The 140,645-nt window shown below is 48.0% G+C and overlaps 6 protein-coding genes, 1 long non-coding RNA gene and 1 pseudogene across 20 annotated transcripts in view; 5 read left to right on the plus strand and 3 right to left on the minus strand.

Moving 5' to 3' along the window:
• Window positions 1-556: 556 nt before the first annotated feature.
• LOC122174538 (uncharacterized) lies at window positions 557-11,118 on the plus strand. 5 transcript variants are annotated; one of them, XR_010590169.1, is made up of 4 exons: window positions 557-894; window positions 2,303-2,645; window positions 5,614-5,764; window positions 10,499-11,118. It is a non-coding gene; the product is annotated as an uncharacterized LOC122174538 (long non-coding RNA). The 5 variants fall into 5 exon arrangements; XR_010590170.1 differs by having other exon boundaries at window positions 573-894; window positions 2,552-2,645; window positions 5,617-5,764; XR_010590168.1 differs by having other exon boundaries at window positions 575-894; window positions 2,552-2,645.
• Window positions 11,119-11,138: 20 nt separating this feature from the next.
• On the minus strand, window positions 11,139-16,549 carry LOC135973362 (uncharacterized). The gene is made up of 2 exons (XM_065556296.1): window positions 16,308-16,549; window positions 11,139-15,652 (listed from the first exon to the last, which is right to left on the minus strand). The coding sequence occupies exon 2, from the start codon at window positions 12,562-12,564 to the stop codon at window positions 11,398-11,400; it is 1,167 nt and encodes a 388-aa protein (XP_065412368.1). The 5' UTR covers window positions 12,565-15,652; window positions 16,308-16,549; the 3' UTR covers window positions 11,139-11,397.
• A 73-nt stretch (window positions 16,550-16,622) lies between these two features.
• Window positions 16,623-33,356, plus strand: FUNDC2 (FUN14 domain containing 2). Of its 2 annotated transcripts, none has more exons than XM_005301338.4 (5): window positions 16,623-16,793; window positions 21,284-21,434; window positions 27,092-27,167; window positions 28,861-28,995; window positions 29,660-33,356. In XM_005301338.4, the coding sequence occupies exons 1-5, from the start codon at window positions 16,667-16,669 to the stop codon at window positions 29,735-29,737; spliced, it is 567 nt and encodes a 188-aa protein (XP_005301395.2). In that variant the 5' UTR covers window positions 16,623-16,666; the 3' UTR covers window positions 29,738-33,356. The 2 variants fall into 2 exon arrangements, with proteins under 2 accessions (XP_005301395.2, XP_005301394.1); XM_005301337.5 differs by having other exon boundaries at window positions 16,769-17,353.
• MTCP1 (mature T cell proliferation 1) lies at window positions 28,861-61,771 on the minus strand. 2 transcript variants are annotated; one of them, XR_010590166.1, is made up of 6 exons: window positions 48,012-48,198; window positions 47,737-47,907; window positions 47,523-47,574; window positions 47,268-47,441; window positions 46,138-46,205; window positions 28,861-43,459 (listed from the first exon to the last, which is right to left on the minus strand). XR_010590166.1 is itself a non-coding variant. In XM_065556298.1 (5 exons), exons 2-4 carry the CDS (start codon window positions 48,129-48,131, stop codon window positions 47,527-47,529), a joined length of 339 nt encoding a protein of 112 aa, XP_065412370.1. In that variant the 5' UTR covers window positions 48,132-48,198; window positions 61,634-61,771; the 3' UTR covers window positions 46,138-46,205; window positions 47,523-47,526. The 2 variants fall into 2 exon arrangements, 1 of the variants encoding a protein (XP_065412370.1); XM_065556298.1 differs by lacking the exons at window positions 28,861-43,459; window positions 47,268-47,441 and adding an exon at window positions 61,634-61,771.
• CMC4 (C-X9-C motif containing 4) lies at window positions 28,861-61,772 on the minus strand. 5 transcript variants are annotated; one of them, XM_065556299.1, is made up of 7 exons: window positions 61,634-61,769; window positions 60,482-60,600; window positions 59,372-59,573; window positions 58,728-58,898; window positions 58,435-58,625; window positions 46,138-46,205; window positions 28,861-43,459 (listed from the first exon to the last, which is right to left on the minus strand). In XM_065556299.1, the coding sequence occupies exons 5-7, from the start codon at window positions 58,449-58,451 to the stop codon at window positions 43,290-43,292; spliced, it is 255 nt and encodes an 84-aa protein (XP_065412371.1). In that variant the 5' UTR covers window positions 58,452-58,625; window positions 58,728-58,898; window positions 59,372-59,573; window positions 60,482-60,600; window positions 61,634-61,769; the 3' UTR covers window positions 28,861-43,289. The 5 variants fall into 5 exon arrangements, with proteins under 5 accessions (XP_065412371.1, XP_065412372.1, XP_065412374.1 ...); XM_065556300.1 differs by lacking the exon at window positions 60,482-60,600 and having other exon boundaries at window positions 61,634-61,771; XM_065556302.1 differs by lacking the exons at window positions 59,372-59,573; window positions 60,482-60,600 and having other exon boundaries at window positions 61,634-61,772.
• A 110-nt stretch (window positions 61,773-61,882) lies between these two features.
• Window positions 61,883-74,192, plus strand: BRCC3 (BRCA1/BRCA2-containing complex subunit 3). 2 transcript variants are annotated; one of them, XM_008170825.4, is made up of 8 exons: window positions 61,883-62,022; window positions 63,268-63,387; window positions 64,737-64,824; window positions 66,999-67,087; window positions 68,149-68,204; window positions 68,700-68,831; window positions 69,623-69,666; window positions 72,073-74,192. In XM_008170825.4, the coding sequence occupies exons 1-8, from the start codon at window positions 61,918-61,920 to the stop codon at window positions 72,222-72,224; spliced, it is 786 nt and encodes a 261-aa protein (XP_008169047.1). In that variant the 5' UTR covers window positions 61,883-61,917; the 3' UTR covers window positions 72,225-74,192. The 2 variants fall into 2 exon arrangements, with proteins under 2 accessions (XP_008169047.1, XP_042714676.1); XM_042858742.2 differs by lacking the exon at window positions 69,623-69,666.
• Window positions 74,193-98,260: 24,068 nt separating this feature from the next.
• LOC101944310 (transmembrane protein 47-like) lies at window positions 98,261-125,456 on the plus strand (annotated as a pseudogene).
• A 1,838-nt stretch (window positions 125,457-127,294) lies between these two features.
• The window catches only part of FAAH2 (fatty acid amide hydrolase 2), a 50,477-nt gene continuing 37,126 nt past the window's right edge, over window positions 127,295-140,645 (plus strand). The window contains exon 1 of one of the 3 annotated variants that reach the window (XM_065556295.1): window positions 127,295-128,757. In XM_065556295.1, coding sequence (XP_065412367.1) covers window positions 128,509-128,757 — 249 coding nt within the window. In that variant the 5' untranslated portion in view covers window positions 127,295-128,508. Of the gene's footprint in view, window positions 128,758-138,748; window positions 140,292-140,645 lie in introns of those variants that run through there. The other 2 variants (XM_065556294.1, XM_005301354.5) reach the window with 2 other exon arrangements.

Genomic DNA, 140,645 nt, shown 5'->3' on the forward strand with positions numbered 1-140,645 from the left:
TAATTATCATTAATTAATATAGCACTTTTCAACTCTAGATCTCAAAGTGTTTGGCAAAAGAGATCAATATAATTATCCCCATTTTACAGATGGGGAAACTGAGGTACAAGGAGGCTTTGCCCAAGGTCACCTAGCAGGCCAACAACAGAGAGAGGAACAGAACTCAGGTCTGCCTCTATTAATAATAAGTGATTATTATTTACTATTTGTAATGCCTGAGGGCCGGTTTGTGGGAATCCTTTACTCATTTGGATGAGCAGCTATGCATGCAAGTAGACCCATTGAAATCCCCAGGATTCCTCGCATGAGTAACTGCTCACTATGGGAGACATGATCAGGCTCTATATGAAAACAACTACCTTTTATACGGATTTGACAAGGTTAGGGTGACCAGAGAGCAAGTGTGCAAAATTGGGATGGGGTGGAAGCGAGGGTTATAGCTGCCTATACAAGACAAAGCCCCTAATATTGGGACATCTGGTCACCCCAGCTGAGGTACAGTGATGAGCAGGGGAGAAGCCTGATTGGGAAATGGCCGCAAAGCTTTCATTAAACCAGATCATCAGAAATTCCAGCTGTCAGTGCAAGAGGAGAAGAAAGTCCCTTTATTTGCTGAGTGGAAGTCGGGAAAGAGACAAACTAATCTGTAAAGTCCCTACAGCCTATCTGAAAGCAGTCAGGGCTAAAAAGACGAGCCCTCGCCCCCACAAAGCAGTGAAACACGCCAAATGGCATGAAAAACTGGAGACTGAGTGTGCTTCGTTTCCAGAAAATGAGAAGAAAGAGAGAGGGGAGGGGAGAAAACCCAGTAAAAATCCCCAGTTTCTTGTTTGATCTAAGAGGAGCCCTCGTCATCACACCAAACCTGTGGCGCAGGGACTGTCCCTGCTGGAGGTGAGTAAGAAGAGTATGAATGTCCCATCCTGGGGGAAGGGGAATTCAGAAGCTGCTTGCTGCAGTACTGATAAAAGCAGCAGCATTTCTGCCTCCATCCTGGCTCAACAGAGAGCAGCTTCGATGGCTAGAGGTTCACGAAGAAGGGAGCAAAATAATGACCCAAACTGGGGATTCAGACTTCGGGTTGTGTCCAGGCCCCCTTCCCATTTCATCAGCTGCCCTGCTACCTGTGGATTTTACTCTGAGGAAGAAGCTGTAAGCCCAGGGGAAGAAAATGAAGCTCTACAAAGCCTTGTTGCTTCTTTTCCTTTTTTTTTCTTCAGTTCTGTTTAATTTTTTTCTTCTGCTAAAAATGCTGAGTCTGGAGTTGGGCTGGGGACACATGGTTAGGGGAAATGAGTTTCATTTTCTAAGAGAGCATCCAGGAGCAGCATGTCTGATGGACAAAGGGTAACCCTCACCTGGCTTGGCCCCATCTGGAAAAGCATTTTGGTTCTTGCTTTTGTAAAAGAGCAAACTTTTTTTATGATTCGCTGAGAGAAATGGCAAGGTATGGTGACCACGTCTGACAGTGCACTAATTGCTCCATGGGGACAACCCTGTAAGGTGCTGAGCATTGGGGCCCTGATCCAGCATATCACTCAAGCACATTCTTAACTTTAACTTAACTTTAAGCAGTCCCATTTGAAGTCAATGGGACTCACTTGCTTAAAGCTAAACACACACTTAAGTGCTTTGCTGGATCAGAGCCATAAGGTGCAGGTTCAAAGGTTATTTTCTTAATAGGAGCTGATGGCTCCTGGGTGCTGAGCTGTAGCACTTAAGCACATGCTTAACTTTAAGGAACTTCAGTAGTCCTATTGATTTCAATGGGAGTACTAATGTACTTACAGTTAAGCACAGGCTAAAGTGGAGGTTGAGGGGCCGGTGACTTTGCTAAGGGAGCAAGTAGTTTTTAAGGTTTTATTAAAAAAAAAAAAGTCAGATTTTTTTGGTCTTTCAAAGTTTTGCATTTTTGCAAACCATTGTTTTCTGAACTAAAATTTAATCCGAAAGGGGGCGGGGGGAAATCCTTGTACAGTATTTCTAGTTTATGCTAGGAAAATGTTTCTTGTTTGAAAGTCTTGTTATGCTTTGAGGGTGATTGTGGAATAACCTATAAGAAGCAGCAGCAGCTTAGAGCTGGCTTTTTGCCAGGCCTGAGTTCTACTGTAAATCTAGAATCCACTATTTCTAAGTGGCTTCTGCATTTGGTAAAAATAAGATCTCCCATTCCCAATCTCTGTGTGCATGTGTATACCCAAGTGTGCGTTTGGGGTCCATCTGAATGCCTTAAGTACTATATTGTCCCCATCTGAGTGTGCCTATGTGCTCAGTTCATATGTATCTCCCTTTTATTGCACAGAAATCACAAAGATCTGCAGTGATGAGCCACCATCCCTTATATAACGACCATGCTACAGTGCTCTGCAGTCATGCCTCAAGCATAGCAGTAAGTTGGAGTATTCCGGTGTATTTCTGGAGAACACTGTAGCCTTTCTGTTAGAGCAATGCTGCCCACCTCTGTATGGCTCTATGTATATTCAAAGCATTTCACCCCCTATTTTTCCCAGAGAAGGAAGTTGCGTGATCACCTTGTGCTCATCTCTCACAGCAATCGTGCACATTTCTCACATCGGCTCGGTGCGACAGGAAGGATGGGGTAGCCACATCGCCTGGGAGGATGTGTAGCTGAGCCGTGCAAACAGGTGCAGTATGAGCCCTGTCCAGCTCCGGGTGGGTCCCTCCCCTAAACGCTGCCTCTGCTATGCGGCTGGGGAAAACGCTCAGGGGAGTGGAACCACCCTAGATCCATTGTGCAAGCTGGGGGCCAGGCTGGAGAGGCTGCACAGGAGGACATTTCACCCATGCACTTCAGAGCCTCTCTCTCTAGTAGCACAGGGGGAAGAGTGGGGGGCAGGAGCATGCCACAATGTAGACCCATAGGGATAATCTCCCCAAACAGGGCTCCAACTGCAGCTACAGTGGCATTAGCAATATGGCTGAGGACCATGCCAGGGGCTTGGAAAAGGTAGCCTCACACACTGAGCCCTGGTTACATCTCCTACTTATCTGAGCTTTGCATGGGCGGGGGGAAGAGACACAGGTGTTCCCAGGCTTGTTTATTTCACAGAACAGCTTTTCTAAGTGGAAGGTGGCTGGCCCTGAATGTAAAGGTAGTAATGGAACAACTGGGAGTGTTCAATCAGCTTCTCCATAGACTTTCACAGGATCCCAGCTCATTAGAGGTATGTTCTGCCTGGAAAAGAGATTTCTTGTTGTTACTTACAAAAATGACAAAAGAAATAGTAAGGCTGAGAGCCAGGGGATGACCACAGCTGCTAGTGAGAGACATGATAGGAAGAGCAGGAAGAGAAAATGCAGCAGGGGGAGAAAGCAGGTGTCTATGACTGACAGGGAGGTGTGGGTGGGTTGATGGGAAAGATAAGCAGAAGGTAAGCTGATGAGGCCAAGAACCAATGCAAAACAGCCCAGGTTTCTCTGTGGCTCATCCTCAGCCACTTCTGTCCCTTTCTGAAAAAGCAAGTTGAGCATGCCACATAGCCTGTCATCAACCCCACTTCCTGCTGGGTTTGCACCAGCTTGCCACAATGGTGGAGTAGGGCACGGTGTGGCAATGCCCTCTACTATGTGAAGGCTGCAGAGAATCAATAGTGTGCAAAATATGAAGGCTGGTCAGCAAGAGGGCATGGTGAGGGCCACACTGATCTCAGTGGTTCTCTTGGGGGATCCCTGGCTGGGTTTAAAGGGGCCCTGCTAGAAAATCCAAGGAAGGGCAGTGACTGTTCAGGCTGACAAGCACTTCCCCAGAGGCCTAGAGGAATTCTTGCTGTGTTAGCTGGGATTGCTCTGGGGACTTTGGCTGTTGGGTGGCCCCCTTTGCCAGTCCTTCCCTCCCCCTTCTCTCTTGATAATGTGGCCAGAGATTAAGGCCCCAATCTGGTCCCAAAACCATGTCAACCCTCAACACAAACCTTCCCCAAGTGCCATGGCACAGTCTGAAAAGCAATGGCCTGGAAGTAACTCATGTCCTTTTCCTGAGGCGGAAGGGGAGTGAGTTAGTTCTATCACGGGATTAAATACCAAGGGTCAACATGCATGACTGGCCCAAAACCTGCCAAAGCCAGGAAATTCAGACCTTGCTCCTTAGCCCACTGAGGTAAACAAGGGGTGGTGGCCAAGTCTGGCTTTGGTCTCTCCCTTCTCAGGAGAGGCTGGGAGCAGCTCATGTGACTCAGCTGGGCACTCCCAACGAGGCCAATAACAAGAGTTGTCAACAGGCTCCAAAGAGAGCCTGACTTGTCCTCCTTGGCCATGTGTTCTACATGTGTCTACAATGTGGGTGGCAGTGTAAAGCAGCGATGAATTGGGAGGGAGGTTTAGATGTGAAATGGAGATTCTCAAGACCCTGGCTGATCCCCGCGAAGAAGAGAGATTTGAAACTCCAGAATGTGTGGGCTTCACGCAGACCTCTTTGCACTGTAACACTGGTATTTTTAGAGACTGGTGCATTTCAGGAACATAGGCGCCTGTATGGCTGCCTTTCATCCGGCCTCCTTCTTTGCATGTGGTCACCACCCTCCTAGGACCGTGTCTTGTTTTCACAGGGTGAAGATATTACACTAACAGTAAGCCCCATTTGGAGTCATCTCTCTTTCCCTTGAAGAGATATGGAGAAGCAGGAGAACCTAGATGCAATTGGCTGCTCAGTAGTCGGTGTAGGATCTGTCTGACATTATTACCAACAGCTACATCTGATTACTGGGTCACTGATAGCATCATCAAACTGCAGCCAACTGGAGTGCTTCGACAGAGAAAGTCAGCGAGGGGGGGAAAAAGAACAAGGATGAGAGGTTTTGTTCATGTGTGAGTTTGACCCTGCAGTTGTAGCTTACCCCAAGCCTCTGTTGACTCAAAAGAGCAGCATATCCCAGATCCTCACAGATATTTAGGTGCCAAAGTCCCATTTAAATCAATGGGAGTTAGGTGCCTAAATATTTGAGGATCTGGGCCAGTGTGTCTAAATGCCACGGAAAACAATACAGTGCCTGCTGGGAATTTTCACAAGTAGCTTTCTTAGCTGAAAAGGAGTTAATAAATTTCCCATAGCACATTTTGGGTTATTTGGGTTGATTTCATTTTGCAGTTAGCCCTCTGGAAAGAGCAGAGAACTGAACGGAATCCTGTTAATGGTTAGACATACAGTACAGACCCATTTACGTGCAAATCTGCTTAACGCGCGGTAGCACCATGCCTCCCAGTGCTACCTATTTAACACGCAAGACTCATTAACACGCGGTACAGGAACTTGCTACAGATTTGCTCACTAACTCACTGACATAGAAATTGACAGGAAGTGCGGAGCAAAAATGTGTTGTACGTCTTCCACGTTGCTCGTGATCCTTCATCTGACCTCAAAGATTTTGTTTGGGGCACAAGAAGTCTCACATAGAGCCCTGCCTTCTCTCTAATCTAATTGAGATGTTAATATTGAGCCAGAAATATCTTGGGTCAGATGATAGGACAGGAGTCAGGAGACCTAATTTCTATTCTTGGCTCTGTCCTTGGCCTGCTAGCTAACCTCAGATAACTGATGTCATCTGTCTGTGTGCCAGATTCATCTGTGAAATAGGAATAACGATACTTGTCTTGCAGTAGAAATTTCTCTGGAATGGAAGGAAGAAGAGTTAACTTTTTTGTAGTAGATGGATCAAGCCTAACCCAGAGCCCAATGCGGGAATGAGCCTATCTGAAGCAGTGTTCGCCTCACCCTTCCCCACAAGATCCAGCCTATGGGTTGAGGAGGGTAGGTATTTGCAGCAAAAATATTATCACCTTTTGTCATTTGACCCTTCCAATACATTCATCTAGTGCATGCCAGGTTACATGGGCCTCAGCTCCCTCTCCCTGCACCCCTAACATGGACCTATGTTTAGGAAACCTCCAGGTTTGTTACATGAAATCCATCTGTACAAGAGAAAGAAGAGCAGTTACACTAGAAGCAGCTTACAAATGCTGGCATCTCAGTGTGTCAGACAGTTGGAAGAGCACTCTGCCTCCTTCTGGCTGTTAGAGTCTGAAGGACCTCTCTTTAACTAAGCATGCTGATGGTTAACAGTCACAATCCCCTACTCCCCCAGAAACAGTCCCCGGTCAGACCTGACACTGTGCAGGCAGCACAGGCCTCCTCTTGCTTTCCAGAGTTTTGGTTTCACAAAGCTCTCCCCTGTGCAGATTATTTTGGTTTCCTTTAATCAGTATCACAGGAAACACATGTTTGTGCACAGCAGCCTAAATGACCTGCTACTTCTCTGAACACGTCCCTGTGTTTGCCTGGGAGGGGCAACATGATGTTAAATTGTTCATTAGCAAGATTTCTTGGGCCAAAACTCCTGCATACGTGCTTGATGTGCTTTGGTTTCATTTGTTTTCAGAGCAAGTTACAATACACGTGTTTTTTTCAATGCCTGTTATTTTCTTGAGGGTTTAATCCAAGAGTCTTTACTCTTCTGTGAAATGTGTTGGATTTTATTTCTAAGAGCCCACTAGAGCAAGGCAATAAGAAATTACTTGTTTGCTGAACTATCTAAAATGGGCTGCTAAAGCTCAGATTGATTCCTAGGAGACAAAAATTGTCATTGTCATTCTAAGCTGATTGTCTCAGTAAGAGAGGGCAGGTGATAGACTAGGCAAGCTCACCCCTCTTGATGACCCTTTCAAGTTAGGGTGGAGTTAAATTACCAGACAGAATGGAGCTGCATGCCACACTGCAACAGTTCTGTGGAAGAATAGAGGACTCTGTTCTAGGTCCAGGTCTAAATCCAGGACTTTTCACTGGTACTAAATTAATTTTAAATTAACAACATAAAATAAGATATATGTAGAAGCACCAATCATCATCAACTGATATAAATTGTTGTAGCTCCACTGACTTCAGTGCCCAGCAAGAATCATATGATCAGTCATAATCCCCTCTTCAACCATTGCCCTAGAGTGCGCCTCATTAATTCCAAGTATCAGGGGGTAGCCGTGTTAGTCTGTATCTACAAAAACAACAAGGAGTCTGGTGGCACCTTAAAGACTAACAGATTTATTTGGGCATAAGCTTTCGTGAGTAAAAACCTCACTTCTTCGGATGCTCCGAAGAAGTGTAGTTTTTACTCACGAAAGCTTATGCCCAAATAAATCTGTTAGTCTTTAAGGTGCCACCAGACTCCTTGTTGTTCCCATTAATTCCAGTCCTGCAGCTTTCCCCTCAAAGACAAAGAACAATGGTCTTTGAGGATGTTAATCTAATGCAGAATGTCCTCATTTTTTTCATGCCTACCTTTCCACTGCTAAGAAAAAAAAATTATAATTTTGATTGGGTCCACCAAAAATAAAATGCAGGATCTAGGAAAAGCATTTAAAACCACGTTTTTGGCATACGTTCCTGCACACACACATGCACACAGAGAGCAATCAACCATGTCCTCCCTTAAAACACACAGCTCTTAGCACAAATGAGGAACCAGAGACAAAACCCATATCCCTGAGAATTTGTGCAACTAAACTAGGGATAAACTGGTGGCTGCTCTTTCTGTTTTAACTTTTTCCTCTAAAAGTCAAACTATAAACTTCTTTGTTATGGACGACTTCTGGGTCTGCAGGCACCAATTGTGATAAGTAACAAAAACAAAATAAATAAGACAACAGGGGATGAATCACTTGATGAGTGCCTGTTCTGTTTACTCCCTCTGAAGCACCTGGCATTAGCTAGGTTTCAGAGTAGCAGCCGTGTTAGTCTGTATCCGCAAAAAGAAGAACAGGAGTACTCGTGGCACCTTAGAGACTAACAAATTTATTAGAGCATAAGCTTTCGTGGACTACAGCCCACTTCTTCGGATGCATATGCTATGCATATGATATGCATCCGAAGAAGTGGGCTGTAGTCCACGAAAGCTTATGCTCTAATAAATTTGTTAGTCTCTAAGGTGCCACGAGTACTCCTGTTCTTTTGGCATTAGCTACTGTCCGAAGACAGGATACTGGGCTTGATGGACCATCGGTCTGACCCAGTATGGCTGTTCTTTTGTTCTTCAAAGAAAGAACATTAGCAAGCTGAAAACGATATTCTGTAAAATCAAGGAACCAGTAAACTCAGCAGAAATGCTGGAGGACTTCTTTAAAATCTTTATTTTGCTAATTTGCTCAAAAACATGACAATTGTCACTTTTGCCCTGACCACACTAAAACCTGCGGAACAACCAGAGAAAGGATGACAAACCCTGTAACAACTCACAGAAGCTATCTATAAGTAGGGCCCTACCAATTTTACAGTGGTAAAAAATGTCATGGACTGTGAAATAAGCCCTTCCCTGTGAAATCTGATATCCCCCTTGCAGCTAGGAGCCCCCTGACTGGGGTGCTCCCAGAAGCAAGTCCTGGCTGGGCTGGGGAGGGAGAGGAGTATTTGTCCTTCCCCGCTCTGGCTCCAGGGGGAGATCAGACCCACCTTCTAATGCCACCCCCGCTGCAGGAAGCTCCAGCCCTGGAGGTTCCTGGCTATGGAGGAGACTTGTGGAGGTGAGTCCGATATCCTTCTGCTCCTGGAAGGGCCCTAGCCAGGGGGCTCCTAGCTGTGAGTCCCCTGCTGGGCTGGGGAGAGACAGGTCTTGTCCTCTCCTTGCATGGCAGCTGGGGGGGAGCGGGGGAGATCAGACTTACTTCCAGGTATCTTTTAGATTGGGACCCCCATGATTACAACACTGAAATTTCAGATGTAAACAGCTGAAAACATGAAATTGACCAATTTAAAAAAACTCTGACTGTGAAATTGATCAAAATGGACTCTGAATTTGGTAGGGTCCTACTATCTATAAGCAATAATCAGGGGGTAGCCGTGTTAGTCTGTATCTACAAAAACAACAAGGAGTCTGGTGGCACCTTAAAGACTAACAGATTTATTTGGGCATCCGAAGAAGTGAGGTTTTTACTCACGAAAGCTTAGGCCCAAATAAATCTGTTAGGCCTGGTCTACACTACGGGTTTAGGTCGACTTTAGCAGCGTTAAAACGAATTAAGCCTGGACACGTCCACACAACGAAGCCCTTTCTTTCGACTTAAAGGGTCCTTTAAACCGGTTTCTTTACACCACCTCCGACGAGGGGATTAGCGATAAAATCGGCCTTTGCGGGTTGGAATTGGGGTAGTGTGGACGGAATTCGACGTTATTGGCCTCCGGGAGCTATCCCTCAGTGCTTCATTGTGACCGCTCTGGACAGCACTCTCAACTCAGATGCACTGACCAGGTAGACAGGAAAAGACCCGCGAACGTTTGAATTTCATTTCCTGTTTGCTCAGCGTGGAGAGCACAGGTGACCACGCAGAGCTCATCAGCACAGGTAACCGTGATGGAGTCCCAGGATCGCAAAAGAGCTCCAGCATGGACCGAACGGGAGGTACGAGATCTGCTCGCCATATGGGGAGATGAAGCAGTGATAGCTGAACTCCGTAGCAGTAAAAGAAATGGAAAAGTATTAGAAAAGATCTCCAAGGCCATGAAGGACCGAGGCCATAACAGGGACACACAGCAGTGCCGCGTGAAAATTAAGGAGCTACGGCAAGCTTACCACAAAGCCAGAGAAGCAAACGGAAGGTCCGGGGCAGAGCCGCAAACTTGCCGCTACTACGCGGAGCTGCATGCGATCCTAGGGGGTGCAGCCACCACTACCCCAACCGTGTGCTATGACTCTCTCACTGGAGAAACACACAGGGAAGACGGTTCGGGGAACGAGGAAGATGATGATGGAGGTACTGTAGGTAGCTCACAGCAGCAAGGAAGCGGAGAAACCGGTTTCCCCAACAGCCAGGATATGTTTGTGACCCTGGACCTGGAACCAGTAACCCCCGAACTCACCCAAGACCCTCAGGGCACACAGGAGACCTCTGATGAGTGTAACTTTGTAAATATTTGTAAACATTACCAAAAAAAAAGCAAGCGTGTTTAATGATTAATTTGCCCTGGCAATCGCGGCCAGTACATCTACTGGAAAAGTCTGTTAACGTGTATGAGGATGGAGCGGAAATCCTCCAGGGACATCTCCAGAAAGCTCTCCTGGCTGAAATGGGGTGATTTTATTAAGGGGACATTCAGAGGCGCCCGTTCCTGCTCTTCTGAAGAGAAATGTTCCCCGCTGTTAACCATGCGGTGGGGGGAGCGGTGAAGCGATCATCCCAGAGAATCGTGTGTGTGTGTGGGGGGGGGGTGGGGGGGGGGGAGGGTGGTTTACTTGTGTTTGTGCCGCATGTTAACCGGGAAACCGCAGCCCCTCCTTTTACATTGAAAACCCATTTTAAATGGACAACCCAATTCATCCTTGATATGGGAAATGCGCTGCTGTTTGCAACCTTTCCCGCATGTTAAGAAGGTTAAAAAAGCCAAAACACTGTGGCCTACCATGGCTGCCTGCAAGCCGAAATATGCGACCTTGTAATGAAAGAGTGTACCCATTGTTCTCTAAAATGTGTCTTTTTTAACCACCTCTCCCTTCTCCACCAGCTGCAAATGTTTCTCCTTCGCAGAGGCTCGTGAACATTAGAAAGAGAAAACGTAGGACGAGGGACGATATGTTCACGGAGCTGCAGATGTCCTCCCACGCTGATAGAGCACAGCAGAATGCGTGGAGGCAGTCAATGTCGGAGATGAGAAAAGCCCAATATGAACGAGAGGAGAGGTGGCGGGCTGATTCGCGGGATGAACAGAGCAAGTGGCGGGCTGAAGACGATAGGTGGCGTCAGCTTGCAGACAGACGGCAAGAGTCAATGCTCCGTCTGCTGGAGCATCAAACTGATATGCTCGAGCGTATGGTTGAGCTGCAGGAAAGGCAGCAGGAGCAGAGACCGCCGCTACAGCCCCTGTGTAACCAACAGCCCTCCTCCAAGTTCCATAGCCTCCTCACCAAGACGCCCAAGAACACGGTGGGGGGGCCTCCGTCCACCCAGTCACTCCACCCCAGATGATCGCCCAAGCATCAGAAGGCTGGCCTTCAATAAGAGTTAAAGTTTTAAAATGCAGTGTGTCCTTTTCCATCCCTCCTCCCCCACCCATCCCAGGCTACCTTGGCAATTATCCCCCTGCTTCTGTGAGGAACTAATAAAGAATGCATGAATGTGAAAAAACAATGACTTTATTGCCTCTGCAAGCGGTGCTCGAATTGGGGAGGGGAGGGTGGGGTGGGGTGGTTGGTTTACAGGGCAGTAGAGTGAACCGGGTCGGGGGGGGGGGGGTTTGGAGGGTTCATCAAGGAGAAACAAACAGAAGTTTCACACAGTAGCCTGGCCAGTCACAAAACTCATTTTCAAAGCCTCTCTGATGCGCACCGCGCCCTGCTGTGCTCCGCTAACCGCCCTGGTGTCTGGCTGCGCGTAATCAGCGGCCAGGCGAGTTGCCTCAACCTCCTACCCCGCCATAAAGGTCTCCCCCTTACTCTCACAGATATTGTGGAGCGCACAGCAAGCAGCAATAACAATGGGGATATTCTTTTCGCTGAGGTCTAAGCGAGTCAGTAAGCTGCGCCAGCACGCTTTTAAACGTCCAAATGCACATTCCACCACCATTCGGCACTTGCTAAGCCTGTAGTTGAACAGGTCCTGACTCCTGTCCAGGCTGCCTGTGTACGGCTTCATGAGCCATGGCATTAAGGGGTAGGCTGGGTCCCCAAGGATCACGATAGGCATTTCAACATCCCCAACGGTCACTTTCTGGTCCGGGAAGAAAGTCCCTTCCTCCAGCTTTCGAAACAGAGCAGAGTTCCTGAAGACGCGAGCATCATGTACCTTTCCCGGCCATCCCACGTTGATGTTGGTGAAACGTCCCTTGTGATCCACCAGGGCTTGCAGCAGCATTGAAAAGTACCCCTTGCGGTTTACGTAGTCGGTGGCTTGGTGCTCCGGTGCCAAGATAGGGATATGGGTTCCGTCTATGGCCCCGCCACAGTTTGGGAATCCCATTTCAGCAAAACCATCCACTATTGACTGCACGTTGCCCAGAGTCACTACCCTTGCTATCACCAGGTCTTTCATTGCCCTGGCAAATTGGATCACAGCAGCCCCCACTGTAGATTTGCCCACTCCAAATTGATTCCCGACTGACCGGTAGCTGTCTGGCGTTGCAAGCTTCCACAGGGCTATCGCCACTCGCTTCTCAACTGTGAGGGCTGCTCTCATCTTGGTATCCTGGCGTTTCAGGGCAGGGGAAAGCAAGTCACAAAGTTCCATGAAAGTGCCCTTACGCATGCGAAAGTTTCGCAGCCACTGGGAATCGTCCCATACCTGCAGCACGATGCGATCCCACCAGTCTGTGCTTGTTTCCCGGGCCCAGAATCGGCGTTCCACGGCATGAACCTGCCCCAGTGACACCATGATTTCCACATTGCTGGGGCCTGTGCCTTGTGAGAGGTCTATGTCCATGTCAATTTCCTCATCACTCTCGTCGCCGCGCTGCAATCGCCTCCTCGGGTGGTCCGGGTTTCGCCTTGGCATGTCCTGGCTCTGCATATACTCCAGGACAATGCGCGGGGTGTTCATAGTGCTCAGAATTGCCGCGGTGATCTGAGCGGGCTCCATGATCCCAGTGCTAGCTATGGCGCATGGCTGGTCAGAAAAAAGGTGCGAAACTAGTATCTGATGGACCAGGAGAAGGAGGGAGGGCCGAGTGACGACATGGCGTACAGGTACAGGAACAGGGAATTAAAATCAAGAAAGGTGGCTGTGCATCAGGGAGAAACACAAACAACTGTCACACAGAATGGTCCCCCCAAAGATTAAACTGAAAACCCTGGGCTTAGCAGGCCGTTGATTTCACGGAGGAAGGGGAAGCAAATGAATACAGAACAAATCCATTTTTTACATCTTAAGCTGGCAGCCGACGGTGCAGCATGAGTGATAGCCTCTCCAGTATGATGACGACGGTTATCAGTCATAATATACCATCGTCTGCCAAAAGGCAAGGGGCTGCTGCTGTGTAGCAATGCAGCCCCACGTCTGCCAGCCCCACGTCCGCCAGCACCCAGCATCGCCCTCGGCCTCTTCTGGGTGCTTAGCAGACAATACTGGGCAATTGGCAGAAAATAGAATATTACGACTGGTAGCCATCATCATCGAAACAGTAGCATGTCTGCCCAGGTGGCCATGATTGACAGCCACTCCAGTACGACGATGATGGATACCAGTCACAATATACCATCTCCTGGCAAGGGGCTGGTGCAATGCAGCCCTACGGCTGCCAGCCCCACGGCTATCACTCATGCTACACCGTCTACCGCCAAAAGGCAGTTAGCAGCTGCTGCTGTGTAGCAATGCAGTCCCACGTCTGCCGGCACCCAGAGGACATATGGTGACGGTGAGCTCAGCTGAGCTGAGCGGGCTCCATGCTTGCCGTGGTATGTTGTCTGCACAGGTAACCCAGGTAAAAAGGCGCGAATCTATTGTCTGCCGTTGCTGTGACGAGGGGGGAGGGGCCTGACGACATGTACCCAGAACCGCCCGCGACACTGTTTTGCATCATCCGGGCATTGGGATCTCAACCCAGAATTCAAAGAAAAGGCGCGAAAGTAGTATCTGACGGACTAGGGGAAGGAGGGAGGGCGGGCTGAGTGACGACATGGCGTACAGGTACAGGGAATTAAAATCAAGAATGGTGGCTGTGCATCAGGGAGAAACACAAACAACTGTCACACAGAATGGTCCCCCCAAAGATTAAACTGAAAACCCTGGGTTTAGCAGGCCGTTGATTTGACGGAGGGAGGGGGAAGCAAATGAATACAGAGCAAATCTATTTTTTACATCTTAAGACGACGGTGCAGCGTGACTGATAGCCCTCGGCATCTTTCTGGGTGCTTGGCAGCAAATACTGGGCGGTGTATGACGATGGTCTTCAGGCCTATTGCATGATCGGCTGCTCGGGGAAGACTCTGCTAATGTGCGATGACCCGACTTGTAACAGGACGGTTAACAGTCGTAATACACCATCTACTGCCAAAAGGCAAGCCCCACGGCTGCCAGCACCCAGATCGCCGATGAAGGCTACCAGTCTACTGCACCGTCTACTGCCAAAAGGCAGTTAGCAGCTGCTGCTGTGTAGCAATGCAGTCCCACGTCTGCCGGCACCCAGAGGACATATGGTGACGGTGAGCTCAGCTGAGCTGAGCGGGCTCCATGTTGTCTGCACAGGTAACCCAGGTAAAAAGGCGCGAATCTATTGTCTGCCGTTGCTGTGACGGGGGAGGGAGGGGCCTGACGACATGTACCCAGAACCGCCCGCGACACTGTTTTGCATCATCCGGGCATTGGGATCTCAACCCAGAATCCCAAGGGGCAGCGGAGACTGCGGGAATTGTGGGATAGCTGTGGGATAGCTACCCATAGTGCAATGCTCCGGAAGTCGACGCTAGCCTCGTACTGTGGACGCGGTTCGCCGACTAGAGCACCTAGAGCATTTTATGTGGGGACACACACAATCGGCTGTATACAACCGGTTTCAATAAAACCGGCTTCTATAAATTCGAACTAATTTCGTAGTGTAGACATACCCTTAGTCTTTAAGGTGCCACCAGACTCCTTGTTGTTTTTATAAGCAATAATGTGCCTCTTAACATAGCAGTTAGGCGCCACCTAGGTGCACAGTGAGCTGCTGCATGTTAGTTTTCAAAACACTCCTGTTTAGTTTTTAAGAAATGCTCACTTTGGAGTGACTAACGAATACAACAAAACATGAAAAACTAAAAATGTTAGCCATGCAAAAAATTATCTCCGGAGCCTCAGTATGACCAAGTGGATCGCACACTGGCCTGGATTCAGAAGAGGTAGGTTCTATTCCCAACTGAATCACCGGCCTAGCAGGTACCCCAGGGCAAGTCACTTCCCCTTTATGTGGCTCAGTTTCCCCATCTGTAAAATGGGGATAGTGATACTGACCTCCTGCGTAAAGCACTTGAAGATCTACGGATGAAAAATGCTATATTAAAGGTAGGTGTTATTTTCTCCTTCCCATTTTATGCAGCCATCCAGTTGGTGGTGCTGTTCCTACACTACTTTATATTTATTAGTTAAGTACCACCAGTGTGCTTGGCCCTATACAAAAGACAAACACCCAGCCTGCCCAGAGACAGTACAATTTAGACAGGCTACACTGTGAGGCCCAGTAGTAGGAGTCACATTAGTTCACTGCAATTATTATTAATAATCTGATCATTTTAATTTTCTCCATGTTGTTCTCTGGCAGAATGAATGGGTGTTTGGACTCCAAGGGAGGAGTACACAGGAGCAGAGGTTGGGCATCAGTCTGCACAAGCAGAAGATACCAAGTGGGTGCAATCAAGAGAGGCACCAAGAACCCACATCTCCCACTGTCCTATGTCAGCCATTTCTATGGGTCAAGTCTCAAGAAAAAAAAGTGGTACTGCCTTTCAAAACAAGCCCAGCCCATTTTAGACGTTGAAGAGTGGGGGTGTTTATAAATTCTATTTTTTTTTTTTAGTGATTCTAGTGTTGCTGCATGCAACATTAAGTTACACATAAAAGATTAAAATAATAAATTTGTGTGTACTTACATTATTAAAAATCCTCACTCTCTCCATCCTCAATGGTGTCTGTTGCCTCAATGTGATTCAATAGTTCAAAAGGGGAATGTAACATATCCCAGGGTCTAAAAAAACTGGAATATAGGATGTGTCACGTGGGCGGAGCAGAAGATTTACCAATTTGGGGGCGTTTTCTTAATTGAATGGGAGTGGGGATAGGATGATTCTAAAATTTTAATGAGGGGCACAATGACACCAATCACCGAACCCCCCTCATACCTTTGTGCTGAAGTCACCAATTACAAAAAGCCCAAATAAGCAGCTTCTAAATAAAACAAGCCCCAGACCCCACAGCCCTTGGAGTCCAGAATATTCAAGCCCCTTTAAACAAAACAAGCCCCATTCCGAGGACTGGAAGTGGACTTGGGCAGAGGCTGTGGGGCTGAGTCAGACCCTGGCCTTGCTGGGCTCAACTCTGTCCAGCTCCGACCCAACCCAGGGGTTCTCTGCTCAGTGTCCCCGTCTGGTTCGCTTTGTTTGACCCTTTGACCTCACTCCTGTCCCTGTTCTTTTATTAGTTGTCCCCCGTAATTTTTTGGTCTCCAGGTCCTGTGGATCCCCCCTTAGGCTGGGGGGGATCCTTTAGCGGTCCGACCCTGGATCCCAATAGGTCCGACCCAACCCAGAGCCCAAGTGGGTTCGAAGGCCTGAGGGCCAGTTCCCACAGTGGGCACCGCCCATCCTGCCTGGGACTAGGGGCACACCCGAGAGAGCTGAGCCTGTCCTCACCCACAGGGGTTGGTCAGGAGCCAAGGGCACACCCCCAGCTGGGGCGGAGGGAGGCACGCAGGGGGACCCCCATTAGAACCCATCGAGGTGGGGCCTCCCAAAGCGCCTAGGTCACATAACGCGGTATAGCTGTATATGTGTGTGTGTGGGGGGGGGGTAATGACCACGAGTCGGGTGCACATGGGTGGGAAGGAATCATGATCACGTGACAAAGGTGGCTGAGGGGCCGGATCACAAACACAGGCCGAGTGTACGTCGGTGGGGAATCGAGGTCACATGACAAGGGTATCTGTATGACGTGTCTCAGCTCAGATGTCACGTGGCGAGGGCCTGGCCTAGCGGTTTCCGCCGTGGGTGAGATGGAGGAGGAGGAGCTTGTGTCACGTGTCCAGCTCCGCTCCTGCGCCTCGCTCATACGGCAGCAGCAGGAGGCGAAGCGCCGGCGCTGGGCGCGGCAGCGAGCGCGCGGGATGGCGGCGGGCGGAGGTGAGAGCCCTGCTGGGGCCTCGCGCCTGCTGCCCGCGCGCGGCTCCCTCGGCGTCGCCAGCGGCCGGGCCTTACCTGGGTGGCTCTCCTGGAGACCGCTGCTCCCCACCACACCGGGACGGGCTCGGCCCCGGCAGCACCTCGTCGGCCACCAGCCCTGGGTGTTAGGCGCTCCCAGCGCCGCTGCTGGCGAGCGGGACTCCAAACCCCGCTCCTAGCGGGCGAGCTCTCTTTGTTTTGGGTCTGTGCAGCACTTGGCCCGCGACTGGGGCTCCCAGCGCTGGGGTCAGGCCACAATGCGCTGCCGGGGCCTGCTCGGCATGGGGGCGCGTATGCAGCCTTCGGTGTGTCTGAGCGTCCCTTGCTTACGGGCGCTACTGTTGTTAGGCCTTCTCTGTGTCGCCCATGGCGCCCGCAGCCTGCTCACACTGCAGGGTGGGGAACACGCCCTCTGGCCATCGGGAGACGCGCACACACACTGCAGCCCCAGGCACTCTTCCAGTGTGTGGCTTGTTGCCCCATCCTATTGCCCTCCTGTATGTCTCGCTTCTGTGGCGACTGTAAGTTCTCTGGGTCATTAGTCGTTTCTCCGTATCTGTGCATGCTCTTAGTGTTCTGTAAAACAGCTTGTAAACTGTCAGACAGGATCTCTGCCCCAGTGAAAGATAATTGGGTTTAAAAATAAACGTGGTAGTCGCTAAGGTTAACTGGGATTAATTCTACTGCTGTTAGCCTGGTTTTTGTGGCTTTCATTTTTCAAATCCTGATAATGTAGATTGTGCTGCTTTGATAATGGCAAATGTAGCCTTGTACATTTAGTGAAATCCGTATTCCCAGACAAATGGTGGATGTCAATGGACCATCCTCACCTATGTGAAAACATTTCCCCATCAGTGAGAACAGTAAATTCTGAGACCAGGTGTGGTTTCAAAACACAGCTAAAGGTTGCCTTAGTTTGTAAGTTTTAGAATGTTTTAAAGCATCATTTTAATTAGCTCCTGATCACTGCTTGATTTTGAATTTTTAATGTTGATTAGGTAGTATGGTATCTTTTTAATATAAAATCAGACTCAAATTTCTAGTCTGGGTCCATTCAAAACAGAGTAGAGTCAGGAAGCCTCAATTTAATAATGGATTTCTACATAAAAGTGCATTCTTGTTGGTTGTTATAACCTTAGTACATATTCTTCACAGCTCAGAGATAGATGTAGGTTTCATTTTTAGAAGGTACACACTACATTTTTTAAATGATTCATTTTGAAAACTTTTCAGATTAGTTTTACAGCTATATCAGAAAATGAATGATTGTTTGGTTATTTTGTTTATCAAAGGTAATTGAAGCAGATAGTTCACCTCCTAATGACTTCATAAATATCTCCAATTCAGCAGGTTAATCATTAATATTTGGAGGACTTTCTTGCCATGTTGTATTAGGAGGAGAACATCAACAGACAGACATTTAAATTGTTTTAGTTAACTAAAACAACAATGTTAGGTATTCTGGATTTTCTTCAACAGCAAGCATAATATTTTAACAAAACAAGCATATGCATTTTTGAATTTAAACATTCAAGTTTTTTTAAAATCAGGTTTGTTTTTGTTTTTTAACTAAAATAATTAAATGAAATATATTTTTTTAAAACAAAAATTAAATTGACTATGCCAGCCAGGTCAACACGATAAACTTAAAATATTGGCTTCTGCAGCTAACTCCGTCGTCTTCACCTTCATTTTCCTGTTTGTTCATAATCTGGAAATGAAAAACAAGCTTTCCTGTTTTTTCAGGTCTCAAACGATTTCTCAATTTGGAATTAATTTGTCCAAAGGAAGAAAATATTTTTCCTACACTGGCAGAAGAAGCTACTGCTGTTTGAAAGGGAGATTATTACTCAACTGTCTCTGAATCCAAGTGCTTAAGTGACTTCCACCAGTTCACTGGTGTGACTTTAAAATCTCATCAGGAAACGTATATTTCTTGAATGGTTCTTATTCCCACACTGGGTCTCTTTTACAGCCTGCTGCCATTATAGATTTTCTCTTCTAGTAAGAGAATGGTATGGTAGATCTCAAATCAATGAAGGCTACACTCAGAAAGACTTCCGGAATATGCTGCTCAAACAGTTTCACATTTGTTTCTACTGCCTGCCCCTCCCTTCTCACATTTATCTCCAGACTTCTTCTCCTTGTCCAGATCTTTTCTGCCCCCAATAATCTTCTATTCATTGAACTTTTTGAAACTTTGCACTTTTAGAGAGAGGTAAGGGATTGACTCTGTGCCCACAAATTTGCAGGGGGACAATAGGGTTGAAGTCTGTTATTTCTCACCACTATATACTATTTATTTAAAAACATTTTTTGCTGTTACAAGCATGTTATCTCCGGGGACACAATCCACAGTTTGAGAACTGCAAAACTAAGCGCATCTGATGGTTTCTTCTAGACTGAGCACTCAGTCCCATTGGGTAGATAGAAAGATTAACCTAAATAATCTATACAGAAGCCCCTGGAACCCCATAAAATTGGGTCCCTAATTCATGAACTATTGGAACTCATTTACAAAACTTTTCTTAAACGTTACATGAATATACTGTCTCATACTATAGGATTTATAATCCCTATTCCATGATGAGATATCTGAGCTATAACGTATCTTAATTAAAACTATCTTTAGATAGCTTTTTTCCTCAAAAAGCATTTTATCAAAAACATCTGATTTTTTTTTTTATTTTATTCTTTTTAAAAATCATTGATTTTTTTTTTTTTTTTTTTTTTTTATCCACCCTGATTCAAAATAAATGTTTCTGGGGGAAGTTCTATATTCTGACAGTATATGAGCAGATGCCCTTCTGTCTTCTTTGTACATCCTTACTTGTAGTATAATGTGATCCACAGAGAATTTGACTTCTATGCGGTCTTCCTTTTACCCATTTTTATCATCATTCCAAGTCCTGTAATGAGGAATATTTTGGGGGGGAGGGGGCTGGGTTGGGAAAATTAGGGGACATCATGGCAATAGCAGTGTCTTCCCCCTCCCTCCTGCCCTTTTTTTTAAAGCAACTGTTATAGCTGCCTGGACATCTGAGGTGCTGATCTAGCATAGCATTCCTGGCACCTGAACTCACCAAGTAACTACTTCTGCCAGGCATGTGTTTCCCCAGCTGCCAAAGACGTGCAAGGCCACTGTGATCTTTTCATCTTATGCCTCTTGTATGTAATATTTCATCTCCATGTTACAGGTTAGCAAACTCTGTGTGTATCTGGAACTGTTTGTAATCACATGGCGTCCAATGCTTTCAGTTAACAGTTAAGGAGTCAACATTTTCATTATGAATCTCCTCAGTTGCTGTAAAATTTTTTTGCTTCAGGCTAAAACTTGGTGTACGTTCATCTGCCAATAGATTTAATATTTAAAAGTTTGGGATCTTTTGGTCCCTGTCTCTAGGCTTTTGAACTAGCATATTTGAACTCTTAGGCTGCATCCTGCAAACGAGCCATCTGTTAACATCTCCAGAATACCCAGGGATGCAGGGTTATCATACCAAATGTATGTTGCAGCGCTAAGATGTGCAGTAGACCATCCCTGCTGGAGAAGGACAAGGAAGACAAAAATAGGATCACTAGAAATGGTGCAACTGGCTTTTTTGGCCCTCTTATTCTTGGGAGGCTGTCGTATATGAAAAATCAGAAGTACAATTGTTAAAAACCAAGCCACATAAACCTTCAGAAAGCCAGAACATGAAGGTTGTGGTAAAACTAGTAAGCATGGGATGAATGTCTTTTGACTATATCACAGCTTGGCATTATAGCAGTGCACTGAGTGCAACTCCCAGGAACAATGGAAAGTGATGGTTGAGGCTGAATTCTTTGGATTTTTGTTGGTTGTCTTTTTTTTTTTTTTACATGGGATGGGGGGAGGTTTTTTTCTTGGTAGCAATTTATGAAAGACCCACACCTTTTCTCTTCCCCATAGAATTTAATTTAAATAATTCAGAGATGGGAAGGATGGTTTCAGCACTTTAGCTACAAACTGGGAATTGGAAGACGTGTGTTCTATTCCTGCTGTTGACATACTGAGTGATCTTGGGCAAGTCACTTACCTCTCTTTCTTTTTCCCTGTCTGTAAAATGGGAGATTTGCTTAACCCCACAGAGGGGGATATGAAATTTTGTTTGACTGTTTGCCTAGTGCTTTGAGATCTGAGGCAGACACTGCAAGTATAAAATGTTATATTAGGCGTTTCTAAGACTGTATCTGAGCTGAGAACAGGTGACTAAAGCCACCTGTTCTCTTTAAGGAGGTTCTGTTCCTGCTTCTTAAATTTCATCAGGACAGTACCATTTACTATGCTTAAAGGCTCCTCATCTGAATGCTGCTGGCTAAGAATAGTGAGTTGAAGTACACTTGACTAGAGAATAAACATGGTCTCTGCCCTTCAGTGTCATATTGCCCACTAGATACACCTATGCTCACGTGCATTTTCATATTCACAGCAAAGAAAGAGGACTCCTGCGAGGTGCTGGACCTGGCAGAGTACACCAAGAATCAGCCCTGGTGGCGCAAGCTCTTCGGGCGGGGCTCTGGCTCAAGTGCTGAAAAATACAATGTAGCAACTCAGCTGGTGATTGGAGGAGTCACTGGATGGTAAGGTGATATAATAAATCATGGTGGGGTGGTTGTGTTTTGTTTTGTTTTGTTTTTTTTGGTCCCATTGGCAGGCATGGGGTTTCTTTAATGTATGAATGATGATGGAGTGCTAGTCATCAAAAGATTGTATCTGTTTGGTGAGCTATCCCATGAAGCGTATGCATGTGGGTGGCAAATAGCATTTCAGAGGTGAAGGGAGATTAGACTGAGCTCTGTGTCTTCAGGCATATCTTGTTCAGTTGAGCTTTTCATAGAATTTAAGGCCAGAAGGGACCATTATAGGATCATAGAAATGTAGGTTTGGAAGGGACCTCAACAGGTCATCTAGTTCATCCCTCAGCACAGAAGCAGGGCTAAGTAAACCTAGACGATCCACGACAGATGTTTGTCCAATGCTGCCAATGATGGGGATTCTATAACCTCCCTTGGAAGCCTGTTCCACAGCTTAACTATCCTTATAGTTAGACATTTTTTCCTAAGTCTCCATTGCTGTAGATTAAGGCCATTACTACTTGTCCTACCTTCAGTGGACATGGAGAACAATTGATCAGTGTGCTCTTTATAACAGCCCTTAACACAGTGGTGCCAAAAATTTTCCTGTCGTGCCCCCCACTACCGGTAATGGAATCTGTCCACGCTGTGCGCCCTCCCTCCCATTACTGCACAGTGCTGAAGACTGAACTGGAGCAGAACTGCGGCCAGTGGCGGAGCAGAGCTCCCTCCTTGCCCCACATGGGGGCTGGCCCAGGCCCTGCTGCCCGCCTTCTAAATGTTCCTTCGCACCCCTGGCCCCTTCCCCATCTTCTTTTCTCAAGACTAAATGTGTACAGTCTTTTAACCTTTCCTTGTAGGTCTGGTTTTATAAACCTTTTAATCATTTTTGTCGCTGTCCTCTGGGTGCTCTCCAATTTGTCCATTTCTTTCTTAAAATGTGTGTTGCCAAGAACTGACCACAGTACTTCAGTTGAGGCCTCATCAGTGTTGATTAGAGCAGGGCAGTTACTTCCCGTGTCTTACATATGAAACTCCTCTTAATACAGAATTATGGTCATCCGGTCTGACCACCTGCATAATACAGGCCATAGAACTTCATGCAGTGATTCCTGTATCAAATCCAATATCTTGTGATTGAAGTAAAGTGTATAATTTTAGAAAGATATCCAGTCTTGATTTAAAGACTCTTTAAGTTATGGAGGATCCACCACTTCCCCAGGTCAGCTGTTCCAATGGTTAATTATCTTTTGGGACAGATGCTTGTGAGTCTTCTAGGATGACCAAGACCTTGGGACTATGCACTGGGCCTATGCATTGTCTCTTGGGAGTCAGGCTACAGTATTTTCCCACAGAACTTTCTTGTCTCATCTTCTGAGAAGAGTTGGACCTAAAGGGTTCAGTGTACTCAGAAGCAAACCTTTTGCTGCTGAGACGAAGAATTGTCTTGCTGGTGGTTTGTGACTCTGAGGCCACTTCAAGATCTTCCTGTTGGAATATTCCACTATCCACAGTGCCACTGGGGTGTGCTCTCTTCTAATTAAGATAAGAACAGATTTAAAAATTTTATTAAGATGTTTTTAAAAGAAAATGAACGGTAGAGTTTAAGCGTAGAAGTTTCTGGTTATCAGAGAATAACATACAGATTATCAAGGGGTGCGAAGTTCGGTTTAAGATCGGATGGCGTAAGGGATACATAATCTGCAATAGCCCCGATTGGGGGTAAAAGGTTAACGAGTCAAAGTACAGACATTGAGATATGAGCATATGTTGTTCATATAATGGCTATGTTCAGGTGTGGAGTATAATGAGTGGATACGATGATGATAAATCAGGAAGTACAATCAGGACTGCTTTTCTAGCACGTTCTTGCTTTTTGCCATAATTCTCCCCCATTCTACTCCAAAGATAAGCCACTTAAAGCATAAGATGTACCCCTACAATATGTATCTATTTGCAGTATGAGCCTGTAACTTCTATCTTGTGCCCTGGCCGTTTGCACCTGATTGCAAGAGGATTGCTCTGCTGTTTTATAACCTGAATAGTGAATCTGTATCACCTGAAATAATACTTGATGTGGGTGATGTCAGACAATATTATATATAGGGCCCTACCAATTTCACCGTTGTGAAAAACATGTCCCAGACTGTGAAATAAGCCCTTCCTCATGAAATCTGATTTCCCCCATGCTGCTGAAGGGGCTCCTAGCTGGAAGCCCGGCTGGGGAGGGACAGGACTTGTCCTTTCCCTGCACTGCCTCTCTTGGGGGGAGATCAGACCTACCTCTGGGTGCCTCCCCCTGCTGCAGGAAGCTCTGGGGCTCAGCTCTGGCTGTGAAATTGATCAAAATGGACCGTGAATTTGGTAGGGCCCTAATTACACATCTCCTTACTGCTTAACCAAGTAGTGAGAGCTGGGTTCATCTATGTCTTGATAGCAGGGATGCTCATGTGAGTAGAGAGGAAAAATTCCACCACACCAGGTGGAGACATAAAGGGACACAGTCCAAATAGTCTTGAGTAGATGAAGGTCTAGACTATCAGTCTTCAAACTTTTATCTTTACAAACCATCTTCTCCATTTTTGAGAAACTAAAACAACTGCCCTGGAATGTGCAGGATCTGTTTCACATGCTAAGCACTCTACTCCAGAAGCAGCCAGAAAAAATACCAGTCCAGTTACAATTTTATTCTCTCAGCCGAGAGCATGTTATCCAAGATTCTTTGTCAGAAATGGCCATCAAAAAAATCCCATGTTAATGTCATTTGAAAACTTGGCAGAAAATCAGTGGTAAAGGGATAAAAATCTATAGATGGAGTGAGGATATGCATGTGAAAATGTAAAGGGACTCAGTTTTACAGTCTATTGTGGGGTCCCACGGAGCTGGCTGCTTTGCCCTTCCTTTCCCTAGTCCCAAATTGGCTCTCCTCTTTGTTCATCTGTCTCCCTTGGCAGGGCGGCAGGTTTGTATAATTTTTGGTGGTGCCCAGAATGTCTCTCTTCCCTTCCCCCCTGCCCACCTTGTAAGCCGATATATATTTAATTAAATAATGTAAAAATGGACTGGAAACGGTAAGCGTTTAACAGTTTCCCTTTTGCACAATATCTATTGTAAGAAAAAAATATTTAACCAAGAATATCAGTTATTAATACTCTTTTGAATACAGAAACAACCAATCACTCTTTGATCAATAACCCTCAAAAGCAAATACTTTCTAACATTAAAACAAATATAGCCTTTTCTTTTGTAATGTTCTTTTGCGATGATCAAGAATTTGTTGCTGGGATAAAATGAAGCTACAACGCACCAGCGCCACAAGATTACAAGGGCCAATTAAAAGTGGAAAGTCAGAAGCAGCACTCGCCTGCTTCAATATATTATATTTTGTTGTACTTGTTGTGATGAAGTGGGAATGTTCTTAATGTTTTCTCTGAATAATGTGTGTGTCATAACTATAAAGGGAAGGGTAACAGCCCTCCTGTGTACAATACTATAAAATCCCTCCTGGCCAGAGACTCCAAAATCCTTTTACCTATAAAGGGTTAAGAAGCTCAGATAACCTGGCTGACACCTGACCCAAAGGACCAATAAGGGGACAAGATACTTTCAGATCTTGGTGGGGGGGAAGGCTTTTGTTTGTGCTCTGTTTTGGGGTTTGTTCGCTCTTGGGACTGAGAGGGACCAGACATCAGTCCAGGCTCTCCAAATCTTTCTGAACAAGTCTCTCATATTTCCAACTTGATAGTAAACAGCCAGGCAAGGCGTGTTAGTTTTTATCTTTGTTTTCTTAACTTGTAAATGCACCTTTTTGCTAGAGTGTTTATCTCTGTTTGCTGTAACTTTGAACCTAAGGCTAGAGGGGATTCCTCTGGGCTCTTTAAGTTTGATTATCCTGTAAAGTTAGTTTCCATCCTGATTTTACAGAGATGATTTTTATCTTTTTCTTTAATTAAAAGCCTTCTTTTTAAGAACCTGATTGATTTTTTTCCTTGTTTTTAGATCCAAGGGGGTTAGATCTTGATCCACCAGCAGTTGTTGGGAGGTAGGAGGGGGGATGGTTAATTTCTTCTTGTTTTAAGATCCAAGGGGTTTGGATCTGTATTCACCAGGGAATTGGTGAAGAGTCTCTCAAGGCTACCCAGGGAAGGGAATTAGCACATTTGGGAGTAGTGGCAGCGGACCAGATCTAAGCTGGTAGTTAAGCTTAGAAGTTTTCATGCAGGCCTCCACATTTGTACCCTAAAGTTCAGAGTGGGGAAGCAGCCTTGACAGTGTGGGTGCCTCAGTTTCCCCTGCAAGATGCCAACTGAAGGTGTTGGAGAACAAAGAGATTAGGTGGCCTCCTTTCCCGGAAAAGAGACAAAGGCCAGAGGAGGGACTGGAGAAATGGATAGGGGAAACTGAGGCACCCACACAGTATTTGTAGAAAACATTAAGAACATTCCCATTTTGTAACACCTGTATACAACCAATTATATACTTTAAAGGGTGTAAAATAATCAAGTATTGTGCTAAACACGATCATACCCCAAACTGACGGCCAAATTTAAGTTGTGTGTGTTTTTCCCCTCAGGTGAGGGCTCTGGGGTGGGGCTGAGGGGTTCACAGTGCAGGAGGGGGCTCAGGGCTGTGGCTCAAGTTTGGGGTGCTGGGGGTGCAGGCTCGGGTGGAGTGGGGCCAGGGATGAAGACCTTGGGGTGCAGACAGGCTGCTCCAGGGCTAGGGCCAAAGAGGAGTCCCTCTTCCCACCTGCAGCAGTAAGCTCCAGGGGAGGGGCCCTTTGTCCACCCCTCCCCCCAGCACACTCACTCTGCATCACTGTTACTGCACATGCTCCTAGGGCCCCTCTCAGGTCCAGGAAGCCCCCTTGCCTCCCCTATGGTGGGTACCGGGGCGGGAGGCTGCCATCATGTGTGGCCTCCCCTGCTGCTGCCCCTCACCCTAGCCTCACTGGGGGTGGGGGATGGGGCTGCCCCTTGCCCAGCATGTGGCAGGAGTGGTGGCTGCGGAGGGGGCAGGGTGTCACAAAATTCACCCAAGCCCTGCTGCTCAGGTCCAGGAAGTCCATCCCCTGTGGTGGGTGGGTGCTATGGGGGAGAGGACTGCCATCACATGTGGCTTCCTTCTTTCCCTGCTGCAGCCTGCTGCCCCTCACCGTAGCTTCACGGGATAGGGCTGCCCCTTGCCCAGGGCGGGGCAGGAGTGGTGGCTGCTGGGGGGATGGGGGTGGATCACAGGGTCAAACACTTATGGAAGCCCCAGCAGCTGCTCAGGTGAGTGAGGTCCACTCCAGCTGTCTCCCACCGGAAGCCCCCTTGGTGTCTCCTCCTGGTGGGTGCCGGGGGAGGGCTGCCAAGCATGTGTGTGCCTCCTCCCTCTCCTGAGGTGGAGCAGCAGTGCAGGCAGCCGAGGGAAAGCCATGCCCCGCTTCCAGTCAGGCATGGACGCTCCGGGGGATGTGGGGGCCCCACTCCAAACATTGGGGGTGCGGGGGCCCGGGCACCTCAGGCCCATACAACTCTCTGCCCCTGTTCCTTGGTTAGTGAGGCTGTTTCTGGAGTCTGAGTGGTGTGTGTGGAAGGATGGAGTATTTACAGAAAGCCAAAGTGTGGGTGTGGTATGTGGTTGAACTCACTTTCTGGCCTGTCCCTCTTTGATTGTAGGTGTACTGGCTTCATCTTTCAGAAGGTTGGAAAGCTGGCAGCAACAGCAGTGGGTGGTGGCTTTTTCCTACTTCAGGTGCGTATGGTTAGTCTAGGCTTTGTGAAAACTGCCCCTGGGGGTAGTTCTGAGATGCATAGAGAGGTAGGCTGGTCCAGTGGTTAGGGTGCTAGTCTGGGTATCAGGAGACCTACGTTCCATTTCCTGCTCTGCTAGAGATTTCCTGTGTGACTGTGGGCAAGTCACTTCAGATATGTCTGTTCTGTAGTCCAGGTCTGCAGCTCGGACAGACATACCTGCACTAGCATTGCTAAAAATAGCAGTGTAGATGTGGTGGCAAAGGCTTTGCCACTGCATCTACAGTGCTGTTTTTAGCTGTGCTTGTGGCTAGAGCTAATGTGGGTATGTCTGCCCAACCTGCCATCACACCTGGGATTGCAGTATAGACTGTACTTTTCTGGGCCTCAGGTCGCTCTCTGTGAAATGGGGATAATAGCCCTGCCCTGCCTCTGAAGTGCTGCGAGGGTAAATACGTTGCAAATTGTGAGGTGTTCATATACTATGGTAGTGGAGTTGCATAAGTACCTTTATGCAAGCATGCTGCATCACCTTGAGTGTGGCTTCTTCGCTTTTAATAGCTGCAACTGAGTCAGATTTGCATTGCTCTGAAGCTGCTGATTTTTTTTGAAGTTAAGGCCTGCTTTCAAATCCAAGATGGGGCCTCTTCTTCTCTGAACTGGCAGCACAGCAGAAACTGTGTCCTCTGAACTGAGCATTGGAGGGAAGCCATGTGCTCAGTAGCGACTATTGGCCAAGGCAAGGGGCAGCACTGAACTTCACAGGGCACTGTCCATGTCTGCGCAGCCAGGCTGAGTTTGACTTTAATGTAAGGCCTCAGAGGGCACCACCCTCCACAGAGTCTGGTTAGGGACAAGAAGCCCCCTGTTAATGTATTCTTTGGAGGCAGTGCAGCAATGGAAAATACTCATTTTCTCAACTATATTTTCCTTGGCTTTAAAAACCCTACCCTCCTGGAGCAGGGCAGTGTGTCCTGTACTGGCTTGCTGGGCCAGGAGGGCAGGAAACTGAAGTCTAGATTTCACTGTTCTATGTGAGACAGAATGCAACCACTAGACCCTACTCAGTGATCCCCTTCTTTGTTTGTTCCAGCACTTAAATCGTGTATAACTGCTTCCCCTCACCCCGCTAGATCTCCTTGTCCCGTTAAAGGTGGATGTCTCTTTAAAGCATTGTTCAGGCAGTGTTTCACTGTTGGCCCACCATGACAAGACAAAATACTTATATGGAGACAACCTATTAATAAACCATGCCCTCCTATAGCAGCAGGAGATCTGGAATGTGACAGCTGCGTGTAGGCTTTGAATGATACCAATATAACAAGCTTGGGGGTGAGTAAATGCAGTTGGTGCCAGCTCTGTATTGCAAAGCAGAGAGGCTGACGTAGGTTAATGTTAGACAATATGTAAAAATCTCTGCATATGAACTTCCATTGGAGGATCCTACAGAGAGAGGTAAGCAGAGGGGTCCTGTATAACTGAACTACTTCTCTATGCCTCTAGCCCGTTTATATTCCCTTTCCATTAATTTAGTTAGTAGAATAGTTCTCTTACTAACCAAGATGAGATGGTACCTTTTAGAGTTGTTGAGTGAGTTATTTGGGTTAGCAATGGGGCAGGAGGGAAAGGAAGGTCTTGCTAGCTATGGGTTGTGCAGGATTCACTTCATGTTTCTTACCACCACTCAAATGTAGATTGCGAACCACACGGGATACATCAAAGTGGACTGGAAGCTAGTAGAGCAGGACGTGAGCAAAGCCAAGGAGCAGCTGAAATATCACAGCAGTGGCAGCAAACTGTCCCCAGAAGTTAAAAGCAGAGTTGATGAGGTGAGAGCACTTCTCCTTCTCAGATTTTTGCCTGGATGTATCCAGATGCTGGAGACAAGGGTTGGGAACTACTTCCCAACTGAGGCTCTCTAAGGGTAACCACACAGTAGCAAGACAGGGTAGTGGGCAAATCTGCTAGATGTCCTGTGAGATCATGAAGATGGCTTCCAGATGGTGTTTCACCATACAGTGCCCTGTGGAAAATCTCCTGGAATCCAAAGAAGGACCCCTCAGAGCAATTAGGACAGCTAAGCAGATAGCACAGCATAAGAGTGCATCAGTCACTCTAGACTCCCTCTACACTCTGGATCAATGTGTGCAGGGGGCATTTGTCCCCTTGCCTCCTGTCTTCCAGATCCTTGACTGCTAATGGTGGTACAGCTATAAAGCCCCTAATGCACATTCAGCAGCTGGTCAGAATGTCTGCAGCACATTGTACCATAGTGTGCAAGCAGTGAATGAAGTAGGGAGGGCCATGTCTTTGCCTCCCCTCCTGTGGAAGGGGAGCGGAATAGCACTAGTTCCCCTGCCATTAATTTTGGTCATTCGTTGAACTAGGTAGGGATAGCAGCGAGCTGGGTGCAGTGGGTGGGAGGGCTCAGTGCTCATCTGACCTGAGTGACTGGTTCTAGTGTGTTTTGACTGTCCTCTCCCTCTTGCCCAGGTGATAACATTTGTGAAGAAGAACGTTATCCTGACTGGAGGGTTTGCTGGGGGATTCCTGCTTGGAATGTCTTCATAGAAACTACACAGAACTGACAACTCTGTCCCTTCTCACCCCTTCCCACTTGATAAACAGTGGGTTGTGCTGACAGACTCTGCTTCCTCGGGTCCTCCTATTCCTCCTGGGTTCAAGCCCCCCACTTCCTGCAACACTGCCGCTAACTTTCCTCCCTTTCCTTTACCTGATTTCTGTTGGTGCTGGAATCAATCTAGAGAATTGTGACCCTCAGCGTCTGTTTGTCGATCTGACTCCCTATCCCACTCAAAATGCCTCACTGCAGTTTTCAGGGTCAGTTGCAACCCCATGAACAGCCTGCAAGAGAGAGATCTGAGAAAAAGGCCCACTGCTGTGCTGCACAAGACTGACCGATATAAGCTCTCTTCTTCCAGTGCACACAAGGTTCGTCAAGTTCTGTGTGCTCCTAGTTATCTTGTATTCTCTCTTCTCCGGTAATAGGAAAGCCCATTCTTTCTCCAGGAAAATGGTATTTTCATGGCTATCCGTGGATGGAGGCAGAATTGTCAGAGGCGGTCTTAGAACATGCTCAGAAATGGACTGTTTGGGGAAACAACTAATTCCGCAGTGGGTGGTGGTAGAGTGAGTACATGGCAGAAATACTATTGGAGATCTGTTCTTCTGCCTTCACTCCTCCCTAGACTCTTGCCATTATGTTTCACACCGATGATCACTTATCTGTGGTATTTATATATCCCCTTAATGGAATTGCAGCATTGGCACTGCCAATAGAAATTGTGAGTGGTGCATGTCACTATCCCAGATCCTTTCTTGTCATAGGTTTTGAAAGTCATTGGGCATCCCACCATTGAGAAGATATTCTCCTCTCTCACTCTCTAGCTGGTGTCTCAGCGAATGAACTTTAAAATGCACTGAGGCTGTATGTCTGGCAGAAAGTCTGCCTGAAATGTCTGTGCATATGACTGAAACCTGCACTACCAGCCCATCCAGTCCGGCATGCATTTCCATAGTGACAATAACTGTAATTTATCCCTGGCATCATATCAGCATTTCTTACACTAAAACCTTTTTCTCTGGCTAGTATGGAATTGCAGCTACCTGTAGGTATCTGGTGCACATGGGGCAGGCTTTCTGAAAAGTAGTGCCCTGGGCAGATGAAAGTGGGTGGGATTCTTCTCTGTATAATACAGCCTGGGATATGATGTCCTGGAGCAGGATTCCAGTTTGAGTGCAGACAACAACTGTTCGGGATTCACACTCTGACTAGGATTGCTTTGAATCCAGAAGGCCATTTCTGTCCCTTTGCAGAGCAGATTCCATCCGCCCTCAGCGAAAGGCTGAATCTTCCAGGCAGTCCCCCATCCAGCTGCACCTTAAAATCCCTGGTGATTACCTTCCTGCCTGTCATATGTGCCTTTACTGAGCAGTAGGTGACATATGCTCTTATAGTCATGAGATCCTGTGTTTAAATAGCTACTGGGCATGTGAGGGGAGCCAGTCCCATACATTCCTTCTCCAAACAGAGACCGGCACTTCAGTGCCATAGACAAAGGAGCAGGTATCCCAGAACCGCTCCATCTGCCTGCCCCTCCCTGTAAAAAAATGATAGCATTCTTACCATCTTATCTCTTTGGAAGCTGGACAGTGGGTGATGGGAAATGCAAGAGCACTCTCTGTGCTGCTGTCAGTCTGGGTTAACTCTCCCCCTTCCTCCACTCCATTGGCTTCTCCCATTCATGCAAAAACAAGCATGTGTGTCCAGTTCTTTCAGTTTGTTTAATTCCTGCACCTGTAGACCCATCACTGGGCTATAACATGGAGATGGGTTCTGCTAGGCTTGGAAAGGTAGGTTAACTGTTACTCAGTCCTGAGCATCTCTAGCCTTCAAGAAAAATGTAAAAATAACAGAGATCCGTTCAGTATTGCCTAGTACTGGGCTTTGCTTATCTCCCTGCTCAGATGTAGTTTGAAAAGGAAGGAGGTCTAGCTGGTGATAAGCACATTCTTGTTGAAGGTTGGTTCCGTTCCCCCTCTGAAATCATGTCCTAGAATTGTGTTGAACTCCAGGAGCTCGTTGTGTGCATGGCTGGACGCTGTTCAGAATATAGTGTCCATGGCACAAGGATGCACTTTATTATGCTGCAGTAATTCCATGTTTACAGTGTTTAGTGGCTTGACCTGACTGGAAGCAAGGGATGTACCCAAAAGAATGCCAGGAGCCCTGAATACTGTCCTGTCCTGTTAGAGCTGTGGCAGCTTGGCAACTGCAGCTGTTTTCAAGAGAGCCCCTGACATTTCATCTGTGCTAACTTTATTTTGCCTTGTCTGTCCCCTATCATATACAGAGTTTAGAAAGTCAGTCACATCACTTCAGCTTTTCTTTTCTTCCTGATCCTATAGTAGAATATGCCTTTAGATGGTCAGAATCTTTGCTGTCTTGCATTCTCTGGCTGTCTACAGCAGGGCAGGAGAAATTGGGCTTATAGCATGTCAAATGCTACAAGAATTGTGCAGTGATGTAGGTGCACGATAACTTGGTTAGGGAGTGGGGCGGCTAGCTGCTGTGTAGGAAGAAATTCTGTACAGCAGAATGATCTTGATGAATTTATAAAAACATCTTGCTGGAACTCTCCTGTTCAAATAGGAAAATAGTGTACCTACACCTCTGCCTGGTGTACTAGCTAACAAAGCTTTTTATTCAGACTTTACTCTTCCAGCCTCCCTCCAAAGACAATGCTGAGTGGAAATGACCCTCCCCCTTTTCCCTTGGGAGTGACAGTTTTGGGATAACAGTTATAACTCGACCAAAACATTTGGCCTGGTACCTCTCTCTCTCATTAGCCTGATAATCTGCTGGAAATTTAGCGCTGAGTTCTGCTCATGTGGGTATAAAAACTGGCCACAGTCTCTTGACTTCAGTGTTCTCCTTTCCAGCTGCCGTTATGTTCCTCTTCATGCATGGAGAGACTGCTGTGCATGCAAAGGCACTGCTGGTGCTATGTTGCTGTAGCCTTAGAAGCAAGCAACTTGCCACCAGACCTCAGGGCTGTTCCTACAACTTCCTGCTAACCGATGCCAGTTAATGAGCCCAGATTCTGGGTATAAGGCTCATTAGTCTAATGAGGAATATATTGGGAGCCCACTCTGAGGCATTTAGAAATAGCTATTGTTTGTCTAGACTATTATAAATTGGTGCCATGGAGCTAAGCAACTGCAAGAAAGAGCTAAAACTTAACTTCTCAAAGCTGTTGCTGGAAGAGAGATCAAACAAACATTTTAAGTACAGCCACAGTAGTTTCTGATCTGAAGATGTGGAGGGAGAGAGGAAAAGCATGGGGCATCCATGTGTTATTACCATGGAAAGTGTAACACTGCCAAACTGGAGCTTCCTTGGTACTTCTCATGAAGTTCTGTAAGCAGCTAAGAGAGTTTGTCCTGGCAAACGTGATTTTTGTATATAGAATGGAAATCGCATACAATTTTTGATCATGTCATGGGTGCCAAGATGAAATCTTAATCCCCCTTCTGTTTTGTTTCAACAATCTCTAGCACCCATACCAGGAAGTTGTGGTTTAAAAATAAGTAGACTTTTAAGATATTTTTGTACATTGTATGTAGATGCTTGTTGAAGTGATATCTTATTAAACTGTTGCTCTAATCACTTATCTTTCGGGGGTCTGTTTTGGGAACAGGCATCACTTTTGCCACTCCCTGCACTGCAAACACTCTGTTCATAGTAGCCTAGAGAAGAGAAGGCAGGAGCAGTATCCAGTACTGTAACTGAAGGAGCAGTTGCTGTAATTCTGGGGGAGACACAACTGGGACTAAAGCCAAGATCATCAGATATTTAGGGGCCTACCTCCTGTTGAAATCAATGAATTAAGCTCCTAAATACCTGTGGAACTGGGCCTCAATTTCCATGATGGGGGTTAACTGGGAGTTTTCCTCAGCTATTCACTCCATGTAACCATACTTCAGTCAGACCTTGCATAGGATACTAGCCTATTGTGCAGGTGCCAGTCACAAGGCAGATGTGTGGGAGAGCTGGGCCCTACCTGAGTGCTTTTAATTCACATTGGCTGCTAAGCTCTAATAAGCTGCCTTTTGTGTAGCCAAGCTGAGAGTCTTATGTGAGCATGTTGGGGGCAGTCATGTGAATTCATGCATTTCTCGGGGGCTGGGTAAATGTGGATCTCTTAAGGTAATCATTCCCTTAGATAACCCTGGCTTATCTATGTTAGTGTTGATCCTTTCCCCAGTGAGGCAGTTGGTGCAATCTCATTCAGCATGTGCCTGAGGGGTCTTGGATTTCCCTAGCTATTTTGCCCTCCAGGGTAAGAAATCAATGACACCTCTGCAAGCTCATGCTGTAAGCGCCTCCCTACTAAACAAATGTCAAACTCCATCTAGTCAAGCAAACAGAAGGGAACACAAAAGTAACTCTTGTCCTAAGGCTTCTGTATTGGACACAATGAAAGGAAACTAAGCAGTCATGGGATTAGAGAGAAGGTCCTCTGGCGGATCATTAACTGCTTGAATGATAGGAATTGAAGGGTAGGAATAAATGGTCAGTTTTTACAATGGAGAGGTGAACAGCAGGATTCTCCTACAATCTGGGCTGCTCAACACATTCAATGATCTAGAAAGGGGAGTGAACAGGAAGTGGCAGAGTTTGCAAATGATTACAAAATTACTTAGGATAGCTAAGGCCAAAGCAGATGGCAAGGAGTTACAAAGGGATCTCACAAAACTGGCAGATGAATTTTTGTTAATACAAAGTAATGCACGGTGGGGAAAAATAATCCCACCTATAGATACATGATGGGTTCTAAATTACTATTACTGTCTAAAAAAAGAGATCTAGGTGGCACCTGTCATAACTAGAAAGGGAAGGGTAACAATCCTCCTATATACAATACTACAAAATCCTTTTACCTGTAAAGGGTTAAGAAGCAGGTAACCTGGCTGACACCTGACCCAAAGGACCAATAAGGGGACAAGATACTTTCAAATCGGGGGGGGGGGGGGGGCGGGGGTGAGGGGGGAAGGCTTTTGTTTTTGTGCTCTTTGTTTTGGTGGTGGTCGCTCTTAGGACTAAGAGGGACCGGACATCAATCCATATTCTCCAAATCTTTCTGCACAAGTCTTTCATATTTCAAACTTGTAAGTAACAGCCAGGCAAGTCATATTAGTTTTATCTTTGTTTTCTCAACTTGTAAATGTTCCTTTTGCTAGAGGGTTTACCTCTGGCTGCTGTAACTTTGAACCTAAGGCTAGAGGGGTTTCCTCTGGGCTCTTTGAATCTGATTACCCTGTAAAGTTATTTTCCATCCTGATTTTACAGAGAATTTTTACCTTTTAATAAAATTCTTCTATTAAGAACCTAATTGATTTTTCATTGTTTTAAGATCCAAGGGTTTGGATCTGTGTTCACCAGGACTAATTGGTGAGGGGATATTCTCAAGCCTACCCAGGAAAGGGGGGTTAGGGGCTTGGGAGATATTTGGGGAAAGGCAGAGTTCCAAGTGGCTCTCCATAAATATTTGGTTAAAATGCTTGGTGGTGGCAGTGTATTTTTAACCTAAGCTGGTAAAAAATAAGCTTAGGGGGTCTTTCATGCGGGTCCCCACATCTGTACCCTAAAGTTCAGAGTGGGGAGGGAAGCTTGACTTGGTGGCAGATCGGTGGGATCATTATTGAACCAAAAGCACAGCAGGATTTTTAAAAGGATTCTTGTTAGTTTTTTTTCCCCTCTGCCTGAAGGCAGAGGGGTCAAGTTACAGTAACAAAGGAATTTACAAGATGGATTTTTTTTTTTCTTTCTAACTCTCGGGTATAGCTAGCTTAGACCCAGAAAGGCCGAACACTGACTGGTGTGAAAATCTCTGTTAACTAAGTAGCCCCTGAGCTGAGTACATACCAGTTTGTGAACTGCAGAGGGGGTGTGGACCCAGCACAAGAAAGCAGGAAAATGAGTACCAGTGATGCCGCTAATAAACTAGAGCTGGCCAGACTGGAAGCACAAGAGAATGAAAAGAATCATAAGAGACTGCTCGAATTAAAACAACTCGAGAAAGAAGCTGCTGAAAGAGCAGAGAAAGCCAAAGAGGCTGCCCACAAGAGAGCTATGGAGGAGAAAGAAAAAGAGATGGAGGAGAGGGAAAGAGAGAGGAAGCATGAAATGGAGTTAGCGAGGGCAAGGGCTAAGCAGGATATACCAGACAACCCTAGCAACCCCTTTCCAGGTACCGCTTCCCATCCCAGAAAATTCCCCACCGACAAGGCAGGCGATGATACCGAGGCCGCCTTAGAAAATTTCGAAAGGGCCTGCCTTGGGTACAGCATCACTTCAGACCAGTACATGGTAGAGCTGAGGCTGCAGCTCAGTGGACCCTTAGCAGAGGTGGCGGCTGAAATGCCTAAGGAACACATGAACAGTTATGAACTTTTTAAAAACAAGGCCAGAATCAGAATGGGGCTAACACCCAAGCATGCCTGTCAGCAGTTCAGAGCTCTAAGGTGGAAACCAGACATGTCATTTACCCAACATGCCTACTACATTGTGAAAAATTGGGATGCCTGGATATCAAGAGCAAGTGTTAAATCTCCAGAAGAGTTGCCTTTCCTAATGCAAATGGAGCAGTTTTTAGACAGTGTTCCTGAGGAAATAGAAAGGTTCCTCCTAGCTGGGAAGCCCAAAACTCTAACCAAGGTGGGGGAGATTGGAGCCAAATGGGTGGAGGTGGCAGAAAAGAAAAAAACTAGTAGCAGTTGGAGCAAATATCAGAAGTGGTAACCCAAAACAAAACCCTATCACTGGGGGCAACCCAAGGCCCCACCTACATCCCAAGGAAAACCCCAGACACCTTATTGTCCCACCACACCAGTCTCCAGCAACCCACCTCGCTCCAGTGACCAGTAAGCTGGGCGATGTTTTAAATGTAATGAGCTGGGGCATGTGAAGGCCAATTGCCCCAAGAACCCCAACAGACTGCAGTTCATTACGCCAGAGTCACACCCAAGGTCCTCAGGCTCAGATGCCTCCCAGGTACCCTCAGAGTGAAGGAAAACTGTGAGTGTGGGCAGGAAGAAGGTTACAGCGTGGAGGGACACTGGAGCACATGTGTCAGCTATCCACCAATCCTTAGTAGACCCCAAATTTGTCAACCCAGAGGCCCAAGTGACAATTCAACCATTCATGTCAAAATCTTTAAACTTACCTACGGCTAAGTTGCCTGTCCAGTACAAGGGCTGGTCAGGAATGTGGACTTTTGCAGTCTATGATGATTATCCCATTCCCATGCTGCTAGGGGAAGATTTGGCCAACCATGTGAAGCTAGCCAAGAGGGTGGGAATGGTCACCTGCAGCCAGGCTAAGCAAGCTTTAACACCTATCCCTGTTCCTGAGCCTTCCACCAGGGCCTCGCCTGTGTTACCAGAGACCCAGACAGAGGTGGTGGAACCAGATCCCCTGCCAACGACTGCAACAGCCGTAGTGGATCCAGTTCCAGAAACCCAGCCAAAGCCAGCCCCAGAACCGGAACTGGCAACGCAACCAGCACCAGAATGATTGCCAGCACTGAGTCCAGCGCTTGCAAACCCATCTACAACTTCAACACCAGAAGGCACCACCGAGCCTGCACTGGCAGCAGCAGCAGATAACCCTACACAAGAGGCTCAGCCAGAGCCTGAAATACCACATAGTGCACCAGCAGAGAGCAGTTCACCATCAACAGAAACAGCCCCATCACCTGCATCACTTCCAGAGGGACCAAGCCCAGGTCCACAATCCAGTGAGGAACTGATGTCTCTAGCATCAAGGGAACTGTTCCAGGCCGAACAGGAAGCAATGACAGCCTCCAGGGAGCTTGGATGGTGGAACGGAGCAACCCACCGCCTCTCAGCTCCTCTAATCAATCCGTTTGTTGTAGAAAGAGGACTTTTATACAAGGAAACTCTTTCTGGTGGGCATCAGGAAGATTGGCATCCTCAGAGACAGTTGGTAGTTCCAACTAAGTACCAGGTAAAGCTCTTGAGCTTAGCCCATGAGCATCCTAGTGGCCATGCTGGGGTGAACAGGACCAAAGACCGTTTGGGGAGGTCATTCCACTGGGAGGGAATGGGTAAGGATGTTTCTACTTATGTCTGGTCTTGTGACGTGTGCCAAAGAGTGGGAAAACCCCAAGACCAGGTCAAAGCCCCTCTTCAGCCACTCCCCATAATTGAGGTCCCATTTCAGCGAGTAGCTGTGGATATTCTGGGTCCTTTCCCAAAGAAGACACCCAGAGGAAAGCAGTACATACTGACTTCCATGGTTGCTTGCTACCCGAGGGCCGGAAGCAATAGCTCTAAGCAACATCAGGGCTAAAAGTGTGTGCCAGGCCCTAACAGACATTTTTGCCAGGGTAGGTTGTCCCTCTGACATCCTTACCGATTCAGGAACTAATTTCCTGGCCGGGACCATGAAAAGCCTGTGGGAAGCTCATGGGGTGAACCATTTGGTTGCCACCCCTTACCACCATCAAACAAATGGCCTGGTGGAGAGGTTTAATGGGACTTTGGGGGCCATGATAGGTAAATTCATAAATGAGCACTCCAATGATTGGGACATAGTGTTGCAGCAGTTGTTCTTTGCCTACAGGACTGTACCAAATCCCAGTTTAGGGTTTTCATCATTTGAACTTGTATATGGCTGCGAGGTTAAGGGCCCATTACAATTGGTAAAGCAGAAATGGGAGGGGTTTGTGCCTTCTCCAGGAACTAACATTCTGGACTTTGTAAACAACCTACAAAACACCCTCCGAACCTCGTTAGCCTTTGCTAGAGAAAACCTAAAAGATGCTCAGGAAGAGCAAAAAGCCTGATATAATAAACATGCCAAAGAGCATTCCTTCAAAGTAAGGGACCAGGTCATGGTTGTGAAGGCGCTCCAGGCCCATAAGATGGAAGCATCGTGGGAAGGGCCTTCACGGTCCAAGAGCGCCTGGGAGCTGTTAATTATCTCATAACATTCCCCACCTCAAATTTAAAGCCTAAAGTGTACCATGTTAATTCTCTAAAGCCCTTTTATTCCAGAGAATTAAAAGTTTGTCAGTTCACAGCCCAGGGAGGAGATGACGCTGAGTGGCCTGAAGGTGTCTATTATGAAGGAAAAAGTGACAGTGGTGTGGAAGAGGTGAACCTCTCCATGACCTTTGGATGTATGCAGCAACAGCAGATGAAGGAGCTGCGCACTAGCTTCGCGCCGATATTCTCAGCCACCCCAGGACGGACCAAATGGGCATCCCACTCCATTGACAGCGGTAATGCTCACCCAATTAGAGTCCAACCTTACCGGGTGTCTCCTCATGCTAAAACTGCTATAGAATGGGAAATCAAGGATATGCTACAGATGGATATAATCCACCCCTCTGACAGTGCATGGGCATCTTTAGTGGTTCTAGTTCCCAAACCAGATGGGGAGATACGTTTTTGCGTGGTCTACCGTAAACTAAATGCTGTAACTCGCACAGGTAACTATCCAGTGCCACGCACAGATGAACTATTGGAGAAACTGGGACGTGCCCAGTTCATCTCTACCTTAGACTTAACCAAGGGGTACTGGCAGGTACCGCTAGATGAATCCGCCAAGGAAAGTTCAGCCTTCATCACCCATGTCGGGCTCCCTTTTGGGCTGCGAAATGCACCCACCACCTTTCAAAAACTTGTAGATGGTTGCCTAGAGGGATTGGGAGAATCTGCCGTCACCTACCTTGACAATGTGGCCATCTTTTCTGATTCATGAGGAGAACACCTGGAGTACCTGGAAAAAGTCTTTGATTGCATAAGGCAGGCAGGACTAACTGTTAAGGCTAAAAAGTGTCAGATAGGCCTAAACAGAGTGACTTACCTTGGACACCAGGTGGGTCAAGGAACTATAAACCCCCTACAGGCCAAAGTGGATGCTCTCCAAAAGTGGCCTGTCCCAAAGTCAAAGAAACAGGTCCAATCCTTCTTAGGCTTGGCCGGATATTACAGGAGATTTGTACCACACTACAGCCAAATCACTGCCCCACTAACAGACCTAACCAAAAAGAAACAGCCAAATGCAGTTCAATGGACTGAAGTGTCAGAAGGCCTTTAACCAGTTTAAAGCGACACTCATGTCTGACCCTGTGCTAAGGGCTCCAGACTTTGACAAACCGTTCCTAGTAACCACAGATGCGTCTGGACGTGGTGTGGGAGCAGTTTTAATGCAGGAAGGACCGGATCAAGAATTCCATCCTGTCGTGTTTCTCAGCAAGAAACTGTCTGAGAGGGAAAGCCACTGGTCAGTCAGCAAAAGGGAATGCTACGCCATTGTGTACACGCTGGAAAAAACTATGCCCATACATTTGGGGGCAGCGTTTCCAACTACAAACCGATCATGCTGCACTAAAGTTGCTTCATACCACCAAGGGAAATAACAAAAAACTTCTTCAGTGGAATTTAGCTCTCCAAGATTTTGATTTTGAGATACAACACATTTCGGGAGCTTCTAACAAAGTGGTTTTCCAGAATCAATTGGTTAAAAATTGTTCTTGGAATGTGAGACATATTGTTAGTTTTTATATAATCAATAGTATGTCTAAAGGTGCATGTGTCTTATTAACTCTGTTTTCTCCTAGAGCTCCAGGAAGAAATCACAGCCAGCGTGGAACCAACACTATCTGTGATTTGGGGGGCGTGTCATACCTAGAAAGGGAAGGGTAACAACCCTCCTATATACAATACTACAAAATCCTTTTACCTGTAAAGGGTTAAGAAGCAGGTAACCTGGCTGACACCTGACCCAAAGGACCAATAAGGGGACAAGATACTTTCAAATCTTGGGGGGAGGAGGCTTTTGTTTTTGTGCTCTTTGTTTTGGTGGTGTTTGCTCTTAGGACTAAGAGGGACTGGACATCAATCCATATTCTCCAAATCTTTCTGCACAAGTCTTTCATATTTCAAACTTGTAAGTAACAGCCAGGCAAGTCATATTAGTTTTATCTTTGTTTTCTCAACTTGTAAATGTTCCTTTTGCTAGAGGGTTTACCTCTGGTTGCTGTAACTTTGAACCTAAGGCTAGAGGGGTTTCCTTTGGGCTCTTTGAATCTGATTACCCTGTAAAGTTATTTTTCCATCCTGATTTTAAAGAGAGAATTTTTACCTTTTCTTTTAATAAAATTCTTCTATTAAGAACCTAATTGATTTTTCATTGTTTTAAGATCCAAGGGTTTGGATCTGTGTTCACCAGGACTAATTGGTATGGGGATATACTCAAGCCTACCCAGGAAAGGGGGGTTAGGGGCTTGGGAGATATTTGGGGAAAGGCAGAGTTCCAAGTGGCTCTCCATAAATATTTGGTTAAAATGCTTGGTGGTGGCAGTGTATTTTTAACCTAAGCTGGTAAAAATAAGCTTAGGGGGTCTTTCATGCGGGTCCCCACATCTGTACCCTAAAGTTCATAGTGGGGAGGCAACCTTGACAGCACCATTAATAGTTCTCTGAAAACATTTGCTCAATGTGCAGCAGCAGTCAAAAAAGTTATTAGGCAGCATTAGGAAACGGCTAGAAAAAGACAGAAAATGTCTCAATGCCACTATGTAAATCCATGGTGCATCCACACCCTCTGTACTGTGTCCAGTTCTGGTTGCCCCATCACAAAAAAATATAGGGGGACTGGAAAGGGTTTAGAGAAGGGCAACAATGATGATCAAAGATGAGGAGGACAAAAATGTTTAGCTTAGAGATGACTAAGGGTGGATATGATAGAGGGCTATGCAAAAAAATAAATAGATAAGTGTTATTTACCCTTACACAGAATACAAAGACCAGGGGTCAGCTGACAAAATTAACATGCAGTAGATTGAATACAAATGAGGAAGTACTTTTTCACACAGTGCAGTTAATCTGTGGAACTCATCACCATGGGATGTTGTGATGGCCAAAAGTATAACTTGGTTCACAAAAGAACTGGATAAGTCTATCAATGGGTATTAGCCAAAATGGTCAGGGCCAGAACCCCATGCTTGGGACAAAGCTGGGTGTGGAAGACTCTCCATTACTGACCTGTTGTACACCCTCCACCACCCCTCCCCAAAAGTTCTGGTACCAGCCACTGTCAAGAGACAGGATATTGGGTAAGAGGAACCATAGTCTAACCCCGTAGGGCAGTTATGATGTCGTTAAGGCAAAGTTGTGGCTGTAAAAAAAAACTTTTAGCCAGTCCTTTGTGCATTACTGCAACTTCTCTTTGAATGGGAAATTAGGTAAATATGAAAAAGAGCTTCAAAGCCACTTCACTTCATTACTTTCCTAGCTCTTAATCAAAACAAGATCCTAGGTTACTCCTGTGACAAATTAATTTTTTATTACAGGCTCAGGATATAAAAACACCACACAGCTTCCAAAAATTTGCAGGTGCGGGCCTTAATCATGAAATCAGTCAATCTGCCTGACCATGTGAGACAAAACAGACGACAGAATAAATACCCCTAGTGAGAACTCATTATTCCAGTCATTTATTTTGTATCATGGTATTTAGAATACAAGAGAAATGGATCTGTCACATGTGCTTTGATATAGCTGCCTATTATGTCCAGTAACTGCAGTGGTCTATTATTGTTCATAAAAACCTGTATTTCAAAACTAAGTTGTGCTTGATAGTGTAATGATCACCCAGAAGTGCACAAAGTTGATTAGGCTTTGTATGACAGAACTATGTGTAAAGGGGCATTGTAATCTCACAAATTCATTGCATGTCATATTGCTTAGAGATGTTCAGTCATACAAGATGACTGCTGCTCTCAACATCGTAAAAATCCATTTTATACCAACACCTTGGTTTTCCATAAATACTGCTTTAAAAGATTCTCTTCCTTTAGCACTCCCTGAAATAAAATGCTTCTGCAACATCTTTAAGATCATACAAATACTATTGTGCAATATGGTCCAACTAGTTATTAATCCAATACCCCATTGCACAACTGAGGAAACAGGAACCTCAGTGAAATGACTTATGGTCACAGAGGAACTGTGGCAGAGCTGGGAATAAACCCCAGAGCTGACTCCCATTCTTGCTTTAAGCACTAGAAAAGCAGATCACGTCTTTGGGAAACTATAGCTCAATGATAGGAATATTTCTGCTACTTGAAGATGGTCTTGCTTAATGCATCAGATTCAATAGATTCTCCTTGAACTTATTTCCAGTACATCCTATGCCAGAAGGCTGAATAAGTTTTATATTTCACCCTCAAATTCTTATTCTGAGAATGGATTACTGAGTACATTAAGCATCAGAAACAAATTAAGTCACAATAGTTTGGGATAGAAAACAGAATCCTTTGAACAGCCCATCTGTTGTATTGCATTTTACATTTGGTGCACAGGACGTTTTATTCTATGATGGATTCTTCTCTGGCTTCTTTATCAGTCTGAATAACGCATTATTTTAACAGTTTTATTCCTTGAGGTGGCCTCCACTCCAGCGTGAACCTCATAGTTTAGCTCTGAAGGTTTATTATTTGCCACTTGCATGCTACTTTGTCTGAGGAGAGGGCCACGCTCCATAACCTCCTGGAGCTGCAGCCTGTTACTGTGGTGCTGCATGAATCCCATTTGAAGCTGCCTTAAGCTTCTCCCTCTCTCTTGCCTCTTTCTCAAACCCCGAACAACAGATGGATCTGCCCTTGGGGTATTGGGCGCAGCATCTTCGCATCTCTTGGAGCACAGCCTCACATCTAGCCTCCAGGTAGTTGTTGGCTGTAAAATAAAAGAATGGAGATGCTAATCCTGCACTAGAGAGCAAACTGCATGAAAAAGGGGGGTTCATCTAACCCAGTTAAGTTCTTTCACATTATGGATTGAGCTTGATCCTCTTGTGGCAACTTCTCCATCCCATCCACACCCCTGCTCTGCAATAGCTATGCTGCTTAGTTCTGGGGAACTAAGGAGATGAGGTGCAAATAACTCACTTTAATGGAGGAAGTACAGCTGATGGGTTGCATGACCCACCTCCTAATTGTGTATCTACCACTGCTAGGTGGAGAACTTCACACTTATTAGCAAATCTTCACTGATTGCCTGCCCTGCAACCCCTGCTCTCTCTAGCTGGGTTTGGACTTCGGTTCCATTGTCCCACGGATTTATTCCCCATCCAATTCTGAGGTCACCTGTACAGACACTCCCCGGGTTACGCAAACCCGACTTATGGAAATCTGGACTTACAGAAAAAGTTCCATATGTTCCGTAAGCTTTTTTTTTTTTGCGTAACTGCCGGAGATATGTTCCCGACTTATGCAAAATTCGACTTATGCAAGGCATTCCAGAACGGAATGCTTGCGTAAGTTGGGGAGCTTCTGTAAATGATTACAGTTGAATATAAACCTTAGACACAAGATGAAGAACATAATGCAAATGCAGAGAGAAACATGGTTTGTTTGTTTTTTTCACTGAAGTTTGTCAAAGAGGCCTTTGGGCACCATAAGAGGGGCCAGGGATGGGTTGCAACCAGCAAAAAGAATCATTCCTTGGGGGCAGGCAGAGAGCTCTGCAGAGCAGCGTGAGGCCCCCTGCCCACTTTCCTGTGTCTCACAGTGCCATCAATTAGCTCAAAAGAGCCGAGACTAGGAATAAGCAACCTTCTAGTGGAGGTCAACTGACACAGCTCTCTCCTTCCCTTCCCAGTGCCTACAGTACCCCAGGTTTTTAGAAGCAGTGATAACTGTGGCACTCATTGAAGCCATAGTGCCCCAGGGTGCTAAGTGTTCTCAAGCTCTGCAGAACATAGATTACTTGTCCAACGCCACCTTTAATCTTTACTTTCTGAAACGGACACTCGGCTCGGCAGCACAGCTTGTTCAATGCTGTAACGTCCCAAAACACTTTGCAGGGCAGACCACCAATTTCAAAGAATGTGAGGATTTTGAGGGAGGTAGCCCCAAGCATGACTAAGCAGCTATTGCCACAGGTGGAACAGTGGTGCTAGCTAATAAAGTCTCTGTCTGTAGGAAGCTTTCCTGGCCAGAGGGTTTGGTGACCACCCTGGGGTTACCTACCTTCCCCTAGAAAGTAGGCTTGAAAGGACTAGATTTTTATTGGTAAATGTCACTAAACGTCAGTTTCACCCTACACACACAAACTGACGCATCCATCAAAAATCATCAAAATTTCCAGATCGGCAAAGTAAGAAAAATGCTGCTTGAAAACTTAGAGTTTGATTTAAGGATATTTACCTTGTATATATTGTCAATTTATCTTTTCGAATTTCAACACTGACTGTCATTAAGTCACTGACCCTGACCCCCGATTTCCTGTAACTGTGAAAATTTAAATGGATAAAAATAAAAAAATGTTTAAACCCCATAATTTTGCGCAATTTTGAAAATATAGTTACAAATTGGAAAAAATGAAAATTATTCATTGAAATTATAAAACAATGAAACTCGAATTCTGCCAAGCCTAGTTAAGAGAGACGGAGATTGCGCTGCCCAAACAGGCACTGCTATAATCATTCTCCCAAGCTTTTTGAAGACTAAGAAAGAGCAAACAGTGACCCAATGAGAGACTAATAAAGAGCAGCTTGGGGATTCCAGAAAAGGCATTAAAATCTTTCCAGGGGAAGAGCAACCCTGTCTGGCTTACATCCTGCCAGGGTAACCCCAACTAGACCCCACGACCATGATCTAGCCTGGGAGCGACACAGGCCTCCTGTCGTCTCCCCTGTACATCTCGCTGTGCGTTAACAGGAGCTATAGAGACCAGAGGAGGGTACCTTGCTCCTGGTGCTTTCCCTGACCAGTGAGCATCCCTTTTAGGTTAGCTGGAATGAGTCCTGGCCAATTAGCTCTCATTCACGTCCCAGCCACTGAGAAAGCAAGGAGGCTGATGAATCTAGGTTTAATGATGAGGACACCTACAGCTCAGCAGCATCTCTCCGTAGACAGCCTCTCATGGTTTCCCCTACAAGTTGCAGACATATATGGCACAGGGGAGGGGAGACAGACTGAAACCCTGGGCCTTGGCAAGAACAACTCACGGGAGAGAACCCGCACACCCACCTGGTATTTTCCAAGAGGAGTGACCTGTGGCTCATCTTACTATGTGTGAGTAACGTGACCATCCCAAATTCAGGTTAATGCAAACTTTACTCCATACTACACCACCACTGCCTCGTCTATATATCTATCTCCAGACACACAAATAAATACTATCCTTTATTATAACAAATTCTTTGTTGTACAGTAGTGGAGTTTAGTTACATCAAATCAAATGCAATGTGGTGATATTAAAATCTGATTTTACAACTACATTACATTTGCAACTAAGTCATTTTTTGTCCTTGCCTTATTCCTTTTGCTAGGGAGAAAGGAGGATGGGGTTAAATTTAAAAACAAAACAAAACAAACAAGACACCAAAAAGAAAACATTGCACATGGTACCTTGCAAGCATTTCTGTATTTCACAGGCTTGTTTCTGGCAGGGATCCTTCTGGGGCATATCCACAGAACTAGAATGATAGGAAAATGTTACTATACAAACAGTGGGGTTTGGGCAAGGCACTGCCTAAGACTTAGACCCTAGGGAGCTCACATTTTCCCTGCTCATATACCCTCCTCACAATGGACAATTGGATGGGTCCCCATTCAAAGCCAGTCTCATGCTGCTTTAGGGTCACTGTGAGACACACAAAGAATCCCTTATCCCCACAAGTTGACCACAGAGCCTTCCCCCCTTTCCTGTCCTCTATTGGCCCAGGGAGCAACAATGCTTTAAACACCCTAGGATATCACTGGGGACAGCTAAAGTTAGGCAAGGAATGAAAAGTGGATGATGGGTATCTTGAAGGGTTCATCTTGTAAAACCCTGAAGATCTCTTCCTGGTCAAATCTAGTTCTTTTTCCATTTGGCAATTAGTGAACTCTCACCCACGCTGAATCTGAAGGATGCTTAAATGAACATGGTTGTTTTAGTTTAACAGTTCAATTCAGGTAGAGCTTATTATGCTCAAATATATTTTGATGTACCAACACTGCTGGGGGGGAGCGGCGCTGCTAGGGAAACAGCATTTGTCATAGAACTGCCTCTGGAGAGGAATTTATAAATAAAAGCATATTTCTGTGGTCCTAAAAAAGGATTACTTTTTTTAAGAAAACGTCTTGGCGATCAGTAGATTAAAACCTAGCAAAAAATGCAGCAGATGAGCCTATCAGACTCAAACCTTTTTAAGATAGGGTTTTTGACACACAATTTGACCTATCGTCATGACACTTTGAGATCAAAAGGAAAGCAGAGGTGGATGGGTTTAGTAGTTGGATGGAAGACTCCAAAGAAAATGCAGATGCTGCAGGAAGTGGCGTTGGGGCATCATTCTTCCCTCTGAGCCACCATTAAGCCAAAGTTCCCACACAGTGCTAGGAGATGCTGATGTACTGTCTTGTGGATAGGATATGAAACAGACATTCTGACCATTCATGGTCATTTACAATCCCATGGCACCTTTCAAAACAGATGGGGTATTAGCCCCAGTATCCTGGCCAAACTCCAGTCAGGGAAATTACATTCTGCCTACCTAAAACTGCCCCTTGTAGTTTCAATTGGACATGACACTCTTCTTCACTGCCTGTCCTAAACTCTTGTGTGGTGCTGCTGTGTGCTGTTAAACAGCTGCCACCTCCCACCTCTGAGGTGGGAGAATCATATATTGTACAAAACAAACAGGGACATCTTCCTAGAGGCACCGCTCCTGAAAGACAAAAATTCATATTAAAGGACCACTACAAATAGTTAAAGAAGAGTAAGAAAGAGAGGAAATGGTGACACTTACCAGGTTAATCACCGGGCATGAGTCTAAGCAGCAGCTCCTCAACTCCCCCGATCTGTAAATTACAAGGAAAAGTTCAGTACACCTAAACCACTGTGGAAAAGAGCTAATATACCTCAATAATAATAATATTTCTTTGCCCTTCTACAGCACCTTTCCTCAGTGATCTCAAATCACTTCACAAACATGAATGACTCAGGTTTGCCACCAGCCTTACCATTAGGTGGTGCTGTATCTCCCAAATGCGAGAGTTACTATCCCTGTACTGCTCGCCCTCGGAAAGCTGCCACATGTGAGGCAGTTGCGATGGGGGAAGTTGGCTGGGTCGCAGTGCCTCACCCAGGGGGACCCGAACTCGTTGAATCCGGGCCCTCAGGGTACCTGCCTCCTAGGGGAAAGTACACAAGAGAAGAATAGTCAGTTATTAGCAGTGCAGTAAAGACGTCCACAATGTCAGAACTATGATCACTGAGAAGCTTGAAAGTCACTTGCCTCTTCCACAGCCACGAGCCATGTTTTACGGCGTTCATCACAGTAGACGCCTACCCGTCGCACCCACAGATGGATGGGCGGAGCACCGGCGTCCCCTCCTTCTGCCATTCCCTCAACCATTTGTTATGACACTCCCACTAGGCATGCAGCATCAACACACAGGACACACGCATGTTTCCCCTCAGCTCTGAACAAATTCATGGAGCAAACTGTTAGGCCTGAAAACTACCTGGTTTCAACGGCGCCATCGTGTGCTCACAAAAAGAGTTACTAGCAATATACCCAAAAGTCAATTCAGGAAACTAACAAGATACCCAAATGTCATGAGATGCTCATACTTTGTAGCATATGTGGCTGTATATAGCTTGTAAGGCATTTTGGGATCCTTTGGGGTGAAAGCGCTATATAACCATCATTACACCCCTTTACAATCGGCGTTACTTATTCCATTAAGCTTTGTGCAAACAATACATTATTTTACAAAGTGCCTTTAAACAAGAGTCCAGAGCCAATGATGCTCATGCTCCCAAAAGGCAGGACTGGTAACCAACAAGAGGTGAAAATAGCTTAGAAAGAACCAAAGTCATTCCAGAAACAATCCTGCCAATGGCTCTGCAGGTCTGATTATCTCATACTTGGCACTTGCAGTGCTGCCATGCTGAATCATCAGATCTCTTTGAAAGGCTGGGAGAACTGCCCATTCATTTACAAGCTTCTTGTCAATAGCCATTACTACTTTGTGCATTTCAGATTTTAGCTGCTAATTGAAGGGTAACTGATACCAGCGAGGGCAACAGAATGTTAGTCACTGAGGTGGCTTTTTCTATTGGGATTCTTCAAGTTTATCAGCGCTCTGAAGTCTGGCACAAGCTGACCTTAACATAATGAAGGTCAAGAAAACTACACTCCTGAGAGCTACATGAGGTAACCAAAACAGTGTATTCTTCTGAGTGCCTGTTCATGTCCATTCCAATCAGGTGTGCACGCATGCACATGCATGGTAGTCAGAAGATTTTCCCATAGCAGCATCTGTTGGGTCGGTCTGGGTGCCCCCTGGAGTTGCGCCTTTAGGACATTCAAATATAGAGCCCTGCCCACCCACCACCCCCTCAGTTCCTTCTTATCGCCAGTAACGATTAGCTGGAACTTTCCTATGCTCTTGTCTTGGCAAGTGCATTTAGCAGTCTATATACATAGTTTTCATTAGCTCTGTAGTGTTAATTAAATAGTCAGCAGCCCTTAGTGTTACATTGTTTTCTTTCCCCTCCTACACTCTCTCGATGCCAGGGCATGCCCGGGTCTCCAGGCTTCAAAGCCTGCGAAGTCTGCGGCACATGTATGCCCAGAAGCGATCCTCACACTTCGTGTTTGAAGCGTTTAGGAGAGAACCATCAGAAGGATCGTTGCACCATCTGCAAGACCTTTCGGCCCAGGGCATTAAAGGATAGAGATCAGCACCTGAAGGTCCTGTTAATGGAGGCTGCACTCCGCCCCCAGTGTGACCCCAAGTCGACTGACCCTGTGCCGAGTTCCTCGGTGCGGAGAGCTCTGGCACCGTCAGCACAAGCACCAGTGCTGAGTAAGGACAAGTACTCACGGTACCATCCCGGCTCCATTCATGGTTCACATGCCACACGCACACACTGTTCTCAATCGCCAGTACCACAGAAGAAGAGGCCAAAGAGCGGTCGTTCTCCCCGTTAGGCCTAAGGAGCCAGCCATTGTGAGACCCGAGCTGGGCCACACTACTTCTGCTCCACCACCGGTGACAGTTGCATCGACTCCTGCCCACATGGAAGGGCAGTTGAGTCTGGACCCTCCTCGTTCACCGAGGCCAAGACAGGGAGCTGCACCTCCCTTCAACTCCAGAGGCATTCGAGGCAGCCCAAGAATTGCTTCATCTCACGGCACCGTTCTCCCCTCCTAGACTGGACACGTCACCGGCACTGGTCGCTCCCCGAGCACCTTCAAGGGGAAAGCCCGCCATGATGTCCCATCGATCTCCAACCCTGGCGTGCCCCACTCCCGGGCACCAGAACAGACCCAGCAGCTGTGCCAGTCCCCGAGTCCTCGGCATGAACGGTTGGCTCCTAGAAATACCGCTCCTCCGTGGTCCTCTTTTTCAGACACCTCAGAGTTGGACTGCTATCGGTCCCATAGGAGTGTCAACACAGGACCGGCACCCTTACCTGGCACCGTGGCCCGTGCAATGGCAGCCCCCGGAGCAATGGCCCTTTTGGACTCCCTGGGCTTTTCATCAAAGCCAAGTTCAGAGCCAAGGGTCACATCCCAGGGCAACATCGGTGGCCTCAGCCATGTTTGTACCCCCACCAGCACCATTGGCATTGGCAGGATCAGGGATAGCTGCATTGCCACCCGGTACTACCATCCCATCGCCTCCAGCACCAGTGCAGCCTGCACCAGCCCCAGTTGTTTTGGCTCCGACATCTCCAACACTGACAAGGGCTCCGGCACCGATGACAGCCTCGGCACCAATTACACTTTCAGCACCGGCGTCGGTGTATGCAGTCTTGACACCGAGGGACAAGACCCCATCCGAGTCGGCACTGGCCCAAGAAATCCAGGTGCCGCAGGACCCTTTGGGTGAAGAAGGAAGGGAGCAGCCATCCCTTACGGGGGGTCTCTTCCTCATCCTCACCGGACAAGGCGCTGGGCGGGCCTGGCTACAGCCCCAGCCCTGGAGAACAGCTGGGTTCTACAGCAATTGCTGTGGCAGGTTGCCCAGGGTATTCAGGTGGGGGAGGTAGTGGAGGACGCAGATCCAATGGTAGACATCCTTGCTCCCTCCAGACCTGCACGTATCGCCTTGCCTCTTATAAAGATCATCTCTGACACCACAAAAACTTTGTGGCAGACCCCAGCCTCATTGCCCCCTACAGCTAAGCACAACGAAAGGCGCTACTTTGTGCCATCCAGGTGCTACGAGCATTTGTATGTTCATCCCCCACCTGACTCTCTCTCTATTGATGCTGCCAACCAACGTGAACACCAGGGCTTCCACGGATCCTCCCCAAAGAATCGGGAGGCAAAACGACTCAACTTTTACGAGAGAAAGGTCTATTCCACTGGCAGATTGCAGCTCCAAATCTCTAATCAGCAGGCCATTGTCAGCAGGTACTGCTACAACACATGTGGGGCAATGGCAAAATTTGCAGAGCTGATACCGCAGGACTCCCGCACCGAGTTTTCAGTCCTGGTGGGGAGGGGGGGGGGGAAGCTCATTTCGCGAGCTTCGCTACAAGCTGCACTGGACGGAACGGATACAGCTACGGGCATAGCCATGACAAGGGGCTCCTGGCTCCACGTCTCGGGCCTGCCATATGAGATCCAATAGACTATTCAGGACCTCCCATTCGAGGATTCGGCTCTCTTTTCTGAGAAAACAGACAAAAGGCTGCATAGCCAAAAGCACTCGAGAACCACTCTCAAATCATTGGGCCTCCATACTCCCGCTATGTAGCAGAAGCATTTTAGACCACAACCTTCCCTGCGCTTCTACCAGCAGAACCATCAGGATGGTTCCCAGAGGAGGAACAGGAGTGGAGGGAAAAGGCCACACTTGTCATCAGGCCAGAGCTCTGGCCAATCCAAGCCACCTTTTGGCCCTAAACAGGCCTTTTGAAGTGCAGTCGAGGATGGCGCACCAGAACAAAAACTGAATCTACCCCGCCTTACCTTTTTGTCCTGACTGTCCCCTTTCTACTGTGCTTGGTCCCTTATCACTTCACGGCTGAGTGTTCCGCACAGTATAGAGGGGATATTCCATCCCATTCTGTACCCTCCCACCATCCTTCAATGTCCCTCTTCGGGGACCTCTCTCACGAGCAACTCCATATACAGGAGGTGCACTCGCGCCTTTTGCTGGGGGCAGTGGAAGAGGTTCCTCAGGAACAAAAGGGCAATGGTTTCTATTCTCGGTATTTCCTAGTACTGATAACCAAAGGCAGGCTCAGGCCCAGGCCCATCCTAGACCTGCGAGAACTCAAAAAGTTTGCGAAGAAGCTCGAGTTCCACATGGTCTCTTTGGCCTCCATCATCCATTCATTAGATCCAGGAGACTGGTATGCCACCCTCAACTTGAAGAATGCATACTTTCACATAATAATAACTCAGTCTGACAGAAAATACCTCAGGTTTGTGGTGAACAACACCCACTACCAGTTCACAGTCCTCCCATTCAGCCTGTCAGCCACACCAAGTATTCAGCAAGTGCATGGCAGTCGTGGCCACGTTCCTCCACAGGCGACAGGTACAGGTCAAGGGTCAATCCAGGATTCAAGTAGAAAGGCAGTTTGCCTTCATAAGAGCTTCTTTCGATGAACTGGGCCTGCTACTGAACAAGGGGAAATCAATGCTGTCCCCAGTTCAGCTGATAGAATTTGTAGGGATGGTACTGGACTCGACACACACCAGGGCATTCCTTCCAGATGCGAGATTTCAAGACCGTTTTTCAAGGTCCCAGACAGACAGTGTCCCACCACCACAGCATGGAACTGCCTAAAACTTCTAGGACACATGGCAGCTTGTACCTACATAGTACAGCATGCCAGACTTCGACCTCTTCAATCATGGCTGGCATCAGTGTATCGGCCAGCCCACAACAGTTTGGACAGGATTGTAACCCTGACTTGCCCAGTACTTGACTCCCTCCTGTGGTGGCTCGACCCACAGGTAGTATTTGCAGGGGTCCCTTTCACCAGCCCTCAGCCATCCCTCTCACTAGTGACGGACATGTCAGATTTGGGCTGGGGGGCACATTTGGGAGACCTAAGAACCCAAGGCCTCTGGTCTCAGGTGGATCTTGCTCTCTACATCAATGTCAGAGAGCTGTATGTCTGGCATGCCAGACTTTCTGAGCACACCTTGCAGGGAGATGTGTATCAGTCATGACAGACAACACCATGGCGATGTTTTATATCAACAAAAGGGGGTGCATGCTCTTCTCCCATGTGCCAGGAAGCCCTCATGCTGTGGGACTTCTGTGCAGAACACTCGATACACCTGCAAGCATCATACCTCCCTGCAGTACAAAATGAGTTGGCGGACCATCTCAGCAGATCGTTCCACGACCATGAGTGGTCCCTTCGCCCGGACATTTTCCATCAGTGCTGTTTTCCCCAGATGGGCCTGTTCGCCAGGCAACACAACAGGAAGTGTCAGCAGTTTTGCTCCTTCTTGAATCACAGCCCAGGATCCATCACGGACGTGTTCCTCCTCCCATGGGGAGGCCATCTCCTATATGCGTCCCCACCCATCCCTCTCGTTCACAAGGTGCTCCTCAAGATATGGAGGGAAGAAGCTTCGGTGATTCTGATAGCTCCAGCCTGGCCCCGCCAACGCTAGTACACATCACTCCTGAAAATGTCCATGGAAGCGCCAGTCACCTTGCCGCTCTTCCCAGACTTACTAACTTAGGATCATGGTGGTCTCCAACATCCGAACCTAGAGTTGCTGGACTTCATGGTGTGGAAGCTCCATGGAGCTCTCCTGCTCAGACTCGGTTAGATAAGTCCTCCTGGGCAGTAGAAAGCCCTCCACCAGAACTACCTACCTTGCTAAGTGGAAGAGATTTTCAATCTGGTTGGCGCAGCATCATTCACCCCGATGCTCGCCTCTGTGCAATTTATATTAGACTATCTCCTCCATCTCAAGCAGCAGGGGCTGTCCATGTTGTCAATAAGGGTTCACTTGGCCACCATCACTGCCTTTCATCCAGGTGCAGAGGGCCACTCCGTCTTTGCCAAATCTATGGTCAGCCGTTTCCTTAAAGGGGTCGACAGGCTATACCCGCATTTCTGGCAGCATGTCCCGGCTTGGGACCTCAATCTGGTCCTTTCCAGACTCATGGGACCACCCTTTGAACTTTTGGTGACATGCTCCCTGCTCCAACTCTCATACAAGGTAGCATTTCTGGTAGCAATAACCTCAGCCAGGAGGGTGTCTGAGCTCAAGGTCCTGACTTCAGAGCCCCCTTACACTGTGTTCCATAAGGACAAGGTCCAGCTCAGACCTCACCCGGCTTTCCTCCTGAAGGTTGTTTCCCAGTTTCACATCAACCAGGACATCTTCCACCCGGTATTCTATCCTAAGCCGCACTCGAGCAGCAGGCAGGGCCGGCTCCAGGCACCAGCAAAGGAAGCAGGTACCTGGGGTGGCCAATAGAAAGGGGCAGCACTCTGTCCATTATCAGGACGGCACGTCCGGCACTTCAGCGCTCCGTTTTAGTCTTCGGCGGCACTTCTGTGGCAGCTCAATCGGCTTTGGGTTTTGTTTTTTTTTTCCCACCGCTTGTGGTGACAAATAAGCTGGAGCCGGTCCTGGCAGCAGGGAGAAAAGACTTCACTCATTGGATGTCCACAGAGTGCTAGCCTTCTACATCGAGAGAACGTTACCATTCTGAAACTCGGTGCAGTTATTCGTAGCAGTGGCAGACAGAACGAAAGGTCTTCCTGTCTCTTCTCAATGGATTTCGTCATGGATCACGTCCTGCATCCAGGAGTGCTACAACCAGGCAGGAGTACTTGCTCCTTCGATCATTCTACCAGGGCTCAGGCCTCTTCAACAGGATTCCTGGCGCAGGTTCCCACTCAGGAAATCTCCAGAGCGGCGACGTGGTCCTCCATTTACACTTTCACCAGGCACTATGCAATCACCCAACAGGCCAGAGATGATGTGGCCTTTGGAAGAGTGGTGCTCCAATCAGTGGACGACTCCAACCTCACCTCCTGAATCTGGGCTTGAGAGTCATCTGATTGGGAATGGACACGAACATGCACTTGAAGAAGAAAAAAAATGGTTACTCAACTTCTCGTAACTATTGTTCTTCAAGATGTGTTGTTCATATCCATTCCAATACCCACCCTTCTACCCCCGTCGGAGTAGCCGGCAAGAAGATACTGAGGGGGTGGCGCGTCGGCAGGGCTCTATATTAAGCGCCATGAAGGTGTGACTCCAGGGGGTGCCCAGACCGACCCAACAGATGCTGCTAAGGGAAAAATGTTCTGGCTACCATGCACATGTGCATGTACACACACCTGATTGGAATGGACGTGAACAACACACCTCAAAGAACAACAGTTATGAGAAGGTGACTAACCGTTTTTTCTTGGTTCTATCTTAAGAATTAAGAACTAATCAGTGTAAGGTCTACCTGCTATAGACCAGAAGCAATATCCCAGTGAAATACAGTGATCTCATCCAGAAAACTTGTGGATGTACAAGGCAAACATTGCATGCAAGTAATCAAATCTGGGTACAAAAACAGGAGGAGAGTTCAGGGAGAGAAAAAAATTATTACTTGCCTCAGTGCAATGTACATAGGGAAAATACACTCCCTTGCTATCCTATACACCTCGGACATACCAAATAATCAATTGGAACACTGGCACTTCAAGGAAATCAGCACTGAAGTCATTCAACACAAGGCTTTCTGGAACGATCCGTAAAGGATAAGGTGACATTTCTATTGCACCATTCATTCTGGAAGATCCCAAAGTGCTTTACAGACTTGAATTGATTCTCAACTATACATAGGAGTCACTTTATCCAACACCGATATGTGGAAACCATCACTGTACACCTTAAGTGAGCGGAATGTAATTACCCAAGTTGGAATTTGGCCAGGATACTGCCCTACTCCATGGACTCCATAATGATCACGAATGCTCAAGATCTTGATTTTATATGTCATTTGAAAGACAGAACTTCCAATAGCACAGTTCCCCCCAACACCACGTTGGGGCATCAGTTCAGTTCCGCACTGGCTGACACCTATTGGATCACCAATTCTACTTCCTAGAGCACCTAGGTTTTCCTTAGTGGTCTATCATCCAAGTACTGACCCAGTTTGATCTTGTTTAGCTAAATCTAACAGGATCACAGCACAGGGTGGTGTGACTAACATCTCCCGCAAAGTCTACAAATACTATTAGATTATGGTTGGATTAGAAAAATACAGATGTATATTTATTTGGTATGAATGTGGTGCTAGTGAAAGGTACAGCATGGGCAGCAGCTGTGCAAGTTTCCATTTTAGTCTGGGAGTGTAATGTAGTAAAATCTCATTCTGTGGGCAAGTTAGTGACAGCGAAGTGCCAGTTGATTCATAAAAATCTACAGAATCATAATTTCAATGGTATCATCCTCTGCGACAGGCAGGAACTTGCATCTTTCTCCCCCCAGCTCCAGGTCCTCCGGTCGGTGGAAATTTTGATAACAGGGTAATGTTGGAAATGGGTTGAGATGGGTATCACTCGAAAGCCCTTTCTCTGACAAACATAATGGTATTCAACATGACAAACCAAGAACAATTATATTTGAGAAAATGCTTAAAAATCAACTTTAATTATACTTCAACTCAGGAATGCAATGCATACATAAAAAAGACATTGATCTTTGGTAATCCTAGAGAAGTTAGCCTTGACTTGCAGGATTGAAAACATTTATTCAGCAAAATCACCATCCAGGTCATCTCGGTCTAGGGCACCATTGCTAGACATGCTGTCACACTGATCCTTGTCCATGCCACTCTCGCACCTCTCCATACAAGACAGGCTGATGGCCAAACATTTACAGGGTGAGCATCTGATTAGCTGAAGGATTAATTCAGGAGTATATGGTATTTCACACATAACAAGACCCATCCATGTCCGATAGGGAGAATTATTTTGGATGTGTTCAATCATCCTGGAGCCATTCCATTGCTTGATAATTTGCCCTTGTGTTAGCAGGTATAAATGCACCCCTTGTCAGTGGCAATTTTTCTCCATTTGTCTGCTTCTTGGAAAACATCCATCTATGTAGCTCTGCGAGTGTTGTCATGTTGGTCTTAAAATGATAAACTCAGCATATGAACGTCTCTAGTGCATTTATGACCTCATTAGTGACTGTCTCAGCCGTTCTGAGTACCTTAAGAGTGAGGAAAGTCTTTGGAGGTTGAATCAAATGCCTTCCAGTAAGATAATTTGGTCTTTCCAGTCAACCTTCCATTGTGACATTGGAGAAGTTGTGGAGTCAATTATTTTGTATTGGACAATTGTAATACCATGGAGTCTCTTCTGCCTGGTAATATTTTTCATTGCTTTCTCTGCATACGTGTCAAATGCAAGATGGACTTCGTAATACATCCAGTATTTTCTCTGTAGCCTCATAATGAAGTGTTCAGCCAAATCGTGGCAGGTATTAACAGTTTCTGGTTTGTTGAGAGCATATACCTCAACCATAGCATCTATGATTGCTATGCTGAAAGGTCTCTGCTGGTATAAGGTCCTGGCCAAATTGTTAATAGGTGGTGGCTTAGGAACACAATGGAAGATGTGCATTAGTTTGCTTTTTGCCTGGTACATATGCATTGTTCTATCACATTAAAACATCAATTGTGGTACCACTGAGAACTATTACATTTCCGAAGTCTCACATGCCAATATCATTTTGAGATCTGGACACAACCAGGAGAAGTGCAAACAGTGTCCTATGTGGTTAACTCAGTCATCATCCCTGCCACCTTCACTCTGACTTTATCTCATATATAAAAGAGCACACCTTTAGTCTGTTCTTCTTGACTGGAGCCCATAGATTGAAAGAGCCTGGGATAATTCTTTGGGTTTTAAAGGTTTCATACAAATCATGACCAAAAGTATGCATTTGACTGACATCTTCAGCTATCTCATCACTGAAGACTGCTTTTATCATAATATTAATGAGCTCCGGCCCAAACAGGTTGCCATCCTGGGGGATGGGGGCGGGAGGGACAGCTCAGTGGTTTGAACGTTGGCCTGCTAAACCCAGGGTTGTGAGTTCAATCCTTGAGGGGGCCACTTAGGGATCTGCGGCAAAATCAGTACTTGGTCCTGCTAGTGAAGGCAGGGGGCTGGACTCGATGACCTTTCAAGGTCCCTTCCAATTCTAAGAGATAGGATATCTCCATTTTTTATTATTATTATTATTTTTTAAATTGCCCCGTCTTGGCATTTAACTGCACCTAATTAATTTAGATGGTGCTTGTTTTTTTCTGGGGAAGTCATCCCAGCTATGCCAAATGTTTCATTCAAAACTTGATGGATGGAGTTCTGGATTTGTCAGGAAAAACTGTGAAAGAGCCTTTGGATACTGTGTTATGCCCACTCTACCCCCCTTCACTTTCCTTGCTCTGTTTTTATGTTCTAGGGCTTCATCTGAACCAAGTGCACAGAAGGGAGCTGACGGCCTTTTAACAACCCAATTTCCTTTTCAAAATTCCTCCATTTTTCTACACCTCTTATTTCAGGGAGGTACCAGGCAATCATCACAGTATAGCTGGTTAAATCTAAAGCAAAGAAGTATTTAACAAGGTCTTCCAGTGCTGTGAGGTACAAACGTCAATTAGCAGTCCTGACAGATCAAATAAAGAACAGCAAAGACTTGCCCACAGATGGCACTCATCCTGGCATCTTCAACATTTTCCTGGGTGCTTGATGTACTTTCTCTCCAGCCTTATGGGCACACTTCTTATAACCATGTGAGGTGCCACTGAAGCATTGTGTTTAGCCCAGTTCTCCACGGTGGTATTCTCCAAAGATGCAGTTACTACATGGTACTCTATCTCCACACTAATGCCTAAAAATAATCAAGACCAAAGTAAAAACAAGGATTTCGTAATAAATTACTTTGGGATTGTAATTAAATTATATAATGTATGTTATGTAACAATGTGCATACCATTTGCAGATGGATTCCAGTAATTTCTGACTCGATGCTGACATCTTAACCAGTGCCTCATTACAACTCTTTTGGCATAAAAAACAAAGCCGATAATCAATACAACTGAACTGCTTCTTTTTTGCCGATGATGGCAAATCAACTCGAAGTACTCCTTCAATTTATAGTAATCTGTAACATCAAAAAAATTAATCAGGTATCCAGTTCTGGCATTAACTGATGACACAGCACTGTCAGTCAAGGGCCATGATTTAGCTTTGTGAGGGCTGCATGTTTGACATGCCTGTGTTAAAGTATAATTTTTAAAAGTTGACTTTTAAACATTTTCTCTAATGTATAGCTACACAATTGTTCTAGGTTTGTCATGTTGGGTACCCTTGTGTTTGTGAAAGAAAGGGCTTTCAAATGATATCCAACTTAACCCATTTCTGATGACAATGTATTATCAAAAATTCCACCAACTGGAGGACCTGGAGCGGAGTGGGGTGGGGAGGGAGAGTGAGTCCCCCCCTACCATGCTTCAGAGGGTGACAGCATTGAAATTATGATCCTGTAGATTTTTATGAAATCAAGTGACACCTCCCTTACCTTTCTGTCATTAATTTACCCATAGAATTGCACATGCTTCCAGACTATTTACTGACCCAGAAATGTGCTCCAACTCTGCCCTGAATTCCACAGGTGAATTCAGTCCCCATGGCCCACACAGTCCTGTCCCTCTTGTGTGAGGCTGCCAACAAGATTCCCAGTTAGTGACAGCTTGGTCTTGAGGACATGGAACTGGAGTAAGAAATATCTTTCTTTAAAAACAAAAAAGCTAACGCAGAAGAGAAACATGGATGTGATCTGAAAAAGTAAAGAGCAGGGAGATTCATATCTAAAACCTTGAGAATAACTTGAAGGGAGAAAACATACAAAACTCCTATTCTTGATTATACCGAGAAGGCAATCAAACCGCTTACAGGAAGCGGCAGCAGAAAGGAGACATAAGGTTACTTACTATTTATTTTACAATATAAGAACTGTTCCTTATTTTCTACACAATGTGGTTTGGCCCCATATTGTTCCACACTCTAAACAGAACCATTATTCAGCCTGAAATTTTCAGAATTAAAGAATCTATCATCATTGATCCTATGTCCTAATCAATATGTTTGCAGAGAGGAGTGCAGATGTTCAGCCCATCTCAGTATCAGGCCATTGAAGTTTAAAGGAGTTCTAGGACACCAGTGGCTTTCACGTATAGGCATGAAAATGGTTGGTAGGAGAGCTAGATCGTGTAATAAACATAATTTATTAGCTTTTAAGATTGATTCCTTGTAAATTATTTATTGTAAGATGAAGAAATTGTTCTAGCTGCATCTCAGACAATTGCCAGAGCTACAGTTCATTGAGTGCTAAACAGTCTGTGCCCACGTGAAACATTTTGTAGTTGTTAATTGTACTAAATTGTATTTCAAGAAGGGGGTCAGGTCAGATTTTCAGAAGAGTTCAGCTACCATTTAGGTCCTTTAGTAAGTGGCCAGTTTTTCAAAAGTTTGCAGCATTCTGCACCTCCTATTATTTTCATCAGAATCTGTTTGGTGCTGATTTAAAAATATAGCCATTTCGTTTAGGCGCCTATATGGGAACTAAGCTCATCTGAAAATATAGCCCATCAACCCTAAACCAGCCATACATGAAAAAGCCATGAGTCAGGTGAGCCATCCAGTATTTCAACACATTTAACCACTAATTTAACCACTCAACTCTACCTGGAGTACTTGCATAGAGCAGAGGCCTCTGACAGACAGCTTTCCACTCTGCTCAAATTATTCAGGGATAGAAGAGGTTCATCATTCAGAGAGTTGAGCAGAAGTTAGGAATGGAAGATCTAGGTTTGATGGGATCAGATAAGAGGTAGGCAAATGGGGCACAGAAAGGAAAGAGCAAGGCAGAAATAGGGTACGGTAGCCAAGAAGCAGGAGAGGATGATCACAGGTAGATATAAAAGGGGAGGAGAAATTATGGCATTTGAAGGCAAAATATGTTGCAGATTCACTTGGCATTACTGGCCTCCCCCCATGCAGAACCATCCCCATCAATGCTTTCTGATCACTGTGCAGCCATTTACCAGCCCTTGGCCACCAGACTACTGGAGGGCATGAAGCTGAAGTCACAGTAAGCATGCAATTCAGGTGCAAAAGGGCTTCACAAGGGGATCCAGTGGGGGACAGACCCTCTCAGGGTATAGCTCACTGATGCCCAAAGGCAATTGAACCCCTTCACCGTGAGACTTTAAAATCTACCTTGAAACCTCTGCCAAATTAGAGTCTCCGCCTCCCCGCAAGTGAATGAGCCAGGGCTACGGGCATGGGGGCACTGCATTCCAGGCGTGTCAGATGCAAGCCAGTTGCCCAGTCTTTGCCCACCCCTGTTTTGAGCGAGGTAGGGCATGATCCTCACCCAGCACCCTAGCTGCCAATGGCAAAGCTGCCCCTGACAGGGTACACTGCCCCCATTGTGCCCCGCTATCCCTGGCAGGAGTTATTGGGGGGGGTGCAGCCCCCAATGTCCCCAGGGGCCTGCAAGGCCTCTCCTTAGTCTCCCTCCCTGTTTTTCCCCCATGGGAGTGGGGGGAGCCGATCCCTCTGCACACTGGAGGGCGGGCCCCCACATTCGCCCCCGACTTCCTGTGTTTCACTGAGACATCGGCTGCCTCCTTCCTAGAAATGGCCTAGCCGGGGGGGGGGGGGGGGGGGGGAGAGGGGGCAGCCAGCCCGGCCCCAGCGGGACACATGCAGCTGAGGAGACGCCCTGCCCTGCCCCGCCCCCTCCTAGTGACCTACTTGCAGCCCCCAGCCAGCTAACGGCCATCACCGTGTGCGCTGCTCAAACCCCTCCTCCTGTCCACCCTTCCTCTGTACCTCCTGGGCCCCGGGCGGTTCGGAGACCCAGCGCCAGTGCACACTGCCCCCGCCCGCGGACTCTGCTCTCCGCAGCCCACAGCGAAGGGTTCGAAGCGCCGGAACCGAATTGCCTCAGCTCAAACATGTAGCCCGGCGCTTCCGATATCCTGACCGGAAGTTGAACTGCCCCTAGAGACTGCCATTGGCTGTTGACTTTTCAGGCTGCGCTGGGATTGGCCGCGAAGTGCCGGCTCTTGGGTACGGCGTGACCCGCGCTTCCGGGGTGGGGTGGCGCTGCTAATATGGCGGTGCAGGCTGTGCACCTGGAGGCGGACGCCTTCCTGGTCTGCCTCAACCACGCGCTGAGCACCGAGAAGGAGGAGGTCATGGGGCTGTGCATCGGGGAGGTACCGGCCGGGCCGCGGGCAGGCGGGCCCCAGAGCCCGGGCGCTGGGTGTGCAGGAGTGTCCCCCAGCGGGTGCCTGGCCATCTCTGCTCCGCATAGGCGAGGGGCTGGATGTGTCCCCCACACCGGGGATGCCAGCCTGCCCCCCCCGATATAGACTAGGGGGTGGGGTGTCCCCTACCTCGGGGAGACCGTTCCAGTGCCTCTGCTCTTGCTAGGGAGAAGGACAGCCACTACCGTTAGAACTAATACGCCCTGCTGGAGCGGGGGCCTAACCACATTCCCCCTCTCTAGGAGAAAGGTCTGTGTGTGTATGGGGTGCTTGTTAGTAGTACCGTGCCATCCCCCCCAAAAGGATCTGTGTATGTGTCCAGAGGTCCTGCTGCCCCAGTGTAGGACTCTGAGATTTAGGGACAAGGGGCTCTTTATCTGTTGGGGTGGGGGGGCTGTAATTTACTGGTTGGGGGACAACATGGACTTGTTAGTGGGGGATGACCCAATGCTAACTGATAAGGTGTGTATTTTCTGGGTGCAGCATTGACTAGTGTTTGCTTGAGAGTACCAGCATTAATTCAGGGTTGGGGGATGTGCAGAGTCTAGCCAATAAGAGACCATTTCTTCATGTACCAAGTCAAAGCAGCAGGTGAGTGTCTGGCCTGCAGGAAAGGGCTGTGTGTTTTGACTTGATAAGTAGGCTTCTTTTTTGAGAGAGTGGATGTTGGGTAGGCTTTTCATGCCCTGATTGACCCTAAAAGTGAAATATGCATAAAAACATGTAATTAAGTTACATCTTTACACAAAAATAAACTTGCTAAATTCTAGCTTCACCGGTGAACCTGATCCTCAGGGAACTGAAGAAATAATAGCAATGACCAAAGCTGGCATAGTTTAGACATGTTCTGCTTAAGCATTTCTTGCACAGCTCTGGTAATAATGTGCCTCACTCTTGCTCTGGAGCCTACATCTGGCTACTCTCGTCTTGGCTGTCTTTTCAGTAGTCAGCCACTTGTGCCAATTCAGCTGTGAGATTGGTGTGACACCCTAAGCTCATGGCTTCAAGAATTTTAAATTCCTGGTTTCAGAAGTGAAAACCTAGAATAAGTAATCCACTGAAAAACCTATCCCTATGTTTTAAGAGATCTAAGCTGGAAAGCATGCTTTTTTAGTAAAGACGTGATAGCACTCTCATTGAGAAGTTGGTTCACTGAGAGAGATGAGTGATTCTTGCTCTCTCATTTATTATTAGGTCGACACCAGCAGAATTGTTCATATTCATTCTGTGATTATCCTGCGCCGTTCAGATAAGAGGAAGGATCGAGTGGAGATTTCTCCGGAGCAGCTTTCAGCTGCTTCTACTGAAGCAGAGATATCCTTTTATAGAGACTAGCCAGAAAGGGCTGTGTTCAGTAGGAAGCTTTATCAACAAGGTTTCTAAACCTCAAACCCGTATGGTTTCAGTACCACCCTTGGTTTATTGTAGTTAATATAAAGATGCCTACCACCTTTTCACATACTCTGCCTGGGAGGCTGTGCTACAGCTCTCCACTGCTGCAGTCTCTTTCCACACTTTTTGAATTATGTGATGGAACCATATTGTAATTACCCATTGTTCTTGATCACTTGGTTTTGTCAGAAATATATTCAATGCTTCAGTTTTTAATATGGGTAGAGAAGATCATAGAAGATAAGGATTGGAAGAGATCTCAGGAGGTCATCTGCTCCAACCTCCTGCTCAAAGCAGGACCGACTTCAACTAAATCATCCCAGCCAGGGCTTTGTCAAGCTGGGCCTTAAAACCTCTAAGGATGGAAATTCCAACATCTCCCTAGGTAACCCATTCCAGTCCTTCACCACCCTCCTAGTGAAATAGTTTTTCCTAATATCCGACCTAGACCTCCCCCACTGCAACTTGAGACCATTGCTCCTTGTTCTGTCGTCTGGCACCACTGAACAGCCTAGCTCCATCCTCTTTGGAACTCCCTTCAGGCAGTGGAAGGCTGCTATCAAATCCCCCCCCTCATTCTTCTCTTCTTCAGACTAAATAAGCCCAGTTCCCTCAGCCTCTCCTCATAAGTCATGTGTCCCAGCCCCCTAATCATTTTTGTTGCCCTGTGCTGGATCGTGTCCAATTTGTCCACATCCTTTCTGTAGTGGGGGGGCCCAAAACTGGACACAGTATTCCAGATGAGGCCTCACCAGTGCCAAATAGAGGAGAGAATGTTTAGACTAACACCCAAAGTATTATAACTAATCCCTGGAGTTCTAGTTTAAGATTGCCTTTGTATTTTGAAGAAAGCTCACCTTTCACTTTTAGAATTGGCAAATGCAGCAAGAAAACTTCGTAGCAAATGAAAGGTTAATAGGCTTGTGTTTTCAGGTTTGGTGTATTTGAAAAGCCCTTTTTACATGTAATCTTTTTAACGGCAAGAGTCGGATTCTTTGGGTAGCTTACTAGCAATTGTTGTCATGCATTTCTATGTACAAATGCACATTGCTTCTGTTCAAGGAAGTGTTACATCTGTGAGGATGTGGCTACGAGGAAGACTGTTTCAACACACACCATCACCTGTCATTCTTCCCTTTAATGTACTAATATCAAATTATCCCTTGAGGGCCATGTTTGGATTCTGCCCCGTGGTTATTATTTAACTTGCACAAGGGACATATAGTCTCTTCTGCTCTATCACTGTTTTGAAAGTACCTTGACTGACACACAGATTGGCTGAGATTACAGGACGTCCCATGAGGGTTGTGGGCTGGTATCATTCTCATCCACACATAACTGTATGGCCGTCTCATGTGGGTAAGAAGTATCTCAGCCCAGAGCTTCATATGGACATGTGCTTCATTGTGAACAATACCACTTTGACCAATTTTTTTTGTTAAAGTGATACTGTTGAAGTTTTTAATCCCACATTTTTCCCTACCTTCAAATTATCTAAAATGGGAAGTCCTCTGGATTCCTAAAGTAGGCAAAGTCTGTTTCTAGGTGTTTTTCAAGACAGCAAGTTCAGAGCTGTAATCAGAAACACAAGGAACAGAAGGAGATACTCAAAGCTCTTTGGATGTCTTTATTTTTTCTAGTTGTACAGTAGAACATCAGAGTTATGAATGCCTCGGGAATGGAGGTTGTTCTTAAATCTGAAATGTTCATAACTCTGAACAAATGTTTATGGTTCTTTCAAAAGTTTACAACTAAACATTGACTTAATACAGCTTTGAAACAGTACTATGCAGAAGAAATATGCTCTATCTTTTTTAGTAGTTTACGTTTAACACAATACTGTACTGTATTTGCTTTTTTTTTTGCGCACCCGGGGGGGCTCTGCTACTGCCTGATTGTGTAACTTCCAGTTCCAAATGAAGTGTGTGATTGACTGGTCTGTTGTTCCTAACTCTGAGGTTCTACTGTACATGGATGTGTATGCTATAACAAGAGAACAATGCTTCTTCAAAAGAGCTGTTGAAATCTGCTTGGGTGTCTGGTCATTGCTTTGATCTGCCTGTCTGGATACATGTTATACTCCCCGGGGAAAATCTCTGCTACTGCGCGTGTGCATAATTATGAGCCATGCATATTTTTAATTTTCGGCAGAAGCTTTTTTTCTGCACAAAAATGTTGCTACATTTCCACTTTGCCCACCAGAGGGCACTGTGGTGATAGAACACAGCAGCAGCAGCTCCCGGCCATCTAGGGCAGAGAAAGAGCCTGCCTTCTTCGCAGCACCTGTCGGCCCAGGTTAGGAGACGGGCTATGGGGAGACAGACAGCATGGGGGTGCTGGAGGGGTCAGACGGGCTCATAAGGGCTAGTTGGGGAGGACAGACTGGGGAAGAGGCAGAATGGGAGTGGAGGCACAGGGAGGAGAGAGGTGCAGGGCCACATGGTGATGGGGGAGGGGGTGCAGAGCCACATAAGGACAGAGGGTGGCTTAGTGGGGGCACAGACACATGGAGATGGGGGTGTGCAGAGACACATAGGGACGGGGTGGTTGGGTGGGGGCACAGAGACACATGGGGATGGGGGAGGGTGTGCAGGGCCACATGAGGATGGAGGTGAGTGGGTGTCTGAGTGGGAGTGGAGGGACACATGCACAAGAGGTGCAAGGATACATGGGGTGCAGGAACACATAGGGACGGGGCAGATGTGCCTGACTGAATGGAAGCGGCTAGTGGTCAGCCAGGGTCTGCATGGGGGAAGCTCCCTAACAATCCCTCCCGCCTCCCATACTTTTCCCACCCATACCCAACAACCCTCCAAGTTCACACCCAGGCTCCTTCCCAGCAATTTACTTCCCTCTCCCTCAGCTCCTCCATTACCCCTGACTCCCACAGGCCTGTTCACTGCTTCTGAGGGGTGTGGGAAATACGGTTCTGTATTGTAGTTTAAATGAATTATTACTCAGAATTCTGTATTAATATGCCTAGTAAGGAATCTATTTGTCAAAAAACATTTCCTGAATCTTTTTTGTTGTCTGTATTGTTACAGACATACTTGCTGACAGGTATTTTGAAATAAATGACCAAAAATAATTGAAACTGGTGTAATTATATTGTGTTATTTTGACAAATAAAATATGCAGAATTGTGCAGAATTTTTAATTTTTTACAGCATTTTTAATTTTTTGGCACAGAATTCCCCCAGGGGTAATGTTATCAGGCTGACTTTTTACTTCATTATTTCATATTGCATATTTTATATATAGGATTTTAAAGATAGAACATTAGCATTTTAGCCTTGTTTTGTGTTAGATCGTTACTGGAAACTTTTAAATATTCCTTTAAAGCTGGCTATTTTTTGGACATGGAGAGCTATTCTTTTTAAAATACCTCCCCCCAAAAAATCATTTGACTAGAATGAAAATAAAGACTATTATCTGGAAAGATGGCAAGTCTTTGCCTGGTGTTTCAGGTGATGGGCACAGTCCTTCACTGCTTAGCAGCAGCCTGTTTATTTTGTTTTCATTCACACCTGCAGATGTTCGCACTCAAGCCATGTATCAGATGATGGACCAGGGCTTTGTGGGGCTCATCTTCTCCTGTTTCATTGAGGACAAGAACACAAAGGTAGGCAACTTGCAAATGGAGAGAAACCCTTCATATGCCAGTTTGAAGCTTCAGCTTTGATGCAGAGGTGAAGTCTTACGTTTAACTCTGAATGGTATCTGAAATAAGGGTTCACTCTGGAGTTGGGTCAGGGGCCTGCTGGAATGTAATCAATGTAAATGCAGCACAGATGTAAATTAATCTCCAGGCTGGTTTGGTCACAATGCTACAGTTGAATGTGGTTAGAGAAGATGCTCTGGAGGAAGCAAACTTGTGTTTAGCTCCAATTTATAATTGTCAAATGTAGCAAGAAAACTTGATGGGAAATGATAGTTTTCAGGGTTGGTGCATTTGAAAATTCCCCCAGTAGAATTCTGCAGCCTATAGATTGTTTCGTAGCTCTGGTCCCAGAGCTCAAACACCAGCAGACAGAATGGTGTGCATCAAAAAGTAACTTACTGCACCACAATAACACATTCCATTCAGTATAGACTTTTTTTTGTCCTGTCTTTCAGGCCTGTTGTGTCTAATTAGTTCAGAGTGTCTTGTCTAACATCATTGTCCCCTGTGAGAGGCTAACAGTTGGGATGAACTGGGAATGAAATGTTGCCTTTGACCAGGTTTTCCAGGTTTTTGTTGATTTAATCAGATGGTTCTGATTTAAGAGTTTTCATATGATAGTTAATATAGTCTGTAGTGCAGGGATTCTCAAACCGGGGGTTGGGACCCTTCAGGGGGTTGCGAGGTTATTACATGGGGGGTCGCGAGCTGTCAGCCTCCACCCCAAACCTCGCTTTGCCTCCAGCATTTATAATGGTGTTAAATATATAAAAAAGTGTTTTTAATTTATAAGGGGGGGGTTGCACTCAGAGGCTTGCTATGTGAAAGGGGTGACCAGTACAAAAGTTTGAGAACCACTGCGTGAGTGTCTCAGTATTTGCTTATTAAGAATTTTTCATTCCTCCTCCCTCACCAAAAAGTGGTACATTTGAACCCTCAGGGAAAGTATTATTTGAAAGTTTGGATTTCAAGTGAGCTCTCATTGCCCATAGTCTGATGTTTATCTCTCCTGATTCTTTTAGACGGGCCGGATACTCTACACCTGTTTCCAGTCAATTCAGGCTCAGAAGAGCTCAGAGTAAGTACTGTCTGAAAAGCTTCTTAACATTCATCTCACAGGAGAGAAATGATCAGTCCCTTCTGTCTCCTTTTAATTGTCAGCTTTCCTTGGTAACTTAAATGAGTAGTACTATTATTGTTTGATCATCTGAACATAGAACTAAATGTTGTGTCAATCCCAGTAATTATGGAAGCGTAAAGGAGGTCTCATTTCCGCTTGAAAGTGGACAAATTTCTAAAGGGGAATCTAAGCCATAGGAGCCTTAGTGTTCGTACGCTTATCGGGCTTTCGCCAATGCTGACTTCCTAGTTACTCTCTTTTCCCATTCCTAAACTGGGTAATGAGTACCATTACAAACTGCTTCTCGAATGTCAGTCAGCACGAGCAAGCCTGCCCGGCAGCAAAGCTATGGTGATGTCACTGTTGGGCAAGCCGTTACTGCTGTATGGAATATATGACTGTCTAAAGCAGCAGACCACAAGGTATGATAACTTGCACGTGATCATCTTGCAGGTATGAGAGGATTGAAATTCCTATTCATGTTGTTCCCCATGACACCATTGGCAAAGTGTGCCTGGAATCGGCGGTGGAGCTGCCCAAGATCTTGTGCCAGGAGGAGCAAGATGCATACAGGAGAATTCACAGGTAGGGGGAGTCAGGGTCCCACAGCACCAGAGGGTCTAGTTGATGACAATAGCTTTTAAAGTTAATATACTTGACCCTCATAGTCCTTTATCCTGAGCAGAGCACAAGTGTAGAAAGAAATAAAGGGGTAGCTACACCTAGTATCATGAGGGGCCTTGAAGCTATCTTTCAGTCCTAAAGTTCTGCTCTTTATCCTATGTGTTTATATGTCTGGTTAATGACTCCTGCTCCCTGAGGTGCCTCTGCAGGGGCACTAGTTTCAAAAAATTCTTCCAAAGTTTTCATCTGTAAGCCTGACAAGACTGCAAATCCTTGCTTAGTGGAATGTATCTCAGGCCCCACTCCCAGAGATGGAGAGGCTACAGCTAGCAACTCTTCTACTAGCCTAGAAAAGGGTAAGGGGCCTGCATAGTATGACAGTGATGCTAATACTAAGGCAACTGCATGAGCCTCTCATGATCATGGTTATCCAAGTGTGATAGGAGTGAAAATGGCTGATCAAAAGGGAAGGTATTTGAGAAATAAGACCAAATGCTAGTAGGATTACCACCCTCCTGTCATAAGCCTCTGTCTGTGGAGTTCAACATGGAGAATGCATGATACTCTATTATAATACATGGTTTGATGCGGTGTGATCAATGCAGTGGAACTCCCATTAAGTAAGGGTGAGTAGTTCCAAAGTGCCTGTGGTTTTACACTCTTGTAGGTGGCTGTCTTCAGTAATTCAGGTTCACCTAATATTCACCTAATATGCTGTCTTGTCACCAGCTGTGTTCTGTTCTTTCCCTTAGCCTCACCCATCTAGATTCTGTAACCAAGATTCACAATGGCTCAGGTAAGGGTTCCTCTTCTGGGAATAAGGATGCTGGACTGTGAGTTGAAATATGAGTCACCTTGTGGTCTTGAAAAATGGTAATTTTTGGTCAGTCTATAGAGGGCAGTAGACCACAATGTAGACACACGGTGATACACTTGGAGATGTTCAGCATTGAGCCAGCCTGTGAACAGGTTACTTCACCCAAGTTCAGCACTATGTTTTGATCTTGCCATGTAGTTTGTCTTGCTCCGCAGCTTGGCTGACATTCAAACTTGTCCGTTCTTATATTGGGGGCTAGGGGAGTTCAGTAGTGAATCAAATTATTCGTTACATTTCTGGTGTTTGGAGGGGTGGGGGCAACTGACTTCTAATGTGGGCTAAATCACAAATGGAATGAACTGGATGGCCTCCTTCAGTTTATCCATTTGGTTTTAAACCATTATAGAACTGGACTTGGTGTTGGAACAGCACAGGGTACTGTAGTATGGATGCATCTTAAAGATTACTCCTGGGGGAATTCATGGCCCCCGCAGATTTATTAGCTTCCCCTCAGAAAAATGACTTTCTGACGGGAAACATAAGAAGAGGATGCAAAGGGAAGCCACAAGAGCGGTCATGAGCCCCTCTCCAGCAGTTCAGGTGCATTATTTCAGGGGCCCGGAGCAGCTGGTGGAGAGGTAAATCACTGCTGAGCCCCAGGCCCCCTTCTCTACCCCCCCCCTTCCGCTGAGCCCCAATCACCTTCACCTGGACCTCCCTGCAGAGTCCCATTGCGCTTGTACATGGAAGCCCCCATTGACCCCTGTGCATCCAGATCTTCTCCGCATCTGGCCCCCACACTGAGCTGCCCACACCCAGAATGCTCCACACAGAACTCGATCATCCCACACTAAGTCTCTTCACGACTGAGCCTGCCAGCCCATACCTGATGTGCCTGGTGCGGAGGGGGAGGGCCCCAGGATGTTTCTGGGTCAGGCCCGGCCCTTGCGCTGTGTCAAGGTTGGGTGCAGCCTCACCACCGAGTCCGTACCCCTTGGTGGGGGGGAGAGGACGGGGCTGCAGGGAGATCTCCCACCTCCATGTAGCCAGTGGTCTGTGCTCCAGGATAGCAGTGGGGAGCCTCCATATTTATTTATTGACAAATTTTGCAGAATTTTCAAATACTGGATGCAGAATTTATATTTTTTTGGCGCAGAATTTCCTCAGGGGTAATCTTAGAGCTGTGCTGGTCCAGAATTAAAATCAGGGTAAAGGGGGCCAATCCATATTCCTGTGGATACCTACTGGTGCTTCCGCATGTGAGGTACACCAACGTAGACTGCTGTGTGGTCACACATCACTGAGGGGAACTAGGTCTTATTAGTTCCATAGCATTTAACTTTGATTTTCATAGGATGGAGTGTTGTTCTACCACAAGAGTGGCCAATGCTATGTCTAACTTTCAGTGTAAAATATGTTTTCATTATATAAGATACTCTTTCCCCTATTGACTATGAATAAGACTACGTTTTCGTCATGGTAAAAAGTCATGTAGTAAAAGTCACGGACAGGTCACGGGCAGTAAACAAAAATTCACAGCCTGTGACCTGTCCATGAGTTGTACTATATATCCCTGACTAAATCTTGGGGAGGGGGTTGGCCCGGGAGTGCCGCGGGTGCTTGGGGGGAGGAAGGGGTCCCCGGCGGGCGCTGCGGGTGTCAGGGAGGGGGACAGTAGCTGGGGGGAGGGGGGAGGGATCCCACTGGTGCTGGGAGGGTGGTTGGTGGAGCTGCAGGCTCCCTACCCGGCTCCATGCCTCCCCAGAAGCAGCGACATCTTTCAGCTCTTGCGGAGGTATGTCCAGGCAGCTCTGCACACTGCCTCCTCCCTGAGCGCCGGCTCCACAGCTCCCATTGGCCGGGAACTACGGCCAATGGGAGCTGCGGGCGTAGTACCTGCAGGCGGAGGCAGTGCGCAGAGCCCCCTGGCTGTGCCTCCCTGGGGAGACCCCCGAAGCAAGTGCTGCCTGGAGCCTTCACCCCCTCCTGCACCCCAGCCCTGAGCCCCCCACCCAAACTCCTGCTGCTATTGGCGGGGGGGGGGAGGGGGTGGCTGCTGCAGAAGTCACAGAATCCGTGACCTCCGTGACAAACCCGCAGCCTTAACTATGAAAAACAATCAGTCTACACTAGGCCTGTTTACATGTCAATTTTTATTGTATGTCCCCAAAGGGCATCTAAAACTCAGGTTTAAATAATTTTTATAAGTATTCTCCCCTCCTCCCCCTCGGACTTGTAGCTGTTGTTTAACCCTTTCCTGTGAGGATCCATGATGTCTCAATGTGAAATATTGTTGTGAAACCTTTCTGCTTAAGCTTTGCAATTCTGCAGCCTGGTGAGAGATTCTTCCTCCTGCACTGACATGTTGTTTTGTGTCTTTTCCAGTGTTCACCAAGAATCTCTGCAGCCAGATGTCTGCTATCAGTGGTCCCCTCCTGCAGTGGCTGGAGGACAGACTGGAGCAGAATAAACAGCGGGTGCAGGAACTGCAGCGGGAGAAAGAGGAGCTCATGGAAGAACTAGCTGCCCTGGAGTGAAGAGGAAACCCCAGACCTTTTTTTTTTTTTTTTTTTTTTTGGATTGGACAGGAGTGACATGTGCCTGATGTGTGGTCTGTCTTGCCTTTCTATGAAGATGCTACTTGTTCCTCTCATCTCGCTTCATGTGACAGCTCCCAAGAACGCTTCCACAAGATGACCAAGGGCTCACATCTGTCTCCAGCTAGATTGGAAAGCCTTGTGCTGCCTGTGTGAAAAGTCCACTCTGGGTGCACAAAGGAGCAATCCAGCACCACCCTAACTAGGGTGATTCAGCAGCACACTCTTGGGAAGAGACCATAGCTCTAGGAGGGGGATACCTAGTGAATTTATTTGGTTCCCCTCTCCCCTGTTGTTCAACACACATCTTTTTCCTATATATATATATTGCTGGGAGCCTGGAACCAGAGGATCATGGGTGGGGTAATAGCTGCATTTCTACAGTAATCACAACTTCTCTGTTGTAGCAAATAAATCAAGCAACTCGCTAGTCATGGTCAGAGAAGGGTGGGGGGGGAGGGTGCTATGCCCTTGACACTGCCAATTTTGCCTCCTTTCGGTAGCTCCAGTTGACAGGTAGTGGCTTGATGTCCAGTAACTTTCTGGATTACTGATTGCATACTCTTGCACGTGTGGTAGGGTGGGGGTAGATGCGGCCAAGATGAAGGGGGCTTAAGGTTTATGCCTCCTGTATTTCAAACCAAATAAAGAAGGGCAATTTGAGAGTGGAAATGAGTTGGATGCTGCACCAAACACAGTGCGAGTGCTGCAGTTTGAGTGTTCGGTTTCCTTCATCGTCTCTCACTGTAGTTGTACACTGGTCACTGAGCTGCTTCCCACTGTTGAACTGGACTGGATGGGTGACATTGTTTTACAGAGAGGAGTATGGGGGGGGGAGAGCAGCTGTGATAGATGATGAAAACTTTTCCTTCCTGTGTCCTGAGATCCATTGCAAAGGTTTATTTGCAGTAGTTATTTTCAACTTCAGTGTTAAATTACCCTTTGCATTTTCCTCCTCAGTGGGTTTTCAAGCAGGGTTTACCATCCGCCACCAGCTGCATAAATATCTACCATTACTGAGGGGAAGCCTGTATCAAGGGCTCTTGCATATCCCAGAGTGATTTGGAGACCAACTGCATATTTAAAAGCTTTCTGTTAAAACTCCTTGTATTTCTGGTTGTTAAATTGAAACCATTAGCTGCTCAGAAAAAATAGTATTCACATTTCAAAAAACATAAACTGCACATAATACAGGGGCCCTCCTGCTGCATATAGCACTCGCTCTGGGTCTTTGGCAGCATGTCGGAGCGAGTGAAGGACTCGCTGCCAAAGTGCTGCTGAAGGCCTGGTAGGGAACCGCCCAGTGAGTACAAGCCCCCTGTCCCCCGTCCCCCCCCATCTGACCCCCACCCACGTCCTGCCCCCCTCAGAACCTGCAACCCATCAACTCCCCCCCCCCCCCCCCGCTCCTTGTCCCCTGACCACCCCCTCCCGAGACTGCCCACCCTAACTGCCCCCCAGGATTACCCCACCCACAGTGCTGGGCCACTCAGGTAAAGTCTTTTTAAAAAGGACATGATAAAAGCAATGGGAGGTCTTCATAAAACAGGATTTAACAGGGATCCATTTGCCATCGTAGTATAGATCAATAGAAACAATCCTGTGAAAGCTTAAGCGCCAAATCCTCTTGTGATTGGATAAACACAAGTTAAGTGAGGCATGAAGTCTGTTTTTTCAGAAGAACCTTACATCACACTCTGGTATGAAGTAGGAGATGTTTTATTATTAATATTATCCTGCCCCATGATCTAGAATTTAGTTTGTACTTGCCTGCAAAAATTGATTAGGAATTGTCAGGAATTTATAGCAGCTACTCGGTTGAAAATAATTCCTCATTGACGTGGTTTTGACATGCTGAGTGCCTTGGCATTTCAGGGAGGAGAATCACAATAAACATCCTCCAAAGGCTTTCAAGACTTTGCTTAGTCTGTCCTCTGAGCCCAAGAGCCTCTCAAACCAGAGAATGAGTTTGTGCCTGCACGTCTCTAATGGAGGGATTATAAATAAGGCTGCGTGTCTGTCACAGAGGTCACAGATTCCATGACTTTCTGTGATCTCCGTGACTTCCGCAGCGGTCACTGCGGCTGTCTCCGGGGCTGCCTGAGCAGATCAGGCAGCCCTTGGGCTAGCAGCACCAGCCACTGCTGAGTCAGTTTGGGTGTGGGAAGGGGTTGGGGTAGGGACTTGAGGTGTGGGGTGGCGCTTACCTTGGGGTTGGGGGGCTCCCCGGAAGTGGCCAGCATTTCCTTGCAGCTCCTAGGCGGAGGGACAAGGGGGCTCTTCGCGCTGTCCATGCTCCCCAGCTCTGCCCCCACAGCTCCCATTGGCTGCGGTTCCCGGCCAATGGGAGCTGCGGAATTGGAGCTCGTGGTGGGGGCAGCACGGGGAGCCCCCCCACCCTTCCCTTATGCTAGGAGCTGCAGGAACACACAGCGCCTGGTAGGGAGCCCCACCAACCCTGCTAGCCCCACCAACCCTTCTCAAGCACCAGCAGGCATCCCAGGCTGCGCGCCGTGCCCCCCTGCCGTCTTCTTCCCAGCAACAGCGCGGGTCCTGGGCCACCCCCTCCCAGCACCTGTGGCACCCACAGACCCTCCCCAAGAGCACCCTCAGCCTGAGTTTTAGTTAGGGGTATATAGTACAAGTCATGGACATATCACGGGCCATGAATTTTTGTTTACTGACCGTGACCTGTCCATGACTTTTACTAAAAATACCCGTGACTAAAATATAGCCTTAATTATAAATCAAGACACAGCTTTGTGGGTACAATGTGGTGCGAATGATCTAATTGTGAACCACCTACTTCCTGTATTTTCAGTTTAGTTTGAATCAGCAGATGGAGTTTTTTCACTAGCTGGCGTTTGGTAGGAGCCATGAATGCTTCAGTCAATGGGACTAGCTTCCTACCTTGTTGAAGCCTGACCAGGTTATCTCTGCTATACCCCTTCTATGCTACTTCATTAGTCATGAGTAAACCAATCACTAAGCTATACTACTGGAGTGGGATGCTGAAATGCAGCTTCTGGTAACTTGCCACTAATTTCATGATTGTCCACATGTGCTAGAATGCTTTACACTTGCATGGTAACTACTGTGGGTGAGTGTTTTACAAACACTAATAGTGAGCTGCAAAAGATTTTTTAAAATTTGAATTTATGGTCTGGTGTGTGCATTTATTTAATGATACAAATGCAAGGTCAAGGCCTCCTTTATCCAAAATGTCATTGAATTTAAATTGGTGTTAAAAACAAATTCAAAGGCCCAGATCCTCAAGTACTGTAAATCCGTGTAGCTCCATTAACGCACTCCCTGATGAGGAAATGGCCCAGTGAGTTTGAACAGTGTGAGAGGGAAGAGACTTGTAATCAGTCAGGTTTCCCTCCCTTGGGGATTCTGTCTCCGTTGTAGTGGCTCTCCAATCATGCTCTTCCAGCCTGGCCCCCGTCTGGATTTTTAATATAAGGCAGTGGTGTGGTGTAATGATTTTTTTTTTAAATGGGTAAACTAACCTCCATACTCACCAAATGAGAAGTAAACTCTGTTTACCCTAGTTTATCCTTGACCATGCTACTGCTATAAGGGCTTGTCTATATGGACAGTGCAGCAAGCTGGGATGTAAATCGATCTGGCACCAGCCTGCTGCGCACTGACTGTCCCTGTGCCCCTACTGCTCTGCACTAGGAGTTCCCTAGCACACTTTGATCTACCCCGCTTAGAGATGGGAGTAGGGCAGCGTACACAAGGGGACCTTTTAGTGTGCAGTAGTGGGATCCACACACACAGTTAGTGTGTGGCAAATTTGCATCTCACTTGCTCACTGTTCATATAGACAAACCCCTAATGAACAAGCACAGCTCCCCACCCACACCTTTCAGGGCTTCATGCAGTAGGAAGAGGCACTTTTTAAAAATTAGTTTGCTGTAAATCTTGAAGCCCCTCCTCAGCCCTAGCTCTTAGGTAGATATCAGGAAGCCCATTTTCAAGGTGTGCAGCAGGAGAGAATGGCTTACTCTTTTTCCCACAGCAAATGAGGGCCAGAGTTGTTAATTATATACAAATGTCCTGACTCCAGTCTTCTGCTGTAAGCAGTAGCCTATAGACACGTCATTGTCCAGTACTTGAAAGCTAACAGGTTGTTTGCAGTCGGAGCTGGTGTATGTTAGGTTGCTTGTTTCTACATCTGTTTATCTGCTGGCACCCACCCAAGGACAGAATGAGCCTGGCCGGGGCTGCTGAGCTCCAGTGATGATCACCCTCGGGGTGCATTGCTGGAGGAACATGGAACAAAAGGTGCCCCCTCACTTTGCCTGGAGAGTATCATTTGACTTAGAGGCTGCGGTGGCAATGACCTTATATAAAGGAAGGGGGCCATTACTCCTTCTGAAAGGAGTGTGATCTTTATAATGGCTGGGCAGAGCACTAGCTGTATTCCTGAACCATGACATTTCTTGAGCTGGTGGAAGATTTTCTGACATTTTATCATCAGAAAATGCTAATTCAGTGGAATTGACACATTCACAGGAGCGTGTCTATTCCATCAGACCTTGCAATGGAAAGCATGTGGGCAGACTTGCTGGCTCCCCAGCCAACGTGGGCAGTGGGTTCCACAGGGTCTCTGGAATCCCTGGGCAGCTGGATTCCTCAGCTGGTGGGTTCCCCAAGTTGCCCATCAGAGAGGGCTTCCCAGACAAACAATTTCCCACCTCCTCTACTGCTTCCTACAGGAAATTTTCCAATTAATATTTTTTGTTCCAGTTCAGGATGGATTTTTTTTTTCAGACATGCATAATTTTCTGAGAGAAGGAAATCCCAGTTCTAGTAATTTCTGTACAAGTAGCTGTGGGGGTTGGCAGGGGTAAATTGCTGCATTTGGAATAAAAGACTCTTTCCGCTAGCTAGGAATATACACAACTCTCCTCTCTCTTTTCAGGGCTCTGCTCTGAAGCATCTCACTCTGCAGTTGAGGGATAATTGCACTGCTTTCCAAGAACCGGCACTAGAAGAGCAGACCCCAGCAAACTCAAAAAAGGATAAAAGTCCTTCAAATTGTAGTTATTAATAATTACCACTGCTCAGAAGGACACCATCATGTTGTGTACGCTCTATGGAGAAGTGTTTTTCTACAGAGCCCCCTGCTGAGACACTTGGGATACTGCACAATATAAAACAACCTCCCCCCCCCCCCCCAGCAAAAAAACCACCCACTTAAAATATATACAGCATGAATATATCAGTAGCTTTTAACTAGGCAGAATGTGATTTTTTTCCTTATATTTGATGTTTATTTTTAATCATTTTTATAGATTTAAAAACTCACAATTACAAGAAACTATGGGAAGGGTCAGATAATAACAATGACAAGAGACACTGAGATTCCATAAGTTAAAGCCTTGTAACCATTAAAACCCAAATTGGCAACATCTCATGTCAAAATATACAAAGTCAATATCCTTAAATCAAACTCTAATAAGTTCTCAAGCTGTATTTTTCTTACTTCATACAGCTGTAAATTTTGATTATTAGTGGAAATATTTTTGCCTGTTTTGTGTGTATGGTGAAATTGACGCTTAGTGACATTTACTGAGGAAAAAAATTGAATCTTTCCAAGCCTATTTATAAAGCGAGGGAATGGTAGTGGAGTTAATGCAGTCGGTAAAAGTGTCAGGTGGGTGTATACTAAAAATACACATGGAAAAGAAAGCCTTGATTGGGGAATGAGATGCTTTAAAGTTGGGTTCTGTCCTCACCCAGTGCAAACAAATACCTTCCATGAATGTTTGTCTTGGCAGAGGGGGAAGGTGTCAGTATCTTTTGCAACAGCTGAGAGCAGTTGTAAAGACTCAATTATTTAATTCCCTGTGACAGCATAAAAGGGTAGTAAAATCTATAGAGCAGCCAGGGGAAGGCCAGATGTCAGATTTCCTCTTCTGGAAAAGGAGAGAGAATCTCCCTGCCATTCAGCTATGAAAAGGGTCCTTGTCCTATCTCACCACTTAGTACAGCAGGAGGTCCTGACCCATGACCCTTCTTGGAGGTCAGGTGCAAAGTGGTGAGAGGGGTCTGTGTCTGCTGCTCCTAGGGGTTATATGACTGTTGTGAAAACCCTTTCTCTTCATTCTACCACAGCCACAATCTCTGTGTCAGTTTTCTGGCTAAAACATAGCTCAGTTCCATCTAATTTCCAAATACCTGATCTTCAGAAACCAGGCTAGAAACATGTTGCTTATGGATGGTCGTGAATGAATGGAATGGTGGCAGAGGTGCTGAGCATCCAGAACTCCCATTGATTTCCACTGGAGTGGGGCAGGCTCTGCACTTCTGAAAATCAGGCCCTGAATGTTTAAAGTGTACTTTGTGAGCTCAACAGTGTCAAAAGGCTGGATCAATAGCACTGAAGACTGAGCCCCAGATCGTAAGAGTGGCCATACTGGTTCAGACCAATGGTCCGTCCAGCCCAATGTCCTGTCTCCTGACAACAGCAAACGCAGGGTGCTTCGGAGGGAATGAACAGAATAGGCCAATTTATCAGGTGATCCATCCCATTGTCCACTCCCAGCTTTGGGCAATCAGAGAGGCTTAAGGACACCCAGAGCAAGGTGTTGCATTCCTGATCATCTTGACTAATAGCCATTGATGGACCTATTGGCTAATGTCTGTGAAAAAGCAGCAGCTTTTCCTGGAGGCCACCAAGGATATGGACACTTCAGGCGTGAAGCTCCTGCCATCTTCTTGGGGCCCTACATTTTTCCACTCCTGCCTAAATGACAAAGCACTGCAAAGATCTAAGTATCCAGCATGGCCAGGAGGAGGAATTAAGTGGCAAATCAGCAGATGATGATGTTCTTCATGGATCAAGAGCTTGAGAAGCATCCCACAAAAGGTAACAGAGATAGAAGGAGTTAGGCTTACGGGCTGCACCATAGAGCATCACTACAGGGCTAGGACTGCAAACAAAAGGCTGAAATATAGCCTAGACTCTCCTCAACATGCAACGTGAGTGGCAGGGATCACTGGGCCTGTGTGTCCAGAAGAGTTTTAGAACATTGATAGGGCAGCAAATTCTGGGAGGCCTCAGGTACAGTTCAGAGAGAATCCAAGACTTCTTTTAAAAAACAAGAAATCAAACCCACTGTAATCCTTTTCTCTTGGGGGGGAGGCAGAATCTCTCCTAAACCCACTCATAGGAGTCCTCAGCAACTTCTAAACAGAGGCACAAAGCTGCTGAGCACCCTCAATTCCTATTGAAATCTATGGGATTTATTGGGCCAAACACAGAGGTCTAGATCCTTGGAAGGTATTTAGGCACCTAACTCCCATTGAAAGCAAGCCCCAAATCTTCAATCTGAGCTCTGTTGCAAAGCAAGCCCCACTTCCTGAGCACGTCCCCCGTTAGACACAGCAGAGGGTCTCCTATGACCCCAGTGGGACAGGGCACTAAGTCCCCCTCACCAAGCCCAGTTCTGCTGGCATTTAAATCAGTGGCCAGGAGATCAGTCCACAGGAGGAAACTAGGTTGAGTCATTTGGTTAGCCACGCAGGCAGGCCTCTCCCACGTCCAGGCAGCACCAGTGATCAGATGATCACACCAAGTTTCACAGGAGAGGGATGATTTATTAATACAGCTGCTCCTACCAGAGAAAGGGAGCAGCTGGCAGGGTGTTTGCCGCGAGGACCCTTCAGCTTTTGAATTCTTCCTCCCCCACCATTTCCTTCCCCCAGTTTGAAATAGGCCTAATTAATTGACTTTCCTGACACATTGCAAGGCCCATTTGCTTTCCCTGGATGCAAGGACTCTGGCAAGAGGTGTTGCTGATTGTATTCTCTCTCGGCTCTGGTCTGTTTGTGTGGAATGACTGGCAAACAGGTTTTAAATATTACAAAGCTTTCAGTTTGCTAGTGACACCTATGCTGCTGCATTTTGTAAAATCCTTTCTTTACGATAAAGTATAGTAGCTTAAACTTGGCCCTGGATAAGTGGCAGCTATTCTTCTTCACTTGACTTAACTGGAAAAGTTGCACCCTTCCTGCCTACTAACTGTTCCTCTTTTTTTGACCTGAGCAGCTAGTCCAAGTTTGGGGAGGGTGCCAACTGGGAGTAGAAATTGGTGATAGAACTGGGATAGAAATTGTTTTTTTTTATGCAATCTTCTTTTTTTACAAAGAATGTACAAAGCCCTGTGTCTCTGAGTACAGAAGGAATCAAATAGCAGGAAACAGCTTTTTTCACTCTCAGCACTAGGAGCGCTCTCTTCAGCCTGCATCTCTGACCCAAAACCTCTTCACAGTTTTCTTCCAGTCATCCACTCTGCTTTCAGTGACTTCTTCAGTCTGTATCTCTCTCTTTTCCGCCATCTTTTTCAGCATGTTCTCTCCCACCCCACCTGGTCACAATACCCACTCTGCTCACCTGGTGCTAGTTTCTGGGCAGATTCTATTACACTTTGTTTTAAGTGTGGCCCCTTAATTGTCTCCTACAACTCACTTAAATGCGGGACTGTGTCAGGTTAAAGAGTTTTTTAACTCCACCCATAACAAGGTTTCACCCAGCTCATAACATATGCTTTTAGGTGCTATTAGAAATAATCAGTTGAGTTCCTGGCTCCCAGCTCTGTGCTTAGAGCTTATTTCCCCCTCTCTAAGTTATTGTGTGATGGGAGGAAGTTAAATGTAGTCTCAGGACAGTTAGGCCAGCAATCCATACCAATATACTTGAGCTCTTGTCAAATGCATCTCAAAACAGTCACTCAAGTAGCTTAGTTCCAAAATGTTCCTTGCATTTTAATGCAATGCTAGTGACAGAAAGTCCTTTACATTCTAACAACCTGGGAATGGGTGTTCTTGGGGGTTTTAGTTCTTCTACCAGGTTAGGGCATAGGGTACTAAAACTAATCTATGATTCTATAACAAACAAGAGAACTCTGGGATCTGGCTATTGAATGCTCGGTTCTTGATCTGCCTAAAACATGTACTAACACTAATCCAACTTTGCCTCTAAAGACAAGACCATAGCCTGAGGTGCTCTGGACACCTGCCAGAAAAGTTGCATTTGTCTCTAGTTTCCTCCTATTTATTGTTACCATCGAGACATTGTCAGTTTCCACTCTACTTGCAGACCAAAGTCTGCATCCATCTGCAACCAAACCAGCAGCAAGTGAGATCTTACACCGCAGAGACAGATCTATTTCTATTAGGGCAGTTCAGAACGGCCATGCTCAGCTGTCCATTTTTAACCTAGCGTCAGTATTGCCACCTTCAGTAATCAGAAATCATGTGACTGGCTTAAACGATCACAAGATCATAAAACAATAATTGTTGGGTTCTTTTTATTTGCCTTCTGGCTTTTGCATCTTTAGGGCTCATGTTTCCAGGGTCTTCAATGCACCCCTGAGGGCAAGAAACCTAATTATTTACATTTTCTTTTTAAGCAGGATTCTCCCTTAACCGGTTGACTTCAGGAGCTGGGCTTTTCATGATACTTCATGTTCTGTGACCTATGATAAAATCTTGCAAGCTGACAACACAGGCTGCTTTCCAGATACTGCAAACTAAACGGCCAGAATGCAGTTTGAATCGACTGTGGGGGATGGGGGAGGTGTGACATTGCAGTCTATATAATTTTATTAAAATATGCTAATGAGTGAATATAATGTAACTGGAATATGCTTCATGCAGAAGGTCTCTTGTAAGGTATCATTACAAAGCTTATAATCTACTGAGTGTGATCACCCTATTTGTATAAATGTACCACTCTTGTATCTGAAACTAGAAATATGAAATATAACTCTGAGGGCCTATTGTAATTATGCAAAGTGTGGGCCATTAATGGTGGTTTGGAATCTTGATGACTCCCATTAACCAGGACAATTGTCTGCAGATGGATGTGTTTTATACCTGTGAGTCTTCCTGTGTATCTGTGTGCTGGCAAGTGGGCAATGAAGTCTTGCAGTGACATGTGATCATGTCACCTGAACTGGAATCCATCTTTAACCTGGTGTCTTTCCATTGAGAAGGAGGGGGTGGAAACCCAGAGAGGGACAAAGGATTCCCGCCTTATGCAAAAGATATATAAAGGGGTGGAACAGACCAAAGGGAAGAGAGGAGCCATCATGAAGAACAGGGCCGGCTTGAGGCCGATTCCCTGGAATCGGGCCCCGCACCTAAGATGCCCCATGCCCGCGCCTAAGAGAGCCCCACGCCCTAAAGAAGAGCGCCTAACTTAGGCGCCTTTTTAATTTTTTTACTCACCCAGCGGTGGTCCAGGTCTTTGGCAGCACGTCGGCGGCGGGTCCTTCACTCGCTCCGGGTCTTCGGTGGCATTTCGGTGGTGGGTCCTTCAGTGCCACGGAAGACCCAGAGCGAGTGAGGGACCTGCCGCTAATGTGCCACCGAAGACCCAGACCGCCACCAGGTATTTGAATCGGGCCCTGCACTTACTAAAGCCGGCCCTGATGAAGAATCCCCTATCTACCACCTGAGCTGGAACAAGAGCTGTACCAGGGGAAAGAATTGTGCCCAGGCCTGGAAGGTGTCCAGTCTGAGCTTTATACAGGGTAAAACGGATTTATTTGGGTTTAGACCCCATTGGGAGTTGGGCACCTGAGTGTTAAAGACGGGAACACTTCTGTTAGCTGTTTTCAGGTAAACCTGCAGCTTTTGGGGCAAGTAATTCAGACCCTGGGTCTTTGTTGGAGCAGACAGGAGTGTCTGGCTCAGCAAGACAGGTTGCTGGGGTCCAGAGCTGGCAGGGAAAACAGGGGTAGAAGTAGTCTTGCACATCGGGTGGCAGCTCCCAAGGGGGTTTCTGTTATCCAACCTGTCACAGGAGGATCAGACTCTCATCTGTGAGATTCATTCACCTTCTCCTGTGCTACTAACGCCTTTGCTGCTGCTGCTGCTGGCTCTTGCATTCCCATCATGCTCTTGCTGGATCAATCAGCACTAAAGCTAGTGTCCTGAGCTGGGACCTTTGAACAGAATGATTTTCTGTCCATTTCATAGGGACATTAGTTAATCTGCTCATGGCTCAGCGAGCCCTGAGATGCACCCTCCTGGATTAATCTGCCCATGAGGAAGGCCACAAATATAATCTTTCACCCCCTTGCTCCTTCGCCTCTGTCTTCCAATAGATCACTTCATGTGCATGTGAGCCCCATGTTGGCTGATTGCATAGCTCCCTGCCTCATGGGGAAGGCTTGGGGTGGGAAGGCAGTCTGTTAATGTCTGAGACTGCTTTGGGGCCAAGCTAGCATACAACTGCATGGGAGGGGAAGGGAGAGAGACACTGACACCCGGTCTGGTGCCAGCACTTTACTGAAATATGCCAAAGTCTAACAGGACTAAAACCATCCTTCTAATCCACTGAGATCCTAGATATTCCTGAATTCTTCTTTGAGAGATTGCTCATGTGCATTCCACAATAGGTGTGTGTGCTCGCCACGTGCACCAGTGCTGGAAGTTTTTCCCTTAGCAGTACCGGTAGGGGAGTGCCCCAGCGACGCCTGGAGTGGTGCTGCCATGGTGCGGTATAAGGGGAGCTGCGCGCTCTTCCCATCCTCAGTTCCTTCTTGCCGCCAGTGAAGGTGCTTTGGAACTGCTCTGCTCCAGCTCTGCTGTAGCTTTCCCTCTTTGGACTTTGTTAGTTCATAGTTAGTACGTACCTGTAGTTACGGAAAAAAAAAAGTTTAGTTAGAATAGTTAAGTGCGCCCATGTCGGGGCATGCCCTGCGCCCTGGGCTTTAAGTCGTGCGACACTTGCAAACGGCCTATGCCCATGAGTGAGCCAAATGCAGACTGTTTATGCAGTCTGGGGAAAACCCACCTCAGCGACCGCTGCAAAATTTGCAGATCCTTCAAACCTCGGACCAAGAAGGAGCGGGACATACGGCTCCGAGCCATTTTGATGGAGTCGGCCCTGACCCCGACACTACTGCACCGATCCGAGTCGGCACCGAGCACCGCTGCATCGGTGCATGGCGACCCAACGGTGCCTTCCAGCAGTCGGCACTGCTCCCTGTCCACGGGACCCTCTAAAAAGGCAAAGAAGAAGTCTTCTCCGCCAAGGCACCGGGGCAAGACTGGGGGAGAGACTAGACCCGTGTTGGGCAGCTCTCGATCCCCATCGGCCTCACGGCCTCCAATTGAAGTCGAGCCGAGTAACCCAGCCCACTCCAAGCCGACCTCCCCGGACGTCAGTGGCCACATTTGGATGCCCTCCATGCCAGAGGCCCTGCAGGCAGCTCAAGACGTTATGTCTCTACCAGTACTGGTTGCACTGACGTCAGCGGCTCCCTGGTCCAAAGGCAAGCCGCCACTCGGACCCCCACAGTCACTGCCTGTACAGTACCACTCACAGTGGAGGGAAGGTTCCCAACGCTGTTCTCCACACAGTGACCGTCCCACGTGCAGCCCGCGCTGGTCCCCGTCAACCCCACCAGGTTGTCTGGCTCGGTGTCGAGCAGCAAGGGTTCCAGGCACCATGCTGCCTCAAGGGAACACAGACCTCGCGATGAGAGCATGCCTCGCCGAGACCGGGACAGACAGCACCGGAGGTTGTTATCTCAGAGCCCCTGTAGCCCCTTGCAGTCCGGACGTCGATGCCGCTCCCGCTCTTCATCCCATTCAAGGTCTCCACCATGGCACCGCTCCCGCAGCCCCAGGCGTAGATCGCCAGCACCCTGCCATTGCAAATCCGCCCGTCGGAGTCGTTCACAGAGCAGCTGCTACAGACAATACTCCCGCTCCTCCACTCCGGGATCACTGTCTTGTGTTTGCAAAAAAGAACAGGAGTACTTGTGGCACCTTAGAGACTAACAAATTTATTAGAGCATAATAGTTTCACTCTATATGCATCCAAAGAAGTGGGCTGTAGCCCACGAAAGCTTATGTTCTAATAAATTTGTTAGTCTCTAAGGTGCCACAAGTACTCCTGATCTTTTTGCGGATACAGACTAACACGGCTGCTACTCTGAAACCTGTCTTGTGTTTGGCACCACTCCCGACGCCGTCACTCGTCCCTGTCCCGGGATAGCGGTAGATCGTATGCTAGTCTGGCCTCCCTTCGAAGTCGACAGTCGGTGGGCCAGGCAAGTCAGGCGGGGCAGTCCATTCTGGGCTCCCTGGCCAGCGCCGTGGTACCAATGGGCCCCATGGGCCCCGACGTAGCCCCTGGTGGTGGCTCGCTCGGTGGCCGGAGCCTCGGAAAGACCGTTGGCCTCCCTCTCTTAGCCTCCCAAAAAAGGGTCAGCGGAGCGCTCATCCCCAGTCCCACACCTAGAAGGAGACCAAGTGGTGGGGACACAGAACACCGCACCCCCCATCCTTATCCTCATCCTCCCCCGATGAGGCAATCACGGCTCCTCCTTCTTCCGTCCCATAGTAGGACACGAAATCCCATCAGGAACTGTTGAAAAGGGTGGCATCAAGCCTCAACCTACAAGCTGAGGAGGTGGAGAAACCCTTGGACTCCCTCTTCAATGTCCTCTTGGCTTCAGCACCAGCCATGGTGGCTCTCCTGCTCCATGAAGGGGTGGCAAAGGTCTCGAACGCCCTGTGGCAAACCCCGGCTTCCTTGCCCCCCATCTCTAAGAGGGCAGAACGGAAGTATTTCATGCCCACCAAGGGGCATGAATATCTGTATACCCACCCCGCCCCCAACTCTCTAGTGGTCGAGGCTGTCAACCATAGAGAATGTCAAGGTCAACCCGCTCCTACTCCTAAGAATAAGGACTCGAGAAGACTAGATTTATTCGGTAGAAAGATTTATTCGTCCTCGAGCTTCCAACTGAGGGCAAACCACCAAGCCCTGCTGGGCAGATATGACTTCAATTTGTGGGGCTTGATGCTCAAATTTGCGGACTCCCTCCAGGAGCATGTAAAGAAGGAGTTTAAGGCTCTGGTTGAGGAGGGCATGGCTGCCATCAGGGCAGCCATTCAGGCAGCCTCGGACGCTGTGGATATGGCTGCAGGGTCTATGGCCTCCGCAGTGTCCATGAGGAGAGTGTTGTGGCTCCTGCTGTCTGGGTTGTCCAGCAAGGCACAGAACTCCTTGCAGGACCTTCCATTCGACGGCAAGGCCCTGTTCACGGAACAAATAGATGTGAAGTTACACAGTCTTAAGGACTCCCACACGACATTAAAGACCCTCAGTCTCTATGTTCCGGCCCCGGCCAGGACCAAATTCAAACCACAGCCGGCTCCCAGTCAGGCCACCCACTCCAGATACGAGCCCCCTTATAAAAAATCAAGGGACTATAAAAAGCACCCACCATGGCAATCCTGGCCTGCGCCCCAGCCTGGGCCCTCTAAGGGTAAGCAGGTGGGTAAGCGCCAGTTTTGATGGGACGCCCGGGGATGACTTACCAGTTTGTACCAGAGATCCACCCAACCTTCCCTTCTCCAACCACCTATGTACTTTCCTCCTGGAGTGGTTGCTGCTGACCACAGACCGATGGGTCCTCAACACTGTCTCCCGGGGCTATACCCTCCAGTTTCTTTCTACCCAGTCACTCACCCTCCCTCCCCGTCCCTCTTCAGGGACCCCTCTCACGAGAGCTTACTTGAGCAGGAGGTGAGGCGGCTCCTTTGGTTAGGAGCGGTGGAGGTGGTGCTGGCAGAGTTCAGATACAAGGGGTACTACTCCTGCTATTTCCTTATCCCGAAGGCCAAAGAGAGGCTCAGGCCCATCCTGGACCTGCGAGGCCTGAACCAGTACATGGTAAAGCTCAGGTTTCGCATAGTCTCTCTGCCCTCTATCATCCCCTCCCTGGATCCAGGAGACTGGTACGCCACCCTCGATCTACAGGACACATACTTCCACATTCATATATTCGAGGGCCACAGGCGTTTCCTCCGTTTCACGGTAGGGCAGGAGCACTACCAGTTCACTGTCCTCCTGTTTGGCCTATCGACGGCTCCCAGAGTCTTCACAAAGTGTATGTCTGTGACAGCGGCCTACCTCAGGTGTTGCGGGGGGGTCCAGATCTTTCCCTATCTTGATGACTGGCTGGTCAAGGGCAGCTCCAGGTCACTGGTACAGGATCACGTAACACTCCTCCTGTCCATGTGCACCACACTGGGGCTGCTGGTAAACAACACCAAATCCACATTGGTACTGGTGCAACGCATAGAGTTCATTGGTGCGATTCTGGACGTGACATCGGCCAGAGCCTCCCTCCCACTGGACAGATTCAAAACCCTAAGGGAGCTCATTGGCGTGGTCATGAGGTTTTCCATGACGACCGCCAGAGCATGCCTCCAACTCCTGGGTCATATGTCGGCGTGCATGTATGTGGTTCATCATACCAGACTCAGGATGTGGCCCCTTCAGCTCTGGTTGGCCTTGGTATTCTCCCAGTCCAGAGACAGGATGGATAAAGTTCTCACTGTGCTCAAACCTGTGATAGCCTCCCTATGCTGGTGATCCTCCGTGGGGAACATGCTTCAAAGGATCCTGTTCAGGGGCCAATCCCCGACTATGGAGTTGGTGTCCAATGTGTTGGACTTGGGGTGGGGAGCCCATGTGGGAAACCTCCAGACCCAAGGTCTGTGGTCCGCGCAGGAACTAGCCCAGCATATAAATGTCAAGGAGCTCAGGGCCGTCCGTCTAGCCTGCATGGCCTTTCGCTCGTGCCTAGTGGGCAGAGTGGTCAGAGTTCTCACGGACAACACGGCCTCAATGTTCTACATCAACAGGCAAGGCGGAGTCCGCTCCTCAGCCCTCTGCCAGGAAGCCCTCAGGCTGTGGGACTTCTGCATAGCCCACGATATCTACTTGGAAGCACACTACTTCCCGGGCGTCCAAAACTCTCGGGCAAATCAGCTGAGCCAGGACTTCTCCTCTCAGAATGAATGGTTGCTGCACCTGGAGGTGATGTTCAGGATATTCTGAACGTGGGGCACTCCCTAAGTGCATAGGCGCCGACTCTGTGAAAATTAGTGGGTGCTGAGCATCCACCAGCAGCTCCTCGTGGCCCTGCCCTGCCCCCCTGCTCCAGGTCACCTCCGCCTCCTCCGCAAGCGCGCCGCCGCATCCTGCTTTTCCCCCCTCCCTCTCAGCACTTGCGCTGCGAAACAGCTGTTTTGCGGGGCAGGGAGGGAGGGGAGAGGAGGGGGAACGCGGCGTGCTGGGGGAAGAGGCGGGGCTGGGACTGGGATTTGGGGAAGGGATCCAATGGGGGTGGAGTTGGGGTGGGGACTTTGGGGAAGGGGTTGGAATGGGTGCGGGGCCAGGGTGGGGAAAGGGTGGAGTCAAGGGGTGGGGGGCGCAAGCACCCACAGGCGCCAGAGAAAGTTGGCACTTATGCCCAAGTGGACATTTTGGCGACCTGGCAGAACTGCTGGTGTCCCCGTTTCTGCTTCAGGGGAGGGTTGGGCATGGGCACGATCTCCAGTGCCTTCCTTCTGTCCTGGTTGGGTCAGCTTTTCTATGCCTTTCCCCTGATTCCACTGATCGGCAAGGTCTTGGAAAAGACAAAGACGGACAGGGCCCGTGTCCTTCTGATCGACCCAGCATGGCCCAGGCAGCATTGGTACGGAACTCTCACGAGCTCGGCAGTCACCCCGCCATGGCTGTTGCCAACCCGCCTGGACCTGCTCTCCCAGGACCAAGGTCGTTTCCTCCACCCCAACCTAGCAGCCCTCCACCTCATGGCATGGCTGCTCAATGGTTAGGCCGAGAGGAGAGGACTTGCTCGGAAGGAGTTCAGTGCGTCCTCCTGGAGAGCAGGAAGCCCTCCACGCATCAGGCCTACCTGGCAAAATGGTCTTGGTTTTCCTGGTGGCCGCTGATCGGGGCATCTTGCCAGTGGCTGCTCCAATCCATCTAGACTATCAATCCATCTTATACTAGACTACCTCCTTTATCTTAGAGCCCAGGGCCTAGCGCCCTCATCTGTCAAGGTGCACCTGGCAGCCATATCGGCCTTCCACCCGCCAGTGCAGGGCCACATGATATTCTCATGCCATGACCAGTCAATTCCTTAAGGGCTTGGATCGCCTCTTTCCGTATGTTAGACCCCCAGTTCCCCAGTGGGACCTGAACTTGGTGCTGGCCAGGCTAACTGGACCTCCATTTGAGCCGGTTGCTACATGCTCCTGGTCACACCTCTCGTGGAAAGTAGCCTTTCTGGTGGCGATCACGTCTGCTAGAAGGGTCTTGGAACTCAGGGCCCTGACCTCCGAACCCCAGTACACGATGTTCCATAAGTAGAAGGTCCAGCTTCGTTCGTCCCTAAGGTGGTCTCTGCCTATCATATAGGCCAGGACATTTTCCTGCCGGCGCTCTGTCCCAAACCCCACACGTCCAGTGAGGAGCGCCGCCTCCACATGCTAGATGTGAGACGGGCTCTGGCTTTTTACCTGGAATGTACAAAGTCATTCAGGAAGTCTTTGCAACTGTTCATCGCCACAGCCGAACGCATCAAAGGTCGGCCGATCTCCACTCAGCGGCTCTCCAACTGGATCATTTCATGTATCCGTACTTATTACAACCTGGCGGGAGTTTCCCCACTGCCAATTGTGAGGGTGCACTCGACGAGGGCGCAAGCCTCGTCGGCTGCCTTTCTGGCCCATGTCCCCATTCAGGACATCTGTAGGGCTGCCACATGGTTGTCGGTCCACATGTTCACCTCGCATTATGCGATTGTCTCCCAAACCAGGGAGGACGCCAGGTTCGGCAAGGCAGTGATCTGTCCCGAGTGTCTGTGAACTCCTACCCACCTCCAACAGATATAGCTTGGAATCATCTATTGTGGAATGCATATGAGCAATGACTTGAAGAAAAAAAGACAGTTACCTTTTCCGTAACTGGTGTTCTTTGAGATGTGTTGCTCGTGTGCATTCCACATCCCGCCCTCCTTCCCCTCTGCTGGAGTTGTCTTGCAAGTAGGAACTGAGGGTGGGGGGAGCGTGCAGCCACTCCAGGGGTCACTAGGGGCACTCCCCTACAAGTACTGCTAAGGGAAAAACTTCCGGCACCAGTGCACGTGGCGAGCACGCACACCTGTTGTGGCATGGACATGAGCAACACATCTCGAAGAACACCAGTTATGGAAAGGTAACTGTCATTTCAGGACCCTCTTCTCTGAAAGTGCACTGAGACCAGGGGCATTGCATATGGGCTTAGCATGCTATCTGGTTGTCTAGTGGCTAGGGCAGGAGTCTGCAAATAGAGACTTCTGGGTTGTAGATCTGAACACTACTGAATTTCTGAGGGTGTATAGCCTTTGCAAAACATGTCTGATCTTCTTTGCAACTGCTGTTGTAACTCTGGATGTTCTTGTTCAGTCCTCTTTAGAATCCTGCTAAGCTCTCGGCCTCCGTGGTGTCTTGTGGCAATGAGTTCCCACAGGCCAACTGCATTTTTGGAGGGAGGTGGCGTGACTTCCTTCTAGTAGCTTTAAATGTGCTGCCTTTTAATTCCATTGAATGTCCCCTTGTTCATGAATTGAAGGTGGAATAGAAGTGCCCAATCTACCTTCTTCATGTACCTTTAACATGTCCCCTTACTCATCTTCTCTCTAAGGTAAATGCCACTCCTTTTCCAACTAACTTCTCCAGTTTTGAGAGACACGAGAAACATGCTAACCTTTATTAGAGCTGAAGAGGCCTCTCTCCTTCAGGAGAACTCCACTAGTATGCTTGCCGTGGGAGCTGGTGGGAACTCTGGGGACTAGAACTCACTGATGCACCAGTAGTTTCTCAAAAAAAAAAATCACAATATTGAAACGACACACAAATGAATCTATGGCAAGAGACTGTTGTGCAACTGTTGCTGGGCGGTGACAAAGGGAATGCTGCGCCTGACGTACACAGCCCAGGGAACATTGGCAAGCAGAATACAATTTCCCAAGCTAGAATTTTTCCAAGCTAACCCCTCTACTTCTGAAGAAAGGGCCACGGGCTAGCCAATAACAAGTAATGAGGACCCCAATTTTTTTTACAACTTTGGAGAAATGGCAGCTCCGTCAGCATAATGCCCCCTATCATCAAGCTGGGTTATTATTACTTCATTTAATGTATCCTGTTTGATGAATTGTCTAATAGTGTAGCACCTAAAGGCCATGATTAAGCTCAGAGCTCCACTGTACTAGGCACATAGATATAGTAAGACAGTCCTTTGCCCAACAGCCTCTACAATCTAAAGAGACATGACAAGTGAGGTGGTATCAGATGGGGAGCAGAGACATGGATACAGTGACTTGCCACAGGTCACACACAGTCTGTGGCAGAGGCAGGAATTGAATGGAAGTCTTTTGACTTCTAGTCCAGTGTCTTAACCACAAACCAGGCTCAGAGGAAAGGTGGCCACCTATTAGGTCTTGATGAGCTGTCTCATTTGTGAAGTGTTTTGGGCCCCTTCGGGATGAAAGGTCCCAGATAAATCCAAGCCACATATAGACAGCTGAGCAGCCCTGATGAAGAGAGACCCCCTCTGCTGGAAAACTCACTCCGTAGCTGTGACCAGTGATATGCATGGTGAGGTTCCCACTTCCCCTCAACCCTCACAACTCTGCAAAGAGCTCCTGACATGATGCTGTCACCTTCTCAGAGGCAAGGGTGCAATTTGGGGTCTTTGTCTGGTTTTCAGGACTCATCAACTGCTCCACCAATCAGAAGCATAACACAGCTCGCTGTCCCGACCTGCCTGAACCTGGGCGTTTATGCATGGTCAGCTGATCCTTTTGTTCTCTCTCTCTCCCTGGATTGTTTGCTCATCTGGCCAGAGACCGATTGCGTTGCTCTGTTGGGACTGAGCAGCACAAATCACACCTCCCCCCCAACACACCTTAAGTCTGACTATCCTGGTTTGATTGAGGTGGGGGCTGTTAGCCACACCCTAGCTGAAAGGGAACAGAGCTCAGGTAGCTGACAGACAGTCAGCATATGGTGGGCCAGGCCCTGCTCTTCCTGTGCTTAGAAGTGCAGGGAGAATAGCACAATGGAAGAGCCATAGAACAGGAGGCTATAATTCCATTGAGAGGCCCCTGATTACATCATAAACTATCTGTGTGAAGCTCAGCTCACAGTCCCTCTGAATAGAACAAACCCCTATGTTGCTCACTGCAGATCACTTGTTTTCTATGGGCATCCAAAGATTGTTTAAAGGTTTCCAATGGCCAGTGCACCAACTATGCTAGAAATGAATGCATCTATTACAGTAAAGCTAACGGAGGGGAAAGGAAAGGGGGGCTATTTACAATGGGTCAGGTTCTTTACTGGGTTGGTTTCTAACTGATGAACGGTGCTAGAATGACAGTCCTGGACACTGGCACCCTATTGCACAGAGCAACATGGGCTGTGATGGTGCAAACTTCCACTGGGTTTAGAACATTGGCCAATATACCTCAACCCTACCTTGGAAGAGTCCCCTCTAGGGATGAGGCAGTCAGTCTCCATGGCCCATGCAGTACTTGGCTTGGCTGCTAGGATGGTTAACAAGGGGGCCAATTGTGGTGTGGACATTTGCTCAACAGAAGCTGGACTGAGATCAAACTACAGATCTATCTACACTAGAGATCTTGACTGAGTTTGCATTATGAGTAATTCCATTCACTGATGCATGTGCTAATATAATGAGAGAATCCACTCTCATGCTTCAGGGCAATTACCTACTGGGATCGGGAAGGAATTTCTCATCATCCCATATACAGCACTGCATGCTTGGCCAGGTGCACTAGAATCTGCAGGAATGGCTTACGTAAAAAGCATTAGGTATTGGCCCCTGATGGAGGAAGGTACCAGATTATCTGGGTGAGTTGTACAATCTGATCAGGGAAAAGCCTGTGTTCTCATATTTAAAATGTCATTGGGAGGAGACATACTCTACTTGTATGGAGTGAAGTAAGGAAGGAAGGCTTAATGCCTAGATACTATAGTGACTGGTCCTGTAACATTATCCACTGGGACAGTACATACCAGCTCCACAAGGTTTTACATCAGTGGCATATGATGAAGGACAGTGCCCACTGACTCAGGTGGTCACCGTTATCGGTGTTAGATAAATGCCTTGAATAGCCAGATCTCCTACAGGTGGCTTATTGCACCCAGGGAGCTTTCAAAATGAGAAACTGTCTCCTTCAGCATCCTTGAAAGAGGAAAACCCCTTTGTATGAGAGAGAAATTGCCACATGAGACATGCTGAGGCACATTTAGCTTCAGCTTCTCAGCACTTCCATCTGTTCTGCTATCAGGCTGGATGCTGTATCCAGAGTTCTCTGTCTCATTCTCTCAAAACATGGTGACGTTCACAAGCTTGTCTCTATCGCTGCCCAGCCAGTATTCCATGTCACTTGCTTAGACCCTCAGCAGATACACAGGAAAAGTTGGACTGGCCGCAGCATGCAGTCTCCACCATGGCTGAATGTGTCTCTTCATATTCTCTTGTGCAACTTGCTTATAAATTAAACCATGTCGCCTCGCTAGTAGCTACTCCAGAAGACAATAACCTACCACTGCTAGCTGCTAATGGAGTTGCTCTTCTAGCTCAAGTGGTATTGTTCTAAGCTTTAGTGCTGAAGGTTTTAGGTTCCAACTCTGCTGATGATCATGGGTTGGGAAGGTTACTATGAAACGGATATCTGCACAGGAACTCTAACTTCTGTGCCCACAAGAACTTGGGACAAGCTTTCCCTGTCAGCAGCAGGCAGAAGTCACTAATTATCTTTCTGTAATGTTAATATGCTCCTTGTATCTCATGTGGCTGTAAGCAAAGCAAGCTGCCTGCAGCTTGTGCTTTCCAATAGCCATTGTAGTGATCTCCTGACCCTGATGATGGTAATTGACTTGGTTTTGACCAGTGCAAGTGCAGCTCTATTTAGTTGAGTGACTCTAGGCTGCAGTGTTGGGTAGGGAAAGGAGCTAGCCTTGTTCCCTCTCCTCCATGTGAGGCCTCTGAGCGAAGTGACCTTCCTTTATTCCATTGCTCACTCATCCACATTGCCCCCATATTACATCCCCAGTGCCATTGGCGTGAGGGAGGCATTTAGCAGCCACTGGATTCTCCACTCTGTCTGGAGATGAGAGGTGACTGGGTGCCTAATGCTCCTGCTGCAGCCCAGCTGGAGTAGTTATGTCCCTTCCCAACAGGCCAAGGAGCTAGAGCATGAAGATGCGCAGATACTGTGGAGATGGGTGCCACAAACAACCTGGATGGGGACTACTGATGAGTGGATTAGGCTATTTTCTTCTTCCAACAGCTGGGGGAGGCGGGGAAAGAGGGGCATTCCTTCGCTACCTCCAGGAAGGGAAGGGGACTGAGAGCTCAGTTCAGTCACCATAAACGGTATCATAGGCTGAGGGAGTCACTTGGCCTGGGATCTACTTGCCCTCCTCAAATGCTTTCCAAGTGGGAATCTCCAAGCACTCCACAAACACTGCCAGACTGAGCCTAGCAACAAGCTGGGGAGGTAGGTCAGGATTAGCCCCATTGCACAGATGGTGGGGGTGTGGGAGACAACCCTCTGAGAGGGTCAGGAGTTTGCCCAGAGCCAGGAATAGAAACCAGGTTTTGGGACTCCCAGTGGCCTACTTTAAACAGTCAGCTGTGTTCCCTCCTGGTGTCTCTTTCTTAGCTCTGCCCCTTTGTGCTATTTGCTGGAATGGTTCTCCAGGCTAGAGGCTGGTCTACCAGGCAGGCATCAATTCAACACTGGGGACAGTTTGGGACAGGAAGTGAAGGGTGAGCGGGGGAATCTTCCCTTTTCTGGGGAGGTGTGGGGAGGGTGTCTAGAACTAGATGTACCTCTTTGATTAAACCCTTGCTTCAGTCACTAGTTCAGTCAGGCCTGGCTGCTAGTGCCAGGACTGTGCAGCTATATGACAGCTAGTGGCCTAGGCAAAGCAAATTGGATCCTGATCCAGTTCCCAGTAGGTGGAAGCCTGCACCAAAGCCACTGTTACCACTGGCATCAGTGGACAGCCTTGTTGGCAGGCTCCACGCGGGACAAGAACTGGCTGTGTCATGGAGCCAGAGCTCTCCTCACATAGAGAAGGTTCCTCCAGAGCTGGATTGAAGATGGCTGACAAGGCAGCATTAGATGCCAGCACTGCTGCTGCTACCCACTTAGCAGACAAGCAGCAGTCTTCTTCAGGCTCCAGTGCTGTCTCCCTAGCCCTTTTTCCTAGCCCTAAACTTGTATGAGAAGGGTTAAAAAAATGAGCCCATTGAACATGTGGGTGTAGGCCTAGCCTTGTGGAGTGAGGGAATGTAGCCACTGATGCGGACTTGGGCTCTCCCCTTCCTCAGCCCCGGCCTGGCTGTAATGGGCAGGGTGTGGAACTTGAGTTATCTGACTCTATGCCAGCTCATGCCAACACCAGGGCTGGGACCCCAGTGCGGGCTAGCTCCTGAAGGATTCAATGGGTCCTGTGTGTCCCTGTGATAGGGCAGGAGGGGGCTGGTGCTCTGGCAGAGTTTCCCCTTATTTCAGCTCTGGGGTGGGGCACTGACCTACCATCAAACTCCCCAGCAAGAGAAGTCTCCCTTTTTCCTTAAATGCCTTTTCATTGGTTTGGCTTTTCTTCATTTTATGCCTTCTCTTCCTCACGCCTGCATGCTTAACTTTTTCCTACTACTGGCTGTAGCATGAGCTGTGGTACTATGTTGTCCTTCATGGCTTGTCACATTATCTGCCACCCTTGTTCTCTGACCTAGCTACAGAACAGTGTGATCACTGGAGAGAGTCCCATGCCCCCTCCCCCTTACCCTCCACTGATCCAGAGGCTTGGGGCTATCCAACAGGAGTCACAAGACTCATCCTAATCCTGGCATGTGAGCTCTCTGGGGCTGTACAGCACCTAGCACACTGGCCCTGCGCTGGTGCTTGGATCCTCAAAGCATTACCACAATATAAATGGTTAACAGGGTGGGGGCGGAGGATATAGTAAAAGGAGATGGGAGAGCACAGGTAATAGGGTAGGGGCAGGGGGGGAAGAGATGAAGGAGTGACAGCAAGGCTAGAATGAGAGAAAGTCTACACTACAGCAGCAGAGCATCATATCATAGACACTTCCTACAGCAACGGGTGGGGGTATTCTGCTGATTGATAATCCACCTTCCCTGAGTGGTGGTGGAATAATTCTTCAGTCAAATAATTTTCTGTTCATCTCGCCTTGTCTACATTGGGGGTTAGCTTAGCTTACTTCTAGCATTTGTGTGTGTATGGGCAGGGGGAAGGGGGAATTAGCTTGGCTTACCTCTAGCATTCATGTGTGCATGTGTATGTGAATTTCTCTCACCCCTGAGTGGAGGTAGCTAGGGTGATGTAAATGTTAAGTGATGCCCAGGGCTAAGGCCAAGTGGGAACAGCAGTGAGGGTTAAGGATAAATAAGTGGGGGGAGGAGAGGAGAATAAAGACTGAGCAGGAGAATGGGGTAAAGGAGGGAGAGGACTACAAACTGAGCATGGAAGGGGGCTGAGTGATGGCAGTTCGAGGCAAACTGCTGAGAAGCAAAGATCATTCCCTGCTGGAATACTTTCTGGGGTGGACAGTAATCTCTGTATGATCAAGAGCTCTGATCAATTCATGAGAGAAAGGAGGCATCTGTATATGTTGCAGTTGCACAATGTCCATGAGGCACTTGACATCCCAGCTGTTAATCCTACAGTACGATATGGTCTGACTTGGCTATTGGCCGTGTCTGGCAAGACAATCCCTTGGATTCCCAACATGGGCAGGCTGAGTATGCTTTCTTCCTGGGTTGGTGAGGAACTCTGTGGGGGAGGGTACATGGAGGGGGGACTTCTTTTTTGTTAAACTGGTATAAACCTTGGATTTCTCCTGGAGCTTCTCTGACCCTATTAATTTCAACTAGCACAAACTCTTCAATTTCATAGCCCAGGATCCAGGAAAGATGGAGAGAAGCCATAGGCCAGGTCAGAGCTGTCTGACTCTGCTAGTGCTTGGAGTAGGGAAAGGGGAGCTGGGGTACCTCTTCTCTTCTAACCAATAGACAACACAGCAGGGACTCTTCTGTGACCAGATTTTCAAGAGCTTAGTATCCAACACACCACTTACTTAGGTGACTAAATGGGAGCTGAGCAGTCTTGAAAATGTGGCCCTGCTCACTGGTTCTGAGCCCCGTCCCAATACTCTAGCCCAGGGGTAGGCAACCTGTGGCACGCGTGCCAAAGGCGGCACACGAGCTGATTTTCAGTGGCACTCACACTGCCCAGGTCCTGGCCACCGGTCCAAGGGGCTCTGCATTTTAATTTAATTTTAAATGAAGCTCCTTAAACATTTTTAAAAACTTATTTACTTTACATACAACAATAGTTTAGTTATATATTATAGACTTATAGATAGAGACCTTCTTTTTTAGAAGACACTAAAAAATTACAATGTATGACTGGCACGCGAAACCTTACATTAGAGTGAATAAATTAGACTTGGCACCCCACTTCTGAAAGGTTGCTGACCCCTGCTCTACCCTGAGCTCTGTGCCACCCTGTCCCCAGCTGTAAGAGTGGGAGAATACCACAAAGGTGAGTTGTGAGTCTTACTTCAATATTAGGGAAACTCCTACCTCTCTCCTCCACCAATCTCACTAGTGGGTTGCCTGGTAGGCTGAAGAACAGGGGTTATTTATTTGTATCCCCAAAGTTCCTAAGAGGGTTAGTCATGGAGTGAGACCGCCATCTGCTAGGTGCTGTAAAGAGCCAGAGGGAACAGAGAGTGCAACAATGACAGTGCTTAATTTGTAATGAAAGAGGTGCTGGGGCTCAAGCAATTTTTTTACATTCATTCATAACTGATGTGGCAAGCCTATGGTGCTGGAGCTTCTGAACTGCCAGGCCCAGAGATGGGAGATGTCGGGGCTCAGCCCTGCCAGGCCCAGAGGTGCTGGGGCTCAGCCTGGCAAGCCCTGCCACAAATTCAGCACTGCCCAGAGAGATTCTAATCTAAGTATAGGAGGAGCCACAACACGTATGGGTGGGGGTGGGGGTTACACGGAACGAGACAACGCGGGTGGGGGACTCGGTGGAAATAGCAGCTGCGGAGAGGAGGAGGCCCCCAGGCGAGGGGGCGGGCTGTGTGCGGGCGGCTCTAGGACCCCGAGGGCCTTGGCATGCCCCAGTAACGGCGGAGCACGGGGCTGGGCTGTGCGCTTCGGGACTGCCCAGCTCCCGGCGGGTCCCTGGTGCGGGGCCGGGGCGCAGCGCGGACCCCTGATCCCTGGGGGCAGCATGGCCACGGGCCAGGTTCGCGTCCTCCGGCCCTTCAAGCTAATCGCCCTCGTCTGCCTGCTGGTCGCCCTGGCGCTGGACGTGGTGGCCCTATTGAGCCCCGCCTGGGTCACTTCGGAGCGCGGCTCGCTGTCGCTGTGGGAGGCGTGTAAACGGGCCCCGGACGTGTGGCACTGCCTCATCACCTTGAGGACAGGTAGAGCTGGGCCGGCCGGCCGGCTGCCCCGATTCGGCGCTGGCTGAGGCGGGGGGCATGTCCGGGGGCCGCCTGCATCTCCCTGCCTGGCTGTGCGCCGGGGGAGAGCTGTCCGCGGGGTGAGCCTCGCCCCAGTGTCCAATGGTTATACTGGGGCTGAGGGCGGCGGGGCTGGCTGCTATGGCCACCTCTAGGCGCTAAAGCCCCGGGGAGGGGAGGGGGCAGGAGGTGCGTCCCCAGAGTAAACTAGCCTGGCTCCAGCTTTGAGACTGGCCTGAAGAGGTAGGGGTGGAGGGGGAGCTGGATTCAGAGATTCGCAGCAGCTGTGTAAACGGGCTTGAGTGGCACTGACAGCGTGTCTGTAAGATGCTGCGTCAGCCTCCTGTGGCACCAGCCAGAGCGAACATGAGCTTCGTTAATCTGCTGGTGGGCTGTACGCTTGTGGGCTACGTCATCCGGAGCTGGAACCGTGTAAACGCCCTGCTCTCAGGAGCCCTCTGGGTATCGTCACTGCGAACTGATGGCAGCACCATGAATCCTGGAGCGCGGAGGCATAAAGGGGGCCCAGAGATTGTCCCTGCGCCTTGGGTCCTGCACAGAGGGAGAGCGGGGAATGCATGCGTCACCTGTCAGGGAGAAGAAGCATAGAAGGAGACTGTGGGTGGCTGGGAGAAGGGGATGATGTAAAGGGGGTTGCCTTTGGTGATCATGTGATGCCTGAGGAGACGATGGGGTTCTTGGCAGATAGGCCAGTGTTAGAGGAAGGGGGTAATTAGGGATGGGAGGTTCCCGGGAGGGAGTAGAGTAATTCATGAGAAGGTCAAACCTCCCTCCCCTCAACTTAAAGTTGTAAAAGGCAGTATGGTCTAGTGGATAGAGCACTGGGACTTGGGAGACCTAGGTTCTGTTCCCAGTTCTGTCACTGGCCTGCTGGGTGACCTTAGATAAGTCACTTACTGCTCAGTGCCTCAGTTTCCCCAGCTGCAAAATGGGGATAATGAAGTGCTTTGGGCTCTACTGATTAAGTGAGAAGCCTGAATCCAATTTGAGGGTGGCTCCTTGGCCTGAAGAAGCTGAAGTCAAAGCACCTGGAATCTACTTATTGGCTGTCAAGGTTTTGGGCAATGAAATAATGCATCTTGAGAGTGCAGTGCCCTCTCTGATGGGACTCCCCCACCCAGCGGGGCATATATCTTGGTGGGAGCTTCATCATGGAAAACTCCTGAAGCTGTGCTGGCCAGATGCAACTGCACCTAGCGTAGGGCATCCAATGCAGGGGAGAACAGCACATGTACTTTACAAGGAGGTTGCACTGGTAACTCCAGGCCAAATGGGGCTGCCATTGGCTCACTGGAGAAATGTTACTGACTAGTACCAGCAGAGTTTTATTGGGCTCCTGGCCCAGCCCATCCTATAACTTGGCACTGAGGCAGTGCCCTGGGAGAGAAAGTGTAACCCAGCATTTGCCATCTCAATGTTGAGTAGAATGGATGGTCCATTCAGGAGGATGCATTGTAGCTGTGTAAAAGACCTATGCAAACAGGGGAATCTGTTTCCTCTGAAGAAACTGGAAAACACAAAGTAACAATAGAGAAATATTTTGCAAATCTTTTGGTTACAGTGATCATTAGTCTGTCTTGTAAGTTTCATTAAATTGAAAATGTCCCTTTAAACAGATTGCAGGCCTGGTTCTCCACTGGCTTTTCACCTTTTGTTGTCACTGAGACCTGTGCAATGTGGATGTAAAACACAGAGTGGAAAATTCTGATTTGCTGGCATTTTACATCCATTTTGAACACCCAGTGGAGTGTCAAGCCCTGCATGTTTATCTGACAAAGAGTAGAATTCACTACAGTGACACTAGCTGGGATAAAATGACAAGGGCTCTCAATCCTCATGCTTCAGGACAGAAGCTGATCAGATGGAGTCAGGAAGAAACGACCCCTATGGGACAGGAGGTGTATGATGCCTTCTTCTGAAGAATCTGGCACTGGCATGACCAGACAGATTAAATGGACCACACTGATCTTTCATGATAGGAATTCATATGTTGGAGGTGTAAACAGATGTTCACAGCATGAGCCATCTCAACCCAAAGCAAGACAGGATAACAGAGATGAGGTGGCGGCAAACTCCATTCTCTGGTGTCTGCACACCTCTCTGTTTACAGCCATGATAGGTCTTGGTTATCTTGAGGTCTCTAGTTGAATATTTTATGGAGCTGTTACTTCTGGGGGGAGGAAATCAAAACTGGCCTTCAAATGACATGCAGGGATCATTGTCCAGCGCTAAAAATGTCTCATCTCGGTTTCCTCTGCTTGTTACCCTGATTCTCAGGGGTCCCTCTGCTCGTTACCCTGATTCTCAGGGGTCCCAGCCGCCTGCAAATGAAGTAAGCATAAATGAGGTCAAGTTGTGGTTGATGGTGCAGGCAGGCAGGGAGCATAGCTGAGGTCTCAATATATGTAGTAATGTGTACTAGTGCATTCTGTCTCAACTTCCTTGTCTCCCAGATCCTCTCCATCAGCACATGGCTCTGCTGGGCCAACCAGCCTGGTTTAAAATAAGTCTCCTGAGCAGGGTTGGGGTCACAGTCAGAGCTCCAGGGGTTTGGAGCCTGGCTTTCTCTTGCTGTATCCAGAGAAGATGGGCTGCATCCCCAAAGCTCCATTGCAAGTTGCCTTGGGAACTCCCTGCTATTCCTGTTGCTGCTCTCCTGCTTCAAATGGCAGGGAATGAGTGAAAGGGGGAAGATGGCTGCTGCTGAGTGAGTGACTAGGGTGACTCACTTCAGCACAGCTTTGCAGGATGTATTGACACTATGGGCTTGGTACAGAAATCACTGCATGAAATACCCTGGCCTGTGCAGGGCAGGAGGTCAGATTATAATGGTCCTTGCTGGCCTTAAAGTCTAAGAAGGCATCCTTACCTCTGAACAAGCACAGAATTCAGGAGAGTTCATAGTCCTGTAATCTGTCCACACAGGGGGATATCGGCTCCAACCTAGGTGTTTGTATATGAGCTCTTTTCCCCTTCTTGTGGAGAGCAAGCCAGGCTAATAACTTTCCCTTCCTTTATGATCTTGGGTGAAGACGATCAGCTGCTTAGATGTATTTACAGCTTCATAGTGAAGTTCTAGTTTTGCTCTCTAACATGAACAGCTGGGCTGTATAAGGGAGGGAGAATGGCAGGGGAGGGGGAAGCTTCTGAGTTCCCCACGCTGGGGTCTGTTTTCTTGGAGAGGGGAAACAATCGGACAGGAATTGTGGCACTGAAGCAATGAAAGGGGGAAACAGAAGGGGAGCTCACACTGTAACCTCTTTTCTTTTGCTCTTTGTCAGCAGCAACTCAGCCAGGAAAATTGGGGAGGGGCTGAAATGGAGAAGGGGATTGGAGGAAAGTGTGTTCATTTGTTTCTTTCAGGGAAGGAGGCTGTACTATCAAAGGGAGGGGGGAGCAGATGTGCGCCATTCATTATGCTACCTCCTCTCTTCCAAGCTTACCCCTGAGATTTATACCAAGCCCTTCAGCTGACTGTCTGCCTCAGTCTCCCACAAAGCAACTGGGCAGCTGCTGCTCCTCCCAGACAGGACAGCAGTGGGTGTGAACAGGTGACTTTATGGGTCTGACTCCAAACCATGTCAGAGCCTGGGAATTGAGTAACTTCTCTGGGGCTGCCCACTGATACTTCATTCAGCCGTGTTCATTCAACTAGTGCTCGGCCATCTGGATTTTCTGGGCAGCAGTAGCTGGCCCATATTCACAGTCCTTTCTCTCCACTTATTTGCTCTTGTGGGTTGAATTCAGACTCTTAACAATACAGAAGTTTCACTGCATTAAGGCTCATTCTCTTTTCATGGACTTGCTTGACTTTCATGTCTAGAGCACTGTAGAGTTTAAGGCCAGATGAGAGCATTAGATCTAGTCTGACCTGTACAGCACAGGCCATTAAACTCCACCAGTTACCTTTTTATTGAACCTATTAACTTGTCTTTCTGGAAGATGCTTTAGCCAAACACATCAGTCTGGATTTGAAAACTCCAAGACATGGAGCATCCACCAGTAGTTCCCTTGGGAGGTTGTTCCCAAAGTTAATTATCTTCACTGTTAAAAACTTGTGCCTTCATTTTAATTTGAATTTGTCTGGCGTCAGCTTCCAGCCATGGGTTCTTGTTCTGTCTTTAGGAGATGACAGTGCCAGTAGGATCCAGCGTCTTCTCTTCCTGAAGGTACTTAGGCTGTAATCAAGTCAATCTCAATTTCATCCTTCATAATCATAACATGAACAGAGTGAGCTCAGTCCTTCATTGTAAGCCATGTTCACTTTTGTGGCTCTCTGCATCCTCCTCCAGTTTTTCAACATCATCTAGTAAAGTCTCCTGAATTTCAGACAGGCCCTCCTATAAAGGCTTTAGAGCTGGGGTAGGAGTTGGTACTTTCTAGAAGGTAGACCTCCCTCTGATTCTGTTCAGAACAGGTGCTCCAATGGCTGCTCAGATCCTGGGAGATCGTTTTCTGAGTGAGACTTGAAGCTGAGGTGCTGAAGCACCTTGTGGCTATTAAAGATCCCATCACACTTCTTGTAAGAGCAGGGGAATGAACCCCAGTGTTCTGGACAAATTCCAGTTTAGGTAACTGCACTGTCTGCCGAAAAACTGCAGAGGGAATTCAATTGGCTATAAAGTTCACTTCCTGTCCTAAACAAAGTAATGCCACTCAGCTTCTCCACCTGAGGTGGCTGCATTTCAGTTTGGGGTGAAGCAATCCTTTATTCTTATAGCTTGTAAAGTGCTTGGGGATCTTTCAAGCCATTAGAGAAATGCACAGTACTGGCTTTTATCTGGGAGTTATGGACAGCTGAAAACTGCAGCCGACTCTCCTAAAGGTGGAACTGTTAGGGTTGGTTGTGCCAGGGGGTACACTGGGAGTGGATTTCAGCTGGTGGCTGACTCACTGCTCCCTTAATTGACTTGGCTGCTCTGGAGATGGGACAGTTTGGTCCGCTGGCCAATAAATTTTTTTATAAATTTTGGAGATATCCCATCTCCTAGAACTGGAAGGGACCTTGAAAGGTCATCGAGTCCAGCCCCCTGCCTTCACTAGCAGGACCAAGTACTGATTTTTGCCCCAGATCCCTAAGTGGCCCCCTCAAGGATTGAACTCACAACCCTGGGTTTAGCAGGCCAATGCTCAAACCACTGAGCTATCCCTCCCCCCCTTTTTTAAAATAAATAAATAAATAAATAAATTAATTAATTAATGGAGATATTCCATCTCCTAGAACTGGAAGGGAAAAGGTCATTGAGTCCAGCCCCCTGCCTTCACTAGCAAGACCAAGTACTGATTTTGCCCCAGATCCCTAAGTGGCCCCCTCAAGGATTGAACTCACAACCCTGGGTTTAGTAAGCCAATGCTCAAACCGCTGAGCTATCCCTCCCCCCTTTATCCAATAAAGCTGGATCCAAACATTCTTTGGACCTCTCCCTCTATGAAACACAAGCTGAGAATTTGGAGGATGTCAGATTCAAAGCAGAAGCAAGTTGTTCGATGGACTCTTAAACAATAGCAGAGAAGCAGTTGGCTGCCCTTGTGGCTGAACTATCAGACTGCTGCAAATGTCAGAGGTGTCTGAGATCTTGAGTGTTGCCCAACTCCTGAATGCAGGTCTGTGAATAGCCCCCCTGTGACACTGTATGGAATCTGGGAGACACTTTATGATATTGTTGATACCAGTATTATAAAATTGCAAGGAATCTGACCAGATATGCCATCTAAGGTATCTGTGAAAATGTTATGATTTGCCTAGTATGATTATCTTGTTTATAAGTTTGTATCACCTTTGTATTGTGAGTTATTGATATGTATGGTATATCTGTATTTCAACACTTGTGCTGTGATTCTGGGTGACACCCCCAGACAGCTTGGCATCAGCACTGCCTTGCCTGCTTTTGATGGCCCATCAAGGGACATCGGCTATACATTGAACCCATTGAAAAAAGCCAGGGACTACACCTGATGAGTCAGCAAGACATGTAGGGGCATGTCTATGGATAGAACTCTAAGGCTTTTCCATGCCATGTGCTGTGAAGCTTGTGTTTGGGACCGAAGAATGGCCATACTGGGTCAGACCAAAGGTCCATCTAGCCCAATATCCTGTCTTCTGACAGTGGTCAATGCCAGGTGCCCCAGAAGACAAAGGAAGTACAAGGCACATGGCAAAAGGTATGAAAGACAGCTGCCTCTTCTCCATTTTGTCTTCATTCCTGCTTCTTATATCTTGACTTTAGTAAAGCTTTTGATACTGTCTTGCATGACCTTCTCATAAACAAACTAGGGAAATGCAACCTAGATGGAGGGATAGCTCAGTGGTTTGAGCACTGGCCTGTTAAACTCAGGGTTGTGAGCTCAATCCTTGAGGGTGCCATTTAGGGAGTGGGGGCAAAAATCTGTCTGGGGATTGGTCCTGCTTTGAGCAGGGGGTTGGACTAGATGACCTCCTGAGGTCCCTTCCAACTCTGATATCACTAGTCCACAATTTTTGAGAAGTCGTCTGCTTCAGAGATAAAATGTGCTATTTATTATGTATTTTGATGTGCTGAATTCAAATATGACAATTAAAACAACTGATTGGCTATTGTTTCTAAGATATTTAAGTTTTTACATTTTATGTCTATGTATATTGTGTAGATAGCAGAGTTTTAATCATAAACTGTAAACCTAGGTCTTTTCATGTGTTTATGGTTGCTTTACATGATAATATTTCACCTGTCCTGTTTATGTAACACTTTAAAAATCAGCAAAAGGGTTATATAAATAAAATTTATTATGAGACAAAAGGTAAAAAACTATTATATACATAGTTTAGTCCTATTCAGTGTCTACTCGGCGCTTCTTGGCTTGTCTCTTGTATTCATCAAATGGAGCATCTCTTGTCACTGTCCAGCAATAGTCTGCAAGCATTGATGGGCTCCATTTGCCCTGATAGCGTTTCTCCATTGTTGCAATGTCCTGGTGAAATTGCTTGCCGTGCTCGTCGCTCACTGCTCCGCAGTTCGGTGGAAAAAAATCTAGATGAGAGTGCAAAAAATGTATCTTTAGTGACATGTTGCAAACAAGGCTTTTGAATGTCTTGAGGAGGTTTTCCACCAACAACTTGTAGTTGTCTGCCTTGTTGTTTCCGAGAAAATTTATTGCCACTAACTGGAAGGCTTTCCATGCCGTCTTTTCCTTGCCACGCAGTGCATGGTCAAATGCATCATCTCGAAGAAGTTCATGAATCTGAGGACCAACAAAGACACCTTCCTTTATCTTAGCTTCACTTAACCTTGGAAATTTTCCACGGAGGTACTTGAAAACTGCTTGTGTTTTGTCAATGGCCTTGACAAAGTTCTTCATCAGACCCAGCTTGATGTGTAAGGGTGGTAACAAAATCTTCCTTAATTCAACAAGTGGTGGATGCTGAACACTTTTCCTCCCAGGCTCCAATGACTGTCGGAATGGCCAATCTTTCTTGCTGTAGTGAGAATCTCTTGCACGACTATCCCATTCGCAGAGAAAACAGCAGTACTTTGTGTATCCAGTCTGTAGACCAAGCAAGAGAGCAACAACCTTCAAATCGCCAAAAAGCTGCCACTGATGTTGGTCATAGTTTATGCACCTCAAAAGTTGCTTCATGTTGTCATAGGTTTCCTTCATATGGACTGCATGACCAACTGGAATTGATGGCAAAACATTGCCATTATGTAGTAAAACAGCTTTAAGACTCGTCTTCGATGAATCAATGAACAGTCTCCACTCATCTGGATCGTGAACGATGTTGAGGGCTGCCATCACACCATTGATGTTGTTGCAGGCTACAAGATCACCTTCCATGAAGAAGAATGGGACAAGATCCTTTTGACGGTCACGGAACATGGAAACCCTAACATCACCTGCCAGGAGATTCCACTGCTGTAGTCTGGAACCCAACAGCTCTGCCTTACTCTTGGGTAGTTCCAAATCCCTGACAAGGTCATTCAGTTCACCTTGTGTTATGAGGTGTGGTTCGGAGGAGGAGGATGGGAGAAAATGTGGGTCCTGTGACACTGATGGTTCAGGACCAGAAGTTTCATCCTCTTCCTCTTCCTCGTCTGACTCAAGTGAGAATGATTCTGGTGCATCAGGAACCGGCAGTCCTTCTCCGTGGGCTACTGGGCATATAGCTGATGGAATGTTTGGATAATGCACAGTCCATTTTTCTTCTTTGACACACCTTTCCCAACTGAAGGCACCATGCAGAAGTAACAATTGCTGGATGATCTGTTGGCTCTCTCCAAATCATTGGCACTGCAAAAGGCATAGATTTCCTTTTCCTGTTCAACCACTGGCGAAGATTTGTTGCACAAGTGTTGCAGCATATGTGTGGGGCCCACCTCTTGTCCTGATCTCCAATTTTGCAGCCAAAATAAAGGTGATAGGCTTTCTTAACCATAGTGGTTATACTGCACTTTTGTGATGCAAAAGTCACTTCACCACAAACATAGCAGAAGTTATCTGCACTGTTCACACAAGTATGAGGAATCTCTGCTCACTTTGACTAAACAGAAATGTGTCCCTTTGCAAAATCAAACACTGACACATAAGAGAGCACGACACTGTATGATTTCTAGAGCTGATATAGGGCAATTTGTTCAGCAGAGTGATGTAAGCTTCATTATGATTGCATCATCCATGACTTCTAGGAATAACATGATGCAATTCATATCATATATGACACAATACCAACTTCAGATTGCATCATTCATTGTTTTGCCTAAAAAGCAAGTACTGTCCAAACCCAGTCATAGATTTATTCATAGATCCAGTCAAAGATGTATTTTAGTAATTTCTGATTTAAATTGAGATCCCTTCCCTTTATAACTTTATAACTCACTTATCCTCCACCATTCCCAAGTCAAGGGTCGTATATACTGACCCAATAGCATATCTTGAAAACTAGAGCCAATCAACAATTTTAAGCATCATTTTCATTCTCAGTGACTCAGAATTAGTAAAGTTTGACTACATTTATTTCAGAAGCATTTTGGCTGTAGAGCAGTGGTAAGGTGGTTGGAAAACTGTTCCCAGAGAGTAGTTATCAGTGGTTCACAATCATGCTGGAAGGGCATAACGAGTGAGGTCCTTCAGGGATCAGGATCTGGGTCTGGTTCTGTTCAATATCTTCATCAATGATTTAGATAATGGCAGAGAGTACACTTATAAAGTTTGCAGATGATACCAAACTGGGAGGGGTTGCAAGTACTTTGGAAGATAGGATTAAAATTCAAAATAATCTGGACAAACTGGAGAAATGGTCTGTAGTGATGAAATACAATAAGGACAAATGCAAAGTACTCCATTTAGGAAGGTACAATGAGTTGCACACATACAAAATGGGAAATGACTGCCTAGGAAGAAGTACTGCGGAAAGGGATCTGGGGGTCATAGTGGACCACAAGCTAAATATGAGTCAACCGTGTAAGGCTGTTGCAAAAAAAGCGAACATCATTCTGGGATGTATTAGCAGGAGTGCTGTAACTAAGGGTATGTCTACACTACGAAATTAGGTTGATTTTATAGAAGTCAGTTTTTTAGAAATTGATTTTATACAGTCAATTGCATGTGTCCCCACTAAGCGCATTAAGTCGGCGGAGTGCGTCCACAGTACCGAGGCTATTGTCGATTTTAGGAGCGTTGCACTGTGGGTAGCTATCCCACAGTTCCCGCAGTCTCTGCCGCCCATTGGAATTCTGGGTTGAGCTCCCAGTGCCTGATGGGGCAAAACCATTGTCACGGGTGGTTCTGGGTACATGTCATCAGGCCTCCCTTCTTCCCTCCCTCCATGAAAGCTGGGCAGGCTCAGGGAAGCAGAGAGGACCTTTAGCCTGATACCTGCCAGACTGCCGGCCCTGAGTAGAAGGGTCTAGAGGGTGCAATGGGGTCAGAGGGGAAGTGACCCAGGGAAGGCTGAAGGCAAGAGGAGAGAAGGAGGGCCAAGAGGCTGCCGTTAGAGGGTCCTTGGGTCGGGACCCAGACTAGCGGGCGGGCCTGGGTACCCCCCTTTCCTCCTTGTGCTGCACCGGGCCGTGGAGCAGTGGCCGAGTCAGGCTGCAACCTGCCCCCTGACGTAAGAGGGGCTAGACTTGGGGGTTGTGGCAGGACGCTGAGGCCAGTGCAAAGACTCCTGCTAACCCCACCCCCCGGAAGGGGGTGTGGATGGACTAAGGAGCACTGCCGGAGGGCAGTAGTTCGGAAGAGGACTCTGCAAGCCGGAGAGCGACGCGGGTCCACATGCCAACTGAGGGCGAGACAACGGACGGGACACCACCAGGAGGGGGTACTCCACTGGACAGAGCTAATTCCTGAGACAACCAGTAGGTGGCGCCAGTGGGTGAGTCCCAACCCCATCACAGGGACCCAGCCTATCCCTTAATGCCATGGCTCATGAAGCAGTACACAGGCACCCTGGACAGTAGTCAGGAGCTGTTCAACTATAGGCTGAGCAGGTGCAGAATGGTGGTAGAATGTGCATTTGGACGTTTAAAAGTGCGCTGGCACAGTTTACTGACTCGGTTAGACTTCAGCGAAACCAATATTCCCATTGTTATTACTGCTTGCTGTGTGCTCCACAATATCTGTGAGAGTAAGAGGGAGACGTTTATGGCGGGGTGGGAGGTTGAGGCAAATTGCCTGGCTGCTGATTACGTGCAGCCAGACACCAGGGCGGTTAGAGGAGCACAGCAGGGCGCGCTGCGCATCAGAGAAGCTTTGAAAACCAGTTTCATCACTGGCCAGGCTACGGTGTGAAAGTTCTGTTTGTTCTCCTTGATGAAGACCCGCCCCCTTGGTTCACTCTACTTCCCTGTAAGCCAACCGCCCTCCCCTGCCCCCTTTGATCTCCGCTTGCAGAGGCAATAAAGTCATTGTTGTTTCAGATTCATGGATTCTTTATTAATTTGTCACACAAATGGGGGGATAACTGCCAAGGTAGCCCGGGAGGGGTGGGGGAAGAGGGAAGCACTGGGTGGGGTGGCGGAGGAGGGAAGGACAAGGCCATACTGCGTTTCAAAACTTATTGAATGCCAGCTTTCTGTTGCTTGGGCAGTCCTCTGGGGTGGAGTGGTTGGGTGGCTGGAGGCCCCCCCACCGCATTCTTGGGCGTCTGGGTGAGGAGCCTATGGAACTTGGGGAAGAGGGCAGTTGGTTTCACAGGGGCTGCAGTGGCGGTCTGTGCTCCTGCTGCCTTTCCTGCACCTCAACAGTACACTGGAGAATATCAGTTTGATTCTCCAGTAGCCTAAGCATTGCTTCCTGCCTCCTCTCATCACGCTGACGCCACTGATCATCTTGATCCCGCCATCTCTCCTCTTGCTCCCACCACCTGTCCTCACATTCATTTTGTGATTTCCTGCACTCTGACAGTGTCTGCCTCCAGGCACTCTGCTGGGCTCCTTCAGTGTGGGAGGACTGCATGAGCTCAGAAAACATTTCATCGCGAGTGTGTTTTTTTTCGCCTTCTAATCTTCGCTAGCCTCTGGGACGGCGATGATATGGGGAGCACTGAAACAGTTGCAGCTGCGGGAGGAAAAAACGGGAGAGTAGTATTTAAAAAGACACATTTTAGAGAACAATGGGTAGACTCTTTCACAGTGAACCAAGCTGTTAACATTACATAGCATGTGTGCTTTCTTTACAAGGTCGCATTTTGCCTCTTATATTGAGGGCCTGCCAGTTTGGTGTGAAAGATCACACACACAGGGCCGGCGGGCAACAGAATTAAGCTTGCAGGCAAACATGGTAAGCCAGTCTTTTGGCTTCTTTAACCTTCATAACATGTGGGGATGGTTTCAAACAGTAGCACCCTCATTTCCTATACCAAGCACCCATTGGGTTGGCCATTTAAAATGGGTTGGCCATTTAAAAGGAGGGGCTGCGGTTTTCGGGTTAACGTGCAGCACAAACCCAACTAACCCCCCGCCACACTCAATTCTCTGGGATGATTGCTTCACTCCTCCCTGCACCGCGTGGCTAACAGCGGGGATGATTTCTGTTCAGCCACAGACAAACAGCCCAGCAGGAACGGCCACCTCTGAATGTCCCCTTAATAAAATTCCCCTATTTCAACCAGGTGACCCTGGGAGTACATCCAGGAGAGCTTCACTGAGATGTCCCTGGAGGATTTCCGTTCCATCCCCATACACATTAACAGACTTTTCCAGTAGCTGTACTGGCCACCAATGCATCCCAAGTCTTCAGGGCAAATTAATCATTAAACATGCTTGCTTTTAAACCATGTATTATATTTACAAAGGTACACTCACCAGAGGTCCCTTCTCCGCCTTCAAGGCCAAGAGCCCACCTTGGGTGGGTTGGGAGGGTTCCCTATCCAGGGTGAAAAACAGTTCCTGGCTGTCGGGGAAAATGGTTTCTTCAACCTCCTCCTCCTCCTCATCCCCAAAATTCACATCCCTGTTGCGTGAGAATCCATTGACGGAGTCCACACACAGGGGTGGGGTAGTTGTAGAATGGCATGCAGCTCATCATAGAAGCGGCATGTCTGGGGCTCTGACCCGGAACGTCCGTTTGCCTCTTTGGTTTTTTGGCTTGCCTGAACTCCTTAACTTCACATGGCACTGCTGCGGGTCCCTGTTATAACCTCTGTCCTTCATGCCCTTGGAGATTTTTTCAAATATTCTGGCATGTCGTCTTTTGGAATGGAGTTCGGATAGCACGGTTTTGTCTCCCCATATAGCGATCAGATCCAGTACCTCCCATTCAGTCCATGCTGGAGCTCTTTTGCAATTCTGGGACTCCATGGTCACCTATGCTGATGAGCTCTGCATGGTCACCTGTGCTGATCAGCTTGCTATGCTGGCCAAACAGGAAATGAAATTCAAAAGTTCGCGGGCCTTTTCCTGTCTACCTGGCAAGTGCATCTGAGTTGAGAGTGGTGTCCAGAGCTGTCACAATGGAGCCCTCTGGGATAGTTCCCGGAGGCCAATACCGTCAAATTGCATTCACACTACCCCAAATTCGACCCAGCAGGGTCGATTTCAGTGCTAATTCCCTCGTCGGGGAGGAGTACAGAAATCAATTTTAAGAGCCCTTTAAGTCAACAAAAATGGCTTCATCGTGTGGACGGGTGCAGGGTTAAATCGATCTAACGCTGCTAAATTTGACCTAAACTCGTAGTGTAGACCAGGGCTAAGACATGAGAAAAGTATCAGGGGGTAGCCGTGTTAGTCTGTATCCACAAAAACAACAAGGAGTCTGGTGGCATCTTAAAGACTAACAGATTTATTTGGGCATAAGCTTTCATGGGTAAAAAACCTCATGAAGAAGTGAGGTTTTTTACCCACAAAAGCTTATGCCCAAATAAATCTGTTAGTCTTTAAGGTGCCACCGGACTCCTTGTTGTTTTTAAGACATGAGAAGTAATTCTTCTGCTCTACTCCACGCTGATTAGGCCTCAACTGGAGTATTGTGTCCAGTTTTGGGCGCCACATTTCAGAAAAGATGTGGACAAATTGGAGAAAGTCCAGGGAAGAGTAACAAAAATGATTAAAGGTCTAGAAAACATGATCCATGAGGGAAGATTGAAAAAATTGGGTTTGTTTAGTCTGGAGAAGAGAAGATTGAGAGGGGACATGATAACAGTTTTCAAGTACGTAAAAGGTTGTTACAAGGAGGAGGGAGAAAAATTGTTCTTAACCTCTGAGGATAGGACAAGAAGCAATGGGCTTAAATTGCAGCAAGGGAGGTTTAGGTTGTCAGGGTGGTTAAGCACTGGAATAAATTGCCTAGGGAGGTTGTGGAATCTCCATCATTGGAGATTTTTAAGAGCAGGTTAGATAAACACCTGTCAGGGATGGTCTAGATAATACTTAGTCCTGCCATGAGTGCAGGGGACTGAACTAGATGACCTCTTGAGGTTCCTTCCAGTTCTATGATTCTATGATTCTTACCTTTGGAGTAACTTTTCTATAAATGAAGCTCTGAAAAAAGGACTGAATGACCCATCCAAGCTGTGGATGTGTTCCAGAGGGACTTTCAAGCCAGCAAACTCACCAATACGGCTAAGAACCTGATATATGGATTTTGAAGACTCTGTATGTTTTTAATTGCTTTACCATTTAATAACTCTCTGTGACGGAGCAGGGAGCAGGGCAGATTTGACCTGGGAATGTTGCAGGGGGGTTGCAGTGGGGATGTGGGACTTCCCTTGAAGGGAGCTACCTGAGCTGTAACCTGAGCCAGGAACGGGGGTGGGGAGAATTAACACCTTCTGCCCGGGAGACTGAACAAAGGAGAGGAGCAGCGGGAGGGGCTGGGAGTTTAGTTTCGGTTGGGGCTGGGTGGTGCAACGCAGGGAACCCCAAGCTGGGGTCTAAGCTCCCTGAACCTCCCAGAGGGACCTAATTGAGGGGGGTCTGGTCGTACCTACACGCTCTGCTTGAGACTGTGTTCCTGTCCTTGAATAAACCTTCTGCTTTACTGGCTGGCTGAGAGTCGCAGTGAATCTCGGGAAGAGGGGTGCAGGGCCCTAACTCCCCCACAATCCGCAACACTCTCTTCTTGTTCTTTCTTTATAATAAACCTTTAGTTTTAGACACTAAAGGACTGGCTATCAGCCTGGTATTTTGGGTAAGATACAACCTAATATTGACCTGGCAATGTGCCTGGCCCTTGGGGAACATGTCTTATAGTGAGCAGAGTTTTTAAACCACTTCTCACTGTATTGGACCTAGGTGCTGATTGGGAGCCAGAGAACTGGAATGGAATAAGGAGGCTGTGTGATTTCTTTTTTTAGCTGCTTGATAACCAGTGTGGGGGATCGGGAGCAGTTTATGACTGGGGGGTGAGTCTAACTTCAGTGTTAACCACCAGTTTTGGGAGAATCTGCTCTCCTTTTTGCATCCTGCCTTGACCTTGGCATTTTCAGTGAGGGCTACCCCTGGCGGCACACCAAGTCACATCCCCGCCCAAAGTTTTATTGATGGAACTACAAACCCCAGCATGCAGACTCCACTCCTTTATTGCTGAGCTGTTTCCCTCCAGTTTCACTCCTGCGGTGACCCCCATAGTTCTCCTCTACTACACTCCAGATGTGCTCAGACTGAAACCCTCTCCCCTCACACAGCTCTCACTCCAGCTAAAACCCACTCCTACCCCTGCCTCCAGCAGGTCTTACACTCGGGGAATGAGTCTCTTCTATACAATATTGCAGGGGTGGCCAAACTTACAAATAGGGTGACCAGACGTCCCAATTTTATCGGGACTGTCCCGATATTTCCTTGTTTGTCCCGCGTCCCGACCGATGTGTGGTCGGGACACTGGACAAACAAGGAAATGCTCCAGAGCCCAGAAGTGCTCGCGCGCCCCCCCCGCCCCGACTCCGCCCCCTCCTCCCTCGATTGGCTCCCTCCCCGAATCCCCGTCTCTTCCCCAGGCTCACCATTCCTCCTCCCTCCACAAGCGCTGGAGGGAGGCCCAGGAGACTCAGAGGAAGCGCGGGCTGGGGTGAGTGAGAGTCCGGCCGGGCCCCGAGCAGGCAGGACTCAGTCGGGCGGTAGGGAGAGTAGGGGGGCGGCCCATGGGGACAGGCGGTGGCTGTTCTCCCCCCTGGGCAGTGGGACTCGGGAGCAGCCGCTGCTGCAGCTCCCACTGCTGCGGGGGGAGGAAGCGGCCAAGCACGTGGCGCTCGGCGGCTGCGGCTCTGGCGCCCGGGCTCGGGCCTGCTGCGGGGACCCAGCAGCGCGCACGTGGTGCCCAGCCCCTGGCCAGTTGCGTCTGGGCTGCTGCCCAGCTGGTGCAATCCCGCGGGCGGCCCCGGGGCGGAGGCATCGGCAGCCCCGTTTGTTCCCCTGCGGGACCCGAGTGGGACAGGGGGGCTGGGGCCTGCTGCCCCCACTCCGGGGCCACCGCGGGATAGCACCAGCTGGGCAGCAGCCCAGAGGCGACTGGCCAGGGGCTGGGCTGGGCGCAGTGTGCGTGCTGCTGGGTCCCCGCAGCAGGCCCGGGCGCCAGAGCCGCAGCCGCTGAGCTTGGCCATCAGCCGCTTCCTCCCCCTGCGGCAGTGGGAGCTGCAGCAGCAGCTGCTCCCGAGTCCCACTGCCAAGGGGGGGAGAACAGCTGCCGCCTGGCCCCGCGGGCCGCCCCTCTACTCTCCCTACCGCCCGACTGAGTCCTGCCTGCTCGGGGCCAGGCCGGACTCTCACTCACCCTGGCCCTGCGCTTCCCCTGCGTCTCCCGGGCCTCCCTCCAGCGCTTGTGGAGGAAGCGTGTTTTTTTTTTTTTGCCCCGCCCCCCTGTCACGCCACCCCCCCTGCGTCCCCCTCTCCCGCCCCCCTCCTGCGTCCCGATATTTGACTTGGGTGATCTGGTCACCCTACTTACAAACCTTCTGAGCCGCATACAACAATCTTCAGATGTTTGTGTAGTCGTCTTCCAAGGCACTCCTCTTTTCCATCCCTGACAGGACTGACTGTTTTTCTTGCGCATGACACTTATTGTACAGTGGCCCATCCCATCTCACATCTGGGCCTCATTAAATGGAGCCAAAATTGCTGCATCCATCCTGGATCTCCTATTCCACCAGTCTCTTTGGGCTCCCTGATATTCATGGCAGAACTGGCTCAATAGGCCCCTCTGGAAACCCAGAACTGGTTTCCCTGGTGATATTCCATAGGACCTCTGGTTTCCCTCTTTCCAGATGGTCTGTGCGGCTCAGACTTTGCAGAGTCCCCTTCAGGCTGCTGGCCTCCCTCCGTCTCGGTCTGTGGTGAATCCCTCAGATTTATTTTTCTTGCTGCACTCCTTCCAGACCAGTGAACCTGTCCTGACATGGGGTGACTTAACTGCCATCCACAAGGAGGCCTAGGGGTGTCAGATTCTTTGAGAGGCTACCCCTTTGAGCTATTCCCTTACCTGAGACACAGTAGGTCCTATGCAGCAGGGGAGTTCGTCCCACCCTGCCAACTAAGTTGCAGCTGTGCCTATTCCCTACTCGTCTCTGGCATGAGACACAGGTCTCGTGCTTCGACCTCTATAGATATGTCTTCACTGCAGACTTAACTCAAGTGATAGGCACCTGGGTCTGAATATCCAGCTTAGCCTAGCTCAGGTATGAGCAGCCACCCTGTAAAGCCACGCCAGAATTAGTGTCCTCACTGATGCCCTCCTCAGGTGTTGCTAGGACTTCCAAGGCTGAGTCAGGGCTGCCCGGGGGTGGGGGGGGGAAGAGGAGGGGGGACAATTTGCCCCAGGCCCCGCAGGGGCCCCCACAAGAGTTTTTCGGGGCCCCTGGAGCGGGGTCCTTCACTCGCTCTGGGGGCCCCGGAAAACTCTCCCGGGGCCCGGGCCCCCGGAGCTTCTTCCGCTCTGGGTCTTCGGCAGCAGTTCGGCGGCGGGTCCCGGAGCGGAAGGACCCCCCGCCGAAGTGCCGGGTCTTCGGCGGCAATCCGGCGGCGGGTGGGGTTACCATACGTCCTCTTTTTCCCGGACATGTCCGGCTTTTCGGTACTCAAACCCCCGTCCGGGGGGAATTGCCAAAAAGCCGAACATGTCCGGGAAAATGCCGGCCAGGCACTTCCCCTCCTGCGGCGGCTCTGCTCCTCCCCTGACTCTTCGGCTCTGTTTAAGAGCCGAGCTGCCCGAGCGCTATGGGCTTCAGGCAGCCCCCTTGCCTCCGGACCCCAGCCGCAGGCCGGGCACTTCCCCTCCCAGGCTCCGGCGGCGCAGGGTCCAGAGGCATGGGGGCTGCCCGAAGCCAGTAGCGCTGGGGCAGCTCGGCTCTTAAACAGAGCCGAAGAGTCAGGGGAGGAGCAGAGCCTCCGGCCGCAGCGGCTCTGCTCCTCCCCGACTCTTCGGCTCTGTTTAAGAGCCGAGCGCTACGGGCTTTGGGCAGCCCCCATGCCTCCGGACCCTGCGCCGCCGGAGCCCGGGAGGGGAAGTGCCCGGCTGGGGGCGCAGGGTCCGGAGGCAAGGGGGCTGCCCGAAGCCCAAGCGCTACCGGCTTCACGGTTTGCCAGGCAGCCTCCAGACCCTGCGCCCGGCTGGGCGCTTCCCCTCCCGGGTTCCAGCTGCGCTGGGGAAGCGCCAGCTGGGGGCGCAGAGTCTGGGGGCTGCCCGGCAAACCGTGAAGCCGGTAGCGCTCGGGCAGCCCTTTCCGCGTGGCTGGGAGTGGGAGGGAGGAGGGGCGGAGTTAGGGCGGGGCTGGGGCGGGGCTGTGGGTGGGGAAAGGGGCGGGGCCAGGGCCCGTGGAGGGTCCTCTTTTTTTATTTGTTAGATATGGTAACCCTAGCGGCGGGGGCCCCCTGCCGCCAAAGACCCCAAGCCCCCTGAATCCTCTGGGCAGCCCTGGACCAAGTCCCAGGGTTCTGTGTGCTGCATTAAGCTGAGCTGCTCTGATTCCTGGAGTGAATTGTAGGAGAGCTTGTCTGTCCTTCTGGGCATATGGAGGAGAACTGGGAGGTCTATCAACACATGAGTGGCTCAGCCTGCATCCTCCCTGTAGAGAGGGTGGGTCACCAGCCTGAATGAAAGCCTCATTTGGACATTAGCCCCAAATGAGCCAGCTAGCCTGGGTTGAAAGCACCACCAAACTTATGCCCAAGGTTTATGTGTGTGGAGTCAGACTGGAGAGGGGTTCAGGGCAATGCTGAAGTAAGAGCCCAGGTTAACTGCAGTGAAGACCCTGAATGGCTGCCCAGCTTCTAATTGTCAGAGGAGTATGTGTTGAGTAGGTACAGCAAGGAAGGTGTTTGTTTGTAGGTCTGCTCTGTGTGGTGACTGTAGTTCACCTGCCCCCACAGCTTGCTTTACAAAGGATGTTAGAATCACTACCAAGAGTTCATTTAGTCAGTTGCCAAGGGCACAGCACTAACCATGTGTCCCATAGGACATCCAGTTCACGGGACTGCAGTGTGTGCTGCCTTCCTGCAGCCAGTTTATTGCAAGGCACTTTAAAAGGATCCTCATGAAAAGCAGGTTCTTGGGGCCTGTGGCAGGACAGTAGGGTTGGCTGGGCATTAGCCTATCTGGATATCTTTGGTGGCCAGAAGTCAAAAGTGATTTGGTCATCACCATCTCCTGCCATATCACAGAATCACAGTGTTTAGCATTTCCCAGCCATGCTAATGGGTGTCCCAGGTCAGCCTCAAACAGCAAGGGGTGCTGTGCTTTGGGACTGAGGTGCAGTAGCAGAGCTGGGGAAAGGGAAGGAGGGGTAAAACCAGGACAGCAATGAGTCAGAAGAGGATTGTAGAGTTGTGGGAAACAAAATGAGCTATATCTGCAAATGGAATCATGCTGGAATAACTGCATCTACATTAGGGTTTTTTTGCCAATATAGAAACACTATTAAAAAATTAAAAATTAAAAAAAAAAATCACACCTGACACTACTGTACTAGGAAAAGTTCTAATGTAGACCTGGCCTAAATGTTCAAGGGCTGAACTTTGAAGTGAGCTTTAGAGGCTCAATATTTTGAGCTGGAGGAGAGCCTCCATCTGCTCCCCTTCCCCTTGGAAAGTGCCAGGAGAAGAGCCACAGGCAGGAAGGGCAGGGCCATGGACTGTACCAGGGCAGGTCAATAGCAGGCATTCCCTGGGGTCAGGAGGTGGGTAAAGGGCCAGACAAGCTTTTATGGAGCTATGGCGGAGTCCTGCTTATGTAAACAATCAGCCATTGGGCTCTTTCCCTCCCCCTGCTTTTGCAGTACAGTTTCCCAAAACCAGGCTGTTTCTTCCCCAAGTAATGCGAGGAGCCCTTTCCCTCCCCCAGGCTCCTCTGTCCTTGCAGCTCCATCTGGCTTATGCTGACATGGGACTGAGGGAGTTTGGGACATGGCCCTGCTAGTAATTGCTGATTAATAGGAGCTCAGGAAAGTCCTTTGTTGTGGCAATAAAAGCCCAACATTTCCAGATGCTTCATTTGTTTGTGTTTCACACAGGCTGCAGCCTGGCTTAGAACTCCCAGCACAGGATTTACTTTCCCCACACCTCTCCTTGGGCAGCTTTTGCCATCAACCTGCACCCTTTTCCTTTCAGGATTATTGTCCCTGTCTCGCTGCTGCCCTGCACCCTGTGTGAGGTACACCAGCGCACAGTGAAAAGTGAAACCACATTCTGATTAGGCAGCATTTTACAGTCAATGTTAGTTTCACATCCACTCTGCACGGGTGTACCTAACGCGGGGGTTCTCAAACTGGGGGTCGGGACCCCTCAGGGGGTCACGAGATTATTACATGGGGGGTCGCAAGCTGTCAACCTCAACCCCAAACCCCGCTTTGCCTCCATCATTTACAATGGTGTTAAATATATTTAAAAGTATTTTTAATTTATAAGGGGGGTCGCACTCAGAGGCTTGCTATGTGAAAGGGGTCACCAGTTCAAAAGTTTGAGAGCCACTGACCTAACGCAAGGTGCAGAGCAGAAGTGGATTAGCCCCCCAGGGTCTCGAGATAGACATAGCTGTGTTGAAATGCCTGTTGTGACTCAAAAGTGCCTAGCATTTCTGGGTTTGTTTCTTGGCCCTGGAGAAGCAAGCTCTCTTCTATCCTTGCACATGCAACAAATTCAGGGTGAAGAGCTTAATATGGCTGGTTTAGAATCATAGGGTTAGACAAGGGTCCACAAGGGTCATGTAGTCCAACCCCTTGCCAAAATGCAGGATTTGTTGTGTCTGAACCATCCAAGACAGATGGGTATCTATTCTTAGTTAGGAATATAGCAGGCATGGTTTGCACGTCCACACTGCATGACTTGCAAACCCTGCTTGAGTCCTACGAGGGTGGAAGGCCTCTAGCAAAGTCTGACTAATGGAGTCTTCCTTTTGGCTGCCTCATACCTTGAGTTAGGCCTGTTCTGAGAAGGGTAGAATGTACCTGCTAACGTATTTCTGAAATTATTTATTTTTTGTTAATTGCTGCTCTACAAGCTTCAACCTGTCTTGTTGCAGGATCCCATTTCCTTCTGAGTAAGGTCCCTGGGTTCAGCTGTGGGGACCTGCATGAAAGACCCCCTAAGCTTATATTCTACCAGCTTAAGTTAAAAACTTCCCCAAGGCACAAATTCCTTTCCTTGTCCTTGGACAGTATTGCTGCCACCACCAAGTGATTTGCACAAAAATTCAGGAAAGGGTCACTTAGAGTCCCTATCCCCCCAAAATATCCCCCAAGCCCCTTCACCCCCTTTCCTGGGGAGGCTTGAGAATAATATACCAACCAACTGGTTAGCAATGTGAGCACAGACCAAACCCTTTGTCTTTAGAACACTGAAAATCGATCAGGTTCTTAAAAAAAGAACTTTATTTATAAAGAAAAAGTAAAAGAATCAAACCAGCAAAATCAGGATGGAAGGTAACTTTACAGGGTAAATAAAAAGATTTAAAATACAGAGGATTTCCCTCTGGTTCAGCTTCACAGTTACAAAACAGGAATGAAACTACCTCTTTAGCATAGGGAAAATTCACAAGCTAAAACAAAAGATAACCTAACGCATTTCCTTGCCTTACTTACAATTTCTGTAATTCTTAAATGGATTATTCCAGGTATATATTCAGGAGATGTTGTCCCTGCTTGGTTTCTCTCGCTGTCCAGAGAGGGAGCAACAAAGAGAGTCACAAACAAAATCTCTCCCTCCCCCCCAGATTTGAAAGTATCTTCTTTCCTCAGTGGTCCTTCTGGTCAGGTGCCAACTAGGTTATTTGAGCTTCTTAACCCCTTACAGGTAAAGCGATTCAGTACAGCTGCCCAGGAGGGATTTTATGCTACCCTTATCTCTATGTTTATGACAACTGACAAGAGCTGCCAGATTCCATACAGATATACAGTGACTGCATGTCACCAGGATGTCTCAAGATCACCCCCTCTGAGATAAGAATGTGGTCCAAAGTCCTTTTCTCATCAGGGAAACAGAAGAAAAACACATTAGTCCCCAGTACTCTGCTGTCATCTGGCCATTTGGCTTGAACACCATCTCTGAGAAGGGAGTGAGGTCTAGTGGTTAGAGCAGGGGGGATGGGAGTCAGGAGTCCTGGGTTCTATCCTTTGCTCTGAGAAGGGAGCGGGAGGAGATGGGACATGGCTAGGGAAAGATGGGAAGCATCCCCTGATGCCAGACTTTGAGGGGGCATGGATGAATTTTACATTCTCTGTGTATATACATATTTTTTGTCTGAGCAATAGACTTTGCTATTAAACTGCTAAAAAAACCCACCACCTGAAACAACAAAGAACCCAACGTAACAAAGCAAAGAAAGTCATTCTCCAGAGAGAGTTAGGGGCCCTTTTGCAGCCCCCTCCTCTGCAGCAGAGCCAGCACTGCAGTGAACAGAAGGGCCAGGGTGGGAGTCTAAATTCATGTTTCACCTAAAAGTACCAGATGTGCTCTGGTGTGTTTGAGACCTGATCTAGTAGCATTTTTAAAAAGAAGGCAAACTCCCTAGTTTCCTTGAATATCAGGCAAGACATGGTGGAACCAGAGAGATACTAATAGCTGACCTTGAGATATCAGTGTCTCTAAAATTATATTTTCTTTCTACAGTACAATTGGGAAGCTCTAACCCCAGTGGTTTGTAACTAGTTTGAAAAAGGCAAGATTTTTTTTTTAATTATTCTCATACAGCTCCTTTATGGGGAGAAATCACATGGACTAGATTGAAGGGTTTTTAACTCTCCATCTCTTGATTACTAAAGCTACATAAAATGTGACTCAGACCAGGTGCTCAGGATGAAACCGCTAGACCCAGAGGTCAGAACTAGAGACAGACTGGGGTCAGAGGGCCATTCATTTGCAGTAGCTGGAATTGCTGTACCTGCTTGTGTGAGCCATGAATTTGGTCCATGGTCTCTTTGAGAGGCACTACAATTCTTGTGTGACTCTTTCAGGCATCATAAGAAGAATTGCATTTAACTCTCCGCTGATCATTTTGGTGCTATCATAAAATGGTGAACCCACAATGGGCTATAAAACTTAGTTTCTGCTCCTTTTGGAAATCCAGGATATGAAGCATCAAGGAGCTTCTTAAATCCTTCCTTTTCCTAGTTGTGTCCCTATTTTCTAACTTTCTCATAATTTCTTAGTCCTTCCTCGTCTGTAGCTACCTTCTACTTTTCCTCAAAGGCTTCTTCTGTTGCTTTGCTGCAGAGCATTCAATGACCTCTTTCAGTTTCACTTAGTGCCAGATTTCCAGGCTCAGAAATGGTCTTGAGCTAAGGATAACTTCTGTGACTTTTCTTCCGTCACCATCACCATCACCAAACCTCCTCCACCATGAATTGCATTTCTGAAATGTTAACGCTGTCTAATCTATAATGTGTGTGCCGTCTTGGTAGATCATAAGTACTGCGAAACCAGTGGCTGGGCATTAGGATTTTTGAAGATCATGGGAAAATCCAGACCTCAAGGTGGGATTAGAGTGGGGATGTTTTATTGTCACAGCCTGAGAGTATGAGGCTGTTTCTTCATTAACGAGGGGTTCTTCCCCAATTGTGTCCTTTCCTCTTCTAGACTGGCAAGTGGCTACTCTGGTGTTAATCCTGACGGCAGCCACTATCATCTTGCTGTCATTCCTTGCCTCCCTGGTTTCCTTCTGCCTAGGCACTCCCAGGCGGGTACTACAGAGTTGTTGCTGTTCTCCTCTTGGTTGCAGGTACCTATAAGTCACTGCTCTAGAAAGAGAATACAAATTTGGCTACTTTAAAGGATAAAGTGTCTCCTGACTTGTGTCTCCTGCAACTCTATTGAAATCCTAGGGCAGGGCAGGATTTGGCCATCAGACTGCTCCAAAAACTGGAGCCTACAGACTAAATAAAATCTGCAGAATTATGAAATGTGACTCGAACCTGCTCCATCTTTAATATAGAAGTGCAGCCCTCTGGCTCAAGATGGGAACCCTGGATCTCTTGGGGCCTGCAGCCTTTTTGGGCTGCAACTCGGCATTAAAGATCAGTGGCATTATTCTTCCCCATTTATGCACCTTAGGTGCAACCCTTAGCCTCCTTCTCACCAATAGGGGCCTCACCAGGGTGTGTTCACACTTTATCCAGCTGCCAACAGCTAGTCATAGCATATCCCCATAGGATGCAAAGAACAGCTGTGGTTTAAATTCCTTACAATGCACTCCTGTTATCTAGCAGGCTCTCCAGAAACTGCAGTGTGGCTGTGATAAGCTGTAGTGTGTTAGTGTGTTGGGTTTCACTGAAGAATACCGTGGTACCATTTTGTTAGGGATACAGCCACAAGATTCATGAATCTTTTCTACATTAGGCAAAATAAATCTGACATGGACTGAAAAGCACAATGTTACTGTTTGAGCAGTGGCAGGGGGAAGTGGCAGTTTAGTTTAGGCCCCAGTTTTCATTGTCCATGAATAAAAATGATCTCTTTTTCTAAAATGTTCCGTAGAAACTGAGATTTAAATCCTTGTAGTATTGTGAACCCGAACACAGCAGCAGGGTTGTGCTTATGCTGTAAACTGATTAGGAAAGGACTATCATGCAAAGCTGGCCTGTTCAGGTTCACCCCGCCAGTCACTGATGTGCAAAAAGAAAACATCAGGGAGCAAATTAGAATTTTAAAATCCTTTGTATTTTAATTCACTTAAGGTAGAGGTCCATTATGAACTCCTTACTTCTTCTTAAGGCTCCTTTTTAAAGGGCTTTGAATACTACAGACACTGCCTTGACCTGCTTTAATGGCACAATATTACTATGTTTAGCCCACCTGTTCTCCTCCAAAATCTGGCTGGGAACGTGCATAAAATAGGATTTAGAATCAACTTCTCCTCGTTCTGGTGTTGCATGGCCGAAAACCCAACCAAGACTTTCCAATACCAAAAAATGCCCTGAGTTACACTCTCATCTAAATAGAGATGGTCTTAAGTCTGCATGGTACACTTCTGCTCTAGACCTTGCAAGTGCCTTAATATGGTACTAGTGTTAAATTTTATCCCAAATGGAAAGTGAGGTGGGGGAAGACTGCTTGAAAAAGAATCCAGCACTGTTTGTGGCTTTACTGAGTGAGAAATGGAAAAGTGCTGGTGGTGGGTTCCAGCATCAAGGCTCTGAGATAAAGAGCTTGAGGCAGAAGTGCTGTGATGCTGGGCTGTCAGGAGCAGGGCACTCTTGTGAGGGAGATGACAAGTGAGCTAGAGCAAGCAGTGATAGCTGCTGAGCTTGGAGGACGCTTATGCTGATGGCATCTTACTAGGCTGACGGCACTGTGGTGAAGAAGTTCACAGCATTGGTACTGTTGACATTGGGCCAGGCACACCAGAGGGAAAGAGGGCGATTGTACTTTGCCCAAGAGACAAGCTGGATGGGAAGGAGGTTGGGAGATCTGTGTGACCAAGACCACCAATAAAGCCACTAACAGCTGCTGCATGAACTTGCTGCATTACTTCTTTCCTCTTCTAGACTTTAACCAGATGTCTTTTCCCCATTTCCAGTGGTTCTGCAAGTGTGTGCCTTGATTCTCTATCCAATCAAATTCGTTGATAGCAGCATGCTGAAGAGCTACCACGAGTTCAACTGGGGGTACGGCCTTGGCTGGGGATCCGCTATCTTCATGCTGGGTGCAGCCATCCTATACTGCCTGCGCACGGACGTTTACGAGGACGCCTACTACTAGGGTTGGGCAGAGGAGCTGGCCAGCCCCAGCAGATCACTGGACTATCATTAGATTGACTGGACCAGAGCATGAGGGGCAGGGAAAGGAGGAGGGTTGTTGGGTCCACTGGGGTTTTTAGAGCACCTGTTCAAAGACACCGAAACACAAGTTTTGCAAGAAATCAGCAAGCCTTAATGAAAGATGTGGGTGTGAAGATCTGGAACTGGACACTCATTAAGGTGGTAGGGGGAATGTGGAGAGAGAAATGGGTTGTAGCTCATCAAAATAACCAGCTGTTCTGTCAGTCTCTCATGGTTTTTTCCTTTCCTTTTTTATACAGGACAGTTTTCTCTGAATTGTAGAGAGTGACTTGTATTAGTTAAGAGGTGAAACCTGCTTTTATTTTGATACAATTTTGACACATGGTGCTGTAAGAAATAATTCAGAGTTTGGGTTTTTTAAAGACTTGTCTATTCCATGTGACTTTGGAGTGGCCGCTAGCTCCTGGAGAAGCCAGGCTCTCTTTTAGATAAGTGTGCAGAGTTTGACTGCTGCATTTCGCCTTTAGGTGGCTGAACAGTGCAGAATGTCTTCTGATGCAGAGAAGAATAAATTAGAGAAAGAACCTGCATATATATTTCTTTCAGTCTTTAATGGCTCAGGTGACCTAGCCACTGGAGCATTTGAAGAGAGGTCAGAGCTGTAAAGGTCTGGAATATAAATAGGCAGGCACTGCAGTTTAAGCCCTGTGGAGCTAACATGCACAGCAGATGCAGCAGAGGGAGTGCTGCAAAGCAAACACATTCCTGAAATAGTATGAGGCTTTCTATGCTGAATTCTTTCCAGCCTATGTCAATAATAAAAATGCTTTCCCCTCCTCCCCCTCTCCCCCCAAAAAAGGCAAGAGGGAGGAAAAACTTAGGATCTGGCTTAATGGCAACATGTACTGTCAAAAAATACTGTAAGCAATAATTGTCTTACTATTGGGTGAATGGGTTTTTATTAGGATATATGTTGTCATAGATTCACAAACGTAGGTTGAGTTGTCAAGGTGCCCACACCAACTACAACTGAGATAGGTATCCAGCTTAGCTTTTGCAGCATTACAACTTGCACAGTAGATCATGTTTATAAATGACTATATTCCATGGATTTGTATTGACAACTTAGTTGGAATGTTTCTTCTGAAATGTGTTTGGTTCACATGCAGGCCATATCTCAGAAAATCTTCGTATGGCTTAGTACAGGGGTCGGCAACCTACGGCATGCGTGCCAAACATGGCACATAAGTCAATTTTGAGTGGCACGCTGCTGCCTGCCGTGGTCCCGGCCCCCAGCCCCACTCAACCCCCCTGCCCACCGCTCTCCCCCGTGGGGGCAGGAGGCAGAAGCTTGGTCCTGTGGCAGCCAAGCTTCCCCCCTCCCCCGCTTCTTCCCCCAGCGTGGTGCTTTCCTGCCCCTCCTCCTCTCCTTCCCTGCGTCGATCAGCTGATGGCCCTTGCGAGGGAGAGGGGGACGAGTGGCAGCGTGCTCGCTGCTCCGTAGAGGAGGCAGAGAAGAGGTAGGGACGGGGCCTTGGGGAAGGGGATGGAACAGGGCATATCCCTTCCAGCCCCCTGCCATGAGCTGCTGGGCAGGGGGCTGGGAGCACCCCCACGAGCCAAGCACCCCAGCCCTTTGCCCTGACCCCTGAACCCCCCCCACACACCCAGCCTTCTGCCCTGCACCTCCACAGCCCCCCCTGCCCTCTGCCCTGACCCCTGAACTCCCCCCCACACCCAGCCTTCTGCCCTGTACCCCCACACACCCCCAGCCCTCTGCCCTGACCCCCCCACACACACCCAGCCTTCTGCCCTACATCCCCCACACACCCCAGCCCTCTGCCCTGAACCCTCCCACACCCCCACTGCCCTCTGTCCTAACCCCTGAACCCCCCCCACACGCCCAGCCTTCTGCCCTGCACCCCCACAGTCCCCATCCCTCTGCCCTCACCCCTGAACCCCCCCCCACACCCAGCCTTCTGCCCTGCACCCCTCCACACATCCCCAGCCCTCTGCCCTGACCCCGAACCCCCCCCCCCCGAGGTCTGGGGTCCCGGTTGCCGGTCCCTTGCCAGCCGGCATCCCAGCCGCAGGCCCCGCTCAGCCTGCTGCCGGCCTAGGTGAACAGAACCCCAGGCTGGCATCAGGCTGAGCAGGCTGGCGGCATAAGATCAGCATTTTAATTTAATTTTAAATGAAGCTTTTTAAAAATTTTGAAAACCTTGTTTACTTTACATACAACAATAGTTTAATTATATAATATAGACTTATAGAGAGAGATCTTCTAAAAACGTTAAAATGTATTACCGGCACGCGAAACCTTAAATTAAAGTGAATAAATGAAGACTTAGCACACAACTTCTGAAAGGTTGCCTGGCTTAGTACAACCACTTTTTCATTTGGCCTCTGAAATAGGTTCATGCAATGTACTGGTGTACTAATAGCCAACTAGATACCCAATTACCTGGTGTACTCCTGGGGGGATTCTGCTGGACTGTGCACCTGCAGAAAATGCCTTCCCCACACCCCGAATTCCTGCAGAAAACAGCAGGGAAACCGCGCAAGGGGCGGAGGACATCCATGGGTGCATTTTGGGGGGGGGATTGCCCCCCCCAACAGAGGTGAGGCATAGGGGGCACACGTGCCACTGCCCCCCTCATTCAGCAAGCGCAAAGCTACCCAGCTAAAGGAGGCTACCTCTGGGCTTCCCTGACTGTGCAGCTGAACACTGCCTCCTGAGTCCTAGTGCTAGTTATGCTCCTCTTCTGTGTTCTGGGAGCCTTCCTGTTTTCTGTGCAACGAGTGCCCGCGGTGGGATTGGGTAAGGGGAAGGTGGGGGAAATGAGGGAAGGGGGTGGGAGGGGATGGGGGGAAGAGACAGTATGGAAGGAAGTGGGGGGTGGAACATGGCGGGGGAGGGGAATGTGGGAGTGAAGGGAAGGAGATGGAGAAGAAAGGGGGATAGGGGAATCACGGGGGGAAAGTGGGAGCCCAGCATGCAGTGTCCCCTCAGTAGCAGCTGGGGCTCCCCCGTTAAGCAAGCCCATTGAACCCTCACCCTGACAATTCCTACCGCTCTACACCTGGACCCCTCTGAGGAGCCCCCCCCAGACCCTCACCCCACTGAGCCCCAACCAGCTGAACCGGGACCCCCCCATCAAGCCCCACTCCCCCAGAACCTGGACTTCCCCACTGATCCCCCCAGGCCCCCCCCCACCAAGCCCCATCTCCCCACACCCAGACCCCCTTGCTGAGTGCCAACCACCTTCACCTGAATCCCCTGCAGAGTCCCATTGCCCTGCACCTGGAACGCCCCCCCAGCAAGCCTCTGTGCATTCAGATCTCCCACTGAGCCACCTGCACCCAGAATGCCCCACACAGAAACCTCTCAACCCACACCTGGATCCCCCCACACTAAGCCCCTCCATGATTGGATCCTGCTGGGCTGGACCTGCTTGCTCACATCAGGTGCGCTTGGTGCAGAGGGCAGGGCCCCAGGGTGTTTCTGGGACAGGCCCAGCCCTTGCATTGTGTCAGGGTCAGGTGCAGCCTCACTGCCGAGTCCCTATACCAGGGGAAGTGAGGGCTTCAGGGGGATCTCCCATCTCAATGCAGCCAGTGGCTTGTATTCCCCACTGCCATGCTGGAGCCACATTCATAGGCGCCGACTTCTGCTCATGCCGGAGGGTGCTCAACCCCGCTTTCCACCCCTGCCCCGGCCCCTCCCACCCTTGCCCCGCCCCCATTCCAACCCCTTCCCCAAAGTCCCCATCCCAACTCAGCCCCCTCCCTACCCCTATTCTGAATCCTTTGCCAAATCCCCGCCCTGGCCCCACTTCTTCCCTGCCTCCTTCCCTGAGTGTGCCATGTTCCTGCTAATCCCCCCTCCCTCCTGGAGCTTATTACGCCACCAAATAGCTGTTTGGCAGCGGCAAGCGCTGGGAGATAGGTGGAGGAGTGGGGACGCAGCACACTCAGGGGAGAAGGAGGAGGTGGGGAAGAGGTGGCTCCCCGGAGCACCCACGGAGTTGGCACCTATGGCTACATTTATTTATTGACATTTGCAGAATTTTGCAGAATTTTAAAATATTGTGCACATAATTTTTAATTTATTGGCACATAATTTTTAATTTTTGGTGCAGAATTCCCTCAGGAGTAACTGAATATACAAATATGGAATCTTCTGTGGAAAATGTGGGCCACTATGACACTGATAATGGCCACTGTACCACAGCCAATGGGAGCTGTGGGAGCAGCACCTGCGGGCATGGGCAGCACGCACTGCGCAGAGCTCCCTGGTATGGACAGCACGCACTGCGCAGAGCTCCCTGGCCCCTCCATCTAGAGACCGGACATGCTGGCTGCTTCCAGGAGCAGCACAGAGCCAAGCTCTGCTGTTCTGCCGACCGGGAGCCACTTGAGGTAAACACTGCCTGGCCGGAGCCTGCACCCCGAACCCCCTGCCCCAGGTTGAACCCCCTCCTGCACCCCTCATCCCCAGCTCAACCCCAGAGCCCGCACCCCCAGCCGGAGCCCTCACCCCTTCTCACACTCCAACCGCCTGCCCCAGCCCGGAGCCCGCACCATGAATCCCTCATTTCTGGTCCCACCCTGGAGCCTAGGGGAAGCCCCGAGATTCCACACTCCCCTCCCCTGCCCATGGGGCTGGAGCCACAAGTGCCAGCTTGCCCCACTGCAGGGGGAAGCCCCGAGCCTCTGCGCCCCCCCGTGTGTGGCCTGCAACTGATTTTTAATGTGGGTCAATGGCCCCTGGTAGAAAAAAGGTTCCCTACCCCTGATCTGGAGAAAATATAGATATATAAAATCAGGAGATTCCCATAATGCACACCACTTTACTCACATGGTGTCTTCTCAGACCTCATGCTCAACATGTTAATCATCACTCTTGTGCATCCTCTAGCTTAGCATAAAAATACAAAATTCAAAGGTTTCAGGGGGTTATCTGACACAATCCAGGTTGAAACAAAGCAACAGTGCTGCCATGTGGCTATGGACAGAACCCAATCAGTGTAAGTCACCAGTTGAGATCCAAACAAAGGTGGTGAGTACAGGAGCCTGAGAGTGCAATTACTACATATAAGATATATAAAAGATATTATATATCTTATATGTAGTAATTGCACTCTCAGGCTATAATGGGAGCATCCAGAGCCTGCATCATAGAAAGAAATGGTCCCTGCCCTGAGGAGCTTACAATATAAAAAGATAGATGAAGTTGGAGGAATGGGATGCAGCATTCTATCAAAATGATTAGTACAGCTTGCTAGAGGTTTTTTCCTCTTACAAAAATCCTTAATTTTTATATTTCTCTTGCCTTATTCTTTTCCCCATCACGTTTAGAGAAATTAGTTATAAAATCAATCTCCACTAACCCCTCCAGCACCACGTCGTTTTCTAAGCAGTTGGCTACTCCCTTACCCTCCCATCCTAAAGTCATTGCTTCCCATTCCTAAGGCATTTCTCTGAAGGTGATTAGCTTGCCAGATGTCCGCAGTCTCAGGCTGTGAAGGTGCTTCCCTGGGGGTGGTGGAGGTGGGCTATTTGACCCACCTCCACTCCCAGGTGGCTGAAGGGAGTAAGAGTATATTGACACTGCAATAAAAGACACACAGGTGGCATGGGTCAGCCACTAAGGATTAGACTGTAGGGCTATAAAATTGCAGCCTAGATAGTCCAGGTTGCCAGGGAGCTCAGGCTCTGAGACCCCTGACTGGAGGGGGTCTCAGAGCCTGGGCTCCAGCCTGAGCCGAAATGTCTACACTGTTCTTAGCCCATGAGTTGTCAGAGCTGGTCTCAGAGCCTTGGTGCCATGCAGTGTTGACATAGTCTGAGTGGCTGCCAAACCATCGTTCTGGGGTCTTGGCCAGCCAGGCCCCTCCTCCAGTGTTCCTACTGCTGGCTTCATTAGTATGATTTTGAGATGTCTGCATTATTCACAAGCAAAGCACACAAGTCCACCCCTACCATGCTGTAAGCTCTAGCATTATTACGCTGTTAGCAGTAGCGACAATATTAGGGCCCATCAAAGGTGTGCAGGGTTTCAAAAAGTCAGAGTTCCCATTCAAAACCATGGATATGTCTCCGCACCTGGTTTGCTGTGTGCTAATGCGATATCGGGAGGGAGTTGTATGGGTGATCTTTATTGCACTCTTCTGCACTGTCCCCTTTACCTGGCCTTGCTGGGATAGGCTCACAAGCCTCTTCCCAGTCAAACATACAGGCAGGGCCACACCCAGCTGCACAGAGATACAGAGATCCACTCTGGAAAGATTCAGCCTTAGCAGCTTGCCTCAACACCCTGGTGCCCACTACCTTTATGGGGTACAAACCCAAAGGTTTTATGAAATTTGCCCCCTCCCTCAATGTGGAGGGAGATATGGACAACTTCTCCCGTCTCCCCTCCCCCAGTTAGAAATTACAGAAACTGGGTTGTATTATAAACAAGAAATAAGTTTATTAACTACTAAAAGGTGAATTTTAAGTGAATATAAGAGATAACAGACAGAACAAAGGAGATTACTGACCAAATAAAGCAAAATACACAAGCTAAGCTCAATATACTTAAGAAATGGGTTACAAAATGTAAATTCTCACCCTAAATGTTATTTTAGGCAGGTTGCAAAGTTTCTGTGGTTCAGCGTTCCAGTTATATTCCTTTTCAGACTGGACCCCTGTCTCAGTCTGGACTCCCGCCCTTTGCCCTGCCCCCACAGAGCCGCAGCATTCCAAGCTGCCGGCAGCTCAGCTCCCCAGACCTGCCGCTTTTGAGCAGCTGCCGGCAAGGTAAGGGGGGGCTGCGAGCTCCAGGGCCGCCCGGGGGTGGGGGGGGAGGGCAAGTGGGGCAATTTGCTCCGGGCCCCACAGGGGCCCCCACGAGAATCTGAGGCTCCCCCCGGCCCCACCTCCGCCTTCCCCCCTACCCAACCCCCCCATTCCCCATCCCCTGACCACCCCCCAGAACCTCTGCCCCATCCAACCCCCCCCCCCCCCACTCCCTGTCTCCGGGACTCCCTGCCCCTTATCCAACTCCCCCCCCCCCCCGGCCCCAGCCTCTTACCAGGCCACTTACCCCACTCAGAGCCACGTGGTAAGGCCGGGGCGGGGCTGCAAGCTGCGGCCGACCAGCAGGAGCTCAGGCCCTGCTGGAGCCACGCCGCTGCAGCACTGTCCAGGGTCACTCCTGGACACCGCGCGCTGAGGCTCCGGGAGAGGGGGGAGGTGGGGGTAAGCGGCATGGTAAGAGGCCGGGGCCAGGGGGTGGTTGGATGAGGGGCAGGGAGTCCCATGGACGGGGGTGGGGTTTGAGGGGGCAGAGGCTCTGGGAGGGGGCGGTCAGGGGACGGGGAATGGGGGGGGGGGTTGGGTAGGCATGGGAGCTCCGGGGGTCTGTCGGGGTGGTGGTGGATGGTGTCGGCGCAGTCAGGGGACAGGGAGCAGGGCGAGTTGGGTGGGGTTCTGGGGGGCAGTTAGGGTGGGGGGTCTCGGGAAGGAGTGGTCAGGGGACATTGAACGGGGGGGGGGTTGATGGGTTGCAGGTTCTGAAAGGGGCAGTTGGGGGCAGGACATGCGTGGGGGCCGGGTGAGGGGGATAGGCTGTTTTGGGAGGTGGGTAGGGCTTGTACTCACTAGGCGTTTCCCTACCGGGTCTTCGGCAGCACTTGGGCGGCGGATCCTTCACTCGCTCCGGCACTGAAGGACTCGCCGCCGCTGTGCTGCTGAAGACCCGGTAGAGAACTGGTTCCTAAGATTTTGGCAGCTCATCACTGCCTTCAGGTGACTTTAGCAGTCTCTCTTCTTAGGCAGACAGGCAATGGAGAGGAGGAGTCCCATTTGCCTTTCTCCCCACCCTTAAATAGGATTTACATAAGGTGGGAATTCTTTGTTTCCCAAACTTGCCTCCCCCACCCCCTTCCAGTGGAAAGTTACAAGAAGACCCAGGTAATGTTTCCATTTCCAGAATGAACTATAAGGTGGATAGAAAGCTGGCTAGATCGTCGGGCTTAACGGGTAGTGATCAATGGCTCCATGTCTAGTTGGCAGCCGGTATCAAGCGAAGTGCCCCAAGGGTCGGTCCTGGGGCCAGTTTTGTTCAATAGCTTCATTAATTATCTGGAGGATGGTGTGGACTGCACTCTCAGCAAGTTTGCAGATGACACTAAACTGGGAGGAGTGGTAGATACCCTGGAGGGTAGGGATAGGATACAGAGGGACCTAGACAAATTAGAGTATTGGGCCAAAAGAAACCTGATGAGGTTCAACAAGGACAAGTGCAGAGTCCTGCACTTAGGATGGAAGAATCCCATGGCTAGGAAGCAGTTCTGCAGAAAAGGACCTAGGGGTTACAGTGGACGAGAAGCTGGATATGAGTCAACAGTGTGCCCTTGTTGCCAAGAAAGCTAACGGCATTTTGGGCTGTATAAGTAGGGGCATTGCCAGAAGATCAAGGGATGTGATCATTCCCCTCTATTCAACATTGGTGAGGCCTCTTCTGGAGTACTGTGTCCAGTTTTGGGCCCCACACTACAAGAAGGATGTGGAAAAATTGGAAAGAATCCCGTGGAGGGCAACAAAAATGATTAGGGGGCTGGAGCACATGATTTATGAGGTGAGGCTGAGGGAACTGGGATTATTTAATCTGCAGAAGAGAAGAATGAGGGGGGATTTGATAGATACTTTCAACTACTCATAGACTTTAAGGTCAGAAGGGACCATTATGATCATCTGGTCTGACCCCCTGCATGCTGCAGGCCACAAAACCATCCCTACCCTTTCCTTGACTCTGCTGATGAAGTCTCCAAATCCTGTGTTTTAGTGACTTCAATTGGCAGAGAACCCTCCTGCTAGAGATCCCTGCCCCATGCTGCCTCAGCCAATCTACCCTGGAGGAAAATTCCTTCCCGACCCCAAATATGGCGATCAGTAAGACCCCGAGCATGTAGGCAAGAGTCTCCAGCCTGACCCTTGTTAGCCATTACACTGTTTACCTACCATTGCTTGGTATTCCTCAGCTAATATGTTTTACCATTAAACCATTCCCTCCATAAACTTGTCTAACTTAATCTTAAAACCAGACAGGTCCCTCACCCCCACCGTTTCCCTCGGAAGGCCGTTCCAATATTTCACCCCTCTGACGGTCAGAAACCTTCGTCTAATTTCAAGCCTAAACTTCCCCACGGCCAGTTTATATCCATTCGTTCTCGTGTCCACATTAGTACTAAGCTGGAATAATTCCTCTCCCTCCCTTGTATTTATCCCTCCGATATATTTAAAGAGAGCAATCATATCCCCCCTCAACCTTCGTTTTGTCAGACTAAACAACCCGAGCTCCTCCAGTCTTATTTCATTCGACAGGTTTTCCATTCCTCTGATCATCCTAGTGGCCCTTCTCTGCACCCGTTCCAATTTAAGTTCATCTTTTTTAAACATGGGAGACCAGAACTGCACACAGTACTCCAAATGAGGTCTCACCAGCGCCTTATACAATGGAAGCAGCGCCTTATACAATGGAAGCAGCACCTCCTTATCCCTACTAGATATACCTCGCCTAATGCATCCCAAGACCGCATTGGCTTTTTTCACCGCCACGTCACATTGTCGACTCATAGTCATCCTGCGGTCTAAAAAAACCCCTAGGTCCTTCTCCTCTTCCGTTACTTCTAACCAATGCGTCCCCAGATTGTAGCTAAAATTGTTGTTAGTCATCCCTAAATGCATCACCTTACACTTTTCACTATTAAATTTCATCCTATTTCTGATACTCCAATTCACAAGCTCATTCAAGTCTCCCTGCAGAATATCCCTATCCTCCTCTGAATTGGCAACGCCTCCCACCTTCGTATCATCCGCAAACTTTATCACTGAAAGGGGGTTCCAAAAAGGATGGATCTAGACTGTTCTCAGTGGTACCGATTTCAGAATAAGGAGTAATGGTCTCAAGTTGCAGTGGGGGAGGTTTAGGTTGGATATTAGAAAAAACTTTTTCACTAGGAGGGTGGTGAAGCACTGGAATGGGTTACTGGAATGGAGGTGGTGGAATCTCCTTCCTTAGAGGTTTGTAAGGTCAGGCTTGACAAAGCCCTGGCTGAGATGATTTAGTTGGGGATTGGTTCTGCTTTTAGGAGGGGGTTGGACTAGATGACCTCCTGAGGTCCCTTCCAATCCTGATATTCTATGATTCTATGATTCTATGTTTAGTATCAGGTGACAAGACCACCTGATCTAGTAGTGTCACAGTTACGTCCCCAAATGCCTCCTAGGATTAGTATCTTCATGGTTTTGTTGTTCTTTCCTGATGGCTCATTGAATTTGATGGCCTGTTATCTGGTGGGTGTCTTCCCAGTACACACCCAGTTGTAATTGTTACATAGTCCATATTTCTAACTTTAGATAGAGAAATGATACATGCATACAAATTGGATAAACACATTCAGTAAATTGTAACCTGCCCAATGATACCTTACAAGACCCATCTTGCATAAAGTATATCTCAGTTATGTCATATTCATATCATAAGCATATTTTCATAAAGAATATGGAGTGAAACATCACATGCACTTTCCACAGTTGCCGCTTTATCACTTAACCCACACTCTATATTTATAGATGCATAGAGTTTAAAGCTGGAAGGGACCATTTGATTATCTAGTCTGACCTCTGGTATATCAAGCAGTTACATTTCACCTAGTTACCTCTGTATGGAGCCCAATAACTTGTTTGGCTAAATCATCTTCCAGACAGGCACCCAAGCCCAGCTTTTCAAAGGTGTTTAGGCCCCTAACTTCCATTGAAATCAATGCTTAGAAAAGGACTTGGTGCTGTAGAGAGGTGAGGGAGGGTTCCATTGAAGTCAATGGAAGTCAGGAATATCAACATCTTTGAGGATTTGGGCCCCAGTCTTCATTCAAAGTCTCCAGCCAAAATGAAGAATCCATCACCTCCCTTTGTAGTTGGTGCCAATTAACCTTCATCATTAATGTGTGCCTTTATTTCTAACTTGAATTTGTCTGGCTTCAGTTTCCAGCTATTGGTTCTTGTTATGCCTTTCTCAGCTAGATTAATGAGCCCTTTAATACTGTGTATTTTCTCCCTATGAAGGTACTTAGACACTGTAATCAGGTCACCTCTTGATCTGTTTGATAAGCTTAACAGATTTTGTTCCTCCGTGTCTCACTGTAAGGCATTTTTTTCAGCCCTCAATTAAATTTTGTGGTTCTTTTTTGCATCCTCCCTGATTTTTCAACATACTCCTTAAAATGTGGACACCAAAACTGTACGCAGTATTCTAGTAGTGGTCTCACCAAGGTAAAATCATCTCTCCACTTACTGCTTCCTGTTTACCTGTCTTTCTAATGTTTTAAAAAAATAAATAAAATGCAGTTGTTTTCCCCTCAGTATTGACACTTACTTACAGAAGATGTAAAATGCTGTGGGATAAAAAGCAACAGAGGGTCCTGTGGCACCTTTGAGACTAACAGAAGTATTGGGAGCATAAGCTTTCGTGGGTAAGAACCTCACTTCTTCAGATGCAAGATAAAAGGTGGGATAAAAGGTGCTAATTAATGAAAACTATCCCAATGTACTTTGTTTTACTGGGATGCAGTGAATTGGAATGGCTGCTTTATTGGGTTTCAGGGTAGCAGCCGTGTTAGTCTGTATCCTCAAAAAGAACAGGAGTACTTGTGGCACCTTAGAGACTAACAAATTTATTAGAGCATAAGCTTTATTGGGATGACTCCAGATCATTCATTGAATTAGTCTGACTGAGTAGTATAGTAATAGATGTTAACTGGGACAGTATTAGCATACATCTTGCTTAATGGAACTGCATTTCACTAGGACTAAGGAAGTGGCATGTAATCTGGTATGAATTGCAAAGCTCTGCTCTTTAAAGCTGAAGTTGCCAAACAAAGACTAAGGGAGAAGCTGTCTTAATATAGGTGCTGACACTTTCCATGAAAACTTTTTACTGCAGCACTCTGCTGCACGGAGGAGCCCACCACCTGAATCCCTCTCTGCACAAGGCCTGGCAGTATGGGGGAGGGACAAGTGGGAAATAAGTTCTAGAAACTGTAAAATAGTGAAACTGGCTCTTCACAACAACAGCTATATTGAGAACATTTTATTTTCCCTTCAAGTTACTTACAATCTTAGCCCTTAGCACCAGGTGAACAAAATGGTTTCTAATTCATATATACAACACTCTGTAAGATTCTATCTAATATCTTTGAATGTTCCCAGTTGGAGTTGTGGATCTAGCAGAGCTCAAAGGGGTATCAGATCTGCTGGAGGATTTAATAAGCCAAGTTCCCCATTGTATGGCTGATTTGTGCTAGGCAGGTGGCCTGCTTTAGCCCTAGAATTGACTGGCCCGAGGAGGATCACCCATATGGGATGATCCCCTATAGTGTACAGCCAACAGTGGGGGCTCCAGCTACTTTTTCCTACCCCAGATGCCAGTGTGGCAGGGAAAAGGGAATGTGGCTAAAGGTAAGGTGGCAGAGCCAGGATCCACGTATTCCACATCAGTCCTCAGCTGTGTTTTTAGCCCCTTGAAACTGTTTACCGTTGCTGCAAGCTGGAGCAACCTAAGGGTTGCATTGCTGCTTGGATATTACTGAGTGGGGGTGGGCACATAAGAACCGAGGAAAGAGTGGCCAGCACAGATGCTGTAGCAGAGTTAGAAGAGTGCCACCAACCCCAGGACCTGCACTCTGCACCAGCCACACCCCAAATCTGGGGCTACAAATCTAAGAAACCTTGTAACCTGTGCCAAGGCATGATTCTAGGATGTATTGACTCATGTGAACTACCTGTAGGGAGAATTTTTCAAGGCCTGTTTAGCTTGCCTACTCTCTCCAGTGAAATGATTCCAGTGCCATTTAGAAGTGCACTAAAAAAGGTAGGGGGAGGAAAGATTGCTCGTAACTCAGAAGCTGGGCTGGGCAAATCAATAGACCATGGAAGTTTCCCTGCACTCTGACAGGAATGAGAGACCATTGTAAAGCCTAGCCTTTGCACCTGGATCCCTTTAATGAATTTCCTAAATTCTGCCAGATGTTCTTGTGAAGGCCTTAAAGCTTGCTAGCAGGTGATGAAGCTTGCATCCATTCCAATGGCTAAGGAAATTAATGCCAAAAGTCAGCATCCTGACTCCTCAAAAATAATCCTGTGCAACAGATCTCATAAAAGGCTCTTGAATGAAACAAATGTGAAGTTCCTAGGCCATGAAGGTAAAGAGTTTTCCAAAAGTGAATGACACCTATATTTTGTTTTAGTCCAAAATCTCAAATCATGTTGTCTAATCTACCCTAAATTAATATTTCTCCTCATAAGAACATCAGAGTGATTCTAGGATCACTTGCTGTCTGGTCACCCTAATTACATCCATAAAACAATAAACAGCTTCTAGGCAGGTTTATTTTACCAGGCAGCCACCCATCCTCCATGTGGAGACCCTGAAAGAACTAAAGTACGTCAGGCCATTTGTGCAGGGCCTGTTCCGCTTGGTCATAGTCTCATCAGGTACTGAGTGTGAGTGTCCTTATACAAGATGGTTACGTTATGCAGTCTCAAATCCTTTGTGTTCTTAGCTTTGTTGAAAAAGATCAAACCAGTCTCTGGTATTTCTCCAGGAGGTGGAACTTGTTACCTGTAGAAGGGATATGCTTGAATATGAAGGGATATGCCCCAGTGACTTTAGAGCAGGATTCTCAAAGGTATTAGGTACCTAACTTCCACTGATTCCCTTTGAGGATTTGGGTTGTTAGTTCATGCAGGAAACCCTGTGTCACCGTACGTTCGTGGGTCACAATTGAGAATACCGTGGAAGTTGGGAAAAACGCGGACATCTTAGCCTTCCAGGAAGAGCAAGAGTCAGGCTAACACTAGCTCTAATAACGTGAGATTTCATGCAGGGTCTGGGCGAGTGGGAAAAACTGTGAGAGGTTATTTTGACCTTGTGTTAGATAAGAATGGAACGCAGACTGTAGCAGAAAATTGCTAAGAAAAGTAAGATATCAGGATATGTATAAACAAAATGCAGTCGTTGATCATTACTGTATGTAACAAAGGGTATAAATGCTTGCCCTAATTGTTTATCTAACAGAGACCTGCCTCGGGAGGGGAACCCCTACCAGTGAGTACTCTCCCTTTGCAAGTGTTAATGAAAATAAACTGCCTCTGACATGTTGCAACCAACCTAAGAGCGAAGACTGTGTTATTCCTCCACAATTTGGTGCCGTGACTCAGATGGCAACGCCCTTTGAGACAGCGACAACTACTGCAGACTGTTCCCCTGTGAACCCCATGGTGCCATAATAGAGGTAAGAGACCTTTTGAAATCTCTATTGGGGTGTTGCAGGAGGACTGCCCGTGGAGCCATCTGTCCCTTTGGGGCTCACGCCATCTGAACTTATTGTTTTGCAACAAGACCAGATGCAGAGCGGTTCTGAGGAATTTGTTGCGGCCCTCAAGTAAGGTTAGTCATTGCGGTTCTGAGGAATAGTTTTTTTGCCGCCCTCAAGTAGGTTAGTTTGATGTGGTGCTGGGGACTTAGTTTGCCACCCCCAATAAGGTTAAGGTTAATACTCCGGTGCTGAGAGGTTTTTACCACCTCAGAAATAAGGGAAATGTTGTATTGAGTCCGGACATAATGAATTAAGATTATTGTTAAATGAGATGCATTGAGATATGGGGAATGAATGTGTGTGTGTGAATGAATGAAAAATGGGGGGTATGAGCTACTGACTAGGTCTAAAACTAAGCTGACTCCAGCCACCCCAGGCCTACCCGATGTGGGAGTTCTGAAAGCAAGGGCGGTCAGCCAAACCTTTTGACCCAGCGGATAGGAATTTGCACCTTACTTATGAGCCACTGACCCCAGTGGACCTTTTCCCAGGGAGGTGAGAGAGTGAGAATTTTCTTTAGTTCATGAGCTGCTGAGCAGACAGGAGTGTGTGGGAAATCCTTTCTAGCTTATGAACCGCTGACTTAGCGGACAGGGTGTCATCCCCAGAGAGTGTGAGACCTTTCTTTAGCTTATGAGCCGCCAGCGGACAGGACGCCCTGTGTGATTGGAAAATGGGTGGGGGACAGTTTAAGAATTCCCCCTCACCACCAAAGGGCACCCCTGCATATTACATGTATGTGCACTGTGGCCCAAGGACCTGGAGGTATTTAGAAAATTGGAATTTTTACACGCATGATCCATCCAAACAATTCCCACTAGAAGGTAGCTTCGATCTAGATAAAATCATATACCTCAGAGGAACCCTTACATCATCAAAAGCCTCTGATACACAGTGGGAGCAATTTTTCTATTGGTGGGAGGAAGCTACAACGAGACTCCATGAGTCTTGAGTGTGGAGTTTGAAGGACTCCCAGGAAAAATTAAAAACCCAAGTACAGGATTTGATAATGAAATATAAAGCATCCGGATGCCTCCCCTACCCAAACCACTTCATCAACCCCCTTGGCTCCTTTATATCCCCAGTTAGTTAAGGCCGAAAGGGAGGAGGAGGAAAAAGGAATGGGTTAATTTGAAAATTTAGCTTGGTCTAGAGATAAAGAGAAAGCTGCTCTGCGTTCAACGTCAAGAATCAACACAGTCTGCCTTGATCTGCATGCCAAGCACCAAAAAACCCAGCTGGCTGTGAAAAATAAAGACAGAGGCAAACAAAGGCAACACAAGTTACAGGACTGAGATTACATTTGCAAATGTTGGCCGCCCAGTGAGACCCAACAGTCTGCCTTTGCGACCCTGGAGTCGGTGTGGTTTGGGGATGCTGAAGAAGCCACAGGCAGCCAGTCTGGACTGGAATACTGAGCAAAGGTCTCTGAAAGGGACGCTCCAAGAGACCCCAGGGTGGAAAAAAACCCAAGAGTGGAAGCAAGTTGGAGATTTTTTGCAGCGTACCTCTGGACAACCTGTGCACAGGGTAATCTCCCATCTACCTCTCTCTCTCTCTCTGTCTCTCCTACCCCCGGGCCTGGCCAGACCGGGCGCTGTGTTTGTGAGTATGAAAGAAGAAGGTTCACGGTGGGTCTACCCTCGATCGTTGCAGGACCAGGCAATAAAAGGAGTTGGGGAAAAGGGAAGAGATGTGTACCTGACAGCTAGAGAGAAAATTGAACAGTTAAAACACCAATTGGCTGTGCGTTCTGTCCAGGTGGTAAGCCTCACGGGGGAGGACTCAGGTAGCCTTGTGAGTGATAATGTTTAAGAACAGGACCAAGAGGGGTGAGGGTTAGTTGAGAAGCCCACCCTCCTTGCTGAATTGGTAGTGAAACAA

This window comes from Chrysemys picta, chromosome 9 (assembly GCF_011386835.1).
Source record: "Chrysemys picta bellii isolate R12L10 chromosome 9, ASM1138683v2, whole genome shotgun sequence".
Lineage (NCBI taxonomy): Eukaryota > Metazoa > Chordata > Testudines > Emydidae > Chrysemys > Chrysemys picta.

What these genes read in the sequence shown, in the direction of transcription:
- CMC4 (XM_065556302.1), bottom strand. An exon ending in AATACAGAAATGCTTGCAAG is followed by an intron (nt 43,460 to 46,137) that starts GTACCATGTGCA and finishes TTTATTTTACAG; the next exon opens with CCAACAACTACCTGGAGGCT.
- FUNDC2 (XM_005301338.4), top strand. Translation starts at nt 16,667, where the DNA reads ATGGAGGAGGAGGAGCTTGTGTCACGTGTCCAGCTCCGCTCCTGCGCC. An exon ending in CGGGATGGCGGCGGGCGGAG is followed by an intron (nt 16,794 to 21,283) that starts GTGAGAGCCCTG and finishes TCATATTCACAG; the next exon opens with CAAAGAAAGAGGACTCCTGC. An exon ending in TTAAAAGCAGAGTTGATGAG is followed by an intron (nt 28,996 to 29,659) that starts GTGAGAGCACTT and finishes CCTCTTGCCCAG; the next exon opens with GTGATAACATTTGTGAAGAA.
- LOC135973362 (XM_065556296.1), bottom strand. Translation starts at nt 12,564, where the DNA reads ATGGAGCCCGCTCAGATCACCGCGGCAATTCTGAGCACTATGAACACC.
- BRCC3 (XM_008170825.4), top strand. Translation starts at nt 61,918, where the DNA reads ATGGCGGTGCAGGCTGTGCACCTGGAGGCGGACGCCTTCCTGGTCTGC. An exon ending in GCATACAGGAGAATTCACAG is followed by an intron (nt 68,832 to 69,622) that starts GTAGGGGGAGTC and finishes TCTTTCCCTTAG; the next exon opens with CCTCACCCATCTAGATTCTG. An exon ending in CAAGATTCACAATGGCTCAG is followed by an intron (nt 69,667 to 72,072) that starts GTAAGGGTTCCT and finishes TGTCTTTTCCAG; the next exon opens with TGTTCACCAAGAATCTCTGC.
- MTCP1 (XM_065556298.1), bottom strand. Translation starts at nt 48,131, where the DNA reads ATGGTTGAGGGAATGGCAGAAGGAGGGGACGCCGGTGCTCCGCCCATC. An exon ending in GGCTCGTGGCTGTGGAAGAG is followed by an intron (nt 47,908 to 48,011) that starts GCAAGTGACTTT and finishes ACTTTCCCCTAG; the next exon opens with GAGGCAGGTACCCTGAGGGC. An exon ending in AGATACAGCACCACCTAATG is followed by an intron (nt 47,575 to 47,736) that starts GTAAGGCTGGTG and finishes TGTAATTTACAG; the next exon opens with ATCGGGGGAGTTGAGGAGCT.